Source organism: Molothrus ater, chromosome 17, assembly GCF_012460135.2.
Source record: "Molothrus ater isolate BHLD 08-10-18 breed brown headed cowbird chromosome 17, BPBGC_Mater_1.1, whole genome shotgun sequence".
NCBI lineage: Eukaryota > Metazoa > Chordata > Aves > Passeriformes > Icteridae > Molothrus > Molothrus ater.
In genome coordinates this window covers 1,733,839-1,871,785 of record NC_050494.2, presented here as the reverse complement: position 1 = coordinate 1,871,785, position 137,947 = coordinate 1,733,839, and the positions used below count along the sequence as shown (strand labels likewise).

At 49.3% G+C, this 137,947-nt stretch overlaps 3 protein-coding genes and 2 long non-coding RNA genes across 5 annotated transcripts; 3 read left to right on the top strand and 2 right to left on the bottom strand.

The window, feature by feature from the left end:
* Positions 1-46,529: 46,529 nt before the first annotated feature.
* Positions 46,530-47,601, top strand: LOC118694776 (uncharacterized). Its single transcript, XR_004981468.2, has 3 exons — positions 46,530-46,636; positions 46,913-47,056; positions 47,518-47,601. It is a non-coding gene; the product is annotated as an uncharacterized LOC118694776 (long non-coding RNA).
* An 11,517-nt stretch (positions 47,602-59,118) lies between these two features.
* On the top strand, positions 59,119-100,666 carry MMP24 (matrix metallopeptidase 24). The gene is made up of 9 exons (XM_036396040.2): positions 59,119-59,230; positions 61,595-61,743; positions 67,608-67,724; positions 69,714-70,018; positions 86,062-86,223; positions 94,049-94,263; positions 95,559-95,697; positions 96,607-96,873; positions 98,143-100,666. Exons 1-9 carry the CDS (start codon positions 59,132-59,134, stop codon positions 98,478-98,480), a joined length of 1,791 nt encoding a protein of 596 aa, XP_036251933.2. The 5' UTR covers positions 59,119-59,131; the 3' UTR covers positions 98,481-100,666.
* Positions 78,404-80,246, top strand: LOC129046859 (uncharacterized). Its single transcript, XR_008508654.1, has 2 exons — positions 78,404-78,668; positions 79,858-80,246. It is a non-coding gene; the product is annotated as an uncharacterized LOC129046859 (long non-coding RNA).
* Positions 100,667-103,019: 2,353 nt separating the features above from the next.
* On the bottom strand, positions 103,020-110,162 carry EIF6 (eukaryotic translation initiation factor 6). Its single transcript, XM_036396041.2, has 6 exons — positions 109,819-110,162; positions 109,654-109,739; positions 108,728-108,903; positions 107,343-107,519; positions 105,472-105,653; positions 103,020-104,343 (listed from the first exon to the last, which is right to left on the bottom strand). Exons 1-6 carry the CDS (start codon positions 109,923-109,925, stop codon positions 104,334-104,336), a joined length of 738 nt encoding a protein of 245 aa, XP_036251934.1. The 5' UTR covers positions 109,926-110,162; the 3' UTR covers positions 103,020-104,333.
* A 935-nt stretch (positions 110,163-111,097) lies between these two features.
* Positions 111,098-133,774, bottom strand: FAM83C (family with sequence similarity 83 member C). The gene is given in 5 exon segments (XM_036395708.1): positions 111,098-112,361; positions 121,574-121,698; positions 125,966-126,133; positions 133,095-133,727; positions 133,730-133,774. Coding segments are annotated over 5 exon segments (1,902 nt in total). The 3' UTR covers positions 111,098-111,430.
* Between the last annotated feature and the right edge of the window lie 4,173 nt (positions 133,775-137,947).

Here is a 137,947-nt window from a genome sequence, read left to right as displayed (position 1 = left end):
CCTATCCATGGGAATATTCAAGGCCATGCTGGAAGGGGCCCTAAGCAACCTGGACTGGTGGGAGGTTGATCAGGTTGGAACAAGATGATCTTCAGAGACCCACCCAAGCCAAACCATTCAGGGATTCAATCATTTTACAACAAAAAGCACCCAATCTGAAGGGGCCCTGGAACTTCTGTCATGTCACATATTCATTGTGTCACAGCCAGTGTTCCAGGTGCAACTTCCAGCATCTCTTCATGAGCACAACACAACCATTGCCCTTGTAGTCAGCAGAGCCTTCAGTCTGCTTGGAGACCACCTTTCACTCTGGTTGCATCAGACTGTTCTGAGCTGCTCCTTGCTCTTGGCATCAGTCCTGAACTTTTCATGCTGCCTGGATCTCAGCACCAATCCCAGCATGATGTGCACTCCTCTCCCAGTGAAAGTACACTGCCATTCCAGGGAGGGGGTCACCCCCTGACTGCCCAGGCAGGCTGGAGCCCTGCATAGACATACAGGAATAACAGAGATGATGAACACGGTCAATTCTGTATTTAGATATCTAAATTGTTAAGTTCTTCTGTAAATATGTTTATTAGATTCCAGGTGTTCTTTAGGTCCCCTATACTGTAAACACATTTCTAAGGTTGTTGTTTTTATTGATGTCCTTTAGTCTGTTAATATGTTTGCTATGTTACTGTTTTAGACAGATCTTCTAAACTGTAAATATTTTTTATAGATTGCTGTTGTTATAAGAATTCTTATATTGTACATGTTCCATAGTTTTTTGTTGTTTCTGCTTTCTGTAAATACATTGTCCTTGTTTGCCACAGCCCAGGTCTCTTTGCATTTTCTTTGGGCACAAGCAGCATTCACAGAGTTGTGGTTTCCACTTTCTCTGGGTTCCTGGGGCTGGAGGTCCCTGGGGGTACTGGCATGGACACCTGGGGCTGGGGGTCCCTGTGTACAGGGGGTCCCACTGATGCCACTCCTGCAACTGGGCACTGCTCATGTTCCTGGGCTGCTGCAGAGTGGTGTCCCCAAGAGCAAAGCTGTCACCAGCAGAGAGGGGGCTCTGACAGCAGCGGCACCTACAGCAATGCCACCAAAGCAGGGAGGAAACATTTGGCCACCCTTCCTGCTGGAGCCACGGGGACTTCTGGGCCGAGCCAGCATCAGGCCACAGGGATACAAAATCCACATTCACGCTCTAAAGGTCATCACAGCCTTGAGAATTGCTGGAGCCAGGATCTGGGGAGCAGCTTTTGCAGCTGCAGGGGCCAATGCTAAAGGCTTGGAGGAGCCCCCACACAGCACACTCGTTCCTTGCTGACCCGGAGCTTTCCTGAGGCGTTACTCCTGCAGGTGACCTCGTGGCCAGACCACAGGACTTGGTGACCTCTGGCCTTGCCGAGGCTTCTCTTCTGCAGGTGCCCTTGAGGGCAGACCGTGGCATTCACTGAGCATGGTCCTTGACGAGGAGTCTCCTGTCCTTGTTGCTGGAGCCCTTGAGACCAGAGTGCAGGACTTGCTGTCCTGTAGCCTTGCCAAGACTTCACTCTTGCAGGTGCCTTCAAGGCACAACTGCAGCACTTGCTGACTCCGATCTTTTCCCAGACATCTTCTCCTGCAAGTAGCCATGAATCCAGGCAGTGACCTAGAGCAGAGACCTGCGAGCGTGCCCAAGCTGGTCTGGGTGAAGGAGGAGAAAGAAGGCCCTGGAACTGCTCCAGCACAGCAGCCTGAAGAGGTGGAGCAGTTCCAGCTACTGCAGAAGGGTGAGTGGCAGAGGCGGGCCACAGGGCTAGTGCCTGAAGCCAGCTTGGCCCCATCCCATCCCATCCCATCCCATCCCATCCCATCCCATCCCATCCCATCCCATCCCGTCCCGTCCCATCCCGTCCCGTCCCGTCCCGTCCCGTCCCGTCCCGTCCCGTCCCGTCCCATCCCGTCCCGTCCCATCCCCTGGGGACATGCCCATGGACAGGACAGAGCAGGGGCCGGGGCAGACACCCCACAGCCGTGCTCCATGCCCTGGGGCGTGGCAGGGCTGTCCCTGCCTGGGGAGCGCAGGGCTGGCCTTGTGTTCTCCGGCCTCTCCCGCAGCCCCTCAGCTCAGGCTGCGCTCGCTCTTTGCCAGGTGCAGCCGTGCTGCGTGCAGAAGGGCAGGAACGCACCCGTGGCCTCTTCCGCACGACAGCGCAGGTACCTGCAGCCATCCCCAGCTGCACTGGGCCTGTTGTCACTGTTCAGCCCAGCACCGTGCTCGGAGCACTGCATGCAACATCCCCGGCTTCTTGCCCTTCTGCTACAGATGGTTGGCAAATTCATGAAGAGGATGCGGGAGGAAGAGACCAGCGGCACGGGCACCGTGCTCAGAGCATACCCTCCCATCTTCAAAACCAAGACCAGCGCTGCCCTGCTGTATATGCTTGTGGAGGAGGGTCCTTCCAGTCCAAAGCAAGTAAGCAGCCTGTGGCCTGGCTTCCATCCTCCCAGCAATTGCTTGGCCTCCCAAGCCATGCCTGCTGCTCACAGGAAGCCTTGAGGCCATGGCAGTGGGGTGGCAAGGGAAGTACTTTTCTGGGGCAGCTGGGCACATTACTCCCTCTGGCAGCTTTCCAAGTCTCCCCTGCCTTCTCCAGGTGCCCGCCATGGTCAGGTACATCCAGCAGTGGCTCGCGGCCAATGAGTTTCCTGAGTACAACCTCTACAGGCCCATTCTGGATCTGACAGAGGCACTGCCCGCTGATGTGGTGATGGCTCTCCTGCGTGTGGCCCCATCATGTGACAGGTACGGGGCCCACGTGCCCACAAGGCTCAGGGCTCAGCAGCCCATCACCCTGTACAGCCTGTCCCAGGAGTCTGACACACAGAGAATTCCAGGGCCCTCTGGCTCCTCCCTTTGCCCACCCCGGCATGTCAGCCCCCAGCGTGCTGCCATGCTCTCTCCCTGCTCCTCAGGGGCCAGTCCCCACAGGGCTGGGCTGCCTGTGTGCTGAGGGACAGGGGGCAGAGGCAGGGCTGGCAGCCAGCTCAGCTCCCTGCTGCGGCCCAGGCCACAGTGCTGTGTCCCAAACCCACCTGAGACAGAGCTCTGACCCCACAGAGCTGCTACCACCATGTGGAAGACCATCATGTGCTCGTGCAGGACTGCAGAGCCGGCCATGCTCATACTCCTTGACGTGCTGGCCAACTGGCCAGAGCACAGCACATGCACCTCTGATGGGGACCACACGGCTGTCCTTGCCCTGGCTGTGAGTTTCTGCAACTGGCCTTTGCTCAGCCCAAGCTCACCTCTCCATCAGCTCTCCATCCTCCCTCCCCCACAATGTCTCCCTGCCTCAGGCAATGGGCAGAAACCTGGCCTAGGGGCAGCTTCAGAGCCACCAGGCCCGGTGCTCCCCCCCGCGTCTCTGCTGGCCTCTCCTTGCCACGCTCGGGCTCAGCCACACGGACACCTCGGGATGCTCTGTCCTTTGCAGGCAACTGTGGTGATGTGGAAGATCCTCCAGATGCCCTGTGTCCCACATGTAGTGACTGTGCATTTCCCCTGCCTCTTTATGCACCTGCTCTTCCAAGTGCTCTTCAGCACCTTGGATATGACAGAGGTGGCTGATACTTTCTGGAAGGGATGCCAGCAGCAACACGGCCTTGCCACCGACCCCAACAGGTGCTCCATGCAAGTCCTCCTGTCCCTGCCACGTGCCCAGGGCAGGTGCCAGTGCCCCCAGCGTGACCTGATCTTTGTTCTGCACACAGCTTTGCAGAGCAGACCCTGAAGGCCCTGCTCTGCCAACTGCACTATGAGGATGTGGCGGTGGCAATGGAAGACAAGCGTGGCTGGGATACGCTGCTCTGTGCTGACACCCACCGCTGTGCTGTGGGCATGCTGGCGAGGTGAGACCCCCTGCTCCCCAACTGCGCCTGGCATTTGTGCCCTGTGCCCGGGGTGCCCCACACAGTGGGGCCCCGTGGTCGTGGGCCACAAGGCCTTGTCACCAAGGGACGGCCAAGGAGACTGCAAAAGGCTGGGAGAGGAGCGTGCCCAAGAGCAGCCACCTGCACGAGGGCCCGGCTCCCCCTTGCAGGGTGCTGGAGAAAGGCCTGACCTGTCACTCAGTCCTGGGAGAGGTTTACCCCTGCCACCTCAGGGTTTTGCTTCCGATTTCCTCCTATCAGAGAAATGCACCACGCATCCGAAGCCTTGTGTTCTGCGATTGCATTCCACCTGCTGGGGCTGCTCAGCAAAGACATGCCATCCCGGGATTTGGCTGCCATGGCGTTCCTTGTGGAGGTGAGCCTGAAGGCCAGCGCTGCCTGGCTGAGCTGCCTCCCGGCTCTCTGCCCTCTCGTGGCCACAGCTGCCTGGGATGGTGCCCACGCCCTGTGCTGCTGCCTGGGCCCGGCCCTGTGGGGCTCCCCCGTCACCGGCCTTGTGCCTTTCAGATCCTGGACTGCCTGGACTCGAGTGAATGCCGTGACAGCGTCCTGGAGGTCATGTCCAAGAACCTGCAGAGCCAGTGCAGGGAGATGCGTGGCTTGGCCCTCAGAGGCCTCCTCGTGCTCGGCACCAGTCTCTCGGTGAGAAGAGGGCAGCGACTGAAGCCATGCTGCCAGTGTGGGGCTGGGGAAGGCAGTCGCTTGGCCTTGGCTGGCCTTTGGGCGCTGAGGCAGCTGCTCCCAGCTCTCCTGCCTCCCGCTCCAGCTGCCCCAGTGCTTTGGCACAGCCCTTTGGCCTCTGGCCCCTGTGGCAGCTCTGAAGCTGCCCGTAGGCCATAAGAAGGTGAAGCCGGCATGAAAGGCTGGTGGAGCTCCTGCAGGAAAATGACAGCGACATGCTTAGGATGACCATGGTTCTCCTCAGCGGTTTGTTCCTGTGCAATGGCGCCCCCATAGCCAGCCCCCTTGCCCTGCAGCTGGCTGGGGCGCTCCTGCCACTCTTTGACAATGTAAGGCTCTGCGCCTCCAGCCACGGCCACCGGCTGCTGCCCACAAACTTTGTGCCCCGTGCATTTCCAGGCCTGTGCCCAGGTGGGTGTCAAGCAGCCGATGCCGAGGTCTCTTTTCCTTTCTTTCATACAGGATGACAGCCAAGTGCAGTTGTGCTCCATGTTCATCTTCCGGGAGATGCTGAATTTTTTACTGGAAGGGGACAAAAAGGCCATGAAGTCATACATGCACCAGAGCCTGCTCCCACTCTTCTTCCACTGCCATGACGAGAACCAGCGCGTGGCAGAGGTGAGGACTCAGCGGCTGCCGCTGGCCCCTGGCAGGGGGCTCGGCTGCCTCCCGCTCTGGTGCCTCGTGGGCTGCAGCCTCCTCCTGGCCTTGGTACAGGCACCTGTGCGGGTCCCGTGCCCTGGGCTGTGGTGCCGTTTCGGGGTCTCTGCTGCTCTCCAGGCCTCCCAGGAAACGCTGCATTGTTCAGCCACATTCCTGCACAGGAAGGATCTCCAACACATGCTGCGGCTGGATCAGACCTGGAGGTTTGGCGAGGGCCTGGTAAGGATGGCCTGCAAGCCCCAGCCTCGGGCTGCAGAAGCCCCCTGGCCGCGCTGCTCAGTGAGTGCGGCTGGCAGCTGCGCCCCTGCCCAGCGCTGCAGCCAGGGCCGCCAGCCTGCGCCCCACACGCCGCTGCCTTCCCTGGGCCCCCCGGGCTCTGCTCCAGGCTCCTGTGGCCCCGAGGCGGGCGCCGATGGAGCCCCAGCCCAGTCTGCTGCTCCCTCCAGAGCCTGGCTCCAGGGCTGTGTGGCAAGGAGAGGCCAGTGCTGGCTGCATGGAGCGCCTGGCCAAGGGGCTGAGCCTGCACCCACTGCACCTGTAGAGACCTCTGGGCCTGCCAGGTGACTTCCTGAAGCTATGCCCTGGAAGAATGTCCTCTAGATTTTAACCCCTCCCATGGGCTCATGTGACATGCTGTCAATCAACCCTAGTGCCACTCCACCTGTTGGTCCATTGACTATTCAACCACCTGTTAAACATATATGGTCAAGCTTGTAGCAGTTTCTTTGTACCCTCATTGGCCTGTACCCTTGTCTGTTTATCCTTGTGTTTCCCTTTTGGTCACTGTAATCCTTTTCCCGCTCACACTTTCAGGTGATTGCTTGTTGCTGTTGCCTCTGCCCTTTTGTACCAGTATATAATCCTGGCTCCTCTACCTCTCCCTGTCTTTGTCCCTGGACCCTTTCAGAGTGGAGCTATCTGGAGCCCCAAACCTGGACCCATTCTGCAGTGTCCCTAAAAAGCCTCTCCAAGAGGCCATGGCCCTGGGATTTTCACAGTCCTTTCAGTGCTCCTGATCCCCAAAGAAGATTTCGAATTTTCTGTGGACTTTTCGGAGGGGGTGACTGACATTCCTGTAAGTTCCTGAGGAAGCAGAAGACCGGTTCCTTCCTCAGGAGCCTCTAGGAGATTTTTTCCTTTGACCCACCAATGTGGTGAGTGTTGGTTTGGTTGGGGTCAATTTTTCTTTTTTCCTTTTAATATCTTAGGGGGCAGAGTGTGTGAGATGGGTTCCAGTCTTTCCCTCTCATAGCAGGAAGTTTATATACAAGTTAAAAAGACCATGATAGATAACAATGTTAAATTTTCAAAGGCAAATTTAAGGCCTTTTATTTGTTGAGTCTTCAAACATTTTAATGATGCAACACGGAATTCTGTTCTTTCACTTAGTTTGTGGGATATAAATAATGGGGAGGAAATTGTATCTCTTACAATCAGAGGGGAATTTTCAAGTTGGGAAGTTTTACCCTATTTTTCGTTTAATTTACAACACGATTGCAGGCTTGGGGAAAAGTTTGGGAGTTGTTAATAGTCCTACACGCCGGTTACAGCCCCAGTTGTTGTATCCCTCTCCCCATGTACCATCACCCTTGTCCCCTCAGGAGAGGCCAAGAGTTGGAACCCGCCCAAAGGCGCAGGAATGCCACCAGTGCCACCAGTGCCACCTTCTGCCATCTCCTGCCCTCCTCTGTCCCCTTCTCAGGATGGGCCCGTACAACCCATCCTGGGTTCTAACCTAAACCTCCTTCCTCTGCCCATTTACCCTTTCTCTCCATCGATTCTTATGTGTCAAAATGGATACCGGCCCGTGAGGGGACCCGCCCTTCTGACTGAAATCCACCAAATCCTGCTGCCCAAAAGGGCACTGATCTCATGAGGGGATCTGCCATTTGGAGCCCTTCTTCACCAACATTTCTCCCTTTGTCACATCAAAATAGCGTACGTGACCCTCCTCCTGTTCCCGCTCCCACTCTTCCGTTGGGCTCCTCCCTTTCCAATGCGGGCCCTGTCTCCCTTCCCTCCTCCAGCTCCACCCTTAGCAACAATGACACTTCTGGCTCCCATGTCCCTGGGACTGGAAGTAGATATGATGGTGAGTGGAAGGAAGCCATCTTGGTTACCGGCACCCCGTGGCATTGAGCCTTAGCGGTCAACTGCAGGCCCTGCACCCCTCTTATTCAAACACCCCCCTCTACAGAGCAGTCCAGTGATTCCTCAAGCTCTGATACCGAGCCTGTGGATAACTGGACAGAGGTGTGGAAGTTTGCTGCTTGGGATGGAAATTGGGAGATAGCTGGGAAATTAGCCGCACCAGTTGTGTTCAAACAGGGAAGGAGCCCAAAATGGGAAGCAATGCCTTACAAGGAATTAAAAGAGCTTTGCAAGGCTTGCAAAGACTATGGATGGAGGTCAAAATTTACTTAATGTGACTTTCTCAGCCCATGCTCTTGTGCCGCATGACATCCAGCACATGATGTCTCTCCTCCTCTTGCCTACTGAACTCCTTTTGTGGGAGTCATTGTGGAAATAACAATTAAAGGTCCAAATGTAACAGTGATTTTGTTCAGCGGCACCCCTCCTCAAACTGTCCATCTGCATCTTGTTCAGATTGTAGAGAACATTATAAATACTGTCCCCACTTTCAAAGCCACCAACAGCTCTATCATCAGCCAGCTTACCAACCAAATCATCAACGGCGTCTGGGAAACTTTCAGCTGAGTGCCAGGTGGGCCTGTGCAACAATAGCAAATGCCAAGCCATTTCACGCCTCTCTCCTGACCACCTTAGAGAGCCAACATGCAGGGAAGTAATTTATGATGACACTTATTATAAAAAGGAATTCAAACTCCAGGAATCCTATCCAAAAGTTCAACCGGGGACCTGAAGCATACTGGTAAGCACATTTGCAATCCATTTCTCTAATGAAATCATTTACCACCTTCCAACTGGTAAATCCGGCCATTTCACAACACCAAGGGACGTTTTAGTTATTGGGGACTCTAGTTTCTGACTTGATTATTTACAAGTGTTTCTGGAGGTTCAAACTGTACGATGGAATGATGAAATTACAGTGACTGATGCATGCACTAGTCCCCCTTGGTTTTTGCCTCAACATATACCTATTGCTCAGGCTTTTTTATTACTGGATTCTACAGATATTGTCCCTGAAAATCCTACTGCTTTCTGGGCAGAGACTGTGGGCCATGACAGACCCATCACAGAATGTGGCCTATTTAGCAAAGGGGATAAAGTCTTTCTCTTAGGAGTGGTGGACACTGGAGCAGATGCCACCATCATCGCCCGCTCTGTGTGACCAGAAGAATGAGAGCTTGTCCCCACAAATAGTGTCATCTACGGAACTGGAGGAGCAGCCACTTCTATGAGAAGTAAAAGAACAGTCTTCAGGGAAGGAGCTGACGGCCAAATTGGTATAGTTAGACCGTTTCCAGTGAGGGCAACTGTCACGCTGTGGGGCAGAGACATACTATCACAGTGGGGTACCAGGCTAGAAATCCCTTCTCCACCACAGGATTTCTAGCTGGGGACAGTGCAGAGCACGCCACTCCTCTGCTCACATGGAAAACAGATGATCCAGTTTGGGTGGTTCAGTGGCCCCTCACTGAAACCAAGCTAAAGGCGCTCAAAACCAGTTACTAAAAAGGCATATTGTTCCATCAAATAGCACTTGGAATACTCCAGTCTTTGTTATCAAAAAACCTGGAAAAAATAAATGGCAGCTCCTACAGGACCCTCGTAAAGTCAATGCCATCATCGAGGACATGGGCCCCCTCCAGCCTGGCCTGCCCTCAGCCTCAGTGTTGCCCCGGGATTGGAAATTAGCCATTATTGACATCAAGGACTGTTTCTTTAATATTCCATTCCATCCCTGACATGTGCTAAGATTTGCTTTTTCAGGACCATCTTGAAATAGACAAGCTCCCCTCAAACATTGCCATTGGTTAGCTCTTCCATAAGGAATGAAGAATTCACCAGCCATTTGCCAAATGCATGTGGCCCACATCCTTTCACCTATTCAAGAAACATTTCCAGATGCAATAATTTTACATTATATGGATGATATCCTAATCTGTGCCGAGACTAACTCCTAACTCTTATGTTGAGCTTGTGCTCAAAAGGACTACTCAAACTACCGAAGAAGCAGGGATTCCTGATAGCCAAGGGAAAAATCCAGCGTACCCGCCCATGGACCTACCTGTGACTTCAAATCGGCAAGCAGACCATGGCACCCCAGCAACTCTCCATCAAGGACGACACAAGAACCCTAAGGGACCTACATCAACTGTGCAGAGCAGAAGTTTGGTTTGTCCACTGCTGGGAATCACAATGGAGGACCTTGCACCGCTCTTTAATATCCTGCGAGGTTGTGAGGACCCATCACGCCAGAGGCCTGGGAATCTATCCAAAAGGTATCTCATGCCCCATCCATGAGGCAGGCTCATTGGGTGGATCCTGCTTTACCATTTCAATTTGTAGTTCTGGGTACATCACCCAGATTTCATGGATTGATTGTTCAATGGGATCCCACCCTAAAAGATCAACTCTTAATCACTGATTGGATGTTGAGGTCCCATCAGCCAAACAAAAGTATAACAACAGCACAAGAAGTGATGGCTCAACCCATTATAAGAGCTAGAGCTCATCTCTGGACCCTAGCGGGATGTGACTTTACATGCATCTACATCCCATTGGCTACTTGTCTTGGTTTCGAAAGACAGGTGCCTGCTAAGGAAGGCAGGAGCCTCCCCTGAAATGGAGAATGGAAATCTTCTTCATCTCTCTGAATTGCTATGAATTTTAAATTAAGGGGCTCTCAGGCAAAAAATATGGGAGCAGGAAATGGCAGTTCTTTAATAGGGAAGAAAAAATAAAAGGATAATATAAAACAATGCAATACACTAGAACAACACTGACAGAGTCAGAACTCGACACCCTGTTGGTCAGGGTGTTGGTAGCAGTCTAATTGGAAATGTGGCTGCAGACTTCTTGAAGTGTCAGGTGTGGTTCTGTTGGAGCAGGGGATCTTGTAGAAAAGGGTGTATGCTTTTTCTGAAGATCTAGTGGAAGAAGAGGCAGCTGCTGTTCTTCTGGGAAATTTAGTGGAGAAGCTGTGCTGGTGTTTCAGAACTTCTGGATTATATCTGTGTAGCAATGCTTGGCTCCTCCCTCTGGGTGGAGCATCTCACAATGGGATGCTATAGTTTTTATCAGTCATGCAGTGGCATTCAATAGCCTGTTATCAGCAGATGTCTCCTCCCAAGGGAGTAGTGGTTGTCATCACTCAGAGAGAGAGATAAGACAAACTGCCCACTTGACAAAAGACAACTCCCATACAGATAGTAATAGAATACATCTTGCCTTGCAACTTAGAATGCTACTTTAAGTAGTCTGGACACTTTGCTCCAGACCAACGAACACCTCCAGTTGCAATTTAAGCATATCACTACCAGGTGCTGTCAATTTGTTCATTAATACTTCAGAATCCATTGTATTTAGAAGCCCTAGTCCCGTTCCAAATAATCCAGTAAGGTTTTTTTTCTCTCTGGACATATAAAACATACGCTTCTGCAGCCACATAGTCCAGTCCATAAAATCAGTTCTTAAAAATGGAGCACACTCAGGCCAAATGGCAGAGGCATTTACTTGCATTGCCATCTCTACCCAATTTTAATCAGCAATTTTTGAATTCTGGCCTTCTTAACAGTATAAGGTCCAGTTTTGGTCATTATGGGAACCATGGGATCTAGGGTGATTTGAGTAGTCATGGTTTCTCTCAGTGTTGGTACTGGTTGAGTAATTTTAACCCTATGCATTTGGGAAGCAGTACAAAACTGAGTTATAATATAATCAATCTTAAAATCCTTGATTGCACAACCTTCTCTTTTGAGTCTAAATTTTGGGCATCCAAAATTCACAGCATCCAGGGCCAATCTGAATAAGTTTCATGGATTTTTGATGAAATTCATGGAACCCATCCTGGACAAACACATATTCCCATCCCCAAATATTTCCCCTTTCCCACACACTTGTATTTGTAACTTTTAGCATCTGATACAGAGACTTACAGGAGTCAGAGCCATAGGCTTTCACGTGGCACTTATCTATACCAGTCACATTATATAAAAGTGATACTGCATTAGCTGTGGCTAATGTGATAATCACATATGCCCCAAGTCTCCAGGCTACACTCCCCTGATTATCCATTATAACTACAAACTTTTATTCTTAAACTATGCTTATCATATTACTCACACCTTATTTATTCTCCCGAGAAAGTTTTCATTTCAGTTTGCTGTCACCCGGTATAACTTTCCAGAGTCCCTCGGGAACCTTCTTCCCTTGGGAATGATGGATCCAGGCACTTTGTTCCTTATACTTGATTGCAGTAAAGATGGCGAGGAGCACTTGGAATAGTCCTTCCCACTGCACTTCCAGAGTCTTCTCTGCAAAAGACTTAACATATACATAATCCCCAGGCTGTACATCATGTACCGGTCCATCTAATTCTCTGCTTCAAGCCCCAGCCACATGTTTCTCAATTTCTCTAAGTTGTTTGTTTAGGGCCACCACATATTTGTGTAGGGTTTCTTCCCCTGCTTGAGTGGGTGTTGTCCCTTCTTGAATTCCATATGGCCTTCCATACAGTATTTCAAAGGCACTCAGTTTCTCCTTTACTCTTGCTTTGGTCTGGATTCATAATAATGCTAATGGAATGTCAGAACCCAGGATATTCCTCTGACTCCCCTGAAGGACTCGAGACCCTGGCAGGGGGCTCAGAGACCTTGGCATGAAGTCAAAGACACCCATGCCTTCAATTTTAACCCATGGAAACAATTACCAACTTTGTGCAAAGATGTACAAGCCACAAGAGTTTGAATAGAATGATAGTGAATTTAGCACCAGGTAAAAATGTAGAATTTTGGGGTTTTTAGAATGGGGGTTCAAGAAGCAAGATGGAGGAATCTGGGTGTGTTCTGTCTTTCTCCTTCTTCTTCTTCTTCTTAGCCTCCATCTTCTTCTGTGATGGTGGCACTTTTGCATTGGTTTATTAGAGACAAACTGTCTAACATAGGTGACAGGTATTGGAAAATTATTGTAAATAAAGTACACCTAGTTTTTAGTATAAAAAGATAGCACCACCCCGAGGGCAGTCAGTGTGCCTGAACCCGACCCGCTAGACAGACCTCAGCGGGTCAGAGAAGTGTTAGAGATAAGAAAAAATGAACAACCTTGAGAATGAGAGCCAAGGAATCCCTTCTTCTTCTTCGGTCTTGGGGCTGGGAAAAAGAGACATTCTAACACCTCGGGGTCATCTCGACCTCAGAGACCCCATCAATGGAAGAACCTGAGGCCAAGGTAACTGCACCTCTTGTCTCAGTATTATTATTTGCTGCTTTATCAAGTGATTCATTTTTTCCACTTGACCGCTTGACTGAGCATGATATGGAGTATGAAGTTCCCAGTCTATGCCTAAATGGTGGCTAGTTTGCTGCACAATTTTTGAAATACAATGTGGCCCTCTAGCTGAAGACATTGTGGCTGGGACTCCAAAATGTGGTATTATTTCTTGTAACAATGCTTTGGTTACCTCCCGCGCTTTGGCAGTTCTCGTAGGGAAACCTTCTGGCCACCCTAAGAAGGTATCTGTTAACACCAATGGGTATCGGTACCCCCCTTTCCTGGGCACTTCTGAAAAATCAATTTGCCATTGCTGCCCTCAGGTCCATAGCCTTTCCCAATTTGCCCAAGTTTTGGTGCAGGAATATTTCTGGGATTAGTTTGGAGGCAAAGGGTACATTGACGAGTCATCTGAATCAGTGTACTTTGCAAGTTTCTGGCTAGGATTCTGTCTTTCCAGTAATTATACAAGGCATCTATTCCCCAGTGCATTTTCTCATGTTCGTCTTTCGCTAATGACCAAAGCATGGAAGAGGGGATCACAAGCCTTCTTTTCCCTTCATCTGTAACAGCCCATCCCTCTTGATTATAACTTCCATTCTCTTTCTCAATCAGCCTTTTTTATTTTTTACTCTACCTTGGCTTACCTTCAATAGAATTTTGTCCATCTATGATTAAGGCTGCCTCATGTGTCTCAACAACCTCATCTTTAGCTGCTTCTTTTGCCTCTCTGTCGGCCAGCTCATTTCCTTCCCTGATTCAGAGCTCACTTTTTGGTGTGCCTTGATGGGCATGATGGCTACCTTTTCAGGTAACTGGACTGTCTCTAACAGTTTTATTATCTCTTGTGCATGTTTAATGCTCTTTCCTTGTGAGTTCAAGTCCTCTTTCCTTCCAGATGGCTCCATGCGCATGGACTACCCCAAACGCATACCTCGAGTCTGTGTAAATATTGATTTTCTTTCCTTTTGCCACCTCTAAAGCCCAGGTTAAGGCAATTATTTCAGCCTTCTGTGCCGCGGTGTTGGTTGGTAAGGATCCAGACTCTATTACCTCTTGGCTTGTGGTAACTGCATACCCAGCGTGCCTTTTTCCACTGACGACGTAGCTGCTTCCATCAGAAAACCAGGTCTCAGTGTCCTTGAGAGGGGTGTCCATCAGATCTGGGTGACTGGAGTTGGTAGCTTCCATAGCCTCCAGGCAATCATGGATCACTGGTTCTCCCATACTACCACTGAGGAAAGAAGCTGGGTATCATAATGTTAGATCCCACAGTTTCTACATCATCTTGTTCTACCATTATGGCTTGATATTTCAAGAATCTCTGTGGGGAGACCCAATGTCCCCCGTTTACTTCCAGCATTGCAGACACTGTGTGGGACACTAGCACAGTCATCTTCTGGCCCAGGGTAAGTTTACGTGCTTCCTGGATGTTCACTGCCACTGCTACAACCGCTCTGAGGCATCCTGGCCATCCCTTAGCCACTGCATCCAGTTGCTTAGAGAGGAAGGCGACTGCCCTGTGGTACGGGCCCAGATCTTGTGCCAGTATTCCCAAAGCAATTTCCTGCTTTTTGTGAGAAAACAAAAAGAATGGTTTGCTCACATCTGGAAGTCCCAGGGCTGGAGCTGACACGAGGGCCTTCTTCAGTTGGCTGAAGGCTTGTGTTGCTTCTTTTGTCCCTTGGAGATCTCTGATTCCTTCCGTGATCAAAGCATACAGGGGTTTGACTAACAGTCAGTAATCATAAACCCACAGCCTGCACCACCCGGTCATGCTTAAAATGGTTCTCAGTTCTTTTACTGTCTGGGGCTTTGGGGTCTGGCATATTGCTTCCTTGAGATCCTGTCCTAAAGTTCTTTGTCCAGCACTAACCTCGTAGCCCAAATAAACAACTGTTTGCTTCACCATTTGGGCTTTCTTCTGGGATACTCAATACCCCTGTAGGCCCAAAAAGTTTAAGAGACTTTCCATCCATTCTATACATGGCTCTTGAGTTTTGGTAGCTACCAGAAGGTTGTCCAGCTGTACATTCTGTAACAGCTGTCCTTCTTCTGATGGAGCTTCCCAGGATTCCAGATCTTTTGCAAGTTGTTCCCCAGATGTTGTAGGGGAGTTCTCGAAGCTGTGAGGCAAAACTAACCATGTGAGCTGGGTTTTATTTCCAGTTTTGGGATTTGCCCAGTCAAATGCAAAAATGTTCTGGCTTCCCTTATGGAGAGGAAGGCAAAAGAAACCATTGTTCAACTCAAAAACAGTAAACCATGTTAGTTCAGATGTTAAACAAGTTAACAAGAGTGTAGGGATTGGGTATAAATCCTCAGTTATCTTATTAACAGCTCTTAAATCTTGTACTATTTGGTATGATCCATCAGGCTTTTTAACAGGTAAAATAGGAGTGTGGAACTCAGACTGACACTCTTTCAATAGCCCTATCTGTGAAAAGTGTTCAGTTACTGGGCTAATCCCTTCTCTGTCTTCCTTTCTCAAAGGGTACTACTTGACCCTAACCGGTCGTCTTCCTTCTTTAAGCCTAATTTGCACTGGGGGTGCGTTCTTTGCTCTCCCTGGTATGTTAGAAGACCAGACCCCAGGAAATACCTGATCCAGAATTTTCCTATGAATCTCATCTTCACTTTCAACTTTAGCCTCATTGGTTATTAGCATCAGGCTTAACATATTGTTGGTCCTTAACTGTGGATATTCTCAGTTCAGTCAAAGAAAGAACAAAAATAAATTCTCCCAGGCTGAGCCTGGGAAACTTAGAGAAAAGATTTAAAACAATTATTCTCTCTCTCTCTGTAACCATTTTTATAGATATGGTTCTCCAGAGTGTGCTATTCACGGTTCACCAATAGTGTGAGAGGTTTTTACTTTGAGACCAATCAAGTCTCACCTTAGCGAGTCACATTATAAAAGACCTGCTGCCTTCATTAAATTGCCTTCTGATTCACCTTCTGAAGACTGGAGTCTTTCATTCCGTCCCTGACTCAACAGCATCACTTAACCTCCTTAACCTCCACAGTAATCTCTCCATTTGCTTCTAATTGTTCCAATAGATCTCTACCCAAAAGTGCTGACGGAGCATTGGGTAAATATAAGAACTTGTGAATTCCCCAGTGTTTCCCAAGTTTATATTTCAATGACCTACAAAAATAAGCTCTTTCAAATTGGCCAGTTGGCCCCTTTACCATGACATCATCATCTGTTATTGGCATTAAAGCTTTATTTAGCACCAATGTTGCCCCTGTGTCCATCAGGAAATCCATTTCCTTTTCTTTGTTCCCAAGTTTCATTATAACCAGAGGGTCTCCTAGGGTAAGATCCTCAGGTCCACATCAGTCTTCCTTAACATGGGCAACCACCACCCCCCTTTTTGATCTCTTCTTTGTTCATCACCTTTTCTTCGTTCCGGGCACTGGTTCTTCCAGTGTCCAACTCTCTTGCAGAATGCACGTTGATCTCTCCTTAGCCAAGGTGCTCCCTGCCTTTGTGGCCTTTGTCCACATTTCCCTTTTTCTTCTTCCCTTACTACTGCTAATAATTTTTTCATCCCTTCTTTGCACTTTTCTTCCTGGTTACTAAATACTCTCCATGCCTCTTCTAGCAAAGTCTCTAAATCTCATGCTGTCAGACCCTGTATCTTCTGAAGTTTGCATCTAATGTCCCTTGTAGATTGTCCTAAGAATAAACTCACTAGATGTTGTATCCCTTCCTCAGATTCAGGATCTAAGATTGTAGAATGACACATTGCAGCCCACAAATGTTCTAGAAATTCAGAAGGTGTTTTGGAGGGACCTGGCTTAATTGTATATAGGGCTGACCAGTTCATTGTTCTAGGAATTGCTCTTTCTAACCCCCTAACTATGAAGTCTTGATAATCCTCTAGTCTTTCAACATCACTACCATCATTAGCATTCCAATGTGGATCCTGAAGAGGAATGTCATCTCTTCTATCACTCTGTATATTCTACAAGCATCTTCTGCTAAGCCCCCTGCTACCTTTAACATCAATTGTTTTTCTGTTTCAGTTAAGGCATCCAATAACAACTGGAGATCTGACCAATCAAGTCAATGCTGTTTAATCATAAACTTTAATTCCTTTGCAACACCTATCGGGTCACTCCGATAATGTTTAGCAATCTTTCCTCAACCCTCTAAATCCATTGTAGAAAAAGGAATTTTCACTAACATTGTCTTCCCTTCAGGGCTTCCTGCCTCCCTCAAAGGTGCTTGTATCATTTTCTTAGTGTGTTTCCAAGTCCAGGAGGCTATAGGACCCTCTGGAGGGGACTCCTCTTGTTCGCTGTCTCTGCTGGGTAGTTGGAAAACTTGAGGAGTAGTTGAGGTGGGGGATAGAATAGAAACTGGAGTTGAACTTGAGATAGAAGCCGGAGTTGGTTCAGCTGGGCTTAAAATCAGAGCTGGAGTTGAAATAGTAATAGCTTTGTTTAAAGCTGGAGCTGGGGCTGAAATAGTAGTGGCTTTAATTGGAGTGGGGGATAGAATATGAGCTGGAGTTTGGACAGAGGTGTTAGAGGGTGGAGCAAGAGCTGGAGTTGGACTTGAGGGTGAAGTCTTAGCAGGTGGAACAAAAGCTGAAGTCCGGACAGGGATGTCAGGGGGTGAAACAAAAGTTGGAGTTGGAGTTGAAGGTGTAGTCTCACGAGGTGAATAAGAGTTGGAGTTGAGGTTGAGGTTGTTCCCAAATTTGCTGCCTCTCTCTGTCCCCCTTGCCTCCTAGGGGGTGGTTCAAACAGATCCCCCAACTCTTGCTTCAGTGAGTCAGCTGGGTATACCTCGTCTGGGTGTGTGCAGCACTGATTTATGGAGCATGCATTATAACACCATTTCAGCCTTCCCCTGTTAGCTTCATTATCTTTTTCCAGGGCCAACACAAAGGGGTTAGAGGGAGGCCTGAGTCCAAAATCCCTCTGCCACTCAGGGTAATTCCGGAGGGAGAAAAACATGTCAGCATACATCAGCTCTTCCCATTCTTGCTCCCGCCTCAAAAACAACATATGCTGTAACAAAGTCTCATAATGTAGGGTTCCAGTCGGGGGCCATCTGACCCCCTCTTCGAGCCTATAGAGTGGCCACCACTGTGTGGAAGATTTCACAAGGGTCCTTTTATTTTCTATCCCTCCACACCCTACTAGTTTCTTCCAGTGTGCCAAAATACACCCTAAAGGACTACTTTTAGGGATCTCTTTACTCTGGTTGCTTCCCATCGAGCCCAAACCAATGAAGCAAAGGAGTTCCTCCTGTCTGTCTGGCCAGATTGGATTCTCAGACCAAAACTACCCCTATTATAATTACAAACACAAACCCCGTACCTAAAACCACAAGTGAGCCCTTAGCAAAGGCTCCAAACAAACCAGTTGAACGACTTCACACTCAATGTGGGCTACACTTACAACTTTTGGCACAAGTTGGCAATGTTGCCTCAAAAAAACACCACAGCTCCAAACATGACTACAACAACACAATCTTCTTATTCCCGCAGGAAACACTTCATGCAATCTAACAATATAGAAATACATTACACTGAAGCACTCAACTTGTATATTTCAAATTCCACAAACATAAACACCCTTTTACCATGAACTCCACCTGTTACCATAAATTCCGTCCCCCATAACTAAAACGCAGACACACGCACAGTCACAGTGGGGAGGGGATTTTATTAAGGATCATGCACCCCACTCACTTTGTTTTTCCCCAGCTGTTTCAGTCGCCCAAAAAGGGAACCGTGGGTCCAAACTTGCATCATGCTAACAGCACGTCTCAACAAATGCTCTCACAATCGTTCTCACTGTCAGGACACATTCACAACAACAGAACCACTTTAGACCAGGATTTGCCCTTATGACTGGTAGCCCCAATTGCTACCCAACTGAGCCCTCTACGATGAAACAAATGGCAAAATCCCCTTCTTTCAGCAACAAAAGCCCAAGCTCAGTACAATGGTTCAACAACTCTTTCTGCTGACAACCAGATTTCAACTGCAACTTCAGCCTGCAAGCACACTACAGAGGCACAAGTTGCGCATGGAACGTCTCCCACAGCTTACCAAATGGCCTTTCCTGACCACATGTACGCCTTACAGATCACTACTCAAAACTGTTTAAATTTTTAAACATACCGTTTTGTCCAGAGTTTTAGTAGTCAGGGGTCCTTGTCTCCTGCTGGATGAACAGGCTGGGCAGCGGAGGCTGCTCTTCCAGGAATATCCCTGGGCTTACCCCGAGGACGTCCATGTCCTGAGCTGCTCTCACAGCCGAGCAGTGTCTCCTCCTGCCTTGGCTCACCAATTGAATCGTTAGAAGCAAAAATCACAGACAAAGACTCTCTAACTTGTCAAAGTTAGAAAGTGTTATGTTTATTACGCCGGTGGGTGGCACCGTGGGGATCGTCCCCAAATGTGTGATTGTGCCACACAAGGATTTTTGCCTTCCATTATTTCCCAAAATAATACATATGCATACCCCCAGCACCTCCAATCCCCGCTCTGTATTAAAATGAGTTTATTAGTCCTTCATGCCTGCACAATTCTTCCCTTGAATTGGGTGGGTGATCTCAAACTGGGTCAGTGGTCCCAGGGATTAAGTCAGGAAAGTCTTTGTCAGGTCTCTGGGACCCTCTGACATGATCCAAGCCCCCCTGCTTCATGATGGATTGACATAGAGTCCAAGTGATGGGCATTGTCCTCCTGGTTTCAATAATGGCTCCTATAATGGTTCACTTGCTCCACTTTCTTTTACAAATGAGCTCATAATATAACAATTAGCTTTAGCTTAAGCATCTAATAATCATTAACCTATCGCTGGTGTATCTAACTTCAATATGAATTGGCTCTAACCCTCAGCTGAAATCTTAACCATTTAAAATGATGATTCAATTGGTTGTTGCTGTTGGCTCTGCCCCTTTATAGCAGTATATAACACTGGACCTCTATATCTCACTGTCTTTGTTCCTGGACCCTTTCAGAGCCTTCCCTACCTTCAGGTAGGTGAAATAAACTACCACTGGAAACCTATACAATGACCCTTCCTGCCTCTGCCATCGTCAATATTAAGCTGCTGTGTGTGAGTGTGGTATTTGCTGTGTGCTTGGTGGTGTGCTCTCCTTGTAGGGACACTTTAGGAAGACTGCAGCAACCAACCATCAGCCCACAATGAAACATGCACCCTCCTGGAGCTCTCTCCAGCTGGCAGAGGAGAGGAGCCGAAGGGCTGAGCACTTGCTCCAAGCCCTGCCATACTTGGACAGCCCACAGGAGATCGTGCGACAGGAAGGCATCAGGTTCATCAGGAAACCACAAGCCAAAGATCCCCTTCATGCTCCGCCCCACCCAGCCCTGCCCTCCTGTGCCCTGCCCCAAACTTCTTCCCCAACCCAACCCCATCTAAGCCTGCCCTATCCTGCCCTGCCCTGTTCTGCCCTGTCCTACTCCACGCAACCAAACCCCACCTTGCCCCTCCCCACTCTGCCCTGCAATCCCTGCCCCGCTGCCCATGGCTCTGCTCCCTGTGCGCAGCAGGGCTGCCGTGGCCACAGCACACACTTTGATTTCAGGCCCACGTGGAGCAATAGTGTCCGCTAGCTTCGGGCTCATCCCTTGCTCCCTGCTCCCTCCTGGCCATGGCCAGAGCTGGCTGGCATGGCCCTGCCTCGGGGGTCTCCTTGGCTCCCCAAAGATCCGGGATCTGACCGTGCCTCTGTTCCTCTCTCTCACAGCCCTTGAAGACAAGGCAGAGGACATCAGCCCTGCCACCAGAAGCCTGGCTCTCGAAACGGCCTTTGTCCTCTGGGCTGTGGAGAGAGCTCCGGGCTCCATCTTGCAGAAGCTGCAAGATCAACTTCACAGGGCCTGCAAGAAACGGCCTTGTCCCTGGGGCCACAGCTGGCTGTGCTGCTGGAGCTCTGAGGAGAGCTGATTTGAGAGGCTCTCTGTCTGCTGGGGCCATCTGAGCCCCAGGGGGGATTTTTCTTTTCTTTTCTTTAAGATTGTTTTATCCCTTCTTTTTCGTTGTTCTTTAGGATATAAATATAGAATGTGTTCTAATACCCAGACTCCCAGGAGCTCTCTTTGGTGCCCAGGGTCCGCAGGGCATGGGGGAAGAGGGGAAAAGGGGTCCTTGTGCCAAGCGAGGAGCCCTGGTGTGGAGTGGGGAAGGAGAAATGGCCAGAAGCCCCTTGGCCTTGGGTGGTTCTGCTGAAGCCTTTGTGCTGGGACAGAGCGGCCGGGCAGGGGCCGGAGCTGCAGGGATCCCTGCTGGACTGGTGCCTGGAGATGGCCACAAGCCCTCCTGCCCGGCCAGGAAGGGCCATGTGTGTCCTCCTGCCCGTGTCTTGCTGGCTGCATTGCTGAGGCCTCTAAGGTGCCTCTCGATGTGGCTCCTCTGGAGCTCCCTCGGGCCTGCGCCGCTGCCGGGCAGCTTGGCCGGGCTGAGGGAGATCCTGAGGGGACGATGGGGCACTGGGAGGCCGTGAAGGGATGAGGTGCTGTGGAGGCCCTGATGGGACAAGGAGCTGGGAAGGCACGAGGGCCCTGTGGGAGGGAGTGGCTGGCAGGAGGCTCCAAAGGGACAGGAGGCCCCTGAGGGGCCGGGCTGCTGGGAAGCCCTGAGGAATTGGGTGTCAGCCTTGCTCCTGACAGCCGGGCGCTTCCCCAGAGAGGCTCCCACGCCTGGGGCAGAAGCCCTGGTGGCTGGGCCTCAGCAGGAGGGTGGGGACCTCCCGAGGTGCCCAGACTGGCCTGACTGGGGACAAGGAGGGCAAGGGGGCCCTGCCGGGGCACGGTCACTGCTTGCTGCCAGGGCAGTGGGCAGAGCAGGGCTGGCGGCCAGCCCAGGCCCCCGCAGCTGCCCAGGCCATGGTGCTGAGGATGAGGCCCTGCTGACACAGAGCTCTGGGCCCACAGAGCTTCTGCCTCTGTGGCCAGGGCGGCGATGTCTCCTCAAGCAGGGCTGCTGAGTCGCTGCTGCCAAAGCGGCTCTGGACGCCACAGAAACAGCACCAGAGCGCGCCCAGGAACAGCAGCAGCCCCAACGCCGGCACCTGCTCCAGGAGGCGTCTGCAGCAGCCGCCATTCCAAAGGGGCCATACTCTGGGCACTATTGCGTGTGATTTAGCAAAAGGCTTCAGCGCACTCGGCCTCAATGGCTTTCTCTTGGCTTGCCAGCCTCACGGCAATGCTTGGCAGCTGCCACTGCAGCCTGTGCCCCTGACTGACTACAGTGACTGTGCTTGAGGGCAGACTCGCCTTCCACTGGCAGGCGTCCCAAGGCAGCGGCATTGATGCCATCGTGAGAGGCAGCACGAGCCCTGCGCTGCAGCTGCCGTCCCTCTCCTCTGTGCAGGAACCTTAAAAACACGTGCATGAGCTTCCAACCTAAATCCTGGATGGGCTTGGAACAAAGGAAGCAGTAGCAGGCGCTGAAGAAAGGCAGGCACTTGTGGCCAACATTCAGGGCTGGAGGGAAGCACTTTGGTGTCTGCTGAGGACATGGCTCGCTTCACAAGCTCAGGCTTTGCTGCTGGAAGATCCTGCTTTGCTCTTGCTGGAGCCCATTCCCTACCAATGCAGGGGCTTCCATTTTTTCCTGGATCAAGTCTGGTGGACCTGTGGGCAACAAGTCTGTCCCATGTGCATCTGAGAGCAGAAAAGAGCAGGACATGGCTGCTTCCAGCACTTGTCTTGGCCGTGCCTTCAGGGGGCTGGCAGCATCATCCAAGACACAGAACAGCTTCTCCTCCCAGAGTTATCCCTATCCTCTGCACTTCCCCAGGTGTCTGTCTTGATGTTCACCGGGGACCTCCCTGTTTGTGGCCGTCCTTTGCCATGCTCAGCAGGCAGCCAGTTGTGTTTGCACGTGAGCTGCCACAGGAAGACACACAGGAAGTGGGGCATTGAATAGCAGAGGCTGGGCCAATTCTTTCTCTTTCTGAGTGCAAGAAAGACAGAAAAACACAAGGAAACATGACAGTGTTTTGGTGGAGTCTCTTTGTCCTGTGAAATTCTGTAGCTACTGGTCTTTCTGTGCTATTGCTAATCCCTTCCTTGAAAAGATCATTCCAGGAAGGAGCAACATCATCTGACACGTACCAAGTGTTGCCACCAGTTGCTCCAGGTGCTCCTACCAAGAGCCCCTGTAGGATGGAGCCCAGGCCCCAGTGCACAAAGTCGGCTTTGGCTGCCCTCTGGCAGAGAAGCCCTCTGGCAGAGAAGCCCTCTGGAGGCACAGGTCCCTGGGGCAGGAGATGGGCACCAGCGCTGCCAGGGGTTCAGGGGGACTCTGCCACACCTGCTGATATCAGGGCTCCCTGGGCCCCAGGGCTCAGAGCAGCATTTGTGCCCTGGCACACACGCTCCTTGTCTCTGTCACACGGTCGCACTTATCACCAGTCTCACTGAGTCCTGTTCAGACGATGTCTTTGCCTTTCAGAGTCACTTTGCATTGACATGTGGGGCACTGATACGTAATACGTTGTTTCCAAAATTTCTGCAGGACCCCTGTGGAACCAACCCCCACCCCTCTGTTCACCTATCAGGGGTGCAGATATGGGTGCTGTTGGGGAAAGTATTGTTATAAATACATATTACAATATTGGCTTTTTGCAAATATTAAGATGGATTCTATATGTATACTAGAGTAACTTTGCTATAAAAATATAGGGTTTTTTCTGTAGTTAACTAAACCTAGACATAGTAGTTAAATAGCTGATATAGCATGTTTGTGTTAAACTGCCTGCTTGGTTGGGATAACATTCAATGAACATATGATGGAGACCCCTGCTGCTGACATGCCAATTATCAGCGCCCACCATCTCTAGAAAAAATGGACCAAAGCCCAAACAGGAGGTGATAACAAGGGCGAACTCAAATCACCGCCACGAAATGCACACGCTCTGAAAAGGTGGGCACAAGGAGGAGCCATGCTAAACAATTCTTAGAACATGTAAAGTAATTTGGGGAAAAGTTTAAATATTCATAATTGTTTATAACTATGCAGTAGGCTGATGCAATAGAAAGGGTATGTAAAGGACATCTCTGAAATAGCAGATGTGCTCTTGGCTGAATGCCAAGCACCTGGCCACAAAAACATTGCTTTATTCTCTTTGTCTCTTATTGTCCTTTATTCAACTTTTAAATTTTTACCGGAGAGTGAACCTTGTTTTTCACAATGAGGATGTGTAAAATGTGGCTTGGGGTGCTCAAATGCTTCAAGAAAGCACCAAAAACACCCAAGCACCACATTCCCCTCATGGCTGGGCTGGCAGTCCAGCAGCTCAATTAGAAGAGTCCTCCAGGAGCTCAGGGGAGCAGCAGCCCTCGTGCTGAGGCACAGCCTGTGGAGAAAGGGGTCGGTGGCCCAAATGTGTGCTCTGGAAATCAGAGCTGGATTCCTAAATCCCATTGGAAGTGTCTGTAATAGACCTGTGGTGGCTGAGGGATGAACGTGGGAAGGGTTTGGCAGCCTTGAAGTGGACTTGTTGATGCTCTGAGCTCTGTTGTGTCTGGGAGCCTGTTCCTTTGCCCTTGCCCAAGGGCAGAGTGTTGGTGAGGGCTGGAGTTGGAGGCTGTGTCTGCCCCGAGAGCCGGTACCGTGGGGCTGCAGGTGCTCCTGCCAGCGTGGGCTTGTCTGAGCCGGGCCTTGTGCCTCTTTCAGGAGCTTGGATGGGAGTTGAGCCAGGGAGGGCCTCTCCAACAGCCCCTGGAATGCTGGGCTTTGGGCCCTGGCAGCCATCACAAAGGCCATGGAACGTTGGGGGTATGACCCTGGCAAGTGTCACAAAGGCCATGGAATGCTGGGGGTTGGATCCTGGCAACAATCAACAGCTCCTGGCTATTGGGGTTTGGACCCTGGAGCTGTCAACAGCTCGTGAATTTGGGGCTTGGACCTTGCAAAGGCCAACGGCACTTTGTGTGCTAGTGACCCTGCAAAGGCCAAGAACCTTTGAATATTGGTGTTTACACCCTGCAAAGGCCAAGGGCCTTTGGATATTGGTGTTTACACCCTGAAAAGGCCAAGGGCCTTTGGGTTTTTGGGGTTTACACCCTGAAAAGGCCAAGGGCCTTTGGGTTTTTGGGGTTTACACCCTGCAAAGGCCAAGGGCCTTTGGATATTGGTGTTTACACCCTGAAAAGGCCAAGGGCCTTTGGGTTTTTGGGGTTTACACCCTGAAAAGGCCAAGGGCCTTTGGGTTTTTGGGGTTTAGACCCTGCAAAGGCCAAGGGCCTTTGGATATCAGGGTTTAAACCCTGCAATTGCCAAGGGCCTCTGGATATTTGGGGTTTAAACCCTGCAAAGGCCAAGGGCCTTTGGTCACTGGGGTTTCAACCCTGCAAAGACCAAGGGCCTTTGGTCACTGGGGTTTCAACCCTGCAAAGACCAAGGGCCTTTGGTCACTGGGGTTTCAACCCTGCAAAGACCAAGGGCCTTTGGTCACTGATATTATCTGTCTCTTTGTGCGAGGGGCGGATGGAGACCCGGAGGGTGAGTGACAAAGCCGCTGCTCTCCTTGTGCCAAGCCCAGCAGGGACCTGGGTGGGCCTGGGCTGTGCCTCGGGGAACAGTTCCCTTTGGGATCTGCAAGGGATTAACAGTTGGCTGTTCCAGAGCTGGCAGCAGCTGTGGTGCTTGCCCTGGGGACAGGCCTGGGAGGGAATGGGGGGCTCCTGGCTATCCCAGAGCACAGCCACATCTCCTCCACTCTCCTTGTCCCACTGGAGGCCATGGGCACAAACAAGGGAGCAGCTTTTCAATGCCTTCCCCTCACCCAAATTACAGTGCAGCCTCAGTGCTTCCCAGAGTCAAGAATGAGTTTCTCCCTGACATCTCCAAAATCATCCCCAGTGGCCCAGAGGAGGTCACAAGGATGATAGGAAGATGCTGCAAGGGCTGGAGCACCTGTACCAAGGGAAAAGGATGCAAGAGTTGGGGTTGTCCTGACTAGAGAAGGTTCCAGGGTGACCTTAGAGTCCCTTCCAATGCATGAAAGGGCTGCAAGAGAGCTGGAGAGGGACTTAAGCCAGGGGCCTGCAGGGACAGGACAAGGCTTCCCAGCCAGACATGGCAAGGATGGATGGGATATTGGGAGGGGATTCTGCCCTCTGAGGGTGCTGAGGCCCTGGCACAGGTTGCCCAGAGAAGCTGTGGCTGCCCCTGGATCCCTGGGAGTGTTCATGGCCAGGTTGGATTGGACTCTGGGCAGTTCCCCTTCTGGTGTTCTTAGAAGTGATCAGACACCTTGCAGCATGTTGGTTTGCACTGCTGTCAAATTCCTGGGCTGAAAATATTGCCAAGGAAGGGAGGAGGAGCTCAGCTGGAAGTGCTGTGCTCTGGGACAGGCTGGGAAGCACTTAGAGGCAACTGCCTGAGGGGCAGCCATGCAGTCTGAGTGTGCTCTTCCCTGTGCACTTGCAGGGAGCTCGAGGGCTTTCTCACCAGGGACGTTCCTCCAGAGCCCCTCAGGTGAGTAAACTGTGCTGAGCTGGCTGGCCTTTTGAAACTGGCTCTCCATGAATGGACACTGGTTCTTGTGGGATCAGAAGAGGCATCTCAGTGCTACTTTGGAACAGGAACAGAATACCTGACTAACAGCTGGATGTGGCCTTTCAGGTGCTGGTAGACGGCGGTGACAGCATGGCCAATTCCATCATCTGCAACGACAATCCTGGGAACATCCTCTCAACTCTGACATCCACTGACGAACAGCATCCCTTTGAATTGGCTCGGAAAGCTACAGAGAATTGTGAGCGCATGTGGCAACAGTTTGATCAAGTAGAGGAGAGAACCCAGAGGATCAGAAGCCAATACCAGCTCATAGACTCTCTGCTAGAAGAAATCTGTAGGTGAGCATTTCCTCCTCCTGCTGCATTCCAGAGGCAATCTGCTTCCAGGTCTGGGAGGTCAGAGGTGTCCTGGATGAAGAAATCACCTGCCTACCATGTGTAGGCCTCAGTGTGGCTCTCGAGCATTGTCCTGTCTGGGTTTTGGATGCTCTACTGGGACTCCCAAGGCTGTCTGGGAGATGCAGAGCCACGTTGGAATAGAAGACTCCTTCTTCTTGCCATGCTGCTTCCTGAATTCTGTTCCTTGCATGCCCCTGCCCAGCCACTGCTTGTCACTGAAAGAAGGCAAAATCCTGCCTTCCTTTCCCTTTGCCTCTGGAGGTTTCCTTGGGAGGGAAAGAGCAAGGTCTTCCTTAGCCCACTGCCCCCAGCTCCATCCTGGAGTGCTGAAAATGGCATTGCTGACTCTACAGGCCTCTTGCTTCTTCTGACTGGGCCTTGTCTCCGCAGTGACTGTGCAAAGTTTGAGAAGTCCAAGGAAATGCTGCTGCAATGCACTGGAATCCCGGAGACAGCAGCCTTTTGTCTGCAGCAGCAGAACACCAAGCAGCAGAAGGAAGCGTCAGTCCAGGCAGAAGAGGCAGAGCAGCAGGACTGGATGGAGGTTGGTTTTGGAAATGAGACTGGTTTTCCCTTGAAAACTCGTCTTGCCCCTTCTTGTACAGTGGAGGACTTGGCTGCACTGGAGGGAGAAGGGCCATCCTTGCAGAGGCAGCTGGAAGTCAAGAGGCAGACTTTGGAGGAATTGCAGCTTCAGAGGGATGTGCTGGAGCAAGGGAGGGATGATGGTAGCAGGGCTCTGATCACCTTATTGCTAGGCAGCACCTGTGGCAGCCAGATCAGCCAGATGCTCTTTCTGGCACTAGAAGACAGGCACAGTGCTGTGCACACCTGGCTCAAGAGGGCACACGCATTTCTTAGCCAGGGATATGCATGTTCATCGGCAAAGTGTGGCATGCTTGTGCAAAATGTGTTGCTTTGGGCAGCCACAGAGCCTCTAAAAGAGGGAACAGAGCTGGGGAAGGGTCTGGAGCACAGGTGTGACTGGGAGTGCCTGAGGGAGCTGGGGGGGCTCAGCCTGGAGAAAAGGAGGCTCAGGGGGCACCTTCTTGCTCTCTCCAAGTCCCTGTGACAGGAAGCTGCAGCCAGGTGAGGGTCAGGCTCTGCTCCCAGGGCACAAGGGACAGGAGAAGAGGAAACAGCCCCAAGCTGTGTCAGGGGAGGTTTGGATTGGGTGTTACAGGATAGCTGCAAGAGAAGGCTGTGTTTCAGAGGGTCTCTGTCAGACACTCTCAGGTCTGGGCAATGTGGTAGGTTTGGCAAATGCACAGCAGAGGTTTTGCTTTGGCCACATCAGCCAGACATCCATCAGTCACTAAATATCTGCTTGGCACAAGAGCCGTTTCCCAGTCAAGCATCCTCTCCTTGCAGAGAATTGCTTGGAGTATGTGAGGAGGTGACACTGTGATGTGGATTTTGTTCTATTAGGGGGAAGTCCTGTATATTTTCCCTTGATTCAGCTGAATTTCCCTTGATTCACTGAAATAGATCCAAAGAGAAATTTTGTTAGCCCAGTGGCAGTTGTGGAAGGTGCAGTGGTTTTGGGTGGCAACTCAGTTTGGAGTAGGGATGTTTGTTGGGAAGGAGCTGTCTGGGCCTAGGCAAGGCAGCAGGGCCTGCCACAGCACTTCCAAGGGAACAGTGCCAGAAGCTTTTGGCAGGCCAGGCTATCAGAGCTGCATGGGGCAGATGCTGTGAAACTTTGAGGCCAGAGCACAGGTGCTCCTTGTCCTCTGGCTGCCTGTGAGGTGGCACTGGCTGGCTCTGCACAGGGCTCCCGAGGAAGGGCTCCAGCTGTACCTTGTCCCACTTGCAGGTTTCCCAGGAGGAAGAGTCATCGAGCTGGTCTCTGGAGCTGCTGAGCCAGGAATCCTCTGACCAAGGACATGAAGTGGCCCAGGTGTGGCGAGAGGAGGAGCTGCTGGCCCAGAAGGCTGACCTTGAGGGCCGACTGGCAGCCACCGAATGGCTCCGACAAGACCTTGCCAGGCAGCTGGAGGAGACCAGGTAAAGGCAGGGAGTTGAAACTTTTCAGATGGTTTTACATTCCGTGGACACAATATGGAAGAGTCTCAAGGAAAAAATATAAATGCCACAATGTGAAGGTTATTTTCTGTCATGTGAAGCCAGCAAAGCTCTTGTCAGCCTTGGGCTCCTGTTTGTGCCGCCGAGCACACTCCTGTGGGATGTCAAAAGCAATCCAGCCAGCCCTGAACTGAGGAGTAGTTAAACCATGCAGATGCTGAGTGAAACCTCAAGTTTCTCTTGGGTTTTTTCCTTGTTCTGGGCATTGAACATCCCTCGTTCCTTTCCGAGTAGCTTGACATGATCCTGATCTTCAGACCAGGAGGCTTCATCTTCAGCATTCCAGGCTCTTACCTTGGCACGTTGGGAGTAGCACGCTGCCATTCAGGGTGAAGCCAGAGGCTCCTGCTGACCATCTTGAGGCATTTCTGCTTCCAAGCACACTCTTGAGAAGTGTGGGACAGGATCTAGAGCTGGTTAGAGAGCAGCAGGGAAAGCTCTCTGGAGTTCTCAACAGCCTCTGGGCATTCTTGCTGATTGTTGGTGGGCACCCAGCTGCCAAACCTGCCAAGGTGCCTTTGCATGGTCCCTCTCACTGTGTAAAGAAGGACAAGTCCCTTGGGCTACTGCCTGCTTGTTCAGCAACACTCAAATAAAGGCAGCAAGTCTACTCCTGGACCTTGCAAGAGTTGAAACTGCAGTCTCTGCATTCAGGTAGTTGTTGTTCAGACAAAAGGGTGATCTGATTTTTCACAGGTGCTGCCATGACCATGAGATTTTACTGTATCTGCAAAGTAGTTCTGAAGCCTCGTTAAATAGCGGGTGTCTGGAAGATGATGTACCTTTATGTCCAGTATCAAGAGCATTAAAAAGTCAGGAGTCAGCCAGGACAAGAGTCTGTTCTGTCTCCCTGAGGAGCAGCTTGGAAGTGCTGATGAGAGAAGGGCTGTGAGCAGGGGCTGGGCTTTTGCTTGTTGCTCCAGCCTGTTTGGGCACAGCTACCCAGAGTCATAGGTCAGGAGCAGCAAGTGAAGGTTTGGCTGTTGAGGCCAAGTTGGGCTGGGCTGTCTGTGCTATGGCAGGCCATAAGGAAGGCCTGGGCAGTCCCTCAGAGGCCCTGCTCTGCTCTGGAAATGGCCCAGATGTGCCTTCTCTGGACGAGTTTCCAGCTGAGCCATTTTGCATCCTCAGGCGTGGGGATCTTGAGCCACGTCGTCCTGGAATAACCGGCTGTGGGTGTCTAGAGCAAGCAACTCATGTCTGTCCATATTTGCCACTTGTAGGTCAGCAAAGGAGAGGCTGCAATCCAGGCTGTTTGCTGCTCAGCAGCAGATATCACAGCTGGAGATGACCTGGAAGCGTGTGGAGGCAGAGCTGCAAGGGGAGCTGCAGGGAGCTCGCAGTGAAGCCCAGGCAGAGCAGAGGAGGCACAAGGAAGAGCTACAAGGCCTCAAAGATGAAAGGAATCTCCTCCTTGAGCAGAGGGAGGCTCTAGAAAAGCAGGTGAGTGAAAGAGCAGTGGCACTGCAGTCATGCAGCGAGGGGTCTGTGGCCTTCTTGCTTTTCCATGGCAGAGCAGCAGCTGCTTGGGTGAGCCCTGGGGCTGTCTCGTGCTCTGGGGGCTCCATGGCAGCTGCTCTGAAGGCCACTCAGTGCTCTGCTGAATGTCAGCTGCTGCTCTGGACAGCTGGGCTAGTCCTCTGTGCTGCTGGCCAGCAAGCAGCAGCATGGATTCCTGCTGGCCTCTTCTTGCTAGCCTTGCTTTGGCAGGTGCTTTCTCAGGTGCCCTTGCTGGTGGGCCACTTAGAGACTCAAACAAGTTGTCCATGTCCTTTGTGCATCTGGTGCTCCCAGGACAGGGAGGAGTGGAAAGTTGTCCTTTACCTTTGCTCACAGCCTGTGCTGTTGCTGAGTGTGAGAAGCTGTGGCTGTAGCCTCTGACTGCTTTGTTCTGTTTGACTGGAGGTGGCCGAGTTGACATCTCAGCTGGCAGCCTCCCGAGAGTGCCAGGAAAGGACTGCGCAGAGAGCCCAGCAAGAGGGGAGGGAGGCCCAGGAAGAGTCCAGGCAGAAGCTGTTGGAGCTTGAGGAGATCCAGAAGATGCTGGAGGAGGCACAACATCAGAACAAGGAGCTGCAAGTGCATCTGGAGTACTTGGAGAGGGAATGGATTCAATGGGAAGAAGTGGCACAGCAAAATTCAGAATTGCAGGCTTCTGTCAATGCCCTAGAGAAGGAAAAGGCCAGGTAAATGAAAGCCTGTGGGACTCTGCATTGTGGTGAATGGATTCCCTCTTTGCCATCTTTGCATCTGCCAGGGGCTCTGGCAGCATTTCCTACATGGCAAGTTCTGCACTCCCCATGCAGACACGTCTTATTATCTGAATGCTGAGTTTCATTTTCTTTTCTTTCAAGCCTTCAGATAGAGTTCTTCTGAAGACAAAGGCTTTTGGGGTAGCCCTTTCCCTCTAGGGGTTATTGTGTTGTTAGGTGGGTGTGTTGACACTGCCCGAGGTGCACTGTAAGGAGCTGCATACATCCATCAGCTCCACCTTGGGGCCTGTAACTTGAAGCCTTTGGGGTCTGGATCAGCCTGGCATCTGATGCTTTTTCTGGGCAGAACCATCTTAAGGCCCTGATTGCTGCTCTAGGCCAGCTTGGCCTTGGAGGCAGCCCAGAAATCAGAATGTCTCTGTTGCATGGTTCCTCATCAAATGTCCCCCGCTGCCTGCAGGGGGTCAAGCAGGGTCCCTGCCACCCTGCACAGTCACAGGCATTTCTGACTGTGCAAAGAATGCAAGAAACAGAACCAAGCTATGGGGGGCTCATGTAGCTGATCAAATCCTGCCAGGTTTCAGTGCCACAGGATTCTTCCTCCAAGAAGAAGACAAAGCAAAGGCAGGGCACTCCTGCTTGCCTGGAGCCTTCTGCATCTTCCATTAGATTGTGTTCCAAGCCTCAGTTGCCACTTTGGCCTTTGTTTCTCCAGCTGAAAGTAGGATGGGTGCTGGTAAATCTTATGGAACTTGCCAGAGATGCCCTGGCTCTAGGGTGCTGCTCCTCCTACCTGGATGTGTAAGATGGGGGAAGGAAATGTCTCTTCCATGCTGACCAAGCCTCCCTGCTTTGGAGCCTGGTTAGTCAGAAGAAAATTGTTCCTCTCCCCTAATGTCTTCATTGCAAGACTTTGTTAGGTTTGTATTCACATTCCCATCTCAGAAAGAAGGTAGGGCATGGAGGCAGGAACTCGCTGTTCTTTCAGGGACAAAAGAGTGTAGGCACATGCTGGGCTGGGACTGCAGGGGGAACAGTCAAGTCTAAACAGCCAAGTTGTTGAGAGAAACCTCATCAGGCAGAGCAGTTTCCCCCTGAGGTGGTGCGAGTCCTAAGAGTTGATAAAATGTGATATCATTTAGTAATGAGTTTCTTGCTTCCCTTCTAGGCTGATTCTGTCTCTTGAAGAAAAGAATGTGTGCCTCATGACACTGGAAGAGCAGAACCTGGCACTGAACAATCAGGTGTCTCAGTGTCAATCTGCTCTTCAGGAGACAGAGCAGCTCTATTCTGAGCATAGAAGAGAACTGCTGGGGCTCAACACACAGGTAAGCTGTGCAGTGGCATCCTCTTCTCCAGGGACACACAACAGCACCTTTGCTTTGGAGGCCCCAGCCTCTTTCCCCTGCCAGCAGCATCCACAGCTGCCGTGTTCTGCCCGGGGCTGCTGCTGCACCCTGAGGCTGAGCCTGGATCTGGTGTCAGCTGCAGAAGTCTTCCCCCCCCATTTTCTCCCGGGTCCCAGCAGGAAATGTGGGAGGAGAAGCAGCAGCAGACTCCTCTGGAGCTTCTCTGTCCCCCTGTTGGCAGTGTTGTCCCAGACAGAGTTGGTGCCTGTGCCAGGCACTGAGCAATGTGGGGACACAGAGGTGGCTGTGGCAGGCTGGGCAGGGCACTTCCAGCACAGCCAGTTCAGCCGCTGTTCAGAGCTGCAGCCCAAGGATGCCCATTGCCTCCCTTTCCCTGTTTTCTCTCCATTTGCCTCCATTGGCATCCTTGCTTCTATGCCTTCTGGGTTTGGCTTGAAGTCATTTCTCCTTTGTTGCTCTCCCTGCGGCCCGCTGTGCAGCCTCAGGAGCAGCCCTGTCCCTGAGGCTCTGTGCATCCATTTCCAGGCCTGGGCCCTGCTGGAGGCAGTGAAGGAGAAGGCAGCTTTCTTGGAAACTCGACAGAAGCAGCTGGAAACTGAGGAGTCTGAGCTGCGTGTGAGGCTCCAGAGCTCTGAGGAAATCTCAGTGGATGTTGCCACACAGTGTAAGGCCATGGAGCTGGAGCTGAGGAAGAGACAGGCTCTGAGAGACAATCTCAGAGCTCGCAATAGGGAGCTGCTGAAACAGCTGGAGCAAAGTGAGCAAGGTACAGCTTCTCCTCTCCCATCCACTGCCCCATGCTGTCTGACCTGATGCCTCGCAGAGGAAAAGTGCCCAGAGATGGCAGAGGAGAAAAACAGCCAGCAGGAGATTTCTCCATCCACGTGCCAGTGAAAGCTCTGTCTTGAGAAAGATGCTGTGGCTGGCAGTGCCATCTGGCTGTGCTAGGGCTGATCCTGTGCACAGCTGGTGCCTCTCAGGCTCTGTGTCTGTGCTGAGGAGCTGTAGCTGGATGCCTCAGCTCCATTCCCCCCAAACTCCAGGCCCTGCCAGAGCCTCCAGGCTCTTGGCCTCTCTGGAGCAGGGCTGCACAGGCATCCCCTGTGCTTTGTCTCTCTTAGATTGCTCACTCTGCACAAGGCCAAGAACAAACACACTTTTCTGTCCCTCTGAATCCTGCCCCTTTCATTCCTGCCTTTTTCTGTGCCTGGAAGTTTCCTTCATTTCTGTCAGCTTTGGAGCCTTTGTGGGCTTAGGGCCTGGCAAACACAGGCAGGTAGAGAAGACAGTGCTGTTGTCTCTGCAGGATGCACATCAGTTTAACTTGACTTTTCCCCTCCTCCTTCCCCTTCGTCCCCCAGCAATGTTGAGGGCAGAACACCAGAAAATCTCTCATGAAAATTCCCAGAAGAAAGACGCCATTGCCGTGAAGGAAGATGATGTGACTCTTTGTCACTCTTTGCAAAGGAATTTAGAGGACCTGGAGAAGCAAAGGAAGGATGTGCTGGTGAGATTGGCAGATGCCACAAAGGGCCATTTCCTAGCTATGTTTGGACCTTGTGTTCATAGTTCTAAAGAGCACCTTTTCCCAGTTAAACTTTTCTAATTGCATTCTTCTGAATAAGGAGGAGAAGATGTTGTAGTCATGGCAAAGCCAGTTAATGCTGAGGCTGCTGATTTTCCTCCCTGCTGGGCTTCTGTGCTCTAGAACCTTTAGTTCTCAATGTCCTCAGTGTCCCTACTGACATTGCATGGTTTGGGGAATTCCTGGTGTCCAAACCCATGTTCAGATTTCTAACTATCTGGATGTGGAAGGAGGGGGGAGAGTCCCAAGTTTGCTGTTAATAGAAAGGTGTTTGGCCTTGGCCATGGGAGAGCAGCCAGTGGGGAGAGAGGAGAGGAAAGCCAAGGTCTGATCCCCAGCAGGACGTGTGCCTGCAAGGGGAGAACTGGTCCTGAGTGGCAGCAGAGAATGACAGACTGATCTGGCCATTGCTGCTGCCAGAGAGGGCAGTGGGGCTCTGGGGCATGGAGCCATGGGAACTCTACACAGGAGAGGTGGAAAAGCACTGCTGTCAGCCCAGCCCCAGGGAATGAAAGGCTGCGGCTGTTTGCTCTTCCCTTCCTCCCTGATGGAGAGCACATCCTCGTGGCACTGCCTGAATCCTGCTTAGCGGGCACTTGAAATCCTGGCTGCAGTTCTGGCAGCTCCTCCCCAAAGGAGGCCTGGAGTGGAGCTGCAGGAGGTCAGGCAAGGGCAGAAGGGAAGCTGGGAAGGGCTGAGTGAGCTGGGAAAGATGCAGCATCAAGGGGAGGGGGGCCCAGCAAAGCTCTGCAGCATCCTGAAAGGCTGAGAGAGAGGGGCAGCCTGTGCCTGCCCCTGCAGCAGGAGTGCAGATCTGGTATGAAAAGCAAAGTGAGAGAGGGAATGAGTGACCCTTTTTCTCCCTGTTTTGGCAGCATGAAAGGGAATTGTACCAGCAGCAGATGAGATATCTGGAAAAGAAGAATGAAATGCATGCACCTCAGATGAGCAATCATAAGGGAAATAATCAAGAATTACAAGTGGAGAGGGAAGAGTTGCAAGAAGATTTGGAGCATGAGGCTGCTGCTTTGAAGAAATCGAGGGACAACAATCAAGTACTGAGTGCTGCACCCAACCAGAGTGAAATTACCAGAGGGGCTCTGAAGAAACACTTGGACATCCTGAAGGGAAAGATTGGTATCCAGGCAGGCAGAGACATTGACCTTCAGTCCACTCCAGTGTCCCTGAATTATTCAAGTGATATTTCCCATGAAGAGGTGGGTCTCTATCCCTGTCAGTGCAGGCCTGCTTGGGTAAAGAGCCTTGTGTGTCTGCGTGGCTCCAGCCAGAGGCCACTGACTGCCAGATTGATTCCTGGCACACCCAGAATGACTGATCCAGCTCTGGAGCTTGCTGTTCAAAGCAGCTCCAGGCCAAAAGCTGGGCATGGGGAGCTGCTTCTCCTGTGCCCACAAAAGGGGAGGCAATACATGGGGGTTTGGATTGGGTGTGGGAAGGAATGGAGCCGGTGAGCAGAGTGATGGACTAATGCCGGTTGAGTTTTGGATTAATGGCTGAAAATGTTCAGCACAGCTGGTGCTTAGAGTAAATTGTATTGGCCGTTTTGGAAGGTGCAGTGGTTTTGGGTGGCAACTCAGTTTGGAGTAGGGATGTTTGTTGGGAAGGAGCTGTCTGGGCCCAGGCAAGGCAGCAGGGCCTGCCACAGCACTTCCAAGGGAACAGTGCCAGAAGCTTTTGGCAGGCCAGGCTATCAGAGCTGCATGGGGCAGATGCTGTGAAACTTTGAGGCCAGAGCACAGGTGCTCCTTGTCCTCTGGCTGCCTGTGAGGTGGCACTGGCTGGCTCTGCACAGGGCTCCCAAGGAAGGGCTCCAGCTGTACCTTGTCCCACTTGCAGGTTTCCCAGGAGCAAGAGTCATCGAGCTGGTCTCTGGAGCTGCTGAGCCAGGAATCCTCTGACCAAGGACATGAAGTGGCCCAGGCGTGGCGAGAGGAGGAGCTGCTGGCCCAGAAGGCTGACCTTGAGGGCCGACTGGCAGCCACCGAGTGGCTCCGACAAGACCTTGCCAGGCAGCTGGAGGAGACCAGGTAAAGGCAGGGAGTTGAAACTTTTCAGATGGTTTTACATTCCGTGGACACAATATGGAAGAGTCTCAAGGAAAAAATATAAATGCCACAATGTGAAGCTTATTTTCTGTCATGTGAAGCCAGCAAAGCTCTTGTCAGCCTTGGGCTCCTGTTTGTGCTGCCGAGCACACTCCTGTGGGATGTCAAAAGCAATCCAGCCAGCCCTGAACTGAGGAGTAGTTAAGCCATGCAGATGCTGAGTGAAACCTCAAGTTTCTCTTGGGTTTTTTCCTTGTTCTGGGCATTGAACATCCCTCGTTCCTTTCCGAGTCGCTTGACATGATCCTGATCTTCAGACCAGGAGGCTTCATCTTCAGCATTCCAGGCTCTTACCTTGGCACGTTGGGAGTAGCACGCTGCCATTCAGGGTGAAGCCAGAGGCTCCTGCTGACCATCTTGAGGCATTTCTGCTTCCAAGCACACTCTTGAGAAGTGTGGGACAGGATGTAGAGCTGGTTAGAGAGCAGCAGGGAAAGCTCTCTGGAATTCTCAACAGCCTCTGGGCATTCTTGCTGATTGTTGATGGGCACCCAGCTGCCAAACCTGCCAAGGTGCCTTTGCATGGTCCCTCTCACTGTGTAAAGAAGGACAAGTCCCTTGGGCTACTGCCTGCTTGTTCAGCAACACTCAAATAAAGGCAGCAAGTCTACTCCTGGACCTTGCAAGAGTTGAAACTGCAGTCTCTGCATCGAGGTAGTTGTTGTTCAGACAAAAGGGTGATCTGATTTTTCACAGGTGCTGCCATGACCATGAGATTTTACTGTATCTGCAAAGTAGTTCTGAAGCCTCGTTAAATAGCGGGTGTCTGGAAGATGATGTACCTTTATGTCCAGTATCAAGAGCATTAAAAAGTCAGGAGTCAGCCAGGACAAGAGTCTGTTCTGTCTCCCTGAGGAGCAGCTTGGAAGTGCTGATGAGAGAAGGGCTGTGAGCAGGGGCTGGGCTTTTGCTTGTTGCTCCAGCCTGTTTGGGCACAGCTACCCAGAGTCATAGGTCAGGAGCAGCAAGTGAAGGTTTGGCTGTTGAGGCCAAGTTGGGCTGGGCTGTCTGTGCTATGGCAGGCCATAAGGAAGGCCTGGGCAGTCCCTCAGAGGCCCTGCTCTGCTCTGGAAATGGCCCAGATGTGCCTTCTCTGGACGAGTTTCCAGCTGAGCCATTTTGCATCCTCAGGCGTGGGGATCTTGAGCCACGTCGTCCTGGAATAACCGGCTGTGGGTGTCTAGAGCAAGCAACTCATGTCTGTCCATATTTGCCACTTGTAGGTCAGCAAAGGAGAGGCTGCAATCCAGGCTTTTTGCTGCTCAGCAGCAGATATCACAGCTGGAGATGACCTGGAAGCGTGTGGAGGCAGAGCTGCAAGGGGAGCTGCAGGGAGCTCGCAGAGAAGCCCAGGCAGCGCAGAGGAGGCACGAGGAAGATCTACAAGACTTCAAAGAGGAAATGAATCTCCTCCTTGAGCAGAGGGAGGCTCTAGAAAAGCAGGTGAGTGAAAGAGCAGTGGCTCTGCAGTCATGCAGCGAGGGGTCTGTGGCCTTCTTGCTTTTCCATGGCAGAGCAGCAGCTGCTGGGGTGAGCCCTGGGGCTGTCTCGTGCTCTGGGGACTCCATGGCAGCTGCTCTGAAGGCCACTCAGTGCTCTGCTGAATGTCAGCTGCTGCTCTGGACAGCTGGGCTAGTCCTCTGTGCTGCTGGCCAGCAAGCAGCAGCATGGATTCCTGCTGGCCTCTTCTTGCTAGCCTTGCTTTGGCAGGTGCTTTCTCAGGTGCCCTTGCTGGTGGGCCACTTAGAGACTCAAACAAGTTGTCCATGTCCTTTGTGCATCTGGTGCTCTCAGGACAGGGAGGAGTGGAAAGTTGTCCTTTACCTTTGCTCACAGCCTGTGCTGTTGCTGAGTGTGAGAAGCTGTGGCTGTAGCCTCTGACTGCTTTGTTCTGTTTGACTGGAGGTGGCAGAGTTGACATCTCAGCTGGCAGCCTCCCGAGAGTGCCAGGAAAGGACTGCGCAGAGAGCCCAGCAAGATGTGAGGGAGGCCCAGGAAGAGTCCAGACAGAAACTGTTGGAGATTGAGCAGATCCAGAAGATGCTGGAGGAGGCACAACATCAGAACAAGGAGCTGCAAGTGCATCTGGAGTACTTGGAGAGGGAATGGATTCAATGGGAAGAAGTGGCACAGCAAAATTCAGAATTGCAGGCTTCTGTCAATGCCCTAGAGAAGGAAAAGGCCAGGTAAATGAAAGCCTGTGGGACTCTGCATTGTGGTGAATGGATTCCGTCTTTGCCATCTTTGCATCTGCCAGGGGCTCTGGCAGCATTTCCTACGTGGCAAGTTCTGCACTCCCCATGCAGACACGTCTTATTATCTGAATGCTGAGTTTCATTTTCTTTTCTTTCAAGCCTTCAGATAGAGTTCTTCTGAAGACAAGGGCTTTTGGGGATGCCCTTTCCCTCTAGGGGTTATTGTGTTGTTAGGTGGGTGTGTTGACACTGCCCAAGATGCACTGTAAGGAGCTGCATACATCCATCAGCTCCACCTTGGGGCCTGTAACTTGAAGCCTTTGGGGTCTGGATCAGCCTGGCATCTGATGCTTTTTCTGGGCAGAACCATCTTAAGGCCCTGATTGCTGCTCTAGGCCAGCTTGGCCTTGGAGGCAGCCCAGAAACCAGAATGTCTCTGTTGCATGGTTCCTCATCAAATGTCCCCCGCTGCCTGCAGGGGGTCAAGCAGGGTCCCTGCCACCCTGCACAGTCACAGGCATTTCTGACTGTGCAAAGAATGCAAGAAACAGGACCAAGCTATGGGGGGTTCATGTAGCTGATCAAATCCTGCCAGGTTTAAGTGCCACAGGATTCTTCCTCCAAGAAGAAGACAAAGCAAAGGCAGGGCACTCCTGCTTGCCTGGAGCCTTCTGCATCTTCCATTAGATTGTGTTCCAAGCCTCAGTTGCCCCTTTGGCCTTTGTTTCTCCAGCTGAAAGTAGGATGGGTGCTGGTAAATCTTATGGAACTTGCCAGAGATGCCCTGGCTCTAGGGTGCTTCTCCTCCTACCTGGATGTGTAAGATGGGGGAAGGAAATGTCTCTTCCATGCTGACCAAGCCTCCCTGCTTTGGAGCCTGGTTAGTCTGAAGAAAATTGTTCCTCTCCCCTAATGTCTTCATTGCAAGACTTTGTTAGGTTTGTATTCACATTCCCATCTCAGAAAGAACGTATGGCATGGAGGCAGGAACTCGCTGTTCTTTCAGGGACAAAAGCAGAGTAGGCACATGCTGGGCTGGGACTGCAGGGGGAACAGTCAAGTCTAAACAGCCAAGTTGTTGAGAGAAACCTCATCAGGCAGAGCAGTTTCCCCCTGAGGTGGTGCGAGTCCTAAGAGTTGATAAAATGTGATATCATTTAGTAATGAGTTTCTTGCTTCCCTTCTAGGCTGATTCTGTCTCTTGAAGAAAAGAATGTGTGCCTCATGACACTGGAAGAGCAGAACTCGGCACTGAACAATCAGGTGTCTCAGTGTCAATCTGCTCTTCAGGAGACAGAGCAGCTCTATTCTGAGCATAGAAGAGAACTGCTGGGGCTCAACACACAGGTAAGCTGTGCAGTGGCATCCTCTTCTCCAGGGACACACAACAGCACCTTTGCCTTGGAGGCCCCAGCCTCTTTCCCCTGCCAGCAGCATCCACAGCTGCCGTGTTCTGCCCGGGGCTGCTGCTGCACCCTGAGGCTGAGCCTGGATCTGGTGTCTGCTGCAGAAGTCTTCCACCCCCCATTTTCTCCCGGGTCCCAGCAGGAAATGTGGGAGGAGAAGCAGCAGCAGACTCCTCTGGAGCTTCTCTGTCCCTCTGTTGGCAGTGTTGTCCCAGACAGAGTCGGTGCCTGTGCCAGGCACTGAGCAATGTGGGGACACCGGGGTTGGCTGTGGCAGGCTGGGCAGGGCACTTCCAGCACAGCCAGTTCAGCCGCTGTTCAGAGCTGCAGCCCAAGGATGCCCATTGCCTCCCTTTCCCTGTTTTCTCTCCATTTGCCTCCATTGGCGTCCTTGCTTCTGTGCCTTCTGGGTTTGGCTTGAAGTCATTTCTCCTTTGTTGCCCTCCCTGCGGCCCGCTGTGCAGCCTCAGGAGCAGCCCTGTCCCTGAGGCTCTGTGCATCCATCTTCCAGGCCTGGGCCCTGCTGGAGGCAGTGAAGGAGAAGGCAGCTTTCTTGGAAACTCGACAGAAGCAGCTAGAAACTGAGGAATCTGAGGTGTGTGTGAGGCTCCAGAGCTCTGAGGAAAGAGCAGAGGCCATGGCCACACAGTGTAAGGCCGTGGTGCTGGAGCTGAGGAAGACACAGGCTCAGAGAGACAATCTCAGGGCTCGCAATAGGGAGCTGCTGAAACAGCTGGAGCAAAGTGAGCAAGGTACAGCTTCTCCTCTCCCATCCACTGCCCCATGCTGTCTGACCTGATGCCTCGCAGAGGAAAAGTGCCCAGAGATGGCGGAGGAGAAAAACAGCCAGCAGAAGATTTCTCCATCCACGTGCCAGTGAAAGCTCTGTCTTGAGAAAGATGCTGTGGCTGGCTGTGCCATCTGGCTGTGCTAGGGCTGATCCCGTGCACAGCTGGTGCCTCTCAGGCTCCGTGTCTGTGCTGAGGAGCTGTAGCTGGATGCCTCAGCTCCATTCCCCCCAAACTCCAGGCCCTGCCAGAGCCTCCAGGCTCTTGGCCTCTCTGGAGCAGGGCTGCACAGGCATCCCCTGTGCTTTGTCTCTCTTAGATTGCTCACTCTGCACAAGGCCAAGAGCAAACACACTTTGCTGTCCCTCTTAACCTTGTCCCTTTCATTCCTGCCTTTTTCTGTGCCTGGAAGTTTCCTTCATTTCTGTCAGCTTTGGAGCCTTTGTGGGCTTAGGGCCTGGCAAACACAGGCAGGTAGAGAAGAGTGCTGTTGTCTCTGCAGGATGCACATCAGTTTAACTTGACTTTTCCCCTCCTCCTTCCCCTTCCGTCCCCCAGCAATGTTGAGGGCAGAACACCAGAAAATCTCTCATGAAAATTCCCAGAAGAAAGACGCCATTGCCCTGAAGGAAGAGGATGTGGTTCTTCGTCATTCTCAGGAGAATGAATTGCAGAGCCTGCAGGAGGAAAGCAAAGATGTGCTGGTGAGATTGGCAGATGCCACAGAAGGCCATTTTGTACCTATGTTTGGGCCGTGTGTCCATATTTCTAAGAAGCATCCTTTTCCATTTTAACTTTTCCAATTTCATTTTTCTGAATAATGAGGAGAAGATGTTGTAGTCATGGCAAAGCCAGTTAATGCTGAGGCTGCTGATTTTCCTCCCTGCTGGGTTTCTGTGCTCTAGAACCTTTAGTTCTCAGTGTCCTCAGTGTCCCTATTGACATTGCATGGTTTGGGGAATTCCTGGTGTCCAATGCCGTGTTCAGATTTCTAACTATCTGGATGTGGAAGGAGGGGGGAGAGTCCCAAGTTTGCTGTTAATAGAAAGGTGTTTGGCCTTGGCCATGGGAGAGCAGCCAGTGGGGAGAGAGGAGAGGAAAGCCAAGGTCTGATCCCCAGCAGGACGTGTGCCTGCAAGGGGAGAACTGGTCCTGAGTGGCAGCAGAGAATGACAGACTGATCTGGCCATTGCTGCTGCCAGAGAGGGCAGTGGGGCTCTGGGGCATGGAGCCATGGGAACTCTACACAGGAGAGGTGGAAAAGCACTGCTGTCAGCCCAGCCCCAGGGAATGAAAGGCTGCGGCTGTTTGCTCTTCCCTTCCTCCCTGATGGAGAGCACATCCTCGTGGCACTGCCTGAATCCTGCTTAGCGGGCACTTGAAATCCTGGCTGCAGTTCTGGCAGCTCCTCCCCAAAGGAGGCCTGGAGTGGAGCTGCAGGAGGTCAGGCAAGGGCAGAAGGGAAGCTGGGAAGGGCTGAGTGAGCTGGGAAAGATGCAGCATCAAGGGGAGGGGGGCCCAGCAAAGCTCTGCAGCATCCTGAAAGGCTGAGAGAGAGGGGCAGCCTGTGCCTGCCCCTGCAGCAGGAGTGCAGATCTGGTATGAAAAGCAAAGTGAGAGAGGGAATGAGTGACCCTTTTTCTCCCTGTTTTGGCAGCATGAAAGGGAATTGTACCAGCAGCAGATGAGATATCTGGAAAAGAAGAATGAAATGCATGCACCTGAGATGAGCAATCATAAGGGAAATAATCAAGAATTACAAGTGGAGAGGGAAGAGTTGCAAGAAGATTTGGAGCATGAGGCTGCTGCTTTGAAGAAATTGAGGGACAACAATCAAGTACTGATTGCTGCACTGAACAAGAGTGAACTTGCCAAAGGGGTTCTGAAGAAACACTTGGACATCCTGAAGGGAAAGATCCCAGCAGACACTGGCATTGTCCTTCAGTCCACTCCAGTACCCCTGAAATATTTCATTGATGTTTCCCATGAAGAGGTGTGTATCTATCCCTGTCAGTGCAGGCCAGCTTGGGTAAAGAGCCTTGTCTGTCTGCGTGGCTGCAGCCAGAGGCCACTGACAGCCAGATTGATTCCTGGCACACCCAGAATGACTGATCCAGCTCTGGAGCTTGCTGTTCAAACCAGCTCCAGGCCAAAAGCTGGGCATGGGGAGCTGCTTCTCCTGTGCCCACAAAAGGGGAGGCAATACATGGGGGTTTGGATTGGGTGTGGGAAGGAATGGAGCCGGTGAGCAGAGTGATGGACTAATGCCGGTTGAGTTTTGGATTAATGGCTGAAAATGTTCAGCACAGCTGGTGCTTAGAGTAAATTGTATTGGCCGTTTTGGAAGGTGCAGTGGTTTTGGGTGGCAACTCAGTTTGGAGTAGGGATGTTTGTTGGGAAGGAGCTGTCTGGGCCTAGGCAAGGCAGCAGGGCCTGCCACAGCACTTCCAAGGGAACAGTGCCAGAGGCTTTTGGCAGGCCAGGCTATCAGAGCTGCATGGGGCAGATGCTGTGAAACTTTGAGGCCAGAGCACAGGTGCTCCTTGTCCTCTGGCTGCCTGTGAGGTGGCACTGGCTGGCTCTGCACAGGGCTCCCAAGGAAGGGCTCCAGCTGTACCTTGTCCCACTTGCAGGTTTCCCAGGAGCAAGAGTCATCGAGCTGGTCTCTGGAGCTGCTGAGCCAGGAATCCTCTGACCAAGGACATGAAGTGGCCCAGGCGTGGCGAGAGGAGGAGCTGCTGGCCCAGAAGGCTGACCTTGAGGGCCGACTGGCAGCCACCGAGTGGCTCCGACAAGACCTTGCCAGGCAGCTGGAGGAGACCAGGTAAAGGCAGGGAGTTGAAACTTTTCAGATGGTTTTACATTCCGTGGACACAATATGGAAGAGTCTCAAGGAAAAAATATAAATGCCACAATGTGAAGGTTATTTTCTGTCATGTGAAGCCAGCAAAGCTCTCGTCAGCCTTGGGCTCCTGTTTGTGCTGCCGAGCACACTCCTGTGGGATGTCAAAAGCAATCCAGCCAGCCCTGAACTGAGGAGTAGTTAAGCCATGCAGATGCTGAGTGAAACCTCAAGTTTCTCTTGGGTTTTTTCCTTGTTCTGGGCATTGAACATCCCTCGTTCCTTTCCGAGTAGCTTGACATGATCCTGATCTTCAGACCAGGAGGCTTCATCTTCAGCATTCCAGGCTCTTACCTTGGCACGTTGGGAGTAGCACGCTGCCATTCAGGGTGAAGCCAGAGGCTCCTGCTGACCATCTTGAGGCATTTCTGCTTCCAAGCACACTCTTGAGAAGTGTGGGACAGGATGTAGAGCTGGTTAGAGAGCAGCAGGGAAAGCTCTCTGGAGTTCTCAACAGCCTCTGGGCATTCTTGCTGATTGTTGGTGGGCACCCAGCTGCCAAACCTGCCAAGGTGCCTTTGCATGGTCCCTCTCACTGTGTAAAGAAGGACAAGTCCCTTGGGCTACTGCCTGCTTGTTCAGCAACACTCAAATAAAGGCAGCAAGTCTACTCCTGGACCTTGCAAGAGTTGAAACTGCAGTCTCTGCATCGAGGTAGTTGTTGTTCAGACAAAAGGGTGATCTGATTTTTCACAGGTGCTGCCATGACCATGAGATTTTACTGTATCTGCAAAGTAGTTCTGAAGCCTCGTTAAATAGCGGGTGTCTGGAAGATGATGTACCTTTATGTCCATTATCAAGAGCATTAAAAAGTCAGGAGTCAGCCAGGACAAGAGTCTGTTCTGTCTCCCTGAGGAGCAGCTTGGAAGTGCTGATGAGAGAAGGGCTGTGAGCAGGGGCTGGGCTTTTGCTTGTTGCTCCAGCCTGTTTGGGCACAGCTACCCAGAGTCATAGGTCAGAAGCAGCAAGTGAAGGTTTGGCTGTTGAGGCCAAGTTGGGCTGGGCTGTCTGTGCTATGGCAGGCCATAAGGAAGGCCTGGGCAGTCCCTCAGAGGCCCTGCTCTGCTCTGGAAATGGCCCAGATGTGCCTTCTCTGGACGAGTTTCCAGCTGAGCCATTTTGCATCCTCAGGCGTGGGGATCTTGAGCCACGTTGTCCTGGAAGAACCGGCTGTGGGTGTCTGGAGCAAGCAACTCATGTCTGTCCATATTTGCCAATTGTAGGTCAGCAAAGGAGAGCCTGCAATCCAGGCTGTTTGCTGCTCAGCAGCAGATATCACAGCTGGAGATCACCAGGAACCATCTGGAAGCTCAAGTGCTCACAGTCACACAGGACAAAGAGGTGATAGAAGGTGAGAACCTTGTGTGCTTTGTTTGTGGTGCTGCACCTGACTAGAGAAGCTGAGCACCCTGTAAAGGTGTCTCTGTCCACAGAACTTCTGAGGAGTGGTGGGGCTGGAGGCACTGAAAGGGCCTGTGGTCAGTAAAGTCAGTCAGGACCCTGACTGTTGCTGTTGGTCGTGTTTGCAGGAGAAGTGAAGTGCCTGCAAGGTGAGCTGGAAGCAGAGAGAGCTCTCAGGAGGCAAGAACAGGAAGACACAGCTCAACAGCCCTTGCAGGCAGAGCAGCAGCATCAGGAAAGCCTCAGGCTTCAGGGAACTGCTCAGCAACTGGAAATAAAGAAGCTCCTGCAAGACCTGGTAGGGGACAATATGCTTCTGAATTGTCCAAGCCAGCCCTGTGGGTTGGTGCAGCACAAGCAGAGGCTGAGGGTGTGAAAGGGCAGCAATCCTCTGCCAGAGGCCTCCCGCTGCTGGGCCGGGCAGCAGAGCCAGCAGCTGAGACTTGGAGGAGCGTGAAGGCCCCCAGGATGGTGCTGGGACAGTGAATGCAGCCATGGCTTCAGTGAGGGTGTAAGAGGAGTTCCAGAGCAGGTTGGGCAGTGCCCACCCAAAGCGTGGCAGCCCAGGGCAGGATCATCCCCGAGTGCCACCTGCCACAGAGCAGATGCCAGCGTGGAGCAGATGCCAACAGTGCTGCTGGCTGCAGGCGTGGGAACTCGTTTCCTTTCTCGCTGTGCTTCCATGGTGGACAGAGGGATTAGCTTTGGGCTGGAAGCAAATGGAACAGGCCCCTTGTCACTGGTCCTTCAGTCCTTGTGACTGGGGCATCAGAGAGGGGAAGGTGACACCTCCTCCTCTGAGTGCTTGGACTCAGTGCTTGGGAAGGTCTTTGCCAGCAGAAGAGATTCCACAAGTCTGTGATTCTTGCACCTGCTGAGCCTCCTTTTGAATTCCCTGACAGGACACAGCTTCTCGAGTGCAGAAAGCCAGTGCTGTTGTCTTTTCCAGTTGGGGGTTGTGGGAGGGATGGAGCTTCACATCTTTCAGCCAGGAGCTTGCCTGGGGCTTCATCTTGCAAATTTTTCCTCCCCTCCTCAGGCAAGTGAGCGTGAAAGGCACCGTGCAGAGATGGAGGAGACGCTGGAGCAATGGGAAAAAGAGAAGGCAGAGAGAGAGCAGGAGCACAAGAAGGTGCTGTTTGAGATGAGGCAGAAAGTTGCCACCCTGCTGGCCCAACAAGAAGAGCTAAAGAGATTTGAAAATGCCAAGCAAGAGGTAATGATTGTGAGAGGAGAGCTGGTGTGATTTTTTGCAAGGCTGGAGCTGTGGGAGATGGCAGGATATGGGGCTGTGTGGAGCATGCCCTCCGTGTCTCCTGCATTGAATTAGGGGAGGTGAAAGCTGAACGGGGCTGTCTTTGGCCCCAGGAATGAGCCCTCTCATAGGAAGCCAGGCAGAAACATCAGCTGTCAGCTGAGATTTTTGTGCTGCTCTTGTGCTCTGTTGTTCTAAGATGCACCTCAGGGTATCTTCACTGTTCTCCTTCTGCTCCCCTTTTGGTGTGTACTGGTAGATGTTCATGGCCAAGGTGAGTTTGTAGGACTTTTCTTTTGTGGGCATGGGAAGGGTGCAGCAGGAATGCTGACAAGAGAAAAATCTTTTAAAAGGCTTGCCTGGAGTATTTCTGAACAGTAACGCAGAGATGTCTTCTGGGCTGTGTTTTAAGTCACTTCCTGGGAAGCTGTGTCTCCCCCAGGGCAGGCAGTGGCCAAGGGAGCAGCAGCCAAGTGCTCTGAGAGCACGTGAGCCCATCAGTCTTTGCCCCTTGCCACACAGATGTTGCAGGAGGAGCGTGAAGCCCTCTGCTCTTTCCTCCTGTGCAGGTCCTGCTGGAAGAGCAGAAGGAGAAGAGTGCTTTATCAGAGGCCCTGCTCCAAACTCAGGGAGAGCTCAGCCGAGCCCGCCAGCAGGTGCAGCAGCTCAGGCAGGAGGTGACAGAGCAGCAGGAGAAGGGGCAGGTAAGTGTGAGTAGGCAGGCAACAGAGGGCAGGGCAGTGACAAGGGCACAAAAGGCAGCTCCTGGGACTGAGGAAGCAAGGGCTGCTTCAGGCCCTGGGAGCACAGAGCCTGGTAAGCTCCAGAGCTCAGCCCCAGGAAGGAAGGCTTGCAGTGGAAGCAGAGCTGGCTAGAGCAGCCAAAAGAAGCAGCTGAGGGAATGGGATTTCGAGGCAGCAAGTGGAAAAAGCTAAGCCTGAGGGCAGGTCCCAGGAAGTTGCTCTGTATTTTGTTGCCAGACCATCAAGGCAAATCTGCAAGATGAGCTGCAGGAAGCTCACAGTGAAGCCCAGGCAGCGCAGAGGAGGCACAAGGAAGAGCTACAAGGCCTCAAAGAGGAAAGGAATCTCCTCCTTGAGCAGAGGGAGGCTCTAGAAAAGCAGGTGAGTGAAAGAGCAGTGGCACTGCAGTCATGCAGCGAGGGGTCTGTGGCCTTCTTGCTTTTCCATGGCAGAGCAGCAGCTGCTGGGGTGAGCCCTGGGGCTGTCTCGTGCTCTGGGGACTCCATGGCAGCTGCTCTGAAGGCCACTCAGTGCTCTGCTGAATGTCAGCTGCTGCTCTGGACAGCTGGGCTAGTCCTCTGTGCTGCTGGCCAGCAAGCAGCAGCATGGATTCCTGCTGGCCTCTTCTTGCTAGCCTTGCTTTGGCAGGTGCTTTCTCAGGTGCCCTTGCTGGTGGGCCACTTAGAGACTGAAACAAGTTGCCCATGTCCTTTGTGCATCTGGTGCTCTCAGAACAGGGAGGAGTGGAAAGTTGTCTTTACCTTTGCTCGCAGCCTGTGCTGTGGCTGAGTGTGAGCAGCTGTGGCTGTAGCCTCTGACTGCTTTGTTCTGTTTGACTGGAGGTGGCCGAGTTGACATCTCAGCTGGCAGCCTCCCGAGAGTGCCAGGAAAGGACTGCGCAGAGAGCCCAGCAAGAGGGGAGGGAGGCCCAGGAAGAGTCCAGGCAGAAGCTGTTGGAGATTGAGCAGATCCAGAAGATGCTGGAGGAGGCACAACATCAGAACAAGGAGCTGCAAGAGCATCTGGAGTACTTGGAGAGGGAAAGGAGTCAATGGGAAGAAGTGGCACCGCAAAATTCAGAATTGCAGGCTTCCATCAATGCCCTAGAGAAGGAAAAGGCCAGGTAAATGAAAGCCTGTGGGACTCTGCAATGTGGTGAATGGATTCCCTCTTTGCCATCTTTGCACCTGCCAGGGGCTCTGGCATCATTTTATAAGTGGCTGATTTTAACTCTCCGTGCAGACACTTCTCATTGTCTGGATGTTGAGTTTCATTTTCTTTCCTTTCAAGCCTTCAGATAGAGTTCTTCTGAAGACAAGGGCTTTTGGGGAAGCCCTTTCCCTCTAGGGGTTATTGTGTTGTTAGGTGGTTGTGTTGACACTGCCCAAGATGCACTGTAAGGAGCTGCATACATCCATCAGCTCCACCTTGGGTCCTGTAACTTGAAGCCTTTGGGGTCTGGATCAGCCTGGCATCTGATGCTTTTTCTGGGCAGAACCATCTTAAGGCCCTGATTGCTGCTCTAGGCCAGCTTGGCCTTGGAGGCAGCCCAGAAACCAGAAGGTCTCTGTTGCATGGTTCCTCATCAAATGTCCCCCGCTGCCTGCAGGGGGTCAAGCAGGGTCCCTGCCACCCTGCACAGTCACAGGCATTTCTGACTGTGCAAAGAATGCAAGAAACAGGACCAAGCTATGGGGGGTTCATGTAGCTGATCAAATCCTGCCAGGTTTAAGTGCCACAGGATTCTTCCTCCAAGAAGAAGACAAAGCAAAGGCAGGGCACTCCTGCTTGCCTGGAGCCTTCTGCATCTTCCATCAGGTTATGCTCCAAGTCTCAGTTGCCCCTTTGGCCTTTGTTTCTCCAGCTGAAAGTAGGATGGGTGCTGGTAAATCTTAGGGAACTTGCCAGAGATGCCCTGGCTCTAGGGTGCTGCTCCTCCTACCTGGATGTGTAAGATGGGTGAAGGAAATGTCTCTTCCATGCTGACCAAGCCTCCCTGCTTTGGAGCCTGGTTAGTCTGAAGAAAATTGTTCCTCTCCCCTAATGTCTTCATTGCAAGACTTTGTTAGGTTTGTATTCACATTCCCATCTCAGAAAGAACATATGGCATGGAGGCAGGAGCTCACTGTTCTTTCAGGGACAAAAGAGTGTAGGCACATGCTGGGCTGGGACTGCAGGGGGAACAGTCAAGTCTAAACAGCCAAGTTGTTGAGAGAAACCTCATCAGGCAGAGCAGTTTCCCCCTGAGGTGGTGCGAGTCCTAAGAGTTGATAAAATGTGATATCATTTAGTAATGAGTTTCTTGCTTTCCTTCTAGGCTGATTCTGTCTCTGGAGGAAAAGAATGTGTGCCTCATGACACTGGAAGAACAGAACCTGGCACTGAACAATCAGGTGTCTCAGTGTCAATCTGCTCTTCAGCAGGCCAAACAGCTCTCCTCAAACCGTGCTGGACAACTGCGGGAGCTCAACACACAGGTAAGCTGTGCAGTGGCATCCTCTTCTCCAGGGACACACAACAGCACCTTTGCTTTGGAGGCCCCAGCCTCTTTCCCCTGCCAGCAGCATCCACAGCTGCCGTGTTCTGCCCAGGGCTGCTGCTGCACCCTGAGGCTGAGCCTGGATCTGGTGTCTGCTGCAGAAGTCTTCCCCCCCCATTTTCTCCCGGGTCCCAGCAGGAAATGTGGGAGGAGAAGCAGCAGCAGACTCCTCTGGATCTTCTCTGTCCCTCTGTTGGCAGTGTTGTCCCAGACAGAGTCGGTGCCTGTGCCAGGCACTGAGCAATGTGGGGACACAGAGGTGGCTGTGGCAGGCTGGGCAGGGCACTTCCAGCACAGCCAGTTCAGCCGCTGTTCAGAGCTGCAGCCCAAGGATGCCAACTGCCTCCCTTTCCCTGTTTTCTCTCCATTTGCCTCCATTGGCATCCTTGCTTCTGTGCCTTCTGGGTTTGCCTTGAAGTAATTTCTCCTTCCTTGCTCTCCCTGCGGCCCACTCTGCTGCCTCAGGAGCAGCCCTGTCCCTGAGGCTCTGTGCATCCATCTTCCAGATCCGGGCCCTGCAGGATGCAGTGCTGCAGATGGAGGCTTCCCAGGCAAATCAACAGAAGCAGCTGCTGAAGGAGCTGGAGGAGTCTCGAGCAGGAGAACGCTCTTTGAGGGACTCTGTGCACGTGCTGCAGGCTGAGGTGTCTGAGCTGCGTGTGAAGCTCCAGAGCTCTGATGACAAAGCTCTTGCCTTGGCCATACAGTGTGAGGCTGTGGAGCTGGAGCTGAGGAAGGCACAGGCTCAGAGAGATGACCTCAGAGCCCGCAACCGGGAGCTGCAGAAGGAGTTGGATGAAAGTGAGCAAGGTACAGCTTCTCCTCTGCCATTCACTGCCCCATGCTGTCTCACCAGCTGAGGAGCTGTAGCTGGATGCCTCAGCTCCATTCCCCCAAACTCCAGGCCCTGCCAGAGCCTCCAGGCTATTGGCCTCTCTGGAGCAGGGCTGCACAGGCATCCCCTGTGCTTTGTCTCTCTTGAGTTGCTCACTCTGCACAAGGCCAAACACACTCTCCTATCCCTCTGAACCTTGCCCCTTCCATTCCTGCCTTTTTTTCTGCCTGGAAGTTTCCTTCATTTCTGTCAGCTTATGAGCCTTTGTGGGCTTAGGGCCTGGCAACCACAGGCAGGTAGAGAAGACAGTGCTCTTGTCTCTGCAGGATGCACATCAGTTTGCCTTTGCTTTGCTTGCCTCTTTATCCTTCTCCTTTCCTCTTTCCTGCTGCAGATTGGTGGAAGGAGCAAGTCCAGCACATTTCTCGAGAATCTGCTCTGGAGAAGGAGGCCACTGAAAGGCAGGAAGAGGCTGTGGCTCTTCGTCAGGAGGTGGCATCTCTGAAGAAGAAATTAGAAATCCTGGAGAAGCAAAGGAAGGATGTGCTGGTGAGATTGGCAGATGCCACAAAGGGCCATTTCCTAGCTATGTTTGGGCCTTGTGTTCATAGTTCTAAAGAGCACCTTTTCCCAGTTAAACTTTTCTAATTGCATTCTTCTGAATAAGGAGGAGAAGATGTTGTAGTCATGGCAAAGCCAGTTAATGCTGAGGCTGCTGATTTTCCTCCATGCTGGGCTTCTGTGCCCTTGAACCTTTAGTTCTCAATGTCCTCAGTGTCCCTACTGACATTGCATGGTTTGGGGAATTCCTGGTGTCCATTGCCGTGTTCAGATTTCTAACTATCTGGATCTGGAATGAAGGGGAGAGTCCCAAGTTTGCTGTTAATAGAAAGGTGTTTGGCCTTGGCCATGGGAGAGCAGCCAGTGGGGAGAGAGGAGAGGAAAGCCAAGGTCTGATCCCCAGCAGGACGTGTGGCTGCAAGGGGAGAACTGGTCCTGAGTGGCAGCAGAGAATGACAGACTGATCTGGCCATTGCTGCTGCCAGAGAGGGCAGTGGGGCTCTGGGGCATGGAGCCATGGGAACTCTACACAGGAGAGGTGGAAAAGCACTGCTGTCAGCCCAGCCCCAGGGAATGAAAGGCTGCGGCTGTTTGCTCTTCCCTTCCTCCCTGATGGAGAGCACATCCTCGTGGCACTGCCTGAATCCTGCTTAGCGGGCACTTGAAATCCTGGCTGCAGTTCTGGCAGCTCCTCCCCAAAGGAGGCCTGGAGTGGAGCTGCAGGAGGTCAGGCAAGGGCAGAAGGGAAGCTGGGATGGGCTGAGTGAGCTGGGAAAGATGCAGCATCAAGGGGAGGGGGGCCCAGCAAAGCTCTGCAGCATCCTGAGAGGCTGAGAGAGAGGGGCAGCCTGTGCCTGCCCCTGCAGCAGGAGTGCAGATCTGGTATGAAAAGCAAAGTGAGAGAGGGAATGAGTGACCCTTTTTCTCCCTGTTTTGGCAGCATGAAAGGGAATTGTACCAGCAGCAGATGAGATATATGGAAAAGGAGAATGAATTGCATGCACTCAACATGCAAAGTCAGCAGGAGAGAATGCAACACTTAGACACTGAAAAGGAAGCCATGCAGGAAGAGTTGAAGCATGGGACTGCTGCTTTGAAGGAAGGAAGAGGGAGCACTCTGAGTGCTGCACTGAACAAGTGTAAAATTGCCAAAGGGGCTCTGAAGAAACACTTGGGCTCCCTGAAGGGAAAGACTTGTATCCAGGCAGGCAGAGACATTGACCTTCAGTCCACTCCAGTGTCCCTGAATTATTCAAGTGATATTTCCCATGAAGAGGTGGGTCTCTATCCCTGTCAGTGCAGGCCTGCTTGGGTAAAGAGCCTTGTCTGTCTGCCTGGCTGCAGCCAGAGGCCACTGACTGCCAGATTGATTCCTGGCACACCCAGAATGACTGATCCAGCTCTGGAGCTTGCTGTTCAAACCAGCTCCAGGCCAAAAGCTGGGCATGGGGAGCTGCTTCTCCTGTGCCCACAAAAGGGGAGGCAACACGTGGGGGTTTGGAATTAGTGTGCAAAGGAATGGAGCTGGTGAGCAGAGTGATGAACTAAACCCAGCTGAGTTTTGTACTGAGAGGGCTGAACAGCAGCTGCACTGCTGGTGCTTCGAGGATGCTGCCTGAGACTGAGATTTCTGAGGGACAGCTTCTGTGGTGTTTGAAATATGGATATCATTTCCTCTCTGAACACCCAGCAGGCTGTTGGAGCACAAGAGGAGCAGCTTTTAGGTGGCTCAAGGACCAGTCTGGAATCTAAGACACCACTTGCATCAGCAGAGAAGGAGAAGAGAGAGAGGCCTGGATTATCCACTGTGCCCAGGAGCTGTGGCCAGCAGGTAAACTGGGCTTTGGCTGCCTCTGCAGAGCCTCAGGCTCCTCTGGAACAGAAGCCTGTGGTGTCAGGAAAGAAGAGTTAGAGGAGTTTCAAGGCCTCGGCATTGCTTGAAGGCTCATTCTTCCCCTGGGCTTGGTTTCCCACATTGTGCTCTGCTCCATGTGGAATGCTATCAAGTTTGGGAGAGGGAGAATTTGCTCCCTGACCCTGGGCTGCCTGTGCAGGAACATGCTGATCAAACATCTCCAGGCCAAAAGCTGGGCATGGGGAGCTGCTTCTCCTGTGCCCACAAAAGGGGAGGCAACACGTGGGGGTTCGGATTCTGTGTGCAAAGGAATGGAGCAGCTGAGCAGAGTGATGAACTAAACCCAGCTGAGTTTTGTACTGAGAGGGCTGAAGAGCAGCTGCACTGCTGGTGCTTTGAGGATGCTTCCTGACATGGAGATTTCTGAGGGACAGCTTCTGTGGTGTTTGAAATATGGACATCATCTCCTCTCTGAACACCCAGCAGGCTGTTGGAGCACAAGAGGAGCAGCTGTTAGGTGGCTCAAGGACCAGTCTGGAATCTAAGACACCACTTGCATCAGCAGAGAAGGAGAAGGGAGAGAGGCCTGAATTATCCACTGTGCCCAGAAGTGGCCAGCAGGTAAATTGGGCTTTGGCTGCCTCTGCAGAGCCTCAGGCTCCTCTGGAACTTGGCACCTTAGCCCGGGCAGTGCTTTGGAGACCTCTGCTTGTTGCCTTGCCTCTCCCTGTCCCTGCCGTGGCACACCCCTTTGTTTGTTCTCTCTCTTGTGGCAGCCCATGGCTTTCACAAGGGCACCTTCACTGCGCTGCCTCCCTCCCTGGCCCCGTGTCCCTGCACACACACACTGGCCTCTCTTGCACAGCCTCCAGCGAGAGCTTTTTGCCCCCACTGTTGTCTGGTGCACTTCAGGGTCTCAGAGCAGGGATCTCCTTGCCTTGATGTCCAGAGGTCCTTTTGCTCCATGTTTGCTGACAGGTTTTTGTGACCCTCTCTCCCATCCAATGTGCAGGTGGACCCTGAAAGGAGAAGAATCAGAACTTTTAGGAGAGTGTTCCCCCCAGACTACTTTATCTTGCCTGTCCATGAGTCTGAAATAGAAGAGTCCTCCAGAAGCTCAGAGGAGCAGCAGCCCTCATACTGAGGCACGGCCTGTGGAGAAAGGGGTCAGTGGCCCAAATGTGTGCTTTGGAAATCTGAGCTGGGTTCCTAAATCCCATTGGAAGTGTCTGTAATAGACCTGTGGTGGCTGAGGGATGTACGTGGGAAGGGTTTGGCAGTCTGGAAGTGGACTTGTTGATGCTCTGAGCTCTGTTGTGTCTGGGAGCCTGTTCCTTTGCCCTTGCCCAAGGGCAGAGTGTTGGTGAGGGCTGGAGTTGGAGGCTGTGTCTGCCCCGAGAGCCGGTACCGTGGGGCTGCAGGTGCTCCTGCCAGCGTGGGCTTGTCTGAACCGGGCCTTGTGCCTCTTTCAGGTGTCCCTGCTGCAGTCACAGCTGGCCCAGGAGCGACAGCACCACCTGGAGAGCTGTGCAGGGAGCAGGCAGGAGACACAGAGAGGAGAGGAGCCAGGCTGCAGCTGGATGTAGTTTTAGACTTAGTCAGTAGTTTATGTTTAAAGGATAGTATAGGTGTAATTGAACCTTTTTACAACTGTGTTCCATAGGATAAAGGATATATTTATAGAAAAATAAAGTGTTTATTATGATTGCCATTAAACTAATAAATCTGTATCAGGCTTATTTACTACCCAGTGCAGAGACCTCTAACTTCCAGTATAGTGCATTATATTTTGAAGCAAAATTGAAGCAATTCCTGTCAAGCCAGCAATAACCAATTCTTAAAGATTGATGCTATTCACCCAAACCAATGATAATGGGCAAACATTTCTCTCAGCCTCAAGGCATGACCTTGAGGAGCATCCTGACTCCAGGGAGGAATCTGCAGAAGGGAGACATGTGCCATGAACCACTTTGGTGAGGGCAGGAGAAACCTGCCATGTGTGGAGCTTTTTCATTTGTCCTCAGGAAGCTGCAGCCTGTTTGTTCTCAGAGTCACAGAATCTCAGGCTGGGGGAGGCTGGAGGCACCTCTGGAGGTCACCTGGCCCAGCCCCTGCTCCATCAGGGCCACCCAGAGCCGGCTGCCCAGGATGTGTCCAGGTGGCTTTTGAGTCTCTGCAGGGATGGAGACTCCCCCAGCTCCCCGGGCACCTGCGGCAGTGCTCGGCCACCCTCCCAGTGCAGAAGTGTCTCCTGAGCTCGCAGGGCCCCTCCTGTGGGTCACTTTGTGCCCGAGGCCCCCGGGGCTGTCCCTGGCCCTGTCCCCTCTGCAGCCTCCCCCTGGCTTTTCATCCACAGGGATGAGATGCCCTGAGCCTGCTCTGCTCCAGGCTGGGCAGTGCCAGCTCTCTCAGCCTCTGCTCATGCCAGAGACGCTCCAGTCCCTCCATCAGCTTCATGGCCCTGTGCTGGACTCTGTCCAGTCTGTCCCTGTGTCCCGTCCTGGGCAGCCCAGCTCTGGGCCCAGCACTCCAGGTCTGGCCTCACTGGTGTGGAGCAGAGGGAAAGCATCCCCTCCCTCTGCCAGCTGTGACACAGCTCCCAGTGCAGCCCAGGACGCTGTTCTGCATTGCTGCAGGAGCACATTGCTGGCCCATGGGCATCCTGGTGTCCAGCAGAACCCGGACAAACTTCAGTTTTCCAACTGGGTGGCCCCCAGCAGTCACCGCTGCCTCTGGTTGTTCCCTGCCAAGGACAGGACTCAGCACTTGTCATTGGACTGTCCCCCTTGCTGAACTGTCCCTCTGCATGGCAGCACTTGTCTCTGGCAGATCAGCCACTGCTCCTGGTTTGTGGGAGGGCACAGCCTGGCCCCCTCCTCCAGTTTACTGACAAAGCACTCAGGAAGGACTGGGCTCAGCATTGTCCTTCCAGGGTCCACCGCTAGACTCTGTGCCACTGATCACCAGGGATCCAAGAAGGTAGAGTCTGCACAAGGCATCTTGGCTTGTATGTACTTATTCAGAAAGATTTGGCAGGATTTACAACAGAGACTTCTGATCCATATCTTATGTGGGAAAAAATGGAATGATCCATGCTCCCTCTCACTGGTGGTGGGTAAAGTGGTCCTGTTGTTGGTGGCAGTGGATGTCACCTGCACGGGAACTGTGCCAGACTGGTGTGACATACTGTGGGAAGGAGCACTCTGAGGGAGGTAAAAGCTGGGCTGTAGAGATCATTCAAAGACCATTCTTCAAGCCATAGAAGCCCCTGTTTTGTGAAGATCAGGAACAATTCCTAGGCAAGGGCTGAAGCCTAATATCTGTGAGTTCCTTTACCTCCTAGGTCAATTTCTCCATTAATGATAGCAGATTGTCCTGGTTGAAAAGACAGATGTCTTCCAAGGAAGCTGGGAATCTTTCTGGAATGGAGAGATAGCCCCCTCCCTCCAAATCATTATAACTTGAAATTGCAGGGCTTCCAGGCAAAGATATGGGAAGAGAAATATCACTTCTTCACTAGAATATACATATATATATATATATATATATATATATAGGTGAGGAAGAGAGAAGAAGCAGCAGCGCCCCCAAAGCAATGCCAGACTCTTCCCACCCGTTGAGCAGTTCTGCCTTTGCTGTAGTTCTGACCACAGCCGGCAGAGGGCGCTGTGAGCTGAGGCCAGGCAGAGTGGCTGCAGTGACTCTGCCCTGGCTCCAGGGGGCGCTGTCGGCCCAGGCGGCTTCAGGGGCCACGGCTGCGAGCCCTGAGCCAGCCCAGGGGTTAACGGCAGCCTCGGGGACACAGGGAAGCTGGGGCTCTGCTTTTCCCAGCTTCTCACCTGGCTCTTGCAGTATCCTGGCCATGGCAGCTCTGCTCTGGTTCCAGCCAAGCAGCCCCTGGGGCTCCCTCTCTCCAGAGAGAGAGAGAATCGGTGGGGTGGTCCCGTTTCCCCTCAAGCACCCACGCAGATGGTGAGGATCTTCCTTGGTGATGGCGAGTGTGGAAAAGTCCCCATCAACCAGCAGCTGCAGCAACCAACAGCCTCACCTATGGATGGCAAGGAGAATCCTGAAGCAGTGCCAGGTCCATCAGCAAAAACTGCGAAAAGTCCCCTGCTCCTAGCATGGCCCGCTGGTTCTGCCCTTGGCAAGCCAGTGCCCAACACTGCCCTCCCTCCCTGGAAGTTTCCAGTGGAATGGGAGAGTCATTGGCCAGTTCTTTTGCATCTCAGTTGCCCCACAGGCAATTCATTACCCACAGGCATCAACTGCCCTCTCCTTGCCACGTCCCCCTTTTCAGGTAACAAATGAGAGAAAATTCACCAAAAAACCACCCCAAACACACAACATTTTCCACCCTGAATTTTTCCCATACCAACATGTTACATCAAACTCTGACTTTTAAACTATATACATCCATACATTATCCTAATTGTATACATACATAGATACACAGATGCAGATATGGATACAGGCACAGTGTCTTGGGCAATTCACCCCAGAAACAAGGTCCCCTGGAGATGTCCATTGTCTTGATCCATCTTTCTGCATCACCCACCAAGTCCAATCCAGTCCCTGAGCAAAGACAGGTGGGTTTGTCTTTGCTCGAGGCAGAATGAATCCCAACAGTCTTTCCTAGCACACCTCTCATGTGCACCACCAGAATTTTGTCTCCACCCGCTGTGTACAGGGCTTTGCATTGGGCATGGCCAGCTTGGTTGGTGGAATCTCTGCTATTAACTAACCATGCAGCCTTTGCTAAATGCAGCTCCCACTGCTTGAGGGTCCCATCCCCCCATTGCCTTCAATGTGTTTGTGAAGAGTTCATTGCACTGCTGACCTTTCCTGGCTGCTGGTGCACGGTAGGGAATGTGATATACCCACTCAGTGCCAGGTTCTCTAGCCCAGGTGTTGATAAGGCTGTCCTTGAGATGAGTCCTTTGTTGGACTCAATTCTCTCACAGGTACCGTGCCTCCAAAGGACCTGCTTTTCAAGGCTCAGCATGGTGTTCTGGGCAGTGCCATGAGGCACAGGGTAGGTCTCCAACCATCCAGTGGTGGCTTCTACCATTGGGAGCATGTAGCACTTGCCTTGGCGGGCTTGAGGCAGCGTGATGTAGTCAATCTGCCAGGCCTCGCCATATTCTGTTTGAACCATGGCCCCCATACCAGAGGGGCTGCACCCGCTTAGCTTGCTTGATGGCAGCTCACATCTCACAATCATGGATAACCCGGGAGATGCTGCCCATGGTTACATCCAGCCCTGGCTCTCGTGCCCACCTAGAGGTGGCATCTCAGCCCCGATGGCGTCAGGCACCATGGGCCCATCGAGCTGGGAACAACTGTCCCTTGTGTTGCCAACACCTTGATTTTTGCAGACAGGACAGAGTGGTGCTGTGAGGAGTCCCTGCAAGCACACTCGTTTCTTGCTGAGAAGAAATGAGTTTAACTCACACCCCCAGGAAGGTTTAACCAGACCTCTGTAGTTCTATCATATTGAAAAAAAAAGATTAGTTCAGCTTTGTAGTGCATTTGAGTCACAGTAAGGATTCTCAGAAGCATCTGATAGCTCCATGTCAGCTGGCATAGACTGTGTTGTTGAGAGCATAGGGTTGTCCCTGCAGAGAAATACAATGAAGTTTACAGAGCAGAATTGTAGGAGCTCAGGGAGAGTGGGAGGAAGGAGTTCTCTGCCCAAAGTCCTGGCAGGGGCTGATGATCAGAGGGGACAGAGGAACAGACTGCTGCCTGCCTCTGTCCTCACAGCCCCTCTGGTTACACAGTATGCCCCAAATGGAACGTGGGTTTGTCATTCCTGTTCCAGGACAGGGCATGAAAAAAAGAAAACTCAGAACAGAACCAAGAGTGATCTTGCTGGGCTGAAGCAGCAGAGGGAAGTTCTTCTGGCTGCTGGTACTTTTCAGTGCTAACCTGGCTGAGAAGAGGCTCCAAGGTGCCAAGCTGCTCAGGGGCAGAACTGGGTGCCTGCAGCAAGCAATACCCTCCCTGCAAGCCGACCGAATTGCGGGGGAACAGGAGGGAGCTATGATTTGGCCTGGCAGGACAGAAGGGCTCTTGTAGCCTATGAGAGATGGGGCTGGTTGTGCAGGTGTCAGGGGGAGTCCTGCTGATCCTGATGTGCTGGAAGTGTCTTGGGAAATGGGGTGCAATTGGAAGGAGAGAGACTGGTGAAGTTCGTGGCTTGATCCGCCGCCCGCTACCTCTGGTACATAGCAGTTCATCTGGGAAGGCCTTCCACAAGCTAGAGCTAATAAATATCTGCACGACACAGCCCTCATTCCCTGAGGAATGTCCCTGCTGACTGCCCCTCCAGCTGTCCTGCTGTCGGCTACCCGCAGCTGGTATCACATTCTCTCCGGAGATGGTCACACCGAATAACAGCCTTTCTTAAGAAAACTTTGCATATTCGTTGCAACACGCCGGCCGGTCACGGCGACCCGCGGCCGCACTCCCCGGGGGGCAGCCCCGGGCCGACCGGCAGAGGAAGCAGCGGATTCCGCTGCCCGCCTTCCCTTTCCCTTTCCTCTTTCGCCGTCCCCCTTCCCCCTTCTCCTTCCGGGCAGCCGCGCAGCCGCAGCCGCGGCGCCGGGGCCGGAGCGCTCCGAGCCCCGCTGGTGCCGACCCGGGCCGGGCCCCGCCGGGGCCATGGCGCGCTGCCCGCGCCGGGCGCTGGGCGCGGCGGGGCCGCTGCTGCCGCTGCTCTGTGCGCTGCTCCGCGCCGCCGCCGACACCAGCACCGGCCGGGTAGGTCCGCGAGCGGGGCCGGGCGGGGCCGCCGCTGCCACCGGCGTCCCGGGGCCGCGATGTGCGCTGGGTGTCTCGGGGTGGGCCGGAAAGCTGAGCGGGCAGCGGTTCCTCCGCCTCCTCCGCCACAAACCTTCCATCACCTCCCGCAGGGCCGGGCTGAGCTCGGGTGTGCGAGCACAGCTCCTCCGGCCGCGCCTCGGCAGGTTGGGACCGGCCGGAGAAGCAGCCGTGCTTCTCCTGTGTGATCATAAGCTTCAGTCTCCGGGAGCAGCTTCTCGGGGTGACCGGGTGGCCATCGTGTGGTGCCCCGTTCCCGCTCCGAGTGCGGCCGGGAGCGAAGGGAGTATACGCGAGGGCAGCCCCACTCCGAGCTGTTTTGGTACTGTGCTCTCGCTGATCGAGGGGAGCTAATGTTGGTTATAATGGAATGTCCCAGCATCGTTGTGCTTGTCAGAGGCCAAGGCAGGGATAGCAGATGGTCTTGGAGCAGTTTTGCAGCTTGGCTTTGTCTGAAGCCATTGGTGATTGTCTGTGTTTAGCAGCGTTGTATGTGCCCTTGGTGAACTTTGGCATGCCCGTCCATGCCCCACCTGGAGCACTGCCTCCGGCTCTGGGGCTCCTAACACAAGACCATTAAGGAGCTGCTGGTGCAAGGCCAGAGGAGGCCATGGAGATGTTCCGAGAGCTGGAGCTCCACTGCTCTGAGCCAGGCCGGGAGAGCTGAGGATGTTCACCTGGAGATGAAAAGGCTCCGAGGAGACAGTACAGCCCCTTCCAGTGCCCAAAGGGGCTCCAAGAGAGCTGGAGAGGGACTTTGGAGGGTCTGGAGGGACAGACACGGTGACTGGCTTCCTACTGCTAGCAGGCAGGGTTAGATGGGATATTGGGAAGGAACGTGAGGGTGGGGAGGTACAGAGTGCCCAGAGCAGCTGTGGCTGCCCCATCCCGGGAAATGTCCAAGGCCAGGTTGGACAGCGCTTGGAGCAGCCAAGACTGTAGTGGCGGATGTCCCTGCCTATAGCAGGGGAGTGGAATGAGATGGGCTTCTAGCCCTTCTATGATTCTTTCTCCTGCTTTGGAAACAGGGCCCTTCCCTCTCCCTAATGGCTTCTGGCATCTTCTTATTGCCACAAAGAAACAGGGATTGTTCTCCCACTTTTGCTTCTCCTGACTTGAGCCCCTTTCCTGCTGCTATGTTATGTTAAGGGAGAGCAAGCATCTTCCCTCCCCCTTCCCTGAGTGATCATGCTGTCAGTGGGAGAGCAGGTCATGCAGATGATTTATCAGTGCTGATGTGGTGAGGACTGTCCTGTGGGTCAGATTGATTGGGGAAAAGCTTATAGGATATATGCTGGTCTCATAATAATCCTGGTCTAAGAATTGAATCAACCAGAAGAATGAAGCAGTAGGGAGTGTGCATGAAAAGTTATGGGGAAAAGTTCATAAAAACAAGTTTTTATTCTGCTACTGCTATTGTTGTTGCTGTTGTTGTTATTGTTACTTAATATTCTGATTTCTACTCATATCAAATGTGATATGAGGAAATAGTGAGGGAGGGGAAGACAGGAGAGGAAAAAAATTCTGAATAATTTTTTGTTTTTGAAAATGCTGTCCGTAGCATTTTGACAAGTTTGATATGCGGTTTTATCTAAGGCTGCATTTTAGGGTGGAGGCAGGGAAAAGGGACAGAACTCCTTGAGGAGAGTTGGCTATTTTCCAGTTCTGACAGTTGGCTGGTATTAGCTATTAGTCGGGGAAACACCCACCTAAACAGGTTGTTCGATTTTTTGTTTGTGTTTTAGGTTTTTTGGGGATTTTGTTGCTGTTGTTTGTTTGTTAGTTTGTTTGGGTTCATTTGGGTTTTTTTAGAATTACTCCTGTGTTCGTTGCAAATGCAAAGGTGAACTTGTTTTTCCAGGGATTTCTCAGAACTGTTAAGCTGTTTTCTTGGAATGATGATCCAGAGACAGCAGTGTGTAGTGGGCTCTTGGGAGCGTGCTGCTGTGGGGACTGGGAGTCTCATGATGGCAAGAGGACAGGGTGCACAGGAAGTCCCTGGAACAACAACAAAGCTTCTTGGGCATTTCTGGTGCTCCAAAGACTTAAGTCTGCCCCAGTTGCTCAGTAGAGATGATGCTCATTTTTAAGTGGCAGGTCTGCCTGTCCTGTCAGGACAGGTGATATTAAGCTGGGTCTTCAGCCCTTCCTAGGAATCATCTGATATTACCAAACCTAACCAAAAAAAGAGAGATGGCTGAATATTTTGGGCTAGTTTGTCACTTTTTCTTTTGAGGAAATGTTCTGAACTGTTATGTTGAAAACTTACTGTGGCATCTTACCATCTGTTTCTTTCTTTTTCAGGGTTGGTTAAAAACTTATGGCTACTTACTTCCATCTGACAGCCAAATGTCTCCCTTGCAGTCAGGAAAAGCTGTGCAGTCTGCAGTTGCCACTATGCAACAGTTTTATGGAATCCCAGTAACAGGAGTTTTGGACCAGACAACTATTGAGTAAGATTAATATAGGCTACTTTTGTCTTTCTCTTTCTTAATGCACTGTCATATTTCAGTATGAAACATGTATTTCATACTGACAGTATTTTTTGTGAGTGTGAGGAGAAGCTCTTGTTACTGTTGTTCTTTGAGCACAGATCCCCATTGCTGGTGCACAGTCAAAGCGTGAATCCTGTGAGCTTTTCAAAGTGGAAGACATCAAGGGTTTAATTTACTTCCATCTCTGTCTGAATTTAGGTTGAATTTCTGGCTCCAGAAATGGCTTCTAATCTATTTCCTAATTAATGGATTTGTGCATCTCTATAGATGTTATTTGTGGAGATCCATAGTTTGAACTGAAGTGAGTTATTGTAGTCTGATGATGGTAGTCAAGGCTACTTAGCTGCCCATAGTTGCCATTGGTTGGACATTAGATGTTCTCTGCTGTATGTTGGCCATGTGTTGTTGTTTGTGATCAGGGTTTTGATAGCTCAGATGCATTGGTGTAAATTGCCTGGGACTGGCAGGGACTTTGTTTTTTCATCTTCTCTTCAATGTGGGCTCCAAAGGGTGGTGTGGAAGTAGCTCCTTGTCTGCTGCCGGGTGTCGTGTAGTGGCTGGATCCATCTGCTGTTGGTCTGGGGAGCATCTGCTAACTACAGCAGAATGCAGAGAAGGTCTTACTAAGGCTTTCTGAGGAAAAAAGCATCTCATGCTGAGCAAAAAGAGAAAGCCCGATGGAACTTGCTTGGGCCCTGCCTTGCTACATTAGGAGACCCTTTCAGAGCATGCTCTGCCTGGTTCTTCATCTCCCCTCAGAGGGCACACTGCTGGCAAAAGGGACGTGGTAGCCCAAAAGGAAGGGCCATGAAGTAACCAAATAATGTAAAGAACAAAGTGGCTTGGTTTTATGCCTTCCAGACTGCAAGAAGAGGGAGAAATAGAAGAAATTAGTGAATTGGACAGGAGATCATCCTGGGCTGGGACTATCTCTCCAGTGAATGGAGCATTCCCTTCTTTGGCTCACAGGAAAAGCCCCTTGTTCTCCATTGAGGGACAGAGAGAATCCTGTATGATTTTCAAATGACTTGAAAACAAAGTGCTTTTTAAAGGTGGGGATTTTCCATCTGAGATCTGTTTGCCATTAATAACATGGTTTGTAGGTGAATGCTGAAGCAGAGCCATCAAGCAATGCTCTGTGTGTGCAGTTGGTGTGTAGAAGCTTGGATTTGGGATGCTGATGATTTGGAAAGGGATGGGGAAAGAAGCAGCTGTGATACTGGGGTGCTAGTTTGGAAAGTTAAGGAGCTGCTTCTGCCGCCTTGTGGCTGACAGGGGAAGGGTGCAAACTGCAAATGGGAGTCCCTGCTTTAATAAGTAAAAGTTTTTCTGAAAGAAAGGAAGGTATTGCCTACATTTTATGACTTTGTATTTGTGGGCAGGGCTTGATCAGTGCATGAACACCCAAAGGCTGATGATTGGAAAACCCAAATAGTTACCTCTTCTGAAACTCAAGTCTCGAAAGCTTGAGACCTCAGCTCCAACCAAACACTGGTGTGCTTTGGAGGCATGTTGGGTTGCTCTGCCTCCATCTGTCCTGAGTCAGTGGGTCCATATGTTGTATGGCAGGGTGGAATTTGCCTAGAATTTGGATGAAGGGAAAAAGAGGTTCAGATTGCTGTTAGCAGTGAGCCTGTCGTTTGATCTGGAGGGGCATCTGCCTGGGCTGTGTTGGGCTGTCACTTCCTCAGACCTGGTTGTGGAAGCTGAGCAGAAGGAAGAGAGCTGGCAAGGCAGCCTGCCTCCGAGGGCTCTGAATTACTCAAGCATTTACTAAGCCATTGTTTCAGTCTATGTTAGGAGTTTTGAGATTGCAATTAGGAATTTTTCTGTCACTTCTGTCAGTATCATAAGTTCTGTCTCTTTAAAGTGACTTTAAGAATCAGAGTTATTTACACTTACTATGGAAGCCTAAAGTTTCCCATCTCCTTTCCCACATGCCCTCAAATCTGGAGCTTTTTTTTCCTCCAAGATTGGTACCCAAGCATGTGGAAGGCACCGTGCAGGTGCTGCTCGTGGGAGATGAAAAGAAGCCTCATCACAGGTGATGCTTTTTAGTACCCAAAAGGAAGTTTGGGTGGGGGTCCATTCAGTAGAAGATACGTAATTTCCTGTAAAGAGAGCAAGGAGAATACATAAAACAGCCTCCGCAGACCCTGCAACTGATGGTGCCTCAGCAAATTTTGTGTCTGCCTTTAGCTGGTGGGCTGAACTGTGGTTTTGTGAGCAACTGGGCAAGGATATAATCCTGGAGCATGCTGGAGAGAAGGCACAATAGTGCTGAACAAAAGTGGTGATTTGTCTCTGTCATGGTCAATCACATGGCCTTGGAAGGAACCAAGAAATGATCTTACTTCTGTTGGAAGCATCTTGTGCTTTGTCTTGAGCCTGTTGTGCAGGTCTCTCACCTTGGGGTGCACCACAGCTGTTTAAAGATACCACTCCCACCAGCTCGAGAGTAGGGGGTTGAGAGTGACAGCTCCCTCTCTTTAGGAGAGTCTTGTGAAGGGCTTGGAGCCTGAGCTGGGGAGAGCAGCTGTTCTGGACAAGAACTGGATGTCACTGCTTTTGGAAATTGCTTGTTTCTTGATGCCAAGCAGCTGGAGGAATGCAATAGTCTGTGCCTCAAGAGTGCCAAGTATAAATTTTGATGATCCAGTGTTACTGGTGTTCCCATTAAAAAAAATAAGGAGGGGGGAATCAACCATAAGTATCTGAATCTTGCTTCAAGTAATTGTCTTTTGTTGTTTCTGATGTGATGATTTCCCCTGGAAATAGAGTGGGGTATCCAAACTGCTCAGTAGAGAATGACTATCATAAAGCTCAGCTACAGATGATTAGCAGCAGCAAGCTACAGCTTTGTGGATATTTTGCCACAGACCTGCTCTGCTGAGAGGAGGGGAGATGGCTGGATTTGTACCATGTGATTAGAGCAGGGCCCATATGTCTGGGAAGTAAGTTGAAGCAGGGAACTGATCCAGATAAACATTCTCAGCTTGACATTAGCTCAGGCTGACGACAGCTCGAGTGCTGCTGAGCTCCAACCAGGTAGCTGAGCTCTGTTCCTTGGCTTCAGACAGGCAGTATCTGAGCTCTGGAACAAACTGTGGAGGGTTCAGACAGGCCTAAGTTAAATGGGGTATTTATATAGTTTAAATGAGGAGTTAGGGGCCATGGGCAGCATGAGTCTCAGCAGCTCTGCCTTGGAAGCTTTGGCTCAAGAAGTCCTTGAAGGCCCAGGGGTTGGTATTGCAGCTTCCTCTGGAACAGCCCCATGCTCCTGTGCCTGTACCTGGAGCTGGCTAACCGGCAGGGAATTTGGCTGTTGGAGGGAATTCACTTTCTGTGGGGTCTCTGTGCAGTTCTGGCTTTGATAACAATGGGCTGAGCTGAGTGTGGGTGAATTCATGTGGCCAGCTGGGCATAGGGCAAGTGTTGTGAACTTGGCAATGTGTTCTTACAGGAAACAGATGCTGAGGTGTGAGGTCCTGCTGGTGTGTCAGCACTACTGCTCTGTTAATTCTTTATCTTCTAGATGATAATGGTAAGGATAAAACAGAAGGTCATTTTCTGACTATAGTCAGGGCCTGATGATGCTGATGTTCAGGCTACTGGAGTTCCCATGAAGCTCAAGAGGTGAAAACCTGATTCAGACTATGGCTTGTGTAAGGTTATGATGAAAACATTATATCATAACATATGAGTGGAACTGAAAAAAATCCTGACAACTCAGGAAATAATCTGGGAGAATACAAGTGACAGTAAGCTTGAGGTCTCTTTCGGAAAGTGCTAGAAGCAATGCAAAAGAGCACAAATAAAGGACACTTGGAAAAACACAGTGTGTTCAGGTTGAATTGATATTTCTGAAAGCAAATCTCAGATGTACTGATTTTATTTGAAGGTGGCAGCAGTTGTGTGGGCAAGACAGATCCAATTTCCACAGGTTGCCTGGATTTCTGAAAGATGTACAGTGCTGATAAATGTGAGGTGATGTAAGTGGGGAAGATCTGTGCTGCCTTTATATACACAGCTTGGGTTCTTGTCAGGTACAGTGCAATGTGTATAACAGCTCTCATTTGCTCTGTTCTTGGTGGGGAGACGATAACAGATGACTGCATTGAAATTTATAAGCAACCAGAATTACATACAGGAAGCGGAATCAGGAAAGGGCTGCATGGCTGCCTGAATAGGGAGCAGGTGTGTGTGTTCTGAAAGAATTTTCTGCTGAGGCACAGTGTCTGTGTGTCTGGTTGGTTTTAATTTAAAAGGTGTCCAAAAGTCCTGTAAACCATCTACTGGTGATGGGAGACTCTCCCTTCCTGAAGGTCTGGGGTTAATATTTTTTGGTGAATAAGATGTACATTGTTTAGGCACAAGTGTGGACTACTTGCCATTGGCTGGCTGCAGTTGATGGAGGAATGTCTGCATTTGGAGGCCAAAAGTTGTCCTCTGGATAGCCAAGGATGTGAGAGAAACCTTACTGAGGAGGGGGGAGAGAATTTGGGGTCCTATGAGAAATGGGCCAGCACTGGCTAGAATGCTCTTCAGTGGCATGTCCTGCAAAGTGTTCTTAAGGGCTTTGTGTCACTTGCCTTTGCCATCAGAGTGAGTGGATCAAATACATGAAATGTCTGAAGAAGTCCAGTGGCTGAGGCAGTGCCAGTCTGCTTAGGGGGAGGCTGTGGCCAGAGATTGCTTGTGTTATTCCTGGGCTCTGCTCTCCTGGGATGCACTGCAAAGTCTCAAAGGATGTGACTGGGCACCTGTGGAGACTAGTACCTGTAGTTCCTCAGCCTCTGCCCTGGTCTCCTTTTTCCCCAGCTGCCACATGCAGTGATGGGCAGATTTGTTCCTCCATGAGCCACTTCTGGCTTCTCTGGAGTGTGTCCACATGAGCAAGTGTAATTTGAGGAACAGTCTATTTCTCCTTGATTCTGTCAGAGAATCATTGAAGGAGCATCTTGAGTTCATCTACTCTGACCCTCTGCTAAAACAGGGACGTTTAGAGCAGGCTGCCCAGGACTATTTCCAGTTGGGTTTTTAATATCTTCAAGGATGGAGATTCTGCCACTTCTCTGGGCAACCTCTGCGAGTGTTTGACCACCCCGAAGCTGCGGTAAGAAAGAAACAAAAGATCTGTCAAGGCTGGAGGTAAAGGGGGTAGGGAAGGAGAGTGAAGTTCTGTGATAATATTGCCTAGATCCCTGTGCAAAGGACTTTGCTCTTGCAGTTCACTTGGCAGTAGAGACTAGAGTTTCCTACATCAGGAGTGACATCAAGAGTCAGGGGTTATGGGGCGAACCTAATGGAATTTGGTGTGTGTGACCCAGAGACTGGAGGGATCTGTTCTGGTCACTCCAGATGAAAGCCTTAGTTATTATCTGGGAGGGCTGTGTTTGCACTTGTTCAGTTTTGCCTAGTGAGGTATGAACTGGATTTTTTTCAGTGACACAGGACCACTTTACCAAATGGAGAGTGGATCCAGTAGGTGATAGGTGAGTTTGATCCCAGGGGACACCCACCTGCAATTTTGATTTGGGTCTCTTGTGGCATTATCGTGATTAAGCTCTTGTTGAGCATAGGGACTACCTGATCTGGACTCTGTGTTTCTACACGGAAAAGTGAAATGGTTTTGGTGTGTGGATTGCCAGCAGAGGTGGGTAGCAGAACCCAGAGGATAAACCTGACAAAGGGAGGACTGAACCCTTCTTGGTGTCAGCACTGGCCATCTCTCAGAGGTCTTCCAGTCACCCCCTGAGCTGTTTGGAATCTCTTTTCCAAACTCTTAGTGTAGCTTGTTGCTTTTTTCCCTTTACTTGCAGGTGGATGAAGAAGCCTCGGTGTGGAGTTCCGGATCATCCCCACCTGCGTCGCAGCCGGAGGAAAAAGCGGTATGCACTCACTGGGCAGAAGTGGAGACAGAAGCACATAACCTACAGGTACAGCCCCCTACCTCCCCCTTTTTGATGGGGAAAAAATGGTCTGTACTGGTTTGGCATGCATAATTTGTAAGTACTTTTAAATTGAAACTGGATCCTCCCTGTAATATCTAGTCTGGGCTTTCGTTCTCAGAATATGATGGGGGGGGGAATACTGTCAGAGCACTGGAGTAACTGAAGAGTGTTATCAAGTCTGTTATTATTTATTAGAAAATAACTGATCAGTAAAGGCACCTGAATTGCAGCCATCAGTTGTGCAATTTTGGTAGAAAAATCTTAGTAAAAGGCCTTTTTTCTTCTGTTAGAAATCTAAGGCTCTAGTCTTTAGATCATGTGTCACCTTTAACAAACCATTAAAGCAAAAGGACCATCACTGTTTGGGGATGAGATGCTTTCTCCTTCTACTGATTTGCAACATTTATTTTTGCAGAGGTTTTACTTTTGCCCCTGTAGTAGAACTCTTGCTTTTATTCAGACTTAGGCCAGCTGGGGTGAGCTACAGGTGTCAAGGGCATGTTGCAGAGGGGCAGTTGTTTCCCAGAGAGGTGTTCTGAGTCAGTCAGGCTGAAAGCTTTTGGAAGGCAGTTTCTGAAAGATGGTCAGTGGATGTTCCTGGCAATAGGAATGTCACTTCAAATTAAAATTAACCCACCCTGTAGTTGAAATTGCAGCCTTTTAAATTTTTTGGAGGGGGAAAGGAGATTGCAAAGGAGTGAAAATTAGGGATGTAGTCATTAAGGAGAAGAGTTGGGTAAGACTAAGACAGAAAGAAGTTGTGTGGTGAAGAGGTAGAAATGCTAGTGACCAGCATGGGAAAAGTACCAGAATGTGTAGGAAAGAACATGATGGTGTGAAGGGAAAGAGGATCAGGGACTGGGGCCCTCTGTCTTTTCTGCCAAGAATTCTGAGAAAGGAGCAGGATGCTTCAAGTTACAGTGAGGGGCTACAGAGACGGGGAGGAGGGACTAGTTCAAAGCTTCCACCAATAATAATTGTTTTAACTCAAATTGTAAAGGGACACCTTCTGTATGCAAAGGTCTGAGAATCAGATCCTTCTTCTAACCATTTTCTGGGCCATAGGGGAAAGTGGTATGGAGTCATATAAATAAAATAAGTCTTGAGCATATGCGTGAGCAAGAGAAGGAGCTTTGCAGATGACTGCACTGCTGCCCTTGTCAAACCAGTAGTTGTTTAGCTTTCCAATTTCAGTATTTGTTGTGTACATTCAAATGATGGGTGTCTTGATTCACCACTGAATGTGTTACAGTGCGTTTATATTACATTGAGCCAGCTTCATTAAAAGACTGAAAATTGTTCCCATGACATAGATACTTTATATTCCCCAAGTCAAGTTTAATAGATCATGAGGCTATTATGTGCACATGCACAAAACATCTCATGAACAGTATTTTTAACATAAGGTTTAGAACTATGGGACATTTAGGTACAGTTAAATGCCTCTTACTCTCCCCAAACTCTGTATCTTTAGCTCTCATGGACTGGGCTGCACAAAACTGGCAGATCCATCACCCTTATGACCTCTAGAATATTTTAAGTAGTTTGGAGAATGAAGCAGGTCATATAAGTAAGGTTGTGTAGTTTACTGCAAGTTTGTTTCTCAAAATGAATTTTAGTGATCAGTTTTTTTTTCATATAGTAGATTCCATCTTAGCATAACTTCAGACAAAATCTGAAGTAATTTACATTTTAAAATCAAGTTACTCAGCTGTCTACACCCAGATTTGAAAGGTTTTTAGGAAATGATCCAAAATCAACCAAAGCATTATGAAGGTTCTTGTTAATAAATGTAGAATTCAGATCAGGGTGGTAGTTCTGTTGGTAACTTTCTTTGTAACAGCCAAACTTTGCATGCACAGAGTAGCGTCTGCAAAAAACTTCCTGTTGGAAGTTGAAACTGAGTGGTTATGTATTGATAAGTCTCAGATGTATTCTGCAAATTGAAACATCCCTTCTTTCTCATTCCCACAGTGTACACAACTACACCCCCAAGGTTGGCGAGATTGATACAAGGAGAGCCATTCGTCAGGCCTTTGATGTTTGGCAGAGAGTGACACCACTTACCTTTGAAGAGGTCCCTTACCATGAAATTAAAAATGACAGAAAGGAGGCAGATATTATGATCTTTTTTGCTTCTGGTTTCCATGGAGACAGTTCTCCGTTTGATGGAGAAGGTGGATTCCTGGCTCATGCATACTTTCCTGGACCAGGAATTGGAGGAGACACTCACTTTGACTCAGATGAGCCATGGACCCTGGGAAATTCTAATCATGATGGTAAGAGTGCAGGTCATTTTTCCCAGCAAGGATAAGTTGGATGCAGACACACTGACAGGCTTTCAACTAGAAAGTATTTGCTTGGTGGAGCTTTCACCTCCCATACAGTGGTTCAGATGCTTTCTAAATACATATTCTATCTTAAATGGGAAAATAATAGTATTTATTTGTTTGTGGCTGTGCATGGTGTGAATTTTAGGAGTGAAGAGAAGAGTGTGTCTGCTGGCTTCTTACATCTATCAAGATTTGGGCCTTAATTGCTACAAAAACCAGAACTCTGGGAGGGAAAAGATGAATAAAATAGTGTTGAAATTGTATCAAATGGAATACTTTCCAAGGGCAAATAAAGTTAGTTGTAAAGGTGAATAGAACGTTGAGAGTGAAGACATTTGAGTTGCCCATTTGTTTTGATCCATATTTGTTTTCTCACACTCTGGAATTCCTTATTCTGTCAGAGTTTGGGGCTGGCTGATTAGTTAAGGGAGACTGATGATTGGGACAACTCTTTTTATCTTATTAAGCATGAAGAGTTTCTGCATCTTTCTAGCTTTATCTTACTCTCTAAAGGCAATGAGCTCTTTCTGTTCTATTTTCAAACCTTTGATTGAGGATAGTGATGTCTTGTAAAAAGTTTAGGCTGATAATCAGAATTTCACAGTGGCCTCACAAAATATCTCTCCAATTTCCACAGTCCTACTGGTTTGGGAAGAACGAGGTGTCTTTAGGCCTTTAGGGATTCAAAATCATGTTTTAAATTTTGATAAGGACTAAAAGTTTACTTGGACTGTAAATATGTCTTGATTTTTAAACTATATAAGAGCAGCAGTATCGTTGTGCCCATGATGCCTAAGGACATATGTAGAGGTGATGTTTTTCATTAGACCAAAGAGCGTTGTTTTAAAAGAAAAAGCTTTCAGGCACACAAGCCACCTTCAGGCCTGGCTTAAAGGTGACAGCTTGCTTTCAGACTGGATTGCAAATGGGGAAAATCCCTCAGAGCTGTGAGTTGGTATCAGATCATCTCTGACAGGAAATGGAGCTGTCAGGTTCAGCGAGGGAGTGCTGATTTGTAGGAAAGCAGAAATGAGACAATACTTGTCTTTGCAGGGAAAGAGGAGCAATGTTTCCTGGCATGTGCAAATGATTACAGGAGGTGTAGGCTGAGAAAGGGAGGTGGGGTGTGGTGAGGGGGAGAGTGTGGAGACTGTGGGAAATTATAATGTGACTGAGAAGCAGTGTTTTGCTGTCTTGAAATGTTAGCAAGTTTTATTCCTAGGTTTGTGGCTGGAGGGCTCCCCCCAGGATCAGGAGTGAGAGACAGTCAGAGACTGAGTGGTTACCACGTGAGAGCTGCAGCAGTGAGGTGTGTTTGTGTGTGTCAGTGCTCTGTGCCACTTCAGTCTGGTCTCAGCAGTTATTTGAGCTCAGCTGTGGGAATGTGGGAGGCCCAGGTATTGGATATGACTTCCCAGGAAAGCTCATGTATGAGACCTGGGGGTGCTGGTGTCTGGGGTAGAAGGTCCTTGCAGGAAGGTGGAAGGAAAGGTTTTGACAAGTTGTACTTGCTTTTTTCTATTCTCATTTTCTGCACAAAATGCTTCCTTCTGAGATAAGCTTAGCAAGGTTGGGAGTCAGCTTAAAGGCTGGCAGGGATGGCTCTGCAGAAAATAGTCCATCCCTTGGTAGAATGTTCCACCATAGGTGGACACTTCTTTGAGGATTTTTTTTGGTGCAGTTTTTAGGATGGTGTTTGAGTTCAATGCATACAATGAGTAGAGTGTCTCTCTTTCTGTAAAAGCTTTTTAATGCTATTCTTATCCATGTGGCTCTTTCAAAAACATGATGTATTTCTCTGCTGTTCTGAATGACTGTCATGAGTGGTGTCCTCAAAGTTCATGAATTGGTATTTGAGGGGCTGGTGTGCTCTTTGTGTAAGAATTGATAGAGGAATTGAGATTTTCTTTTCAGAGGATGTCACCTGTGCATTTGCTTTCAGATAACTGTGCTGCACAGACTGGGCTGCACAGGCTCTTTTCAAAAGTCACCAGTGAGGAAGTTGAGAATGGTGGGGTTGTATTTGACCCTTCCATGTGGGGGAAGTGTTGGTGGTAGAAGGAGAGTTTGATGTTTTGAGGGTGACAGGGGTAAGGCTGTAGTCAGAGCATTATAGACATGTTGTGTGAGGAATTTGGTTTTGCCGGCATCCTTATCTTTGGTGTGCAATTGTGAAGGTGTCCTGCTTCCTCCCTGGGTGATCCAGGCCTCTTTAGGGAGGAGTTTCCTTCTGTTTCACTATTCCTTGTTGCTGGAGTACTCACTAGCTTCAGGTTCTCACCTCTGATGTGTTCTATTTGAAATGCTTTTAGGAGGGCTTTGAAGAGTTTCTTCTTGGTCAAAGGTTTCCTGCTCAGTTCACTGCCAATTTTCATTGAAAATAAGTTATTAGAGGGGACAATATAATCTGTTTAACAGGAAGTATTTCTTCAAATATGATATTACTTGTCCTTAAGATATGTATTTTCTGGCAACAGGGTTGATCAGTCTGGAATTGAAGAAACCTCAGTAAAAGAACAAAAAAAGCCCTATGAAAAATCATTAGCAAAGCTCTCATTTATTCACATGCAAAAAAGGAACTGGTTTTGCCATTCAGTATCTGTTCAATGATTATAAGAGTCTTGAAATAAGATTGAAGTAACAATGGTATCTTTTCATCAACCCACAAAATACCACAGTGTAAAATGTTCCACTCCTGACAAGAATGCATCTTAGTTGAAGGGAAAAGTTGAGCCCTCTACCTTAGAGCTCTCTTAGCCTTGCAGTTACGAAGGTAAATCTCCTGTCAGCAGAGCAGAATGCTGAAACTGGTGCCATAGATCCTTAGAACATTTTGCTGACCTCTCTCACCCATACAGTTTTATTACAATTATTCCAGTCTGAATCCTTGCTTTTGTGGGCCTGCATCTGTTTCACTGTATTGTGTCACCTGCAGAGGTCCAGAGTATCTGTGTTTGGGAGCAGCTGTCACCCCACAGAAGAGCTGCTTTGCAGTCTTCACTAGCAGTACAAATTATATGGATAGAAGTGAAATGTTTCACATGAAATTTCATCCACTCAGGAAAAATAAGAATTATTTGAGCAGATCTTTCTATGCAAACAGCCATCTCCAATTTGTACGTGGAGAATGTGATATATCCTGTTGATGAAAGCTTCTGTCTTGTAAAGAGGCCTTGTGGTAATCCACTGGGGTTATTGACAACTTTATCATCCCAGCTAGGATATAGTTAATTGGGATTTATGTACTCATTATCATTTTGCATTGTTATTATCATGCTGATTTTGCCCTTGTGGACAGCATGTCCACTACCACATCCCTTAAAATTATTGGTGTAATCATAATAGCTGTGATGCTGTTGCTTGTCCTCTTGAGCCCTTGGTAACAGGGGCACATGCACCAACCCTTCTGTTTTCTTCTGTTGTGAAGAATGACTCCTGCATAGGCTTTCAAAGTGGATGCAAAGTTTCCTTCCCCCTGGATATTAGTTACAGTTCCACTCAGACATTCAGTTTCTTTAGCCAAGTAAGACTGTACTTCCAATTTATGGTTGCTGATTTATCTTCATAATTGTACTGCCTTCTCTGGCATTCTCATAAGTAAGCTCTGGAAGCTTAATTTATATAATCTTATGATGAAGATGGGCAAAACCAGGTAGGAAGGAGGTTGAACTCCTGGAGCGGCTCTTATTAACTGGGACCATGGGATAAAGAATTTGTTTGTTTTCCCGTGAAAATGTTGATGAGAGCAGCTGGAAGCATGAAGCAGAACGTTGGAATTTGGAGGAAACAAGGGAAATCAGAGAAGTGATGCAGCAAACAAGATGCAACTGAAAAAGAGAGGGCACATTTAGAGATAAATCATCTACACAACCCCACGTGAGGAGCAGCTGGCATGGTCACAGTGGTGGGGGCTGACCTCGTGGTTTTCCTGGAATGTGCTCTTCAATAGGTATGAAAGCAGCTGTTGGCTGCTTAGCTAGTCCCAGCCCTGTTAGGCTTTGGTGCCTGGCAGGTGGAGGCAGGTGAAGCTGTGTTTGAAGTCCCTGTCCTTCAGCAGGACCTGGGGTGTAGCTGCCATGGGGCCCCTCTTGGCTGCTCAGATGCAGCATTTGGTCACCTGCACATGTCAGCACAGGCTCAGTTCCCAAGTACTGGTTTTATCAGAAGGAACACCAGACTTTCCTCTCCTTTCTTGAGATTTTGGGCATTTTTTTACTTGAAATGTGCTGTAGAAACAGCCAAGCAGTCTTTGAATTGCCCACCTCAAGACTCACAACACCGACATGTTGCTCAGGCAGCAAAAGCCTGAAAGGGGATGAACAGACTTGGCAGTGCTGGGGTCTGTCTCCCTTGGCTCCTAACTTGGCTCAAGCACAGAGGAGATGCATGAAATACATTATTAACTGGCCAAATTGAATACTTGCTAGCCTTTATATGGAAATAATGATTATAGATGCATGTAAGTCCAGAGTTGAAAAGGAATCCTGAGTGACTGAAAGTTAGTTCTGTCAGTTTAAATATCCACATGACACAGAGCTCTTACACACCTCTGACAACTCAAACATTATTTTAATCTAGATTAACTACAGAAAGTAAATTTTTATCTCCAGTTTAACATTACAAATAGTATTAATAATAATCCCAGGTAAATCTCCCTCCTGGTGTCTTAAAAACACAAAAATACATTGCTGTTATGCATGTCACTAACACCGTACCACTAAATCTGTGGTGTCTGTCAACCCCCTGCAGGTAGATTAGAGAATCTTTTTAATATTAAGGTGAGGTAAGACCTGGGGTATCCATACTCTGCCAGGGATCACCAGATTTTATTTCTTTCCCCATGCCCAGAGTTGGCCTCTAAGAGCCTCCCTGTCATCTGTTGTCATGTGGCATTGTGGGTGGGAGTGTGCCCAGGGCAGCCACTTCAGCTCCTTCAGGAAACACCTGCAGCTGATGAATTATTTCTGTACCAACTCCAGTGTGGCTCAGCTTCACATCGTGTGGTCACTGTACAGACCACAGGGTTCATCTTTCAGTGCCCCTCTTCCACATGTGTACCAAGTTTTCTCTATAAATGTTGGATGACCACTGTGGCAGCTTTTTAGATGTTGGCAAGAAATGCTGAGCTTTGCTAACAGCAAGTAAACAAATCTTATAATTGTTCCAACTGATTGTGTCCCCCACAGATCCCAGTGGGTTCCTGCAGAGACTTCTTTGGAAAGCTTCCTGTTCTTGGCTTCTGAGAGAAAGCCAACCAAAAATACTGCCAGAGTTTGCAAGGCACTGGCAGAAGCAGTACAGGAGATGAGATTTCACAGGTCACCTTCAGTTAATTCAGCGCTAGTTCAGCACAGGAGCTTCTGCAGAAGCTCTGGAGGAAGAGGGCCTGAAGCACCTTTGGGAAGGTTCTGTCAGCCACAGAGCAGAGGAACTGGACAGCTTTTTCCCTGTGATTCTGCCACAAGGAGTAGCATTGTTTCAGTGGACACAGCAGAGCAAGCACTCCTGGAGTCACCATCTGGACGTGGCATATGTTCAGGAACCTGACCAGGTTTTTCAGGACAGCCAAATATTGTCTAGGCTGACGAATGTGAATATTCAGCAAGGATCTGAAGGAGAAAATTTTGATTAGGGTAGCTAATTTTGGAGCTTACTGACAGCCAGTGATTATGACATGCCTTGTTTGGGGGAATGCAGAGCTTTAAGCCAACATTTGCTGATCAGTGTGTTCAAAGCACTGTCTTCACTAGAGGTTTACTGTTTTCTGTCCTGGCAGTATTAACATCACAGACCTCCTTGATTCTTTGGACATTTGTATTCCTGTAAGCAAGATGAAACCAGGGGAGCTGGGCTTGGTCAGCCTAGTGAGAGAAGGAGGATGGGGAGGAAGCATCTAATAAAAGTCTTCCACCTGAGGAGATATTAGGGAGAGGAGGGAGGCACACTCTCTTGGAGGTGGAGGAATAGAAAAAGGAACAAAAGGCAAGGGGCACAAGCTGCAACAAGAAAATCTCCACCTGGGGTGTAAGGTAAAAACTTCTTCAGGTGCAGAGTGGTAGAACTCCTCAGAGGCTGCACCTGAAGAGGTTGTGGGGACTCCATCCTTTGAGACTTTTGGAGCATGGCTGGATGATGTCCTGAGCAACCTGATGTAGTTTTGAGATTAGTCCTGCTTGAAGCAGAAAGATAAACTTGGTGGCTTCCAGCCATAAACTTGGTGGCTTCCAGCCATGCCTTTCAATCTACATTTTTCCATAATTCTTTAGCACTGCCATAGACAGAATTTGAGTTCCTAGAACTTGAAAGCAAATTGTAGTTACTTCTCATGGCAGCTCTGAGCCATAACAAGGTATTCAGCTCATAAAATTCTCTGTTTCTATCAGCTAGTTCCCTTGTAAAAACAGAACTGTTTAACATTGAAATTGTTCATGAGGGAGGACTGGTGATGCTCACAGGTGCACGAAAAGGTAGCTGGCAATATTTTTTGCCAGCTGCTTGATCCTTTTAAAGAAACACCTCTGACTGTTCCTTTTTCTTTTTTTTTTTCCATGCCTGAATGTACAAGGTTTCTGGAGCATTGACTAGACTAATCCTATAAACATAGAATGTATGTTAGAATATCCAACAGATTCCCTGGTATTAAGGGGAGATGTATCAGTAGGTTTGGCTTTTTCTAGGTAAAAACTAGTCATATAATTTTTCTTTATCAAAGACTTCCAGGTATTTCCAGTCACTTTGGAAACACTGCTGGCTAAACATGATTTATCCTCTTTGTTTAGTTTGATTACAGTTGTGATATTTTATGTGGCGGGAGGGAACTAAGAGGAATGCAGAGTATCCAGCTGTAGCTTTGTTGTTGTGTTTGAGATTTGTATTGACATCCATTTTCCTAGATTGACTCTCTACTCTCTGCTTACTCCCCACTTACCTGACCTGTGCAAGTGCAGTGCCTGCTAGAAAAAGAAAATGCACCTTAACCCCTGTACCTGCACCCAGCAAATTGACAGAACTTGGCAGTCTTTTCTCCTTGATTAATTCCTGTTTCCTCTGCGTCATGCCTTGCTTTGTCTCATTTCTTACTTATTTTACCACTTTTTCTCATGTTCATTTTCTACGGAGGTACTGAGGTTGGCAATCTACAGAGTGTGAGCACAATGAGTAACTCACAACAGAGAACATGTGTAATTTTTGTGCTGTTTGGCTGCTAAGTAGACTTTTAATTTTCTTTCTTTGATTTCTCAGATACAGAGCATGTTCACATCTAAAGAGTTTTGTTCTAACAAATGGCATTTTGAATCCATCATTATTTTTCAGGCTTTTGACACTGTTGTTGAAAATGAGCATCAGCGTTTTCCAGAGCAAAAACCAGAGCTGCTTTGAAGTTACTCACGTGTCCCTTAACACAGAAGACCTGGAAGACTTTCATGTACACGTTGGAAGTCAAGTGGGGCATAAATTGTATTAAAATTTCAGTTTATTCTCTCAGGCCTTTTGATGATACATCACCAGGTCATGCTGTTGCTTGGTATTTTGTTCACTGAAGACCAGTTCAGTGTTTAATCTCCAGGACATACCTATTTAACACTGGTTTCATCCTGTAGCTGCTTGGAGAGAGACTCCTTCCCATAAGCCAGAGCTCTCTCACATCCTATGCTAATGTTGAACAGATTTGAGCAAGGATATAGACACATGATTTCAAGACAGCCAGCCACAGTAAAAAGAAATCAAATCAGGCAGCTTAAATCAGCAGCAGTTTGAGATTACACCCCTGTCCTGTCACTCTGAAGGAGAAGAGAGGAAGCCCATCAGCACATGGGGAAGATTTCTGTCTTCAGATTCTCCTCTCCACCCCTGGACAGCTTCTCTGTAAGTAATGCTTTCTTTTGGTGTGTTTGCTGTCATTTAACGAACATGGCAGTGGCTTCACAATGCAGGCTGGATTTTAAAGCTTGGCAGTGCTAGTTATTGATTACAGCTGAGATTCATTAATAAGGGTCACCTCCAAATTCCAAATTTTCAAAACACTCTACTTGTAAATATACCTGATGGTACTTGTCAATACCTGAAGTTCACAGTGTTCTTTAAAGAAAAATGTTAGCCCGTTGCATTTGTCTTTCAATACACAGAGTATGAATATAGTTATGTAGCAATTAATTTATATACCTATAATCAAAACTAAGTACTTTACTTCTTTTCACAGATAACAAAATACTCTGGGATTCACAGGAAAGAGCCAGTAAGGACCAAAATGGTGTGTCTTCCCTTAAAAAGGAAGAAGAAAAAAAAAAAAACTGAAAAAAACCAGGTCACAAGAATCAAGGTGAGCCAAAAATTCTCTTTTTATCACTTTCCTTTTGTAAAGCAGAAACTGATTATGTGAAATGAGCCAAAACAGAGCTGTATCTTTAATAAAGTTGTGTCATTCCACTTGCTGAAGGGCAGAGGAGAAAAACAACAGGCCATCAGGAAGAAAATAAAAATAGAGGAATTCTTGAAAAGAGTTTGCAAGTCATCACAGGCAGATTGTAGCATCAGCAGGGAAATGACACCCAGTACTCTGGATTTTGACATCACACGTAAGCAGCAAACTTGGGAGGTGCTTAAATTACTTTTTTTCTTTGCTGTTTCTGAAGGAGAGCTCACAGTTTGAAAACAGTTTGACTAGTATTGCCTTCTCTACCCAAATCCACCAAGAATATGACTCTGAGAGTGGAGATCTCTTCCATCCCAGCTCTTGTGTCTCAGTCCTACTCAGTCTCACAGCCCCATCAGGAACTTCTGTGTTAGGGGAGGACAAAGACAGAAAGTCTCCTGCTCTAGAGGACACCCTGGCTGTGGCACAGAGCTGCTCTTACAGCTTCCAGAGCAACACTTGCTCTGTTGCCAGCACAGGAATTAAATATCATTTCAACCTGATGGGCAAAAAAGGATTCCAGATGTCACAGACTGGATTGTCCACACTGCCTATGCCAAGGCCTGGGGTTTTTTAGCTACTTTCCAGTGTTTCCACAGCTGGGTCAGAACTAAATTCTGTCAGTAGACTCTGCTATTTAAATACTTCTAAAATAACAACAATAGCTCATTTTCAAGACTGATGGAATGAAGGTCATACCTACATTTTTTTGTGTTTCTATGATTTTTTTTTTCTTTACTGCTTTACCATCTGTTCTACCAAATTCTCTGCTGGTATAGGCAAATAGGAATTTTCATTTTGGGATTAGTAATTCTTTGATACTGAATTGTACATGATGGGTTTAATTTTTCAGCAGAACACGCTTGCTCCACTGAACTGTCAGACGGCTGAGCAGCAGAACTGGCACAACTGCCCCTCCCTCTGGCTGCTCCCTCTGTCAGTTTTGGTCTCACCATTCCAGACCATTAGTTTGTATTTTTCCTCTTGAGTTTCTACAGGAGGTTGTCCTCATAGTCCCCTCTGTGCATGTCAAATCAAGCACAGCTTGCACCATTAGTAAGGTGTATAGCACAGCTAGCAGCCCTGATTTGCACACTGCCTTTTGGGCAATAAAGGCAAATTACCTTTCACGTTGGTAACATGATGTGGTTCTTGTCCTTCTGCAGTCCCTTGGTCTCCTGGGGATCAGTTTAATATGGCTGTGGTGCAATTGCTGTTAAAACTGCACATCATTCCTTCTTTCTGCAGGGAAGCTGTTCTGACACTTTTCAGAGTTTTCAGTAATTCCTTAAGAAGCAACACATAACAGTAATTGCTTATGAACAGAGGAACACCTGTATTTCTTTTTAATATGTATTTTCTTCCTTTCTAGATAGAAAAGCTGTTTTCCATAGAATTCCACAGAGCAGTATCACCCCTTCTTCAGGGTTTCAGAAGATTGGAAAGCTTTCCTTGAGCAGAGCGTGTTGTGGAGGTGAATGGAGGAGCGCAGCCAAATCACATATTCTTCTGTTGGACAGGTCAGACCTGCCAGGTCTGAAGATGCAAGAACCAAGGCATAGCTTAGAGTAGCCCTAAAGCTTCTTTAAGTTGTGCTTGGGAAACAGTTGTCTCTACGTGGCTGTTGGGGTGGAAGGAACATAAGCATGTTTAGTTCACTCCATCTCTTCTGTAATTACCTGAGGCATGCTATTGTCACACACGATCAATCATCTGACTTCTTAAGTATCATTCTTACTTTAATAAAATTTCAAAATATCACCCTCATATGTCTTTTTGTGTCTGAGTACACTGCAATATGTAGATTTGTTGGCAGAGTGATACAGTTCATAAAGTATAAAACTAACATGACAAAGAGCAGAGATTCAGTCTCTTTTCTGCTGTTAATCAGACATGCAATATTATTTGTACTTCTGTTGTCTTAGAAGCTGTGTCCTGGATTTACAGTCCCCAGTGCTGTGTGCTCTCCAGAGCCTACCCAGGTGCACAGCTGTGCTGAGGGATAAACACTGATGGCAGTGACTGATAGCACTGCCCTAGTGGAGTCTGTGACCTGCTGCTGTGTGCTGACAGGCATTTCAGCAGCCTACAGGAATTTTTCAGTGAGTTACGTAGCCAAATGAATTGTTTTGGTGTGGATTTCCATAGTCTAAAGGAATGACACTGTACAGGAAGGCATGTGCTGGCAACTTCACGAAGAAAAGCTGTCTCAAGGTGTCTGTTACCTATTGAATGGTTTTTCCAGAGGAAGATTAAAATCAAAGAATCAGGAGGGGTGGAGTTTGAGAGTTGCAGGAAGTTCATACATAAATAGTTTATCTATGATTCCAGTGTTCTCTGTTGTAATAAAACCATGTCTTTATTCTGCAGGGAAAAGTAGAATGTTACAAACAATTTGAGAGGCCTTTCACCAAAGATCTGGGTTTAATGTGGGATTATATTGCAGTTTATCTAAAGTAAGGTAGCTCATCTGGGAGCACACCAGCTAATGAGGTTTATCCTGAACACATACTGTTTTTAATTAAGAAAATTAAACCTATGTTTCAAGTTGTATAGAACCATTGAGCTGGATGTAAGGTAAGCAGTGTATTCACCTATGCGTCATCCCAGGATGCTTTTATAGTGCTATAGGTGTGTCCTCAGTTGTCATTTTCTGTGGTGATAACGTGCTGGAAAGGAAAACGCATCAGCAACTTCAAAACTAAATTAACTGTGTTTCTTTGTGTTTAGTATAGCAGGTCAAACTATTTCATTCAATGAGCCAACTTACTCCCTCCAGTTTTACAGGGTCATCCTCTCTCTGGTGCTCTGGACTTTTGGCTGCCTCCTGAGAACTGGGAAGGAGGAAGCTCAGGCAGGTCTCTGACCAGACCTGTTCGTTTTGTACAGATGGTGCAAATGAGCAAAAGTTGTTGTATTCCTCTTGGGACTGTTTCCTCCAAGTACAGATCCTTCCTAACCCTACTGTTTTACCCAGGTCCTGAGATACTCTGAGTGCAAGTTTTTCTTGTTACTTGAGTGGGTTGAGCAGGAAATTAGGGAGCTGTATCCCATTGCTTGACCATGTTTCCATGGCAAAGCATCAAGCTAGGCTGATGCTAGCCTAGCATCCATCTGAATCTTTCTTCAAGAAGATGGACACTATGCTTTTGGGTAAGAAATGTGGAGAACTGGGAGGTCAGAGACCTTCCTGTATGTTCAAGAACCAACAGAAACAATGTGGGAGGTACAAGCTCCTTTCCAGACTTCTCCAGCTCAGCAGTGGGTGAGAGCACAGAGTCCTCAGAGCCCCAGGCCGAGTTCTGTGGAAGGAGAGAACCACACTGGTGGTTTTATACCTCAGTATTTTCTTTTCAGAGCAAATCCTAGCCTATCCCTTCAAAAGGAACAATGTGTTCTCTTCCATGCTATGGAATTTACTCCCATTAGCAAATCAAAGGGAACTTGTTGCTTAACAATATTATTGATTGAGTTACCCTTCAAGAGAAAACAGGATGATGAATCCAGAGCTGGATTTTTGAGAACTCTGGGCTTCTGAAATGGTCTTAAGACTTCTTTCTCCCATCTCCTCCTCCCATGAAATGCTGTTTCACATGTTCTCTGAGAATGATGTAGTTGTTTCAGACCTGGGACCTCCTTAGAGTGTGCAGCATGATGGAGAAAGGAGACAACAGGGGCATGCTGGAAGGAAAAGATCAACAGATGTGTCTGGGAGGAGGCCAGAATAGAAATATGAGGGGATTAAACAGAGGTGAGAAATTTTTGGCCAGGGCAGGGAGCAGAAGGAGAGGGAGCTGTGTGTGCTTCTGCCATGGATGCCTTTCAGCAAAAGTAGATGAGAAGCAGCCACAGCAGTGAGAATCAGGGCACTTGGAGAGAACTAAGAGGAGCTTCTTGTCCTGCTTTCTGTGGAGATCAGTTCAATTCCTAGGAATTCTCTTGAGCTCTACTTCGTCTGCTCCAGCCATTGCCCATGGTTTATCCCTGCTTTGGTTTGAGTGGTCTCCTGGCCATGGAGGAGCAGAACTTTTCCACTTCACTGCTGACCTGCCTGCTGTGGCTGTGCTGGAACTGGGACAGTTCATTTCTTTGAGTTTCTTATCTCTAGTTGCTACAAAACTTCCCAGCCAACATTTTCTGTGCTCTGTGACATCCTCACACACAACTGCCAGCCAGAATGGTGGTTTAAAAGTGGACAGCAGCAGCTGTTCTCCACAGCTGTTTTTCCAGGAACAAGTATTTCCTAAGCATAGCTGGGAAAAGGTGTGTATCTGTTCCATAGGGGAAGAGCTGGCTGGCCTGACCACCATGGTGGTTGAGGTACTTCTTCAGGAATGAGCCTTCATCTTGCTGATCATCACAGAACTCTTACTGGTTATCTTACTGGAGATCAAAAACAAACAACGATGATCTGCTGGACCTGACAGCTGAAGCAATGTGGGTAGTGTGAAGATCAGTTGCATCCTGGGCTGCGGTAACTGCGAGATGGACGAGTTCAGGATTTTTGTCAGAGGAGTTGCATGAGATCAGTGCTGACTAATACCTTGATGAAATGACATCAGTGATGCAGCAGAGTGCACATTCAGTGAGTTTGAAGATTGTCACTGTCATATTTTCAGAAAAATCCCTTCGCTGGTATTTCTTCTTATGGAAAGCTGAGAAGCCTCAGAGAAAAAGAAAAGCAATATTAACTCATTTGCTTCTCGTGTGTTTGCTGTTTGGAATGTGGTTTGGAGATTGTTTATCCCACAAGTGAATTGTTTTGACTTAATGAGCAATCATGGTCCAGCTGTGTTGGACTTTGTAGAGTCATGTTTTTTTAATTAGTATCTTCTTAAACCTTCTGTAAGTATCCTTTCTCTATTCTTTAGTACAGTTTAGTATAGCATTCTTTAATATAATATCATAAAATAATAAATTAGCCTTCTAAGAACATGGAGTCATTCATCACTCCCTTCCTACGACGGAGGACCCCAGGAACTGCCACAGAAGATGACAGGAAATTTGGAGGAGTGTTTGATAACACTGCCCAGTGATGCTGTTCAGAGACCTCAAGAGGCTGGAGGAACAGCCTGACAGGAGCCATGGGAAGGTGAGGAAGGGGAAATGCACAGCCCTGCCCCTGGACTGTTGGTGGCCCAGGGACTGGAAGCAGCTTTGCAGAGAAGGACCTGGGGCTCCTGGTTGGCAGCAAGTTGAACATGAGTCATGAGCAAGGAGATGATCCTTCCTTTCCACCTGGAGTGCCCTGTGCACGGCTCCACAGTATGAGAAACTTGACATTCAAACCTGACCAGACAATTGACTTTACCTGAGCTTGTTTGAGCTGGGCATTGGACCAGACAATCTCCAGAGGTGCCTTCCAGCCTCAACCATCCTGTGAGTCTGTGGGATTCATTTTCCACCTGTAAAGGGGCTGGCATTTACTTTGGGCAGAAACAAATGATTGAAAGCTATTTTAAACTAATTTAACTTAAGATAGTGTCTGATCTTATGCTCCTGGTGAAGGATTAGCACATAGAGTCAAGTCACTTCCATAGATTTATATGTAGAGTTACACAGAGACAAGTTCTAGATCTGCTGGCAGCACCCATACTGCGGGTACTTTAGCAAGGAGGAAAATGCCACCAAGGGAAGGTGAGGGAAGATGTCCCTGAGCACAGGCACAGACTGTGAGCCTGTGCTGAGCAGAGTCTCATGAGGTCAGCTCTGTACTGAGTGACCTTTACTGTGGACTTCCACGTGTGAGTAGTTGTGGTAGCAGTGAAAATTATGCTTTCATTGGCATTTAGCTGATACAGGAGACTAAGTCCATTCAATTTTGCAAAAGGACATTGATTCTCTGAATCCCATTTGGAATCTGGGTCATCTTCTAAGCCTGAGTGTTTTTGAAAACCTGTGAAGAATGATCAGTCCTCCGAACTTTACCATAAAACTACTTCATGGATTTTGTACTGTGCTGTTGGGCATTGTATTAACCTGTTCTGCACACACCAGAGTTTTCAGCAACAGATGAGAAAAAATTACTAAGTAGGTATTTATTTGAATTTCCCAAATACAGAAATTCTAAAATTTTCCATAAATATGTGGCTAAATTTTAGGCTTTATATGTTTTTGGACAATTGTATTTGAAAATTTATTTGAAATGCATTTGTATATTTTAACATGTCTTGCATATTCAGATGTTTTCATCATCCAACTCAAATGTTTAGAGCATTTAACCATTTTGGGGTGGTTTGTGTGGCTGGGGGAGCACTGTTTGGTACTGACTTCAGGTATCTTCAGATGCTGGCAAAGCTCCCTGCTGAGGAGGCTCACAGACTCACTGTTACCCATAAAAACATGCTTTGTCATGTTTTTATGGGTAACAGTGAAGCAGTAGCTATTTAAAAAGTGGGGATGGTTCTGTGTGAGTCACTGTTGCAACTCCTGTCTCAGGTAGAGCTCAGCACAGAACTGAGCTTCGTTCAGCTGGAGGCGTGAGGAAGCCCTTTGGAGACACTGACAACTGATTGCAAATGTCTGATTGCAAGTGCTCTTGGTTTCTGCCTTGCCATAAAAACCCAAAACCAGAGGATCCCAAATTCAGGCAGAATTGACAGCTCAGACATTTTACTGCCGTGAGGAGACCCTTACATCCGTCCTTGTTGGCTGTGTCTTCATCCCTACATAGCACTGCCTGGCCACTTTCCAGTGCCCTTATGGAGTAGGACCTCCAGGGACCACTCTAGATCAAAGGGATGAGGGTCCCAGGCCCGTGGGACTGAAGAGGAATGTGTGCCTGTAGAGTTGAAGGTACCCCTACTTGGCACTGCTCCCAGCTTCTGCCCCAGACAGGGCTCCTCAGCCCTTCTTCCTCCTGCCAGGAAGAGTCCTGACCTTCTTTCCTCCTTCTTCCTTCTGTCTTCTGCCACTGGGATCCAACCCAACCTTTTCCCTGTGTGGGAGTGGGGCAGGATGGAGCTGCCTGTGCTCAGCTCCTGCACACATGGCAGTGCCAGGGGTCTAGCAGAGTAAAAGCCCTTGCTGGAGGAGATGGAGCTGCCCATGAGGGACAGTGGGTGTTACCCTGGTCTTCTCTGTCCTTCCTCCTGCCTTGCCAGGTGCCTGCAGACCTCCCCTACCATTTGTTGGTCGAGAGCTGGTCAGAGAATGGCACCAGAGGACCCAGAAGGGGCACAAAGCACTCACCCCTCCGCTGATTAGCAGACTGTCCGTGCTCTCACCTCTCCTGGCAGCACTCTGATAAGGTGCCAGTGGTGTCAGTGACCATTTTGTTGGCCATTTTCTGTAAACTCTCTACAAAGGAGTCTACAGTCACTATCCTTTCACTCCAGGCACTGCCTGTTTTACCTGCTCTGGGGCTGGCAGCCTCTGGCCCATTCTTTGACAATGGCTAAAGGCTGTGCAGGCTTTTGGGACTGAAACCCATCTCCAGGAGCTGACCCTGCCACTGTGACCTGCTGTGCAGTAGGAGAGCAAAGCATTTGCTTCTGGCTTTATGGGCAAGAGGGGCTTGGGATGGGCTGAGGCCATGGCTGTGTGGTGCTGACCTGGCTGTGCCTTCCCCCCACAGGGAATGATCTTTTCCTGGTTGCTGTCCACGAGCTGGGGCACGCGCTGGGGCTGGAGCACTCCAATGATCCCAGTGCTATCATGGCTCCTTTCTACCAGTACATGGAGACACACAACTTCAAACTGCCCCAGGATGACCTCCAAGGAATTCAGAAAATCTATGGTGAGCAACCCTACCTACTTCTTTACTTACACCAGCTTTGAGCCTAGGGAGTGCTTTGCAATTCCCCTCCGCGTGCTGCAGATGGGGCTGCATTTCCTGCCAGAGCTGAGTGGGGAACTGCTTAAAGCCCTTCATCCAGGACTAAGTGCCAGGTGACTGCACAAGCCAGGATAACCAAACCTCTGTGATCCCTCTGCTGCTCCCTCCCTCACTGTGTCCCCAAATCAAAGAGTACTGCAGAGGCTTTGCTGTACCCAAGGTTTGTCCATTAGGAACAACCAGTGCAAATACAGGAAAAGAATGCAAAGAGCCTGGAACATCAAGGAAAGGTAAAAAGTATTTTTACTCTTCTTTTTTTCTCATTATTTATCAGGTAAGGGAAGGAAAGTTTGGATCTGCTTAGGGAACACTTTGCTTCTTTTAATCTCCAGCTGAACATGTTGTACAGCATGTGCCACAAAGATAATGGGCTCAAGGGAAATAGAAAAGGGGCAGAGAGATTATGGGAGAAGACCTAGAGGCTGCATGTGATGTGGCGCCATGTGATGGATCGTGGATACTAGGGTGTGAGGACAGGAATTCACAGAATTATTAGCTGAAGGAGACTCTGAGAGCAAAGAGAAATCCAGGTTTTAGGAACACAAGGGGTGACTGAGACTAATGGCCACAGTCTGTGGCAACCTGTGATAAATAGGTTTCATCAAACAACCCTGATTTCATTCTTAGTGGAAAGTACAACTTTGACAGAGAGGTTACCTAATAAATGCAGCACAGAGCAGTTGTGCTGTGTAACTGTGCAGCTGGAGTCAAACATTAGCTCCCAGAAGCAGCAGAGCAGATATGGTATGAATTAAAGGTGAGAAAAAATACTTGTAAGATGGTGGTCACTGGGAAAGCTGGTGTTTCTCAGGGCTTGCTGCAGAGATTGGTGGCAGGCCTGACACTCAATGTTTCTGCCCATGGTCTGCCTGTGAATTTGAAATTGCTGCTAATAAAATGTGTGCCAAGACCTGTGAGACTCTAAAGCAGCGTAGCAAGAATTTCGACGTCTAAATTGCATCTCAGCTGTTTGAGTCAGATTTGGCGTTTGTTTTTTGTGACTGGATTGAGATTCATTGTTTAAGTGCATATGCCTGGAAAAGTCTTTTTCTGGGCTAATTTCTCTGACTTGTGAGGGCAATGGGGAAAACCAGGCATTTGTAGAGAGCAGTCCAGCCTCACTGTGAGGCACATATCCAAGAAAGGTCCTACATCCAAAATAAGATGACTTAAAATACACCCAGGGGAACTATCTCATCTCATTGCTGCATCTTCTTATTGATCATTACCAGGTGAAGTTGCATGTTAATTGTCCCGTGGTATTGTTTAATTATGAATACTTTAACACAGTTTAACGCAGTTACATGTTCTGGTGCTCAGGGTAGCAGAGACTCTGGAGGGTTTTGAAATAAAGTGCTGGGGTAGTCAGTGTTAAACTTTCATTAAGTAATAGAGCTATAAGTGTTAATTTTTGAAAGCTGCCAAAATGCCATTATGCTGTTTCTATTTTGAAATGTTGATTTAGTTCCTGTGAACTTTGATTAATCAGAAAGAAAAAAACCTGTAATTTATTGCAGACAGTGGAAGTACAATCAAGAAAAAAATGACTGGTTTCTCTGTTTTCAGACATGCTTTTGGAAAGGGAGCAGATAAGGAGCTGACAGCCTTCCTGCTTCACTTCTGGGATTCAAACCAAGATCAGCAGGGGCTGAGCTGGGACCAGCACTCCCCAGAATGGGGCTCTGAGGCCCTTGAGCTGGAATGGGCTGGGGGTGGTGTTAGGGGTTGTAGAGGTAACTCATCCTCTGGGGAGAAGAAGGAGCAGCTTCTGCAGCAGGAGCTTTCCTTCCCCAGGTAGAGATTTCAGCCCTTGGTACAGAGTTACAGTCCAAAAAACAAAGTTGAATTTAAAATTAGGTTTTACACTTATGGTTCACAAACAAATTATGGAAAATGTGATGTTTCTCCCTGTAACTAATGGTGAAAGAACAGAACCCTTCATCTGATTTCAAAACTGAGAAATATTCTTCTTGTAGCCTGCTGAAGTATCCTTCTTGTAGCTTTAGCAGGAGCATTCAACTAATGTATTTTATTTCCACAGTGCCACTCTGCTTTGTTGTGCCTTGGGAATACCAAAAGCCCATCTACCAGAGAACCTCTCCAAAAACCAAAATCTCCTGCTTTCCTGCTGCTTTGACATTCTCTACAACAGCAGCATGTGCTCAATATGTATTATTTAGTAACCTACTCTGCAAAGTCAAACACAGAGCCACTGTCTTGCCTGTAGGGTCCTTTTTAAAAAATAGTTATAATCAAAACTTCCAATTTTTAATTCCACTGAAGTTGCTAGAACAAAGAACAGAGGCTCTACTAAAGCTGAAGTCCATTTTGTTGCCTTTTGAGAATGGTGCATTTCAAATGTGGTTTATATTGTGTGTGTGTTTATCCATTAGAAAAGAAACATGTCCAGATCTGTCATATAATGACTTGTTGAATTTTTAATTTATTTTCTGCTGAATTTATTTCAAAACTCACCCTCAGAGACAGTAGGTGATGTGAACTCTTATTTGTGCTTCATGCTGATAAGGTCAATGTTTAAAACATTACTTCCATTTTGAGTTACTGAGGGCAAGGCCAGCTGTAACACCAGTCAGCAACATTCCCATCTCCTGAGAGCTGCTTCCTGCAGCACATTCCTTGATAAAACAAGGAAATAGCAGGGCTCTACTTTATGTGTGTTTTTCAGAAGGGTATTTATGTGTCTGTGTCACAAGTGACATGCCCAGGAAGGAGTTAAACTGGAAGTGACACCAGTTTGCAGGTCCCCTGGATGTCCTGCTGAGCTGCCTCTTACCTCTGCTGGCGCTGGGGCTGCAGGTGGAGAGGGGAGAGCGGCTCAGCTGTGGCTGTGTCACAGAGCTGGTCACTCTGACAGGAGGGGCTCAGGCTTCTCCCAGGTAACAGCTGACAGGACAAAAGGAAACAGCCTCAGGTTGTGTCAGGGGAGTTTTAGGCTGGGTATTAGGGAGAATTTCTTCACTAGGAGGGTGGTCAGGTGTGGTATTCACAAGCCCTCTGAACAGAGGGAAGCTGTGAGACAAGCAGAGAAGAAGGAAAACACAATTCTTACCATTTGCTGTGCCTGTGTTGTGCTAAAGTAGAATGCAATATGGAGATTGTTTACCCAGAGTGAGGATGTTTTGTTCCCTTGGCCTGTCAGGGCCAGGTGTGTGTGTGTGGGACTGTCATGGGACAGCACCAGAGAATCAGAGATGAGTGCAGTTCTGTGCAGGTGTAAGCAAGAGTGAGTGCAGGGCAGATTCAGTTTAGATACAATGTACATAGTATAGTATAATAAAGTAATTCTTTAGCCTTCTGATGATGGAGTCAGATGCATCATTCTCTCTCCCCTTTGTCGGAGTCGCCTTTGATTTACCATAGTCAGGCACATGGCACATGCTGCACCCCTGAGGGCTGAGGTCCAGAGTGGGCATGAAACCACTCCAGGCCCTGGCTGAGGAACTGGACAGCACCAGCTCTGACATCCAGGAACAGGAGATCAGCAGGGCACAGTGTCCGTGAGCAGCCAGGGCCTTCTGCTGGCCTCACCCCCTCCGTGCAGCACTTCCATCACCTCCCCCCCTTTTCCAGTGGCAGCCATGGAGATTCTTGTAACCTACAGACCCTTGTGACCATCCCAGGGCGCTTGTGAGCTGCACCCATGTGTGAGATGGCTTGTGAGGGAACAGCAGAAAGACCTGGTGGAGAATTTCCATGTGGTGACACTGCACTGTGAGTGGGACCATCAGAGCAAGCTTTGCTGTCATGTGGGACCTGGAAATGTTCTCTGAAAATGTCCTCTTGGACATGGGGAGGAAACAGCGTAACATCCAAGACCTCATCTGTAGAAGCTGCAGGATCTGGGACTTGTGGATCTGTGCCCCTGGTCCTGTGTTTGTAGGAGGAGAGAAGAAGGAAAATGCTTGGCAGTCAGGAATCTGGAGGGATGTGCCCTGGTGCCACATCTCTGGCACATTGCAGAGATACCAGACACCCTCTCTGTGTTGCATCACTTCATTTGCTCCTTTCCTCCTGTCCACAGACTCTGTTGGACCCAGCAGGAAACACCAGACTCCACCTCTGGTGCGTCCACAGAGCCTCACCTGCTGAATGCCAGATCTTCGTTCCCACTCCTCTGAAACACAGGGAGCCACTGCCTGGTTCCCAGTGCTGTCCTTGGGCTCCACCTGGATGACTCTGCCAAAGGGGAGGCTGAGAGGGAGCCCATCTCTCTTGGGAGGTTTCTCAGCTGATGGAAAAACACTGGTGTGTGTTATGGCTGGGCAGAAAATACTTTTCTCATCCTACAGATTCTTCTGAGTATAGAAAAATGTTCTGTTTTTCTGTGGAGCAGATGTCAGGCTTCTGAAAGCTTTTCCAGAAGGAAACTGGAGCATCTTGCAGAGCCCTAAGCTCTCATCATTTGCCTGCCTAAGCCTGGGAATTTCTGACCCAGTTTTCTGGCACCCAAAGCAGAGAACCCAAGTGCAAGGTGAATCACCTCGTTCCAGAGCCCAGGAAAGCATTCCTTTGGCTTAGAGCAAGGATGTCTGCTCTGGACTCTTGTCTCCCAGGTGCATGTTCTGTCACCTGGGTGCCAGCCGTCATTCAGAGGAGAATGTCTGTGTGAGAAGGGCTTGAGAAACCCTTCCTGCCACCCAGTGATGTTCATGGGGGCCTTGACTGTCCACTCCTTGTTCTGTGGGTGCTGGGGCTTGTTCTGCACTGTGGCATGGTCCCAGGCTAGCTGGCACCTCTTAACTCACTTCAGCCCTGAAGGCTGAACCCAGAAGTGCAAAGTGCTCTGTGGGTGAATTTGTCAAGTGACAAGGAGTCCTTCCTGCACTTGGAGTTCTGTGGACAATCTCTGGCCCCTGAGGTAGCTTGTTGGCAGCTACATCATGTAGTGTGAACAGGGGCCTCTCTGCACTGCCCTGGAGCCTGCAGAGCAGCTCCAGGTGGTTTCTCTTGCTCTCCCTGGCTCCCTTGGATCATAGGCTTTGTTTGGAAGAAGGCTGAGGAGCCTTGCCTGTGTCCCTGGACAGCTGCAGAAACACACTGGCAGCTCAGCTTTTTCAAACCAAAACCTCCCTTGAGTTATTCAAACCATAACAGTACTTTGGAGATAGTTTTCTTCTCAGAGTGAAGATTAATAAGACAAGGACAGGCCTTTGTTTGCAAGTGGTTCTCTCCCTTGAGCTGACCCAAAGCCTCCTCTGTGCTGGCAGGCTTGGGGAGCTGCTGGCTGGGACTGGCTGAGTCAGGCAGGTGCTGAGCCTCCAGGCAGGTGCTGTGCAGTTGAGGGAACACTCTGTCAATAGCCAGGAGGACAGTACAATTATATTTTGTCCTCAACTATCGACACAGTGGCTCCTAAATGCCTCCTCTCTCTGTGTTATCTTCACAGGTCACCTTGGTATTCAGATGGGCTGCAACAGAGGAAGCATGAAGGGAGGAGGCTAAGTGCCAGTGGTGGAAGTCACACTCTAAAGGTGATCTGCTGTGACCCAAAAGCTTTCTGACATTCTTTGCCTTGCTTCTGATAGAGAGGAAGAAACTCTTCTTCTCCACACAGTGTCTGTAGAGTCCCAGCAAGCTGCTTCCCTCCAGAACGGAGGTTTCCAGCTCCAGGAGATTTCTTACCTGCTTCCCTTGGGGAAGTGGCTGCAGGATCAGTCCCAGGGATGGACTTGGCTCTGGTGCTGGGATCACATATGATAACTAGGTGACTGTGTTCAGGCCCATTTGCAGACCCATGCAATAACCACTCTCAGATTTTTCTAATTAGATACTTCTCCTCTATTTGATTCTTTAAAGCTGCTCAGAAGTGTGGTGGCAGAGGATGTGGTTTGTGTGCTCTGCTGCCTGCTCAGGCTGGTGGATGTGATCAGTCTCTGCATTAATTACCACAGTGCCAGCCCATCTTAAGTGGCTCTTTGTTCACACACTCCTGTGAACCTGTTCCATCCAGCCTTGAGCTGTTTTGGAGGCAGGTTACTGTGATGGAGTCTGGAAATAGGAATGACCAGTGGCCTTTCCCAATGGATGGGGTCTGCTCATTCTGCTTTTGTGCCAGGTTGGACTCTGCAGTGCCTCCCTTATGAGGGAGCACCTTCTCTACCAATGGACAGGCTGTGCTTCTGCTTCCCATCCCCATAGCTGTGCACCAAATTCTGCCTGAGTAGCACTTGGATCTGAGGATTTCCATGTTTTCAGTGTACTCCTCTGCTCTTTGCATGTGCACAGCTGCAGGATCACCTCCCACCCTAAGCCTCAGGGACTAAGTGGAGGCAGCAGCTAAAAATGAAAAGGCAGTCTAGAGAGACAAATCTTCAATCAGAATAAATTAGAAGGCCTAGGTTATGAAAACAAAAATGAGTGAAATGTAGCAAGGAAACATTCGTGGCTAGCAGAGAAGGACAGTAAGAGGAATATTTGAAGTGAAATGGCAAAGTCTGCATCCAAGCAGGTTGCAGACCACCTGCAGCATGTGTGGGAAGCCTTGCCAGGGCTGGTTTGGCCATGGCCAGCAGTGAGTACATACAGGGCCAGCTTCCCTTGTTGGACCTGACTTGAGATCTCTCTCCACTGATCTAGCAAACATTTACCTTAAAGCAAATCCCTGGTTCATCTGAATCTTTGCTGCTTGGCATCATCCTGACCACGGTGTGTACAACTGCTTCTGCCATGCCAGTTCTTCAGTGGCATTTTAGGGCTAAGTAAAACCTTTACCTTGGTGCCCTGGGTTGCAGGTGCTGTGACTCTTCCAGGCTGTGAGGACGAGCCTTGTCCAGGGCCAGTGTTCACCTCCAGCTGGGGTGCAGCACCTTGGCCCCAGTCTGTGACACTGAAACAGCACCCATGACAGCAGCCCCCACAGGTGGGGGTTTATCCTACAGGCTCAAAGTGAAATTGAAACCATGATCCTTGCAAATAAACCATCTTCACATCTCAAGCCCACTCAAATCCCTTGCTCTGGTGGCCTTCTGTTTATTGCCATCTTAACTCATGGCCTTCTCTGAGAAGCAACAAGAATTGTGACTCTCTGAGTGAGATTTGATCCAGATTTACCACTAACAGTTCATGAAAACATCCTATGGCAAGAGGCTGTTTAAGACCTCTGCTCCAGTCTATCTCACCTGTATTTTTATTTGTCTGGCCTTGTCAGATCCCAGAGCTGAGTTTGGGAAGGATGGAAAGGGAGAGCTGTGCTGGAGTTGAGTGGGGTGAGGTCCCTTGTCACAGCTGCTCGCCAGGGACAGCACAGGTTGGTCACTGCTGTATAATGAAGTGTTCCCTGCAGTTCTCCTTACAATGTAGCATTGGTTTTCACACCCTCCTTTTTTTTTTCCTAGTTTTGCTTTGGTTTCTAGGCTTTTTTGTTGCCTTTTTTTATGGTCTACTAAACAGTTCTATTCAAGGGTTACCACCTTTCATTTCAGTTGGGAACATGACTGGTGTGGCTCTTTCTTCCTTTTAGCTCCAGCCTCCTTGGGAAGACCTACAAAAACATTCTGGCTCTTCTTCAGTTCTTATCACTTGTGGGTTTTGGGATAGTTTTCACATGTGGGTGCATCTTGTTCTGCTCCCCATTTCTAAGGAATGAGCTCTGCATCAGGAGTACATAAATCCCTGGCAGTGCTGTCCATCCAGCCTGGAGCCTTTTAAAGCTTACAGAAAAAACAAGCTTGTCCACTTTGCTAAATATATTCCTTTTCACTTCTAGGTCCTCCTATAGAGCCCCTGGAGCCAACCAGGCCTTTACCAACTCTTCCTGTTCGCAGAATTCACTCCACTTCAGAAAGAAAACACGAGAGGCAACCACGACCCCCCAGTCCTCCCCTGGGTGACAGGCCAGCCCTCCCTGGCTCCAAACCAAACATCTGTGATGGCAACTTTAACACTGTGGCTCTCTTTAGAGGAGAAATGTTTGTTTTCAAGGTACTGAGAATTCCCACTTACCCCTGAGTCTTCACTTCATTTTATTGCTGGAAAAGGTTACAGAAGTATTTGGTAGTGAGATTTGAAATGTCTGTGAAAATAGCTCTGTTCCTCTGAGGGTGATGACTGAGAAATATTGGAAGGAAGTGTGAGCAGATTGGTTCTGTAATATTTGGAAACAATGCCTGATGGGATTTACAGAATGCCCAGGCATCCTGTGCTCCAAAATGTGAACTGGGTGCATTGGCAGAGAATTCAGATGCCACCAAGCCTGAAAGGAGCCCCCTGTAAAGCCAGGAAGCAATACCAGTACCATGGGTAACCATTAGAGTGGGTTGGGTTGGGAGGGACATTAAAGATCACCTTGTCCCACCCCCTACCATGGACAGGGACACCAGACCAAGCCCTGTCCAAGCTGGCCTGAAACACTTTCAGGGATGGAGCAGCCACAGCTTCTCTGGGAGCAGGCCTCATTGTCTCAGAGTGACCTCCATGGAACTGAGGCTCCGGGAGCACTCAGCCTACCTGAGGAGTTGGAGTCAACCTTTCTTGTAAACTACAGCCCTTGCTCAATAACCCATTAGAGTACCAACAGAATATGGACATCCATGATCCCATTCCCAAAATACCAGCAGTTTTATTTCTGCCCAATGGGTGTGAAGTGTGGAAAGGGACATATTGAAGGTTATTAAATGGACAAACCACATCAGTTGCAGAAGATTCCTGAAATGAAACTAGTTGAAGGTTGGGATGGTATCTCGGAGAAGTGTCAAAGCTTCTGTCCTGCTCATGCTCATCCCTGAGCATCCCCTGCAGCTTTAAGTAATGATAGAATATCTAAAGGGATATTTCATACCTCCTTTGTGCCTTTAAACCTTGTGTGTTTCACACAGTCACCAGGTGATGTTCAGGCTGTCTGGCTCTCCTGGGCTCCAGGAGCTAAGCTTCAGCTGAACCAGGACAAGCATGGCACCTCAGTGACAAGACTTGGAGAGGTCACAATGCTTACAGCTGTGGACTCGCTCCCCCCTGCTCCTTTCCCCTCTCCTTCTTTCCACCCTTTTTCACAGCCCCATCAATCAACATCTCCCCCTTTGTGCTGCCATCTTCCCCCCACAGCACTTCCCACACTGGAGACAGTGTTGGGCTGGGTTGGAGCTGTCACCTGAAGCAGGAATTGTATCTGTAATGGTTGTGGGGCCTAGGCAAGGATTAGCAGTGCTGGATGCTGGACCCAGCCAAGTCTGACTGCAGGACAAGAGTGCTCAGTCTCAAGAGGCTTCTGGTTTCCTCAGGATCGCTGGTTCTGGCGTCTGCGCAACAACCGCGTGCAGGAGGGGTACCCCATGCAGATTGAGCAGTTCTGGAAGGGCCTCCCTGCCAAGATCGACGCTGCCTATGAGCGCTCTGATGGCAAATTCGTTTTCTTCAAAGGTACAGTACAGTTCAGCACGAGCCAGACACTCCTGCCTCAGCTCAGGCTGCTTCTGTGGCATGAAAATGGGGAAAACAGATATGCTGCACCCTTGCCCTTTTCTGAGGGGGCACTTCAAGCAGCCGCTGATCTTTAAAATACAGTTCAGTGTGGGCTGGCCTTGCCAGGACCATCTCTGTATAGAGTTAATATCAACTAGGGGAAGTTGGCTTTCATGTGACAAGAAACAGCTCCTATTTCCCAGCGAGTGCCAGTGCTCTGCTTATCTCCTTGAACACCTTTTGCCAGGGCATTGAGCCCTCTCCAGGTGCAGGGCACTCCCAAACCTCATTTCTGGACAATTGTCTCCTAAAGAGACAAAATGACCAACCTTGTGCTGGGGCCCACTTTAGCTCCTTGTATGGTGGCAGTGCCTGAACAGGATCCTGTAACTTGAGAGCAAGTGGTGAGCAAGGAAGGGTGGCTGGAAAGCATGGCTGGTACAAAACCACAGTACCTGGGCTTCTGCATTTGTGTCTGCAGCTCCAGTACCTCACCTTTCTAAACTGTGCTAAAACTTGAGAGGCTCAGGGAAAGGCAACAGAAATGTGTGAAAAGCTTGGGCTGATCAACAGCTCAGCCTGAGCAAAGGATGGCAGACAGGGGATGAGACAAGTCTGAAATCATGACTGGCATGAGAAGGTAAATGAGAAAGAGCTGTTCAAGAGCTCTTCCAAAACAAGAGCTGAGAAGCAGCAGTTGAAATGAGGTTTCAGATTCAAAATGAAGTGGAGGAGCAGCTTTTTCACAGATTGCAGTTAAGCCTGGAAGCCCTCAAGATGCTGCAGTCCACTGGTTGGTTTCGGTTCATATCAATCTGACTTCTAACAGGCCAATGTGTTTGTTGTTGTGTCCCCACTCACCTCTAGGAGATAAGTACTGGGTTTTTAAGGAGGTGACGGCAGAGCCAGGCTACCCTCACAGCCTGGTGGAGCTGGGGAGCTGCCTGCCCCGGGAGGGCATCGACACCGCGCTGCGCTGGGAGCCCGTGGGCAAAACCTACTTCTTCAAAGGGGACAGGTACTGGAGGTACAACGAGGACAAGAGAGCAACGGACCCAGGCTACCCCAAGCCCATCACCGTGTGGAGAGGAATCCCTCAGGCTCCTCAGGGGGCTTTCATCAGCAAGGAAGGCTGTATGTGTCTGCAGGCATTGCACCTGTTAGATCGGGAAGAGCTGGTCTGTGCTGGGAGCTGGGCGGTTGGATGTGGAGTGTTTTGAGTGTATCTGATCCAGGAATCAAGTCTCAGAAGCCCTGGGGTCACGTGGGCTTTGTGAGCAGCGGCAGTCTGAGATTCTTCCTGACCCTCATCCCAACCCACACACCTCCTCAGCTGCTAAACCACATTGTGACAATCCAGCTCTGTGGGAATGGGACTTTTTCTGCCACAACAGACTCTACCCAACTTTTCCTGGGCCCTGGTTCTGGGGGTGCTGGAACTTACATTTCCTCCTAATCTAACTGTAGTGAGCTCTGGCTCTCTGCTAAAGGCTCCAGCCTGTCTGATGCCAGTAGTTAGCCTTGAAGTTATGCTCTGAGTAGGGGCTTGGAGCTCCAGAGGCTCCTTCCAACACATTTCTTTCTCTGATTTGAAGATTTCCTCCTCCAGTAAGGGAAAGAGCCAACAGAAGGGGTTTGTGCCATTGAGGCTGTGTTCAAATTTGGAGCTGTGGTGTGAGAGGAGGGCTGTGGGGCTGGGCCAGGCTGGAGGGATGGCAGTGAGAGTCAGCTAAGTTGGGGAACAGTGCAGGAGACCAACACTTTCAGCACAGCTCCCTTCTCCTGTTCACTTTTTTTTCTAATAACTTGAGAGTCATTATAAAATGGGTCATCTGGGGAGAGGGAGGTGCTTCAAACAACATGTAGCATAAAGCATCACCCTTTTATTAGCAGCAGAACACTGCTTCTTAACACAGGCCAAATCTTTGGGATTCTGTGGCAAAAGGATTCATCTTACTCAGCATTTGCTCCCTCAGGCTGAATGAACAGAAACAGGATGTTCTTCCAAACACTGTCATACCCAGGCACATGCTGGCACCCTGCAGAAGATATTAATCACTTAGCAATGATGAGCACATATTTACAAATGCCTTAGTTAAAAAATACCTCACTGCAGAACTCTTCCTTTAAAGATAGTAGGTTTTCTTTTTTAATTCCCAGCTTGTCTTGGCCAAGGGGAATGGTGTTCCATAGGCAATGTTGAACATGCTAGCCAGGGTTACAGCTTCTCCTTTAAATCCCACCTCCAAAACCACTTTCACTTTCCAATAGCTTGGGAATGTTGTGGATAAATGTGTTTTATTGACTTAGGTAGTGTCCATCTTCAGGCTCTCTTAATGTCCTCCCACAAGCACAGCTCACCAATGGGAAATAGTGAGAAATACTCTCTGTTTTGTCTCCTAGTTTACACCTACTTTTACAAAGGGAAGGAGTACTGGAAGTTCGATAACCAGAGGCTGAGTGTGGAGCCAGGCTACCCCAGGTCGATCCTCAAGGACTGGATGGGCTGTAACCAGAAGGAAGTTGAGCGGAGCAAGGACCGGCGCCTCCCGCACGACGACGTGGATATCATGGTGACAATAAATGACATGCCCAGCACTGTCAATGCCATCGCAGTGGTGATCCCCTGCATCCTGTCTCTGTGTATCCTTGTCCTGGTATACACAATCTTCCAGTTTAAAAACAAAGAGGTGCAGCAAAATGTTGTGTACTACAAAAGACCTGTCCAGGAATGGGTATGACACAGCCTGCTGCACATTTCAACTCATTGAGCTGATGAGGACTATGGACACACACAAAAAAGTGGAAAAAAATGCATTGAAAAGCCTACCAAACAAAACTACTTCAGTGACCTACAAGTTTTGGACACCTTGGGATGGAAATAAGCAGGAAAACTGGAAAAAAAAACAGGCAGGCAGCCTTGCAGTGTGGAGCCTCTTTCCTTTGTACTGCTTTGGTCACCTGCCAGCCGCGGTGCCATCCACTGGCTCGCTCTGCCAGCACCAGAGTCTTCGAGACAGGTTTCAACTGATCTGGGAAACTTCCTTCAGTTCCCTGCACCAGTGCTCCCTGTTAAACCCAGCATTCTCCAGTGTAGCTAAACCACCTCTGAACAGAACCATTTTTTTAATAGCTGTCTCATAAACGAATTAAGATCATGAAATCTATGAACAAGAACAATTTCAGTGTCATAAGCAGAAGACATTCTGATGCTGAATCATTCTAAAAAATCTTCTTAGTTTATTAAAAAATCCAGGGATCTACCTGGATACGATTTTCCAATACCTGCTGGTCAGATGTTTTGTACATTCATAACTAATCAATGCTGCCACTCAGCACAGTGCACGAGGAACCACCAAGCACTCAAAGAGGTACCGGAGTGCGGAGCAGAAGCTCAAGAAGCACCAAACCAGACACCTGGCAACATCAAGCCCTAGACTGGGACAATCTGAAGACAAAGTAATTGGGTCTTAAAAAACAACCAAACCAATCATGGTTTTTGTTTTGGGAGCCACTCATGAAAGAAATATTTAAATGTCATGTAAGTTGGTTTAAGCTCCCGCCAGCAAGAACCCAGGAACCAGTCGTTACCAAAATATGGGGAATGGGTATAGACAGACTGCACTCTGCCCGTTCAGACACTGGGAAAAGATGAGTTGTTGTTCCGTGGCATGTGTAACTAGATTGTGGAATTTGTATGTTGGGTTTCAGAAGAATGGAAATGTTTGTTTGGAGTGAGGTTGTCATTATATTTTGGTGAAATAATCAAGGTTCGGTAAGAATTAGGCCTGTTTATAAAACTAAATCTACCCCCTGTAGATGTTACAAATATTGTATGCCTTCAGAATTTGGGGGTTTGTTTTGCCCACTTCTTCACAGGCAAATATTTGGCAAGGACCAAAGGAAGCATGCCACACAGTAGAATGAGTTTACCATGTTTGACAGAGCCATAAAAATCAGGTAAAGGCAAGAAAAATACCTTAACTTTCAGCTAGTGACTTTCCACAGATCTCTTCCTACAACAGTAGCTTCTGCTTGTCCCTCTTAGAGTTGTGAATGGTTCAGGACATTGTGCCCTAGCCACAAACTTTTGATTTTCATGTTGATGCTGATATTTTTACCATGTTGAATAAGAGTGGAAGAGCCTTTTGCAGTGCAGTGTAATGGTGAAGCCCAGCACTGTACAGAAGTGCCATCCATGTCAGCACAGGAATTGCTTTGCCCGCTCACCATGGGGAACAGGTGATTAACCTAAACCCCCTGCCTATAACTGAATTTTATTGAGTGCAATGAAGTGCAATGCACAGAATGTCCACTTAGTATAGAAAATTACAGCTTTGTAATGTCAGCTCTGAAAAAAAACCCCAAGAACAACAAACACGCTAAAACTATTCCTAATTACAATGAGGAACAAAGCAGCAGAGAGATCGTTAGCATTTGGATTGCTGATTAGTGCTCAAATATTGCTCTGGTGAAGCAGGATAGACACTTAGATTCGTCTGGTGAAGCCCACTAGGACTGCATTAACATGTGGTCTCAAACTGTATTTTGTCCTTCATAACTGATTTCCATAGCCAAGCTGTTTATTGTGTTTAAACATAAACTATTACCAACATATTACAAAGTAAGTGAGAAGCTCGTAGATGCAAAACTTTGAACTGTAGTGACAAAACGTGCTAACGTCTCATGGTGAGTGAAGGAGTGCGAAGGACCAAAGGAAACCAGAGCTCCTGATCAGACAGCCCCACGCTACTCCGCGTTGCTCTGTGCACCAGAGGTGTGGTGGGACACACCACGGCCACCTGGCACCTCGGTCTCATCTGTACGCTGCCATCTCGCCGGGACTGCGACAGCCCAAACCTTTGAGCAACTTCCAACAGCCATCATTAAAAAAAAATTATTAAAAAAAAAAAAAATTTACAACGGAGAGCAGTGTCTGGGTTTGTTTGTATTTTCTCCCTCACCCCAGTTAGGGTTTTGGCCTGCCCAAGGAAGGAGCTGATCAGGCAGCGCAGTGCCCTGTGCCTGGGGTGGCTGCAGCAAGGTGAGCTGCTGCCCTGGGCTGCCAAAACCCAGCCTCAGCTGCTGCTCCAGGGCCACAGAAATACCCCAGGGCCTTTTCTAACTGCCCTGTGGCCCCTCCTGGGGCAGGTGTTACATATGGGAGTTTCCAAGGGGTGAGGTATTCCAGGGGGTGAGAACAGCCCTCTGCAGCCACGGGGGGCTGCAGGAGGGGAGGCAGCTTTCCTCCAGCACAATCTCATTCATTACCACCTCTGTTTTGCTAAGATCAGCCCATGGGCAGTCCTGGGGTAACTTGGATCTGGGCACAAACAGGGGTTTTTTGTGTAAGGGACAGTTCCCACCCCTGAGCTCTTTGCTGGGATCCTACAGGAGCACTGGGCTCACTGCCCATCAGCCTGGCCAAAGCTCTCTGTGGGCAGGGGCTGCATTCCAGCTCTTGTCCAGAAATGCAGGACACATTGTTCCCACACGGGAGCAGGGATCAGCACTGCTAATTCGACTCTAACAAGCAAAAGGCTGTTTTGTGTTCCTGTGATCCTGCTCTGCAGCATGGGGATTTGGACAGCCCAGGGACCTTGGAACACCCTGGACAAGCTGCCAGCCACACTCACTATACTGCACTCCATATTCTATTTGGGTTTTTTTCCAGTTTTTGACTACTTTGAATAATTTCATCACCCTTCAGGCTCATTTTTACAGGCTCATTTTTTACATTTTACATCCTCTGTAAAGGATCCTAACAAGTTTTTGGCCATTAAAGCACACACAGCTATGCAGCCCAAGACCTTCCCACTGAACCCAGTTATGAGACTTTCATTTCTCCCTCCTGTCACATTCACTCCAAGGCTAGATTCCAGCCCTTCTCATAGCATCACCTATTTGTCCAGCACTCCTTTAGTTCCTCTGATCATTCCTGCAACCCTTCCCAGCACCTGAAGTCACACGTTGCCTTTGCCTGATGGCAAAGGTGCCAGGTGGCTTTAGTCATGCTATGTAACTCACACCTTTGTAGCTCAATATTTAAGAATCCCAAGAACCCATAGGAACCCAGCTCTGGGAACATTTGATTTGATTGACAATTGAACATACAATTTGATTTTATTGACTATTCCTTAACACCTGTTGGCATCATCAGCACACATGCTTTGCTGCCTTGGGAGATGAAAGCCCATGGAAAAGGGGCAGTCAGGGGCTGCCCTGTGCTTGTGCTGTCACCTGGAATCCTGCCATTCTAGAGCCCTTCAGCTGGGCTCTCATGTCACCCTTGCTGTGACTCAGTGCTGCACTCAGCCTCCTCCTCAGCACCCTGCTCCTGCCAGTTCTGGCACTGCAGAGCAATCTCAGGGCAAGCAATGGACAGCAGCACGAGAATTCCACCCCTTCTTTCCCCAGCCTCTTTTGGAGTTTGAGACCCAAAATTTAATGTAGATGAGCGTTACTCCAGAATATCTATTTGCAGAAACACTTGGCAACCACTGTGCAACACTTGCATCTCATCTACACACAGAGCTTAGGATAAAGATGCATCATGGATTTCCAGCTAATGCTGCTTTGGGCTCTTTGGGTTTTGTTTTCCTCATTAACTCCAGACATTGTTTGCTTTCTTGACCATTACTGAACCTAGACCATGTCTGTTCCAATGTGGAGCTTCAGTCAGGAGTGTGCTCTTGCACTGCTCAGAGTTCACCACTACTGGGTGAAATTTGGATTCTTAACCACAACGTGCTTCACTTCACACTCAGCTGCAGTTTCCCTTTCTATCCAGTCCTTATCCTCACTAGTCTGAGTAAGTCAGTATGGCCAAAATCCCCTGCCCTAATCCACTGCCTTTCCTAAACCAGGCAAGAGGACTTCCCTCATTCCATGGGATCACTGACCCAAGGTCCCCAAATGCTTTTTGAAAATACAACAGAACAAGAGACCTTCTCCCTATCCCTGTGGACTCTTTAAAGAGCTGCACAGGTCTCGTGGGACACAACTTGCCATTGAAACACCACGTTCATCCTCCATCATCTATGTTTCTAAACCCATTCTTTATTATAGTGTGTTTTCCTTGTACACAGCTCCATCTCACTAGCTCAGGATACCCACAGAGCCACATTTAAAACAGGTATCACATTTGTTCCACCCAAGAGCTGAGCCCTGTGAGATGGCCCAAGAGAAGCAGCTTCTCACTCTAAACACTGAGGCAGGCTGGGAGGAGACCTGGAGTCAGGGCCAAGACAGGTGGTGCATATTAAAGGGCTGCTATCTGATCACAGATGATCATGGCAATCTTTATTTTGAAGTTTAAGGAGTAACCTTTTATCAGCCAAATCTTACAAAGTCTTTCCTGAACATCCGACAGTAAAACAAAAATGGAAATTTACTCAATTTCCTACAAAGCCCAAAGCACCTGGGCTGAAAAGAGCTCTGCCCATACAGAGAGAGAGAACTCAGCTGAGAGCAAGGCAGCTTGCTCCAGTGTGGAGACAAGTGAGAGCTTCCTCTTACCCTCAGGATGGGAAATGGAGGCACTTCTATGCCTTCAGTGCACCCTTAATGGACAAGCAGGAAAGCAACTGAAATGAGATATCCTGACTAACAGCTGTGTAGAAAGAAATTACAATCTTCTGCCTGAAAGTAGCACCTACAGTTACTTTCATCTGGCACAGGCAGAGCTCTTCATGAGGAAGCTCCCAAAACTGTAGCCCTTGACTGACTGACTGCTCAGAACCATGCTATTTAACCTTTGTCTCCAAGGTAACTCCAGATAAGGTGGTCCAAATCTATTGGGATTTGCTGATTCCTAAGAGTTTCCCATTGTAGGAGGTGAACTCCTGCAGGACAAATGAAGCCCACTGGCAAGTGTGCCTTTTGGGCCCTCTCCTGCAGGTGCCTCAGAAGCAGCACAGGTGACACCAGGTCAAACACTGACCCTGGAGGTCCAGGGACTCCCACACTGTTATTGTTAAAAGCCCTTGGATTGACACTGAAAAACTCCAGTTTTTATCCAAGCTGATCACTTGAGAATCACCATCCCATGGGAACAGCTGCAAGTCAGGGCAAAAGAGCAGGTGATGATTTTTGAATTATTTTGTGGCAAGTAAACTACTGTATTTTGGTGCTGGACATACAAAGGGGTCTTACATGTACCTAGAGCAGAAACACCACTCAAGCAGGAGTGTGGAAAGAGAGGACAGCACATGTAGTGCCAAAACAAACTCTGTGCAGCAGGACACTGGTGCAAGACTTAAGGCAAAATAATCTCTAGTGATCAACATCCAAGAGCCACAAGAGTAAATATTGTGGGGTAATTTGAGAGGCTCAGTTGGCATCACAGAACCAGAAAGCAAAGCTGAAGAACTGAGCAAAGGGATAGAGAGCATTCCTTATTTGTATCTTATGCATGTTATTTGTCAGTTTTTGTGGTAACAGTTTACAAAAGATGACAATAATTTGGTTTTGCAGCCTCTCCTTTGGGCCAGGCCTGCAGAAACATCATCAGAAGTTCTGGATATCTGTGATCCAAAGTGCAGCTCAACACTTCACTCCTTAGGAGCTTTCTGGGTAGTAGGAACCAACACTGCTCATGTCAGGCTAAAAGACAAAACAGAAAGAAGGTTTAGTTGTGCCAGAATGCAGAAGGCATTTCAAAATACCAGCTTCAGTCAGTTCTCACCTTCCCACTACAAAGGCCCAGAAGAAATTTCCCTTCCTAGGAAAGGACCTATGATAAGAGGGAAGCAAGATGTTTTGGTTGCTAACAGCCAGCCACAGGATCAGACCTCTCAGGCTGGCAAAGGCAAAATGCACATTCAGCCTGGCCCAGGTAATGATCTACAGCTCAGAGCAGGTTTAATTACAGCTCTGATATGCTCACAGACATCAAGACTTTGTACCCAAAGTGTAACAGGGCAAAGAATAATTTAAAGGGTTTTCCACTGAAGGAACTCATTATGCCATAAACAATTCCCAGATTGTGGCTGAGAACTCAGCAACCAAGTTACAATGCTCAGGAAGTTCAGGAACACACTTTCAGCACCACATCACTGGTGCTCAGGGTTGTAACTCAGGGCCCAAAATCAGTTCCCACAAGACATTCATCTATGCTTCTGCCTAAATGCAAAAACATTTGCTTATGAAAAATATTTACATACATTAATGAACGGGGAAGGTCCCATACCATTACCACTCCAGATGGAAAACAACACCTGCCTCACATTAAAAAGTAACTTGAACAAAGCCTTTAGCAAAAAGGCTTAAAAAAATTCAAGTCTGCAGTTTTAAATGTAAGAGGTTGATGGCAGCAGCAGCTGAAAAGTTCCACAGTCTTTTTAGCTCCAGAAATGGTTACAGCTAGCATTTGAAATAACAGTTGAATAACTACAGTGATCAAAAGCCAAGATGACAAGCAAAGTCACTGGTATTTTAACTTTTAAAATAAGATTTGTTTCAAAAAAACCCATTCATGCCATAGCTGAGCACTGAACAGTTAGGAAAGAAAATCTGCCGGCTGAAACAGATGTTAGTTCTCACAAAAAGGATTCTCATTACAACAGCACATTTCATAACCCAATGAGTAATTGCTGCCAGTAACCAACAAAAGGGGAGAAGAAGTGAAAAAATGATAATTAAAGAAGACAGATCAACTGTGAAACCAGCTGCTTTTGTAACAAAATCTTGCCTGTTCTGCCCACGACTCTGCCCAAAGGTGGATCCTCCTACCTGTCAATGAGGGAATCCCTCATGTTGGTGGCGATAGTGCTGGGCTGAGCCTCGTTGAGCCTGAAGATGCTCTCGATGACGGAGAGCTCGGTGCTGGTGGTGTCCAGCCCGCAGAAGGCGCACCAGTCGTTGACCACCATCCCCGCGGCGATCACCTCGCTGCCGCGGTTCACCGTGCCCGCCTGCCGGACACAGCAGCCGTGAGACGGGGCTGGCGCAGCTCCTCACACTGCCCTGGCACAGCTCCTCCTCACACTGCCCTGGCACAGCTCCTCCTCACACTGCCTGGCACAGCTCCTCACACTGCCCTGGCACAGCTCCTCCTCACACTGCCTGGCACAGCTCCTCACACTGCCTGGCACAGCTCCTCCTCACACTGCCTGGCACAGCTCCTCACACTGCCTGGCACAGCTCCTCACACTGCCCTGGCACAGCTCCTCACACTGCCCTGGCACAGCTCCTCCTCACACTGCCTGGCACAGCTCCTCCTCACACTGCCTGGCACAGCTCCTCACACTGCCCTGGCACAGCTCCTCCTCACACTGCCTGGCACAGCTCCTCACACTGCCCTGGCACAGCTCCTCTTCACACTGCCCAGGCACAGCTCCTCACACTGCCTGGCACAGCTCCTCCTCACACTGCCTGGCACAGCTCCTCACACTGCCACACTGCCCTGGCACAGCTCCTCACACTGCCCTGGCACAGCTCCTCACACTGCCACACTGCCCTGGCACAGCTCCTCACACTGCCCTGGCACAGCTCCTCACATGGCTCCTCCTAACACTACTCTACCACAGCTCCTCACACTGCCCTGGCACAGCTCCTACATGGCTCCTCCTCACACTGCCCTGGCACAGCTCTTTGTTGGGGGGCTCAGCTCACACTGCTGAAGAGAGCAACTCTGCCACCAGCAAAGTTCTGAAGGTGTCAGATAAAATGATTAATGAACAGCCTTTACTTTCTGGCGAGAAACTGGTGTGGCATTCAGTGACAGAGAATCCAAGGAGCAGGAAGGATAACAGCATTCACACATCCAACTGAGCAGGCAAAGGAGTTTCTTACTTAATCTTTTTAAACAATGGCTAAAAATGCAGGTGTTAGAATGGCAGGTGCTGCTGCCTATTTTTGTCCCCAACAAGCCTTTCCTGTCAAAAGGCAAGCTGAGTGAACATTCAGGCAATGCAGCCAAACCTCCACTCAACACTCACCATAACTGGCACAGTGATAGTGGCAAGAAAGGCTCTTTTGCAAGGTTTTATTCCAGCAGGGTAACACAGTAGCTGAAGGGTAAACCTCGGGAAAAGAGGATGAACCACGTGGAGCAGTCAGCTTATAGAGGGGAAGGGGTGGGGGGCCAAGCCAAGGGTTGGGCAGAGGGGCCTGGCCTCCAGGGGAAGGGGGGTGGCCACCAGGTTGCCCAGCCAGTGACAGGGGAAGGAGAAACCAGAGGAAGCTGTGACACCAAGTCCATGGGGGAGTCTGTTTTTCCCTTTGGGAGGGCTAACTCTATGGTAAGTAGTTAATGATGTTTCCAGGGTTGAGGGCTTGGGGATTGACCAAAGGGAGAGAGTTCATGGGATGCTACAACTGGCTTCAGCCAAACCACAAACAGACCCACATTCTGTATCTGCACAATGTGCACGATCCCAGCAGAGCAACGTTTCAGAGGGCAGACAAAAGTACTGAGTAGCTTATTCAGACTCAGGAAGGACAAGAAACTGTATGGAAGACTTGGTTCAAGTCTTCTCCTCACCTCCCACCCAAAATCACTTCACAGAAAAACTGTATCTGGGAGCCCCTGATCTGGAGAAACATTGCATCCCCTGAGCTGGGAGGGAACGGGAGGAGCAAACACTCCACAAAGGCCTTACCACAAGTGGGACCTGCAGCAAAGAAGAGAGCTCATCCTGGTCATCGATCGAAGTCTTGGGGTGCACGATTCCTCCCTGGTTACTGAACACACAGTAACTTCCAACCAGCACCTGGTCTGCTACTGTTTGTCTGAACACCTCCACCTTCAGCACATCTGCCAGGATCTCTTCTGTCTCCTGCATAATGGAAGGAGGATAAAGCCTTCAGCCAAATGGAATTGTGAAGTGGGAAGCCAAGCTATTCCTGCACCCAGCCCTCAGCTGGGAGCCTCCCACACGGCACAGCCCAGTGCAACCCAGCCACAATAACACACACAGCCAAGCTCCACACTCCACATCTTCCCAGCTTCCTGTATCATTATAAACACAACCTCCTGCCTTTGCTGGAAAGTGCCCAAATCTCCTCTCTCTGTTGGCAGTACATCACTTGTATCAATTCTCAGCAAACCAGTCCTCTTTGCTCCCAAACCACTGGGACAAAATGGTCTTATGCTCCTCATAACTCTAACAACTCTTTTCCTCTCTTGATTTCACTGTGAATTACTTTGATTTCTCTCTCTTTGGCCATCTTACATTACTTTTTACACCTTTTTAAAACATATAGTACAAAGCCTTCTCCCATCCCCTTATTTTTCCTTTTGCACTCCTGCCACTAAGTCCCATTCCTTCACCACCTTTAGCACAAGCTGGAGGCAAACACTGTCAGGACCTGCAGCCACACAACACATCTCTCTCAGTGCTATAAAGGTACCTGTTCTCACACATAAAATGGGAGTGACATTGTCTCCTCTGCTCTTATTTTAAACTCTCATACAAGAACCTTCTATTTTTCTTTCAGACCCCTGTAATGATGCACATCCATGGTCTCTTTCAGCTATGACATGCTCTGGCTCACTCAGCTGTAGCTTGTAACTCCTCCTGTGTTCCTCGCTGCACTCCTCATTACGCTCCTGATTAGACCCATGCACACTCTACTTCACCCAATTTTATGCACCCAAAGATCACTGATTCACAGAATGCTTTGGGTTGGAGGGACCTTAAAACTCATCTTATTCCACCCCCTGCCATGGGCAGGGACACCTTCCACCACACCAGGTTGCTCCAAGCCCTGTCCAACCTGGCCTTGGGCACTTCCAGGGATGGGGCTTGGAGCTTCTCTGGGCACCCTGTGCCAGAACCTCACCACCCTGTTAGGGAAGAATTTCTTCCCACTCTCCCATCTAGCCCTGCCCTCAGTCAGTGGGGAGCTGTTCCCCCTTGCCCTGCACTACACAGGACCCCACCCACTCCCTCCCTTGTCCAAAGCACATCCACCACTCCAGCCTCAGCCTGGGCAGCATTTCCCAGCCCGGCTCTGCATGTGGGAGGGTCCCAGAGCCCTGTACCCTGTCCAGGTCCGGGTGCACCAGAGCCACGTAGTCGTTGCAGGTGGTGACGTTGCCCAGGGCCGAGAGCCGCTCCTCCACGCGCTGGATGCGCACGGAGTCGGGGAGGCTGTTCCGGATGTGCTGCAGCTCCTGGTCTGTCGTGCTGCTCGGCACCAGCAGCCCGTGCCTGTTCCCTAACAGGACAACAGGAAACGGGACAGAATGAAAATAATGTTCCCACAGGGTGTGTTAGCACTGCCCTGCTGTTCAGACATGGCTTGAGCTGCTCGTGCTCTGTGCATTTCTTCCAAGCCCAGAATTCAGCCCAGGAGATGTGAAAATAACCAGCACCTCAGGAAATGAAAAGCCAGGCTGAAGCACAGAGTGTGGGTGAATGGCACTATCTTTACCCCCTTCTCTCTTCCAATAAGACAAAAGGAGCCCCGAGGCTCTCAGTGAGACACTCAACAAGGAACTCTCCGTGCAGATGCCACTTGCCCTACAAAAGGCCCAGGACTATTGTTTGTGTGACTGTGGCAGCACGACTGAATGGTTAAAGAACAAGCAAGAACCTGATCAGACCTAATAGGTCTCACCAGGCACAGACACGTGAAAGGCTTTTCCCTGACTCTCACATTCGGTAATGCCTCCCCCTCCCTGGGCACCGAGGAGCAGCCGAGCTTACCTGGCCCCGAGAGCCAACACTCCCCCACCCCGGTTCCGGGCGAGTCTCTGCTTCCCTCCGACCTTCACAGAACCAGCCAGGTTGGAAAAGACCTTTGAGATCATCCTTCCCTCTGCTCACACACTCGAGGTATTCAAACAACCCTCGAGGGCGAGGGGCGCTGCCCCACAGGCTCCCCGCCACGGCTCAGCCCCGCTGCGGCTCCGACCGAATCGCAACCCCTCCCCGTCACCCCCGAGGCTCCCCCCGGCTCACGTACCCACACACATCCTCCCGATGATGCGGCAGCCGGCGATGGAGGCGTGAACCACCGGGATGGTCCCGAAGAGCTCCCCCTCGAACACGCTGCAAGGAGAAAGCGCCGCGTCAGGGCCGCGCGGGGCCGCGGGCAGGGCCGGGCCGGGCCGGGCCGGGCCCGCCTCACCTGTAGAAGTTCTCGGAGCCGCCGATGGCCACGAGGCAATAGGCGTTGGTGAGCTTGGCGAAGCAGCCCAGCTCGTTGTTGTTCTCGAAGCTGGCGCGGACCGCCATGGCAGGAACGGGAATGCGAGAGGGGCCGGGAATAGGAGCGGGAATGGAGCCGGGAACGGGACTAAGAAGGGGGCCGAGAACGGGAATGGGAACGGAGCTGCCTCCGGGAAGGAAGCCGGAACGGGACCAAGCTTGGGGCGAGAACGGGAACTGGGCGGGGCCGGGGCTGGGAAGGAGCTGAAGCGGGAACGGGAACAGGAACAGGGACGGGAACAGGGCCGGGCCGCGGCGACTCCGAGCGCCTCCGCCGGAACCACGAGGCGCCGCCGCTTCCGCTTCCGGCGGGGCGCACGCGAGGCCGAGCGGCGCCCGTCGCCCTTGTTGGGGACAGCGCCCCCAAGCGGCCGGGAGGTGAGAGCGGCCGGGAGGTGAGCGCGCCCAGGGCGCGCCGCCGTGAGGGGGAGCGGGGCGGGACCCGCTGAGGGACCGGGACCGGGACCGGACCGGGACCGGGGCCGGGCCAGAAGGGACGGCCCGTGGCGGCAGCACCGCCCCAGGCACCGCTCGCCAGCTCGGGCCCCGCCACGGCCCTGTGGGACACAACCCGTCCCAGGGGCGGCATCGCTGTCCTTGTCCCTGGTGTCCATCACTGTCCCTGTGCCCGTACCAGGTGTGCCATGGCTGTCCCTGTCCTTGTGCCGGTGCCGGGCGTGCTGTGCTTGCCTCTGTCCCTGTGCCATGGCTGTCCCTTGCCACTGTGGGCCACCCCCTCTGTGTGCAGCCTGGCCCATGCCCTGGTGCTCCCCCGGTGCTGGCACTGTCCCTGTCCCAACAGGAGCCATGCCTGGGCACCCCCTCCCTGCTGACACCTGTGGTGTAGGACAGCAGCCATGTCACCTGTGAGCTGACAGGCCACCCGCGACCCAGCTGCCACCTGAGCGCCTCGCTTGTGTGGAAGGGCCACCTGTGTTCAGGTGTGACCCCATCCGTGTGCTGACACCACTGCCGTGCCAGTGTCAGCCGTGTGCGGATGCCAAACATGTGCCCAAACACGTCCCTGTCCCCTCCTGGCCTGGCACGGCTCAGCACGGCAGGGTGCTGGCCACACTCAGTGCTCACCCCCTCCAGCAGGACCCAACACAGCTTTTTCCAGCAGAACAACTCCTTTATTTTTCACATCCCCTTGCCTTTGGCCGTTTCATTTTCACCATATGGATACAGGGAGAGGAATTGCTCAGCATGGAGAGAACCAGGGCTCACCCTAAAGACCTCAATGGCCAGTTTCCAGGTGTAGCAATGGCTTTGATGTAAGTTTGAGGGGAAATGGTTCTTTCCCAAATGGGTAAAAAGAATTATATTTATGTGCTTTTCTCCCTCCTGCCACAATCATGTAATTGAAAATTTGAGCTGCAGTTGCTAATCTCGTCTGAATCAGTCATCTACATAGATTAGACACCTTTTAACAGGAACAAGACTAATGTTTTGATTCCAAGCCCCAGGCATGATGATTGGCAGGGAAGAGCAACCCCTGGAAAATCAGAGCAGAGGCCAGCTGGAGGCCCAGGTCAGAGTTCGAACCGACTGTGTATGTGTTTGGATTTTAGTTTGTTGTACTTGGTGATCAGGTCCAGCTTGCTGTGCCCCAGAGTCATTCTCTTCTCTGCCCCGTATGCGCTGTTCTTTTCCAGCAGCACATCCTCTGGGAACTTGTCATAGCAAGGCACTACGGACTTTTTATCCCGTTTGAGGTGGCTGTATGGGGAGAAAAGGTCAAAATGGCCATGTCCAGGGCTCTGTCTCTTTTCTACCCCATAAACCATGTTCTCATTTTCAGCTGGCAGCTCCCCAGAGGTGGCCACAGGAGCTCTCTGCTTCAGGCTGGTCCCGTTGCTGCTGGTGCCCTCTGACAGGGACTGCAGCTGCTGCCCCACTCTCGGCGGGGAGCAGTGGCTGCTGCTGGCCTTAGTGTCCCCCTGGTCCCCAGGTTTATTGGAGTAAGGCTCTGGCTGCAGGAATGTCCTTGCTATTATGAGGTTTGATTTGGGATACAAGGCTGGGGTAGGTTTATTTGGAGGACTGTTCGCTGAGTCTGGTGGTTCTTCTTGCTGTTTAGGGCAAGTAGGTTTCAGGAATGTGTCCTCCTTCCCCTTCTTATTGCTAGAATCAGAGCTGGAATCTTGCTTTTCCTGGTGTGCACTGCAGTTGGAGTTTTTCATAAAGGGAGACACTTTTATGCTCCTGATGCTCACATTGGAAAGGCTGCTGGAGGGGCTCAGGGTCTCAGTATCATTCCCCTGAGTGGGTTTTAGAAGACAGTTGTCAACTTTTGAGGTATTCCAAGAAGAGAGACACGTCCCGGGATCTGGCACACAGAAGCTGGTCACTGCTCTGGACTCTGCGTACAAGTACCGGAATTCCTTTTCAAACTCTGCAACAATTTGCCCACGGAAGTGGGTCACCAGGCCAGTGTGGACTTGGCTGCAAAGCCAGGTGAAACTGCAGGAAAAGAAACAAAACACACGTTAACTTCAGTTCACAGAGTGCCAAAATGCCTAGCATGGATTTTCACATTCCAGTGATGGATTCCTATCCGATTTGTGTTGTTACAACTTCCTCTAAGTAGGCAGCTGTGAGATTGCTCATGGACATGAATGTGCTCATCAATAAGTACAAAAGAACAACCCTAAAGTGGTTGTTTGATTTCTGCTTGGGGTCCCCTGCTCTTCCCTCGCCTTGGCAGGAGCTGTGTTCTCATGTCCTGACATCCCTGATGGGCTTGTAGGAACTGCCTTGAGCAGTGGAGGTCTCCAGAGACTACAGGAATACTCAGGACAGGAAGGATGATGATGTTTGCTGTAAGTATTGTTGTGGGATTCCCAAATGCAATAGAAGTTAATTCTTGGCTCAACAAGTCCAGTCCCTGCCCTCACAGTTAAGTGTTTTGGGATTTTTTTCTGGGAGCTCATCATATTCTACCCTAAAACCAAACTTTGCCCTAGCTGGGTAAAAACTTCCATTAATTGCAACTCTGCAAATTTTCCTTATCTGTTTAACCCTACCTCTTGTTTGTGCCCAAACTGTAACCTAATTAGCTCTTCCCCAATAAGGTACAGATTGTAACCACATTCTCTTCATCTTCCTTTTTCTGATTAAGCAGGGAAGTTCCTCTCCAGAGTGGGATCCCCAGGCTCCTGGTCATCCCACTCATCAGCTGATTTTTTTATTCTTGCTATAGTCAAACCAGACCAGCACACTAAATGTGTCAAACAAACCAGAATTTTCAGAGGTGGCAGTACCAGCTGAGGGCTGTGTTATTGGCTGCTATAGCAAGACACTGATTCTGAAGAGCAGGGTAAAATTACAGGAGCTCCAGGAGAGCAATTGTTGTGAGACATTACATTCTCAAGTAAATGTCATTTCAGGACAAGATACTGGCACTGTGTTTTGGGACCTCATCAATGCTTAGCTCACAAGAAAGCTATTTGGGAATTTCTAGTAGGAAACACAGCTCCTGGCCAGTCCCTGAGCACTCTGCAGTTGTTTTAAGTCAGACTGGTGTTTGGTATGTTTACACTCAGCAATCACACACCAAAGAGAAACATAATATGGACAAAAATACTCTGCTGCTTCATATCAAACCAGGTAAATTAGGTAAGAATGCAAAAGGAGTAAAAGAATGAAAAGATCTTTGTGGGTGGCATGAAGAGAAGTCAGAAATACCATCCTGGAGGCCCAAAGCAAATGCACCCCTTCACAGAGATATTAGGGTGAAAAAATCAAACCAGAAACTACCTGGGATTGCTAAATGACAGAGGAGAAGCTCCAGAGAGATCATCTTTGAAAAAGGTTGGGTCACATTTTGCAAAAGGGTAAAGAAGAAATATTCAGCTTTTTTTTGAGGCACATGGTCCATGTGCAACAGGAAAGTTCAGATAATTCCTCTGCATCCATTTACTGTACAGGAGCTTGGGCTGCCCTGAGCCCCCTTGGCACAGAACTCAAGGGAGGATCAGTCTCCTGTTGAGATCTCTGTAGAAGAGATAAGAAAACAACAACAGAGCAGATATCAGCACCTGGGCAGGAGCAGGGATCATCAACATAAGAGCAGCCAGGGAATGCCAGGATGAAATAGCTCAGCTCCTAACCAGGCTCTGCTATCTCCCACTTGAAAGGGCTCTGGCTATCAGGAGACTGCCAGGGTGCTAATGTGATATAATGTTTTTTATGTTATAGACAGTTAAGTCTCACAAATTAGATAGACATAAGTTGTGTAGATAGACAAATTAGTAGAGACTCTTCTAAAGAATACAATTAATGGCCATATAGGAAATAGGAGATAACAGGAAAGGCAGCTTTGGCAAAGGAATGTTATCTCTCAGAAAGCCCTGAGAGTTCTTTGAGGAAATCCAGGAGTACAGACAGGGGAGATTTCATGGTCTGACACTGTCAAGGGCGTCTGTCCCAGGGCACTTCCTGGCTCCACTGATGCCTCTTGCCCCAGTTTGGGCATTCCTGTGTCCCAGTTTCCCATGCCAGTCCAATGAGGACCTGCTCACTCTGTGTCATGACAGGATGGGGAAGGAATTATCCAAGTCCCCTGGTGGCACAGCCCTCCTTGCCACAGCACAGGTTTCCAGGATGGGACAATGTGGTCTTGCAGCCGTGGCTATTCCCATCTCTACAAACTGATAAAGAACATTTTCTTCCCTGACTGGCATAGCCAGGGAATGATTTCTGGTATAAAAATGAGGCACTGGATGAAGTTCACAAGTTAAAAATCTAATAGAGACAGGAAGAGGTGTTGTGCCTTGCACAACCCAACACCCACGTGGGCTTTGCAGCTCCTCCTGCCGCAGGCCACCCTGGATGCTAAAAGATCATAGCAGCTTCTAAAAGTGGTAGGACTCTCCTGACATTATTTTTTCCCTATAACAAACTGCTGCTCACAGCCGTTCTAGATCACCCTGGGACACAAAGACTCAGAGAGGATGGCTGCAGGATCGGATCCCCTCCGTGCCCTGCTTTCCGACCCTGCGGGAGCGGTGCAGCTCAGCCCTTGGCCGGGAGATGGAGGTGCAGCATCACCCCCTGCGCGGGGCTCTGCCGCGGGCCGGGCAGGAGCGGCAACAGCACCTGCGGTGTTCCACAAGTCTCCGTCTCAGCAGCATTTTCGACACCCGGATTAGTTCCCTGCGTGCCCGCCTGTACAGCCGTGCTCTGCTCTGGGCTCACGGTGGCCTTTGCCTTTCCTCAGCTGTTTGAACAGGTGACTCCACATCTCCACACTCAGCCTCTCTGCTTTAGCTCTTTCCAAGAGACGGATACTAATCTGCAGCAGAAGATTTTTTGCTTCTTTCAATAGTTTCTCAAACTCATTTTTATTTCACAAAGCCATTCTTTTCTTTCCATATGCCAGCACAAACTTGTGTTTTGTTTTTGCTCATGGCTAAATGCATGTACCACATAACACTCATTACTAGACCTTTGATTTCAAGTGACATTTTCTTTGATAAGGTAACAACAACCTGCCTTTATTGCAGCAACCTCTTTTAGCTTGCTCCCAACACACTTGAAATAATTTCCATTCCTTGATTCTCATCTTTGTTTTGATCCAAACCAGTGCAATGTACTCACTAATTTGGGCACCCATGTCTGTTATCTCTTACTTCTTATTCATCCTTCCAGCAGCAGACCTTGTCTCTTTCTTCTGGATTCACTTTTTATTTACACACCCAAGGACTTGCTCTTCCCTGCTCAGGTGTGCCCAGCAAGGCTGCACATCACTCATCTCCTGGCAATGTCACTGCATTGCTGCATGTGTCACCTGGGGTTCCCTTGCTGATGCACTGTGCTTCCCACTCCTTACACACTCCCTTTCTGCTTAATTAGAATTTCTTTCTTGAGGTGAGTCCTCATCAAGCTAGATCTGAAAATCCCTCTTCAAAGCACTTTCCTCTTGCTTGGGCCATGGATACCTGTGAGTATAAGCACCTTTCTTTGAAAGAAATTCCAGGCTTCCTTTAACTTCAAACCCATGGAACTTTATCTGTCCATTGCCAAATACTTCTGTACTTCAGTTTTATTTCTCCTGAAGCCATGTGTGGAAGCTTTTGCACTCTTGTAAACTTTCGCCTCTCATTTTTCAGTTTCAGCTGCTGTGTCAGCTTCAACCCCAGATCCTGAGTTTCTCCCTACAGCAAACACTGGGCTCCTTCCTCTCTGTGCCCGTGGCAGGACACAACCATACCATGACCATCTGTCATTTTCAGCAGAGAAATTTAATCTCCTCTAAGGCAACTCAGCACATAACTCTCTTTCAGGCTGACAATACCAGTCTGGTTCTAGTCTGTATTTCCTGTTCAAGATCCTGTTTAGCTCTAGCCCCTATTGGCCCTTGGGTTCTTTTCACTTGCTGAAACAGTAAATATCTTAAGTGCTCAAATAAACACCCTATTTCTTCTGTTACTCAGAATAAGCCTAAATAGCTATATACTTGATTACATTTAAGATTTTAGATTATTGCTTTGCCTAGATACCTCAATCTAGGGTTTTTTTTTCCTTTATTTAGAAGAAATATAATGTTAGTCAGTGTACACATAAGAGTTGAAGGGTCTAAACTAATTTGCCTACATTTGTTTAAGATAAGAGCTGTGAGCTTGGCTTCCATATTTAGAGAGTGCTGCAAAAATGTGCTTGATCTGTACCAAGAGGCAGCATTCTTTAATTTATCCTGATATATTTATCAGAATAAATTAAAGAATCATAGAATCACAGAACATCCTGAATGGGAAGGGACCCACTGGGATCACGCAATCCACCCCTGGCCCTGCCCAGACCCCCCAACAGCCCCACCCTGGGCATCCCTGGCAGCTCCTGGAGCTCTGGCAGCCTCGGGGCCGTGCCCATTCCCTGGGCAGCCTGGGCAGTGCCAGCACCCTCTGGGGAAGAGCCTTTCCCTGATGTCCAACCTAAACCCCCTGACAGTGCTCCATGTGGTTCTTATTGTATCAATGAATAAACCTGTGAGAGCAGAGGGACAGTTACACTATTTCTGCATAGTTGGATCCTTTTCTTCATTGCTCATCTCCTCGTTGCAGAGCTGCCAGGCTGGAGTGATGGATAGCAGGGAGCAGTGGATTGCTACAGACCAAAGCTGGGATGTGTAGCAGGTCACACAGTTAGGGATCACCCACTTCACTTTAAAAACAAATGCAAGAAAACTGTATTCTGATAAAAGGACAGGATGGAAATCAGTGACACTTGGGTAAGGAATTAGAATCAATGGAGAACATCTGAACAAATAAAGCTGTGTTTAGAAAAGTGCACGGTGGCTGTACTGGGAACTTTCTGAGCAGAGTGCTGATGGTAAATAAGCCACATTGAGGGGGTGCTGAGAGACTAAGAAGGCAGAAAGCAGAGGGATAAAGGGAGATCCTGCCAGGATGAGTGGGGGCCACAATGAGGAGAGTTGCCAAAACTGCATTTTAGACACTATAAATGACCACTTGTTGGAAAAACTAACCAGAAAGCCAACAAAAGGAGAAACAACATTACCAGTTCAGAGAGTTTCATTGGAAAGTTCACTCAGCAAAAATAACCATGACCTAGCCATATCAAATATTCTTTCAGAACCAAAATAATCCACAACAGTAATGTTTAACTTCAAAGAGAAAGTGAGGAATGCTATTTAAAAGAAATTTAAAAGAGCAATCAAAAAGGTTAAATGCTTGAGGTGGCAAGAAGATTGTTTAAAGATGCTATGTTAGAGTCTCAGAGAAAACATACCTATCAAAATAAAGACATTTTAAATCATCAGAAAATCTCACCATAGTTAGAAAGGTGCATTAAATGAAAATATTAAAGCAAAAAGCCTTCATAAACTGTAAGTCAGTGATTTTCCAATTATAAACCAGAGAATAACCTATCATTTAATATTAAACATAGTAGCAGAGGAATGGAAAGTTTTAAATGTGAACCTTTTAAAGAGCTCCTGGAAAACTACAAACCAGCCAGTCCTATTTCCATACTGAACAAACTGGTAGAAGCAAATAGAGAGTAAAATGATTAGATGCATAAATAACTATAATCATAATGCTGAAGACTCAGCATGTTTTTGTGGAAGGAAGCCATGCCTCAAAAGCCTCTTGCAGAGCAGATCTTTGAGGGAGGCAGCAAGCACACAGATGTGCTTGATGTATCAAACTTGAACTTTCACAGAGATTTTGACATGGTCACTCAGCAAACACAATTTTTGTTGTTGGAAAAATTAAGTGATCAAGAAATACATACAAAGGAAGGTCTTCCCAACAAGTAGCAGCTGATTAAAAATACAAACACTAGCAGTGGGTTCCATTTACCCACTGAAAACCCACAAGTTTTGTACTGGGATCAATGCTGTTCAACATGTTGAGGAAGGTACTGAAGAACTGTAGAAACTGTCCATGTCAGACCTCATGACAAAATTATTGTGGATCAAAAGAAAACTGGATAAACAGACGCTGCAAGAGGATTTTATGGTAAGGGGAGGAATATGTGACAAAATGATGGACAATTAAATGTCAATAAATTCAAACTCTGGATACAAGAAATGACTGAAAAGCCAAGGATACTTCACCTGGAGAAGAGATGATTCACATGAGGCATTATAATGGAGGAGGACAAAATCATGGATGCAGTCAAAAAAGTAAATAGGAAACACTGATTTTCTGCGCCCAGGCTGTGGGAATTTAAGGACATCAAGTATAATTATCTGGCAGTAGGTCTACTGTAAACACCACAGACCACTTCTTCACACAAAACATAAATTAAACTGCATAACCCATTGCCAGAGGGTATCATGGAGGCCAGACACGGTGGGAAAGAGTGTCCTACAGCAAACTGAACACAGAGAAGCACATACTACATAAGATCCCAGAGTCCTGAAACCTCTGATCCTTGCACACAGCATTGCTGAACTGCAAAACCTGCTGCTGGGTAAGTACACTCTTACCCTTGTCCCTGTATCATCCTGAGACACCCCTGGTTCCACTCTGGATCTTTGGCTTTACTCAGTAACTATTCTCATCCTTTGCATCTGGCTTTCCCATCTGCAGGGACAGTAATCTAAATATCTCCTATACAGGTTGCACTATACCAGAAGCAGACATCCTGATTTTCTGCTGTGAAAGTGTTTCTGACAAGTGAACAAACTCCTCAAGAAGAGACTCTTTCTGTTAGTACAGAACATCCTGTGCTTACTGGCACAGCACAGAATCAGATGTAAAACCCTATTCAACTGAAATACTATCTTCCAGAATTCCAGAAGTTTCAGCTCTGCAGAGCTCTGTAGAAAGGGAGCACATGAGAACCCCCAGTCCCTGCCCTTAACAGCACAGGGAGGAACTGACCCAGAGAGCTGCACCTGCATTTTAAGCAATACCCTGACTCTGGGCCACAGGGAAATCAGATGTTCCTCCAGCTGTGCAGTTCAATCCAGCTGACACATGCTCAACTTTAGTCATCCAAAAATGAGTGATCCTGATGAGTTATGTAATCCCTGCCCCTGCAGCCAATGGAGATGGATAGAGGGATTTAAAAGACAAGTATATGTGACATGGGTTAGTTGTGGGCTCAGCAGTGCTGAGGGAACAGTTGGACTCAAGGCTCTTAAAGGGCTTTTCCACCTGTGATTCACTCCATTGTTTTTCAGTGTCTTAGGATGGTAAAAATGCCACCAGACACTGCTCTCCATGATGTTTAGAGATTTGACACAACCAGTTTCAACCATATACTCCCATTTTTCATTCATTTTGCCTGAGTTTGATGAGGTGAGACCTCCACTCTTGGAGTTGATAGTCATCACCAGAGGAGAAGGTGCAGCTTAAAGCTACAGCACTGATGAAGACACTGGTAGCCTGAGGGTCCAGCATGTGCTCACAGAGAGATGGAAACTGAGGGAAAGGGAGAGGGAGAGCAGTGGTCAAGGAGATCTGGTGGAAGGAGGATAAAAGTGTTGCCAGGACAACAAATTCACAGAGCAGGCAGTCCTGAGGAGCTGCACTGTTTGTGAAGGATCATATAATGTTCAACAGTGTGAAAATACTGTGGGAAGGATTTGCAAGTGGCAAAGTAACTAAATAGAGTCTAGTAATAAAAATATAGAACATGAACAGTAGTTCTGACTCTCTGATCAGAACTGTGGAGAAAATGTTAACTGAGATCACAGAGGCTGCAAAATTAGGATGGGCAGCAACAGGAGGAGATTTCATCCATTCATACACATAGAGATTAATGTTTCACTGGGATGAACCATGGAGAAAAACTTTTTGGAAGCAATAAATGATTACATGCCAGAATTAACTAGTCTAAATTGTTTGACCCACAAGAAAAGATGTGATTCAGGATGTGGTCTGGAATGGGGCATAAGACTTGGTTCCAGAGGCAGAAGTGGAAGAACCCGTTTGTATGAATGATCACCACACAATTTTAACTCTTTAGTGGAGAGCAAACTAAATAAATGCAGCATGTGGAGGTTCAATTTCAAGAAAGGTACCTATGTAAAAATGCAGCAATCTGTCAAAAAGAGCTGAAAGGGACCAGACCAAAAATCCCCAGGATGACTGGGGCTGTAGGTTGTTCACAAATGCTGTACTGGCAGTCAAGGAATCGTGGGCTCATTTGAGGCCTGGGTGTCACAAGAGTGATGGCAAGGCCATAGCTGAGAACCTCAATGAACTTCCTGCATCCATCGCTGGTGCTGGTGACATTGAGATGTGCTTCACTCCTTGTATCAGCACCACCAGAAAGGCCAAGGGCTGAGAGGTTTCCCCTCTGATCCCACCTACAGAGAGGGCTCTGAGTGCAGTCTTGAGGCCCACAAACCCCTGGAGCTGCCCTCTACCCTGGGGCATGCAGAGCATGCTGAAGAACAAGGTTCCTGCTAGCATGGAGAATCACAGCCTCTTGGAAAAGGACAAGAGGGCAAAGGCAAGCTCAGCTCACCAACCTGCTGGAGTTGGTGAGGGAGCCACTGAGCACATGGATGCCCTCGGGCATGGAGGGGTGCAGTGAAATTCCCAGGCTTTCAGGTGATCCTCAGGTCCTTCAGGTGGTTGGATACCTCACTGAAGGTGAGCAAATCCAGAAGAACTGAGCAAGTGGACAAATATGTGGCAGATGAACTTCAGTAAAGAAAAATGTTGTGTATCCATTGGGGAAAATGATCTGTATGATGCTGAACCTGGAACAGCTCAGGAAGCTGTCTGACATCATCAGCTCAGAGTGCCATGGCAACTAAAACATGCAGTGAGTGTCGGCCCCTGCCAGCAAGGGCCACAATCACAATCCAGGGTCTGAGCATCTTTGATCCCTCTTGAACACCTAGGTGCAGCATATCAGGGGGGCCACATGTAGTTCTTGTCTCTGCACTTCAAGAAGGAGGTAGTGAGGTCACAGAGGGTGCAGAAAAACAGAATTAAAAAGGCTGAGGGATGCAGCAGCCACTGTATGAGGAGAGACTTCTGAAAAGTTTGAGGTCTTCAGGTAAGAAAAGGGCAGGGAGGGTGGGTAAGGTGGAGGTTTGGAAAACTCTGAAAGCCCTGACTGAGGGGAATGCAGGGTAGCTGTTGAACCACCATGCAGCACCAGGAGTTACATTATTCAGTATTTTGGTAAGGAATATTTCCTCAGTGTCACCAGTCTCTGCCACAGTAGTTGCTGTATTTTCTTACCTGTATGTACCAGCAAGAACTTGGTCACAATCAACCAGGACAAACTTCTCCAGAACCTGGCCTGCAAATTTCTTGCCTGCTTTGCTGTAGTACGTGTCTCCACTCAGGCACCTTATGCGCATGTTCTGAAACCAAAGCAGGGAGAATTGGTAAGGGGCCATGTACTGACCTAAACTGAGGTGTTCCCTTGTGCATCACTGCTGGACTCCCTCAAGCTCATGCTCTGCTCTGAGAGGTAGAACTCAGCAAGGCATTAAGTATTTCTTGGCTCCTACATACCAAATATTTTGTCATACTGCCTGCTTCTACAGGATAAAAAACCCAGCAAAAATTAACAAGTTGCACTTGAGTGCAAATTCTGGTTTGAAAAAAAACTTTGGAGAATCCTATGAGCCTACAGATAATTTCTGACGTATGTAAAACTATCCAATTTCTTCCAGATTATTAATGATATTCAGCACCCCACTAGCTGATGGCTCTGCATTAAGTAAATTTTGATGCATAACAACTAGCTAGTTTCTAATCACTAGAGTGTGCTGCTCTGATTTTATACAATTACAGGCTTAAAACTAAAACATCACTCAATGAAAAAAGACTTAGAGGAATATCTACATTTTAAGGAATTCCTTTTACCAATACATTTAAAAATTATATTAACATTTTCAGCTGCTATACTCAATTGAAGCAGACCTGATGCTCCACTGCAAATACTTCTCTGATACAACCTTGACCTGTAAAACCAACTGCCCAGAATAAACTGGGGAATATGGCTCTTGGTATCCATTGGGAGCCTCTGTCATAATGCAAGGTCTTTGCCCATAATAGAAGTTACTTGCACCTCAGGTGAGGAAGGCAGAAGAGCAGAACAATCACTGGAAGTTGTTAGTGACCTGCTCTGTGTGATACAGTGCCAAACAAAACATCTGGCACGTAAATAAACATCCCCAAGGCTACACCTCCGCAGGGCTGCCAGGTCATCCCTTCCTGCCCTCCAGGCCAGCTCCCCTGACACCTGTCACATCTCTGGTACAGCAGGAGCTGTCACAAGCTGTCACCACCTGCATTTGACTGGGCAGACCCCTCTGTGGGCAGCCCATTCCTGCCGAGCACCAGCCCAGCTACAGACAAAGCCCTAGAGCAGCTGGTGGGGCCGATTTGCTCCTGGCAGGCAGAGCTGGGTGCTCAGGGAATGTGGCACTGCCCCTCGGCCCCCCAGCAGATTTCTGGCCAGGCCAGGCAAGAGACAAGCACCAGCAGGGATTTGCCTGCAGATGTTCACCCCAGAGCGCGTCCCACGCCCCTTCCAGCCTTCTGGAGCTGTCCCTGGGCACCCCAGTGCCCCCTTCGCCTTCCTCCCACGGGGCTCAGGGCAGGGACCCTCGGGGTGAGGAGCGGGGCAGGGACCCTGCAGCTTCCTCTGCTGTCAGAGTCCCCGCGGGCAGGAGCTGAGCTTTCCCCGGGGACCGCCAGGCGGGAAAGGCCCGGCTCCCACATTGCAGTGAGGGTCTCCAGGTGAGAAAGGCAGAAGCAGCAGCAGCAGCAAATCTGCTCCTGCCCAGAGCCCATCCAGGCTCTCTCTTGCAGTGGGCAATGGCAGCTGGGGACAGCAGGGAGAGGGCAATCATTTATGATGCTGCCCCTAATATTGCCTCTGTTTTCTGCTCAGGGGATTTCCTGAGCTTCTTGTGGTTTGTCTCAGTGGGAAGCCCACTGTGATCTCTTCTCCAAGTGCTGGTCCAGTCTTCTCTTGAGTTCATGGAAACCTCTAGCAAGTTACAGAGCTGAAGCTTCAGAATTTTGACATTGTGGGCTTTCACTTGTTGGCTTTTTATGTCCCAGAACATGTCCTCATCTGCCACGTATGAGAAGGGAGAAATCTTTTCCCCATAATGACAGTCGTGCACTGGAACAAGTTACCCAGAGAGACTGTGAGGTCTCCTCACTTGGAGATCTGCCAGATGAGACCAGGTAAAGTGACCTCACAGGTGACACTGTTTTGAGTGGGAGGCTGGGCTGATGACATCCTAAGGTCCCTGCCAACTTGCATTAACCTGTGATCCTCTGAAATGACACCACAAGTTGCTGATTCAGACCAAGATAACACTGGATACTTAGTGAGGTCTTCACCTTATCCTGTGGCCAGTCAGCACAGGGAATTTTTCTTCCAGTGGCAAAGTTTCAGTAATACTGGTTTTCACTGGGAGGAGCTTCCTCCCCCCCACCTCCTTCCTGGGGAAAATAAAACAACTTCAGGTAAATTCCATAAATTTGTCACCACAGTATTTCTTCACTCCCTTTATCCTTTCCAAGGCTGGGTGAGTTTTTGATATCTGGTTCATTTTCATCATCATCTTCTTCCTCTTGTCAATCCAGACCCTGAATAATCCCAACAAGATGAGAATCCTGCAGTCTTGCAGGAAAGACACCCTGGTACTACTCTTGCTCCATCCAAACAGTAGCTCCAGGTTCAGCAGACAGATGTTTGAAAACTCCAAGTTAAGGCTTCTGCTGTCTCTGCTGCCAGTGCTCCACACAGGATTTTCTGATGCTCAGCACTGGAATTTGCCACCAGCAGACTCACATGTTGTTTTCTGAACTAAGATGCTGGAGGAGCAATTACCCCAAATTCCCCATTCAAGCCCACATTGTCACCAATTATTCCAAATGGAGATTTACTGCCACATCCTGTCACAACTTAGAGGCAGGAATAAAATATGTACCCTCATTCCACTCAGATGTGTATTCAGCCTGCAGGTGATGGACTGCACAGGTGCATCAGGTAAGAGACACTTCAGATGGAGAGCTGCTAGTGAGTCATGGAATGGGGAGGCATGGAATGGGTGTTAATTACCCATTCAAGCACACGACATGACATCAGGCATAACAAAGAGACACAGACATCTCCACGGATATAAACTCATTCTAATTTTAATTTTTAACAATGGCCACCTCATAGACAAGAAGGAATAAAATATATTTTTGAGAGATGGAATTCATCTGAATGCACCAGGTCACTTCAGTGTGGAAGCTATTTATGGAAGCCAACATGCTCCAGCATGGAGGAGTTTTCCCCAAGAGCTGCCATCTCAAGGGTCAGGATGAAATGGGTCTGGCTTGTAAGAAACAAGACAGGGCAGAGCTTCACCAGCACGGTGGAAGAATCACAGAATCATTTAGATTGGAAAATACATCCAAGATCATCAAGTCCAACCTTGTCAACTGGACCAGAGCACTGAGTGCTTCTCTAAAGAAGCCTCTGTAAATTAACCTTTTTGTAGACAGGTTAAAAATAGGGATAATTAAGACATCCTAGCTGCACCTATTTGGAATATCCTGTAAAACATTGGTTTTGCATTGTCCCTAGCTTGTTTTTAACTAGGAATACCTTTGAGCTAACTGGAAAATTTCCAAGTGTTCCCCACAAAAATGAAGGGAAAACCCATGAAACTGGAGGCTGGAGTGGAGTCAGTGCTCCAGGGAAACCTGTACACCTAGGGAAGAAGCACAGCCAGCACTGCTGGCCTTACAGGAATAAAAAATGACAACAAAAAAAACCAACTTCCATTGAGAGGTGGTGGCCAGAAATGGGGATCAGCAAGATACAGGGGTGTGTCTCTGAGTCTGCAAGTTTCCAAGAGAGCTTGTGGCACTGTCACATTCATTTTTACATTTTATCTGCTCTGGGTACCACATGCTGGGTGATGGGCACCCACTGAGCAGGAATCAGGTTTTTCATAAATCCAAATCATGGGCCCACAAATGAATTGCAAAGCCTAAAAGCAGATCTTAACATGAGATTTTTAACCTGTGCTTTCAGCAGAAGGAAGCGATGGGGTTTGCAGCAGGACATCTGAGGGGACTCACTGCTTCCCTTGCCCTCCCAGCTATTGCTCTGCAGCAGCTTTGGGCAGAATTTAAATCCCTGAGCTCAGGGATCTGAACTATGAGCAATTTTAGTCTTGCAATTCTATGTCCTAGAGCAGGGGCTGTGTTCTTTCTCCCCCATGTCCAGATGATACAGGTTCACTTAAACCAAATTTCCAGGCGTCCCCCTGCATCTCTGCACCAGCCCAGCAAAGTGTTCAGCAACTCACTGCATCTCATTGGCTCCAGATTCATGCTCCCTGCATGGAAAACTGAAATGAGGACCATAAAACATCAATATATGGGACTAGGAGGCTCCTGCATGCCTTCCTCTGTGCTTCCAGACAGATCTCAATTTCCTAGAGCAAACAGCCGTGGCTCCTTAGCCTGGGACAGGGAGGGAAGGGATAGATTCTGGGGAGAAGGGATGAGTCCTAGGGACCAGGCAGGGGAACAGAACACAGGGTACATCATTTTTATCAGTTCCAAGACCTCTTTATCATATCCAGTGTGTGACTGAAAACTTACAGGGAAGCTGTCCTGAGTAAGAGCCATCTTATTGCACATTTCCACAAAATGCTTCAAGTACTCTTCATCCAGGATCAGGTAAACGGGGATGTGCCGTCTGCTTGAGGCCTCCAGCAGGTCACACAGAATTTCCATGTCTGTAAACAGATCCATCACAATTGCTATCACCTGGCCAGGAGAAAAGAGGTGTGGGGGGAAAGAAACACAAGAGACTGTTGAAATCTCATGTCCAAGTGAATTGTGCTTTAAACTATGTGCTATAAACTATTCAAACCTCCTGAGTTACTGAGATGCCATGGCCACGTGAATGGAGAAGATTCTGGACCTTTGTGTTTAACAGCCCTTACCCCGCTCTCACAGCTAAAATCAAATTTTAATAACTGTGAAGACAATTCCCACCTGGGTACCTCCTGTCTCATCTGCTATTCACAGAAAGGAGTAGCTGAAAGGGTAACACATGCACAAAATCTGAATTTCAGTGGTCCAATAAGTATGTGTTGCCTTAAGAAAATATGCCAAGAATAAAGAATATAAACAAGAGCTGAGACTGAGCAAAATCATTGTTGAATCAGCAAGAGTGACTCTACATGACTGGCAGATTAATACAAAAAAGTACAAATTTTTTTCAGGACGGACACACTACCAGGTGAGGGAGAAGGTATTGTGATAAAGTATGTGCAAATCCTCGTGTCAAGATTAGATCCTAGGGGTGCCTAGACAAAATCTGAGAATAATGTGTGTGGAAAGGATCCCTCCCCTTTCCCTGCTGGCAGAACTCCTGCTCATGCAGCCAGGGATGCAAGTGATGGGTATGAAACCTGACAGGAGGAAGAAGGAATAACGCTAAGATTATTAAAAAATAAAAATATATGTATCTAAATAAAGTGAAGATAAGGTCTTCAAGGAAGGGGTTTTAAATAGGAAAAGAATTTTAAAGAGAACTGGCAGTTCTTTAAAGAATGAGGTTGAAAAAGACCATGGCAATCCATCCCACTGTGGAGATAGAGTGGGAGGCAGGAGAATGTCATGGCTACATGAATTCTACAGAAACTGGAATGAAAATACAGAAAACAGAAGGTAAGTCATGACAGGCAGCTACTACAAGTGAGTTGACCCAGGATCAGACAATCCAAAGTATAGAATGACCTGCAACAAGAACAATGCATCAAGGGAAATCAGGCATAAATAGATTCACATGGGATTGGAGACCCTGTTGCTCTGTTCCTCATGGAATGAAGTTGCCAACAGACAACACTGAGGGGCCCTTTATTTGTATGAGGAAGTGACTGTTGGGATCCATCTGTTGGCTGTCACTGTCAGGGTCAAGGGGGACACCTTGGACGAGGAAGGAACAGACAGGAGAGCATTTGCTGAGCAGGATAATTTGTCACTGCACCTGAGGGTGCAGAGCACCTGGTGACTCAGACCTTGAAGCATCAGCAGTTAACACTGAGAACTCATGGCAGATGGCAACACACTGCATGATGGAAAAGTGTAGGGGAGGATTTACCATCAGCCAAACTTCTTTTCAAAAGCTGAAAAAAAACTGTGAAACTACTGTCCAAGTACTTTAGTCCCAGTCTTTACCATATCATAGTGAATAAGGTAACTGGTGCTGGTAAGTTGGGTGTATAACCCTGATTTGTGTTTCTGCACCTGCCAGAGAATGCCCAAATAAAGATGAATCAAAACTCACTAAATTTGGGAGTGAAGCTCCAATAACCTATTCTGCTTCTCAGTGCTCATGCCCTGCACCACACCTGGCACAGAAAACCCAATCAGCCCTGCTGCCATTGTACCCCCATGAGGAGGGAGCCTGTGCTCCAGCACCTCCACTGCCTGTGTTATGTGCATGGCCACGAATGCAACTCTCCATAGTCCAAATCACCCCATGGATCTCACCCCTGCAGGGTGAGCCTTCCTCTGCCACTGCTGCTCACCTGCTGCTCACCTTCAAACCAAGAGCTAAACGCAGCAGATGGCAGTGAGGTCAGATTTTACATGTGCAGTGGTTCAAGCTGTAAATAGGAACAGGGAAATTGCAATCATGGCATGGGGCTGATCTGGAATAGCTTCAGAAAAGAGGAGAGGAGCTCCAGCTTTAACTGTCCTTGGATTTGTGCTCCAGACTGCTACACTGGCCCAGATTGCTCCCTGCCCAGTAGCTCTTCTGGTCCATTTTCATTAATAAACTGCCTCTTTCCAGACTCACACTCGTGGCCTCAGAGCAGTCACAGGCAGAGCAGGGCCCCTGAGCATTCCCTGTGCTCTCCAGCCCAGTCTTCTGCTTGGGGGCTGGCTGCTCTCACCCTGTACAGGCCATGGAGAGACCTTTGCACAGAGGCCAAAGTGGAGAGGACAACAATGTCAGAAGGCTGATTCCTGCTCCCTTGGGGATTGACCCTTTTGCAGATGGACAAAGATACTATGGGTTTTGTCCTCAAAACCCATCCCTGTGATGATGCCCAACACACTGTCAGTGGTCCTCACCTTGCAGAGACCCCAGGCCCAGCTCACCGCAGCAGGGTTTGGGGAAGAACCTTCCCAGAGGATGGTGCGATCCCAGATATCCACGTGGGACACGAGGCAGCTGTCAAGAGCTAAAAATCATTCCTGCTGTCCAGGCCAAAACAACATCTCCACCCTCTCACCCTGGCCCTGGGAGATACAGGCTCTAGAACCTGACTCCAAAGGGCACCTCTTCTGTAGCCCTTGTCAGTGTTGTCTTCCCAGAAGCCTTACAAGGATTTGGCAAACTTCTCCCCTCTTGAAACATGCCCATGTCTCATAGAGAGCAGAGTCAGCCCAGGAGGAGCTCTGCAAGCACTGAGAAGCATCTTCAACTTCCCAAATTAATGTTGCTGCTGATCTATCAGCACAAGGTACCACTGAGACCCACAGTATGAAAGGACTTTGCCACATCTCTCCACACTGTCCTCCACCCAAAGGCCAACTGCAATTTAGCCAAATTTCTTTGATGGGTCACACATCCTCTGATGATGAAGACCATGAAAAAACGATAGCCCAGACCTTGTGTAAAGCCTCAGGCAAGTCCCTCTCAGCCAGACTTCACCTCATGATATTTGAGCTTTTCTCAAGCTTAGGTTTGAGGCAGGTTTGTCCTGGGGAAGTCTGTCTGCTTGGGAAGTCAGTGGGATGGAGTCAAGGAAGACCAAAGCTCCTTTGTCCCCAGATCCACATGTTGAGGGGCAAGGCCTGTACCCAGGGGTGCGCAGGAGATCCACGCCACTTGCTTTCCTCTACCAGTGCTTGCAGGCTTTGGCAGGGCTGGTTGCCACAATTCAGGCTGATCCTTGCCCCAGACCAGCACTGCTGGGCCCTCAGTGCTCCCTGTGAGAGGGATGGGGCTGAGCAGGCAGCACACACAGCCCAGAGTCACCCGTGGCAGGCAATGCCAGGCTGGATGCAGCCAGAGCCCCAGGCAGCAGGGCCAGCTTGTGCAAGCTGGGTGGAGCCCTGATAGTCACACTCAGGCTTTCCAAAGCGGGTCTTGGCTTGGTCTGGAGGTGGAGCAGGCTGCAGCTCTGCTCACATCTTCCTTCCCAGCGCTCCCAGTGTGCAGCACAGCCGGTGCTGGCAGGAAGGACAGACCCAGTGTGTGCTGCAGTGGGCACAGAGGGGAGGCTGTGCCCTCCCTGCAGGCGGAGATGCCCATGTGGGGCTGCTCTTTATAACTGTGGGTATCCATAAGGGCACTGAGATCAGCACACCCTTTTGGAAATCAAAGCAGGCAGCTCTTACAATAACATCAGATCAACCCCAAAGCCAAGAAATTTTGGGGGAAGAAGACCCTGGAAGACTTTTCCCCTTAAACCCCCTAAAGAAGTGGGAGTTGAGTATCCAAGTACCATCTGCAGTTCAGGTTCCCAACAGCTCATGTCTCACATTTAAAGCTTTGTGGGCATTCCAGGCAATTGGGCCATACAAACCTATGCCTGTGTCAGTGCCTCCAGCCCCTCTGTTTCAGTGGTGGGGGCTGCAAGGCTGGCTCGGGGCATCCCTGCTCCTCACCATGCCCACCCCAACCTCTGAGCCCATGGCTTGGCCTTGGCAGGTCAGGATGTTAGAAACACAGCTGCCCCACAGGCTTTAAAAAAACTCACACCTTGCCATTGTAGGGTTAAACCATGGCATTTCCAAACGAACTTCTGGAAACTCACAATTCAGCAATTACTGGAGTCATCACTTTAGGAATTACAGCACTTACCAGATCCCCACTGGGGTTTGCCATCTGTCTGGTTTCTAACCAGCACAGCTGGTTTTACTGGTATTTGCCAATAGCAGTGTGGTTTGGGTCATTACTGCAGTGGTGCCATTTGATCTCTTGCTTCCCTGGGGACCATCAGGGACCCTTCTCCCACCAGGCACAGACAGAGTCCAAGGGGCACAAGAGGGGTGAAAGAAGCAGCATGGACAGTTCAAACCAGATTGGAGCTCATCCAGCAAGAGCAAAATTTTAACAGTATTATCAAATAAAGGCAAAGGTGTGGCTGTGCTGCATCTTCTTATGTCTGCAAAGAGAAAAGCTCAAATCTGAACATCAGTCTTCAAAGAGAGCTGGTTAAACACAGCGAAGGCAAAAGACCAACCTCACCAGCCAAAGATACCCATGAAACAAATGCTCCTTTTGCTAATTTGTCAGCACAAACATGCTGTTGCAAGAGATGTCAGCTGATGTTGTTCTGTTCTGATGTTGTTCTGATGACTCTACCGGGAAGAAGCAAACAGCATTTCAAGACACACACCTCCCTGTCTGCAGGACCTGGGAAGAGCAGTTGGGGATCTCAACATCTTTCCCACATCACACCAGCACTGTATCCCCCATGGGAGGAGAAACTCCCTAAAAGAGGGATCTATGACAACAGCTAAAAGTCTAGTGGCAAAAATATTGGAAACATAGAAAGAGCAGCTGCAAACCAAAAACCAGGTGGTTCTCCAAATGGTTCATACTGGCACTTCAAGCAAAGGAAGTTTTTACCTCTGGTAGCAGCTCTTGTCAATTAGACACATAAGTAACATCTTTTTGGATGGTTTGTTGAGCAAAATGACTCAGTAAGTACTTAAATATGTATAACTGAGATTGTGAATGAGCTGGAGTTGCCATCAATCATAGGGTTAATCATGGGAAGCACTGGCCAGAGCTGCTAATCCAGAAGCCAGTAGAACACCAGTAATAAATCAGTAAGATACTTAAAAACTCATTCTCAAATTTTACACAACAGTAAAAAGCACTGTGGGAAACCTCCAACTCAAACATGAAGGGCAGAAGATTGTCAGGGCTTTGTCAACCCAAGCAAAGAAAGCAAAAAGCTCAGAATGTACTGAAAGTACAATAAAGCAGCCACTGCCCAGGCAACTTGCCCATAGAAACTGAGAAGTTCCTGTGAACTGAGAAAGCAGCAAGATGTTTTTCCTGTGGCTTAAAGGATCATTATATCACTGAAGATCCGGGACACGTGCTGAGTGAGGGGAGGACACTTCTTGGTAGTCATTTACTCTGTGCATTCAACCATGACTGTGCCTTAATCCCCACTCCTGACAAGGATGGGGTCAGTATCACAGAACTTTTCAGATCATTTAAGCTACCATAAATCAGCTGCCTGCAAGGACAAACAAAGCTTTTTGTCACTTATTTCCTGGACCAAAACTTCCTGTAGTTGCCTATAAGATGCAGTGGAAATTCAGGCATTAAGCAAGGGCTGCTTACAACTGAGCAGCAGTTCATGTGGCAAAATGGTCTTTTGGGCAAAAGAAAAAAGATCCCCATTCACTTCATATCACACCCAAACTTCACTGATATCTGGCTCTTTGAGGATGTTTTAATGGTGTGCAGCAATCTGAGCTGCTGGGAATACATAAATTCATTTGCTCAGCTCAGCTGAGGGTTACAGAAGAACACACTTGAGCTGCAGTCATCCAGGTGATTCCTTATCTCCAGCTTTTACACAAGCAACAATGAATATAAGGAGTGACTGAAGTTAAATAGGAAACTACTGGAGTGATAAGAGAAACTGCCAGAAGTGGACTGGTTAAAGTGAACTTTGCTCTAAATGTTTCTTCAATAACTCAACACAAATACTACAAAAGAAGATTGATGTGAAACAGCTGAAAAGAACCATGAAGAGGACAAAAAGCTGAAAATGTGTCTGAGATAGTTGTCTGAGCTGCTGCTTTCACAGAGAGTACAGTGGCAAAGCGAAAGAAACAACAAGCAGCATAATTGAGTGAATAAATTCATGCCAGCATTGTGCTTGGTAGGCAGGCACTGTAATCATCCAGTTTTTATTACATCCGAGGGTTGTAATAACACACCAGAAACTGTGCAATGGGGCAAAATGGGCTGATCTTACTCATCCCTGGGGAGGCACAGACATCAAACCTAGGAGACAGGATTCTAACTTAATTCAAACCACTGGCAGGGATTTTCAGTCCCACAAATTTACTCAGGTCATATGTGGTGAGGTCCTGGCCTAGGTTGCTCAGAGAAGCTGTGGCTGCTCCATCCCTGGTAATGTCCAAGGCCAGGTTGGACAGGGCTTGGAGCAACCTGGGATAGTGGAAGGTGTCCCTGCCCATGGCAGGGAATGGAATGAGATGGTCCTTAAGGTTCCTTCCAACACAAACCATTCTGAGATTTTCTCTGTGACAGCAGCTCACCTGTGGTATTGTCTTGTCCAGCTTAAAATGATGTCCAGGGCTGGAGAAGAGCCCTGGCCATGCAGAGGGAGCAGAGCTGGGAGGACACACAGAGGCAGGGACACTGCAGAGCCAGGGGCACAGAGCTGGCTGGGACACACAGAGGCAGGGACACGCAGGCCCTGCCACACACCCCACTGGGCTCTGGGACTGCTGTGCATCCCTGCAGCTATGGACACAGAGAGCCTGCGAGGGCACTGCCTGCATGATGTGAAATCCCAGGCAGAAAGAAATGACAAGGAAGGAAAGGAGCAGGAGCAGCTACAGGTCTGCTGCAGGAAAAGCAATCACATCATGCCAGACATGGAGAGAGCAGCGACAGCGTGGAGCGTGTGGTCACAGGTGTGGGAGCAGCAGCAGCCCCGGGCACTGTGGCACAAGGCTCCCCGCAGGGACACAGCTCTGTACGTACCGTCCGTGCCCGGCTGATCAGAGACCGGACCAGATCCTTAATGCTGTTGGTTTTGTTTCTTTGGAAAATCACAGTGGCCTGAGTCTGGCCAGACAGCGTGAGGAGAGGTGTCCCTGGCCACCCCAGCTCCAGCTCCGGAGGGAGCACATCTGACATGAGGGGAAAGTAGGTGCCCGATGTCAGTTCAGAGTTGAGGGAGAACCCGTCTCCAGTGTCTGCATCACCAGGGTCAGCTTCTTTGTCTTTCATTGCACTGGGGTCTGGGAAGCTTTGGTTCCTCTGATGGCTGATGTATTCCATGTCCAAGGTGGAAAGAAATGGCAGCTCCCTCTCCTCGGCGATGGCGCTCAGGTAGCCACGCTCGCCCTGCTCGAGGAAGGCGTCGATGGCCAGCCTGGCTGTCTCGCTGTGCTGGAGCACCAGCGGGGTGGGCTCCCTCCACCACGGCTTCTTCAGCTGCTCCAGGCGGCTCTTCAGTGGCCCAGACACCCCTTGCTGGCTCCCATAGCTGCGGTGGAGCTGGGGCCTCACCTCGACTGCCAGGTAGTTGAACATGACTGGAGCTGCAGATGCCGAGAGGTGTCTCTCCTGCTGGATTAGTCCTGTGTCCGTCTTCACGTCTTTTCTGCCCCTCCTGTACTCTTGAGCTCCTCCCAACAGGTTCCTCCAGGATTCAGCATAAGCTCAACTCCTTAATCACCAGGTACAGCCTCCCACTCCGGGGGAGGAGCCGCCTTTCCCAGCTCCCTCACCCGGCTTCCCCAGACACACACCTGATACTCGGTGCTCAGAGTGTCCCTTTTGCAAGAGGAAGAATATCAACTCTTCAAGCTGCTCCTTCCTTTTCCTTGTAACTGATTAATCTGCTGTTCTCCCCTTCCCTTCCCGTCCCTAGAGAGGTCCCCACCCTTGGCCTAGCAGGCTCTAACCTGTTTTGTCCCTCACTGTGCTCGCAGTGGAAATGCAGATGCTGGAACTTGTTCCTGCTTGAAATTTGTTCCAAATCAAACACGCTGCTTAGTGTCAGTTATAATGAAACACAAATATCCCAAGTGGGTAATCAGACTCAGCAGAGAAACTTACTCATCCCTGAGCCACAGATAATGCTCCTCCTTAGCATTTCTTGAGAGCTTGGCTCTGCTACACCAGAACAGTCTATTTTTTGACACACAGAGTCATGGTGTTTGTAAGAATCCCAGCAGGAATCTTGGTCATTAGATGCTGCAGGCGAGAAGAGCAATATTTCACATGCTCATTCAGCATCTCCCTGGAAATCCTTCAAGGACATTCAGCCTTAGGGGTCTGGTGCTGTGTGAATGATGATACTGCCCACATGCTGCTTATTGGGGATTAGTTAATTCCAGCTTCCCAAAAGCATCATGGACTTATGGAGGAACAGTACGGGCAGACATTGCTATGTGAAGTAAGGCAGTGTGTAGGAACACACCAGGAGGACACAACGTGTGAAGAACTGCAGAGGAGCAGAGATCAGCTCACCTTGGAGCTACTGAACTCCACACAGGCAACCAGGGAATGAAAAACTGGCTGGAGAGTTGATGTAATCAATTAGCCTTTTATGTACAAAATCCCCTGGGATTAAATTAAATTAAGTAATGTAAAAGATAAATGTGTGCCCTGGAATAATCATGGGCATGGAATAACAGTCAATGGAGTAGGGATGGCTGTGCCTGAGTGTGAACCAGCACATCCAGACACCAGGCTCTAAGACAGCTGGGATGAATCATGTCCCCAAGGGACTATCACTCTCCATGGACTACAGCTGAGTGGGATGATTAGTTTGGATTAGCTGTCTGGTCTCTGGATGCCTGAATTCAGGATGAAGCCTCAGCAGGACTGCAAACGGCAAGAACACTGCATTGATTGAATAGAAAACAGAAGTTGGCTGCCAGTTGGCTGTGAGCAAGGGCAAAGTAGGGATGGGACAAAACTAAGACAAAGCTGCTGGCACAGAAGTGTTAGGGGTGAAAGTAAACACTAGAACAGCTTCAAGACTAACTTAAAATGTGAAGTGAACAGCCAACCCAGTGTAAGGAAGTTTGGGAGAGTAACAAAGGGAAGGAGCTGTAACATGGTGAGTGTTTTTCTGGAGCTGCTTTGCCAGGGTGATAACAGAAAAGAAGTGTACCATCACCCTACTTTTTGCCTTCCTAAAGAGCTGAAAAGAGTGTGAATTTTAAAAGAAGTAATCAAATGCATAGTTTCTGCTGCTGATTCAATAAAGGAGATTTGTAAAGGGATTTGCACTGTTTGCTAATGATCCCTCCAGTAATTTCTCATGTCCTCAGCACATGAAAGCACACACGATGTAAACATCTCCAGCCCAGCTCGTCAGGCTGGGCTCCTTCAGGGTTGGTGGGGAGAGGCAGAGACTTCCAGGAGTCAGTTACCTCACCCTGCAGCAGACACCTGGAACAGGTTGGATGAAAGGTGCCTGGGAAGCTCTTATCTCCCCCCACTGACAGCAGGAGCTCGGGCTGCCCAAGTCAGTGACAGAGGTTTGCCATACACGCATCTAAAATTAGATGTGTCCTGTCCCTGCTGTCTGGCAAAAGAGCTCTAATTGGCACTCCAGAGGCTGATTGGCCAACACAGGATGTGGGAATCTCATCAGCCCATTTTTGCCAGCTAAAAGCTGGGATCTTATCTGGAAGTCTTGTCTACACACCTTCTGCAATCAACAGAGAAAGACAAGGGGAAAATTCCCTCTGGCTGAACGCATGCCCCAAGTGCCACTGCCAAGTCAATGTCCCTGGGCACCTCTGCTCTGGCTGATAACTGAGCTCAGCATTAGGCAATACTTCATTCTTCCATCCCACAGATGTTCTTGGAGCTCAGCAAACACAAACACCTTGCCTGGGCTCTCCACAGAATGTACCTGCTGCTTCCTCTTCACGCACACATGGAGGCAGCGGGCCAGCCTGTTTCCTGATAGATCTTGGAGAGCATTCACCCGGGAACACAAGAAGCCAGATTTGCTTTTTTTCCCTCCTCTATTTCAGACTGAAACCCAATCTTCCATCTCAAAACATCAGGGTGCTCCTCAGTGCTGTACCAGCATTTCTGGATGGCACTGCACAGCAGTGCTCCACTGCTGAATTCACTGGCCAGATGCACTCAGCCAGCACAGCTGGATGAGAGAAGTCCCAGTTTTAGTTCCTGCACTGAGCTCTTTCAGCACTGAACCCACAGAGCAAAGTCAAATCTCCCCATTTTTTGTCCAAGATTCCCAGCCATGGTGTTACACAATCCAAGCACAGTGGCAGCACATGAATTCCATGTTTCATCTTTACCATTCATTTGTTAAGACCCTCTCAATCAGGGGAGAGGCAGCCTCACACCTGCACAGCTGAAGGAGGGCACTGGACACCAGTTGCCAGCCACAGGCCAAATGATCCAACCACAAAGGATGTCAGGGGAGCAGGGACCCCCCAGCCCTGCTGCCCCTGCCCAGTGCTGTGCCCAGCACAGAGGTTCTGTCCCGTTGCAGCTCCAAGGTCTCCACACCCCTGTGCCATGCAGGGAAGCCAACGTGAGTCCATGGAGCTGCTGTGGTGCAGCCCTGAGCTGCTCAGGGGGCTGATGCTCAGCTGGCAGGAGAGGGACACAGAGCTGCTTCCTTCAGCTGCTGCCCCAGACTGAACATGGGAAAAGCACTTCCAGACACCCCTTCTGTGTCTCCTTCCAAAGGGAATCCACAGAGACAGAACTGGGGGTTGTAACATCACTGGGTCTGGCTACCAGCAGGAAGAGGGTGCACAGGGAAGGATGTGGGACCTTGAGTAAATCTGCCTAAGATGCCTGGTTTTGACAGGATGTGGAGCAGCCCAGGAGCTGGCAGGTGGGATGAGGTATGAAGGATCCCAGCTCATTGTGATGCAGTTATTAATGAAGGCTCTGACTCCTCACTTCTACAATGAGCACGAGGGAGCTCTCACCTCTGGAGGAGCTGCAGCAGCTCCCAACAGGATCCAGGCTCAGCAGCTTGTGCAGGGCCCTCCCAGATGAACACACCTGCACGAGACAGCAACAGCAGGACAGAGGATGCTGCTGGTTACAGATGTTGCTCTTTACATGACAAGTTAAACTGATGAAGTTTGTCTTGGAAAAAAAATAACAAAATGCCTTTTTTAATATGCAGAAGGCTCCCTAAAAGATTAAAAAAATTCAAGGCAGTGTTTGGAAGTGTTTCCACTAACCTGCCCTAGGTCCCTCTGACAGTTCTATTGCCACTTGACCTGAACTCCCTGGCTGCTCCCAGCAAATCACATCTGGAGCAGCCACCGAGATGTAACAGCAGAAGGTGGAATCACTCCCATGTGAGCTCTGCATTCCCAGTGGAAGGAGGCCCAGCCATCACTTCTGTCCCACAAATGAGCAGAGCAAGCTGCCCAGCAGGTTGAATGACTGTAAGCAAAACAAGCACTCCCTCAACATGTTCAGCAACTTCAGGAAGAACACATGTAGGATGCACAGGGCCTTTTTTAACCACTGCCTGAAGAAGGGGCAGTGGTTGACAAAACCCTCACCAGATGAGTCTGGGAAGGATCACAGGATTGTTAATACTCAACTGCCCCATCAGGGTGCAGGAGGCCGGGCAGCCCATGGCACCCACAGGTGACAGTCCCTCTGCAGGCAGAGGAGGGGTGGGCACTGTGTAAGCAGCAGAGCCCACTGGTCACCCCTGCTGAGCCTCAGGGTCTCTCCTATGTCCTTGTCAGCTTTCCCAGGCTCTCACATAAGCTGCTGCCCTTTCCTTGCCTTCTCAGACCTTCAGGAGAACGTGGAGCATGCTGAGGGCCAGGCTGTGCAGACACAACGTGCCCAAAGATGCT

Excerpts from the sequence above, each read along its gene's own strand:
- MMP24 (XM_036396040.2), top strand. The coding sequence starts at position 59,132 with ATGGCGCGCTGCCCGCGCCGGGCGCTGGGCGCGGCGGGGCCGCTGCTG. Across the intron at positions 67,725-69,713 it reads CAGAAGCACATAACCTACAG|TGTACACAACTACACCCCCA; the intron begins GTACAGCCCCCT and ends TCATTCCCACAG. Across the intron at positions 70,019-86,061 it reads GGGAAATTCTAATCATGATG|GGAATGATCTTTTCCTGGTT; the intron begins GTAAGAGTGCAG and ends TTCCCCCCACAG.
- EIF6 (XM_036396041.2), bottom strand. The coding sequence starts at position 109,925 with ATGGCGGTCCGCGCCAGCTTCGAGAACAACAACGAGCTGGGCTGCTTC. Across the intron at positions 109,740-109,818 it reads GGCTCCGAGAACTTCTACAG|CGTGTTCGAGGGGGAGCTCT; the intron begins GTGAGGCGGGCC and ends TTCTCCTTGCAG. Across the intron at positions 105,654-107,342 it reads TGCTGCAGGTCCCACTTGTG|GCGGGCACGGTGAACCGCGG; the intron begins GTAAGGCCTTTG and ends TGTGTCCGGCAG.